The sequence below is a fragment of the Panthera tigris genome, chromosome A3, assembly GCF_018350195.1.
Source record: "Panthera tigris isolate Pti1 chromosome A3, P.tigris_Pti1_mat1.1, whole genome shotgun sequence".
In the NCBI taxonomy this organism is placed as follows: domain Eukaryota; kingdom Metazoa; phylum Chordata; class Mammalia; order Carnivora; family Felidae; genus Panthera; species Panthera tigris.
The window spans coordinates 53,931,455-54,075,039 of NC_056662.1; the positions used below are offsets into that span (position 1 = coordinate 53,931,455).

Consider the following 143,585-nt stretch of genomic DNA (forward strand, 5'->3'; position numbering starts at 1 on the left):
TTGAGGGGGACATAACTCAATCCGTAACACTATCCACAAACGTGTTGTGTGAACTCCTTATAGATGAAAGGTGTGGTGTCTCCATCCCCAAAAGCAGAGCAAGTTGCTGACGAGTGAGGCCTGCTGGGTGCGCCATGGCTGGCACAGGATAAGCAGACTGGTAACACCGCTAGGTGGTCATTTTGTACCCAGCAGCTGGTTTTATAGCTGTGTCCCTTCAGCACTTATCGCGTGGGCGTCTGCCTTGCGTGCCAGCGCTTGGCTGGGCAATCTAAGGCTTGGGGCAGTGCTGTCCAGTGGGAACTAAGTGGGTCAAGACATGGGACAAAGATGTCCTGCTGCTCTTCCCTGTCTCGAGAGCCTCCTGCATCCCATGACTAGGGCACTGGGCACTTCCAGATACATATGTTTCGTACTCTTCTCAAGAAGAGAAGAGCTGGGTTTTGAAGCCCAGGAACATGCAGTAAATTGCCCAAGGCCAGACTCCTAAACAGCAAGGTCAGGATTTGACCCCAGGTCTGCTATGCCAAAGTCTAACACTTTTCTGTTTAGAAGCATGGTATTATCAGAGAGGGGGGAGGTCTCAGGGATAGAACCAAGTGTAGTCATGCTCGGTTTCTTGTGTGAGTTTGGAATTGGGGCATGTGGCCATCCCCACTGAGAATGAGGGGCCGAGAGGTTGAACCTGCCCACCCAGAGGCTCTGTTTCCTTCTTCCTTCCTTGACCTCTGTCCTTTGCTGACCTCTTCTTCCTTATTCAGTGGACCCTGGTTCTCGGGGAACCCACCCTGGGGTGGGGGCAGGGAGGAAAGGCCTATCCACCATTCTTCTTGGTCCTCGGCAGGTTTGCCTCAGTGGGTAGATCATGGAATGAACTAGTTGGAAGTCTGCACTGCTCTGACTTCTTTCTTCTTGGTTAATAACACAAATGCAATGTCAAATATGCCACAATAAAGCTGAGAAAAAGAAAAGAACTGAAGGCCATGTTTTCTCTCAGAAACTATTCATGGGTTAGTGGTGATTTGGGTTTTTGTGTTTGTTTTTTTGTTTTCTTGTTTGTTTTTTTTTATATAGACTTTCACAATTAATACACTAAAAGGCCAACATGAGTCTAAGCAGCCCCAATAAGTTAAGAAAATAAACAAATGAATAAACAAAAAAATTAGAGATTAAAAGGGACCACAGAATTGCTAAATTTTGTTTTATTCTCCAAGTTCTAGCGAATGCAGAATAGGAGATTCATGAAGAATAATGTGGATCTCTTCTAATGAAGGCACGGTACCCCTCTTTCCTGCTGTAAACTATAACACCTTACCTCAGATTAAAATTGTCTTTTTGATTTTTCTATATAAGAGAAAGAGAACACCCCAAGTTTTGACTATCTGCAGGAATGCTGAAATCAATTTATTTTCTCATACTTAGATACCTTTGTGTCCAAGAAATTTTCACAGCATTAGTTAAAATTGGATATTTGAAGGAACACATCTAAGTGGAGACTTTATGCAATTTTCAGTGGAATCTTGCCCGAACAATGCACGCATACCTTAGACACAACAGGGGACAAAGGAAGCTAGGATAAACGTTAATATTCTGTCTAGACATAATTTGATTGTCTAATGCAGGAACCAGGCACAACATGGAGGAAATGGAAATTTATAAACAAGCTTTTATTTTCTAATTTTTTTTAACGTTTTATTTATTTTTGAGACAGGGAGAGACAGAGCATGAACAGGGGAGGGTCAGAGAGAGAGGGAGACACAGAATCTGAAACAGGCTCCAGGCTCTGAGCTGTCAGCACAGAGCCCGACGTGGGGCTCGAACTCACGGACCGCAAGATCATGACCTGAGCCGAAGCCGGCCGCTTAACCAACTGAGCCACCCAGGCACCCCTAAACAAGCTTTTAATATCTGATTTTGATTCATTGTCCAAACAAAGACAAGTCACTAATGAAACTTCAGAAGACCTTAGTAAGTAAGAAGAGTCTGATCCAAATCTATAGAAACTGTACCAAGATGTAACTATATTTTCTCCTTGGCTAAATCATCTTATGGGACAATTTAGGAAAAAAATATATTTCTTTAATTCAAAATTACATAAGTCAATACCCGTCTCTAAACCCTCTGATGGCTTTCCTATGTATTTTGGGCAATTCGCCTGCTGGAATTCCTAACACAAAATGTGTCAAGTTGAAACAGATGTTGCCTTGTGAAATTGTTTTCTCTCATTCTATATTACAAGTAGGCTGATCAATTGGTTGGTTGGTTAATTCTAAGCAAATCCTCAGAAGTCAATGAAAACTCTGTGAAGGGACGCCTGGGTGGCTCAGTCGGTTAAGTGTCCAACTTTGGCTCAGGTCATGATCTTGCAGTTCATGAGTTCGAGTCCCTTGTCAGGCTCTGTGCTGACAGCTCAGAGCCTGGAGACTGCTTCAGACTCTGTGTCTCCCTCTCTCTGCCCCTTCCCTGCTCATGCTGTCTCTCTCTCTCTCTGTCAAAAATAAGTAAACATAAAAAAAAAATTATTTCCTCCCAAACAGAGAAAGCTACAGAGACAGAAAGTAGATTAGTGGAGGCCTAGGGATGAAGGGAAGGGAATAGGGGGATGGTATCTAAAGCATATGAGGTTTCTTTTGGGGGTGATGAAAATGTTCTAAAATTGACTGTGGTGATGGTAACACGTGTCTGCGAATATACTAAAACCACCAAATTATGTATACTTTAAGTAGGTCAATTTTATGGTATGTAAATTATAGCTCAATAAAGTCGTTTTTTAAGAAAATCATTGGAACACACAGTCACATACACACACACTGGGGACAGACCTGGGAACACGGCAGTAGCATAGCGGTATAGTTTTTAAATCTTCCCAAACCTAAAAAACAAAATAAGAAATCCATAGAAAACAGTTGCAACAAAACTGAAGAACAAGGTATTTTTATGAGCCCCCAAAATACAAAGGGGGAGGGACAAACCACCAAGAGCCAGAACACATGCTTGGGAGCGTCAGCCTCTGTGCAGAAGAAAGCAGAGGGATGCCCACTGAGCATGTACACCAAATTCGTCCAGGGAGGTGATGACTTCCAGACTCCAATTGTTTCAAATATTTGCTTCAAAGTCTAAAATGATTTGCCTTTGTCCTTACCCTTTAGAATGCAGGGTTTTTAAAACAAAGATCCTAGGAAAAATAAAACCAGTGTGCACCCCACCTCTGCACAACTTTGTGTCACATTCTAACGGTGACTCCACCTTCTTCCCCTTATTCTTCCAGCCAGATCATGTCCTGTCATTTTTTAAATTCCAACTCAAAACTCATCTCCTGAGGAAAGACTTTTAGGATTGATCCTTCCAGATTAACGGCTTCTCCAGGATAACTCAGGATGACCCCATCCAGGTCTCAAATGCCTAGTTTCCACTGAATTAATTTCCTCTTGTTGAGGTTTTGTGCTTTTTCCAATTGAGCCTGTCCAATAAGATGAGACATTCCTGGAGAGGAGGCTGTTTTGTCTGCATCCCCCACTGTATCTAGGATATTAAGTAGGAAACAACTGGAAGGCAATGCTGGTGCCAGTTCTTAAATGATTGTGGGCAACTGGGGACCTTTCATGCAGCACTTTGAACAGTTCACCAACAAATGTATGATTTCAGCTTGCTCATCGAATTGCTATACATTGCTTTAAAACGATGAGCTATCCCGAAAGAAAACCACAGTGTTCTTTCTAAGTAATCCCGAGGAAAGTGTTGAAAGGGTTGGCCTATGCACAGTAAAGCTCCCAACAGCTTTTCTGTTTTTAAGACAGAGCTATAACTGTTTTTAATTTAAAAGGCAAAATGGTTTCTAGGTGAGCCTACATTAAGTTCTGAAACACATTCTCCTTAGCCCATTCTGAGCATAATTTGCATCTGGCCAAAGGAAAGAAGAGAGGGGGACATTATGCAATGCCAATTGAGGAGCATGCTTTATAAGGCTGTCCTCCCACATGAAGAGTAATAGATAATACTGATTTGCAATTTACACACTAATTAAAGCATCTGTGTATTGGACCATCTTTTCCAAACAGCCTCAAAACCTTCCTTTCCATCTCAAACAGGTTTCACCTCTCCTCTTGGGAAAGGAAGAACCAACATGGGCTGTTAACACTTTTTCTGCAAGCCTTTTGCATTTTCACTCTTAAAATTGTCTGGTATCAGTATGTAACCATGTAAATAGAGTGCTTAAAATTAATTGGACTTCTAATAATGAACTGATTTATAGTTGATGAAGGTGACGATTTAAAAGGCAAGGAGTCTGCCTCTAAACTTGATAACAACCATTTTCGAAAGCAGACTTTGTGAATCGTGGTGTTGTGTATCTGACGGCTGCTTTTTTTCTCCACTGATGGGAAGTTAATTACTCAACACACCCCAGAGAAATAAGCTTCTTTAATGGGTAATGCAAACTTCACAAAATAACAAATTAAAAACGTAATTCGCCTGTCTAATGCACTTCCCTAAAGTCAGTTGGTCGATAAGTATTCACAGAACATCCACAGCTACAGCTGGCATGCCCATTAACCACGAGAATTTATTGCCTACTCATCAGAAACCTCTCCCAAGCAGAGAGACAATGTTACCACCCAGATACACAAATGACAGTTCATGCTTTCCTCTTGCAAAAGGACAAAAGAGGGAAAGCCTTAAGGAATTAGTGAAGAAAGCTTCTTTTTTTTTTCTACTCTATTCCTCACTCACAGATACTTTGGCACACAGGTCTTTGTGTTTTCTTCTTGTAGATCTTCCAAGTTCTACAGAAGCTTGGAATTAAGCACTTCAAAAATTACTAGTCACGCCAGAGTGATCTATTTCTAAACTTGGACTTAGCAATTGCCAGTGAAATCCTCTGTTCTGATGCTCCAGGGCATGCCAGCGAGGGGGACCAAAACGCTGTCATCTGATACCTGCAAACAGCCTTCGAGGTCCTTGACTCCTTCAAGTGCCTCACTCAGCCCACACCCTCCAACAGATTCTGTCTGCCCCATAAAAGCAAACCTCAAACACTGGCAGGGGACAGAAGCAAGAGCCCCAGAACTGGCCCCCACGCCCCATAACATACATACTTAAGGGACTGGCTCTCCCTGGCTGTGTTACCAGCTTCCCATTTATTCCTTGTGGTCGTGACCATCCCTGGATTTCTTATCCGGCTTGTGGGTGTCTCAGCTATGCTGGCTCTCTGCCCGGCTCAGTCCCTCGGGTATTTGGTGCCTCCTCACTGTCTCGAGTGAAACAGACTGCTTCCCAGCCAACACTGGATTGAGCTTCCAGAGCCCATCAGGCCCCTTCAATAGGGGACTTGCAGGCAGCAGAGGGGAGGTGGAGCGTGGCTACCCCCAATATTGTCACCTCCTCAACAATCATCCAAAGATCGTTGTTCACTCCGACGATGAAAGACCACGGTGAGATGATGCTAGGGCAGGATGCACACATGCCAGGTCTACATGTGGACAGGGAGTGGCACAGGGGTCAAGAAGTGTCCCCCAGGGTTCGGCATCACTGTCAGACCTGTGGCCCAGACCAGGCCTCAGCTCCGTGGGAGGAGGGCCTGGGAAAGAGAGGCAAAACCCCCCTCTTCCTCGCTTTTTGGTTTTTTGGTTTTTCTTCCAGTTCTTCCTGCAGGCAGCTGCTGGGAGGCTATCTGATGGAGGTGATCACACAGGCACTTAGCTTCTTGCTGATTGGTACAAACCTGACCGCCTCCCTCTCTTCTCCGCAAACTCTAACTCACAGGTGCAAGACTACTGCCCTCACGAGCAAGACCCCTGCTCCAAGGGCAGCCATAAGGCCATGCTGAGTCACAAAGGCAGAAAGCAGGTGTTCATTCTGCTAGGGTGTTTGTGGGTCTGATGAGGCAAGATTTCTATTCAAAACCAAGAAAACATTTATTACCACGTGCTAAGAACCAGGTCCTGTGCTCAACGCTTTCAGTATTTACCCAGAACCGTTTGTTTTCTTTTGTAGACCACTCGAGTACGGAAGTTTGATCAGGGTGAATATAGATTTGATCAGATGCTTCCCTGTAATACTTCTCTCACTTATTAATTTCGCTGTGATACATGCTACAAAAATATATTCACTAATACATAAATGTAGAAATATTAATTTTCGCACTCTCTTATTTCTTCAGTTTTATTCAAACTATGTGGTGTTAACATAAGCATCTCTCTCATTACCAGAGCCAACTTTGAGGCTCTAAAACTATTTTCTAGAGCCCACAACCTTTAGCCCTTGACTAAGTTGAGATATAGGACTTTTTGAACAGTGTATTATGCGGCCAATGGAAAGTTCCGCCCGAATCACAAATACCCATTCTCATAGTACGTGCTGAAAGGCTGGTTTGTGCAGGCACACCCTGATTGCCCCTGCTAATCACGACTTGAGAATGTACAGATCCTGTCCTCCTCTACATTCCATCAAGCAGAACATGTAGAAGAACCTGTTGTTGGGCACTCAAGGTCAGGGGCTCAAGGGGTGGTCGCCCCAGAGTGTCTCCTTTGTGACAAGGAATGTCTGGGTGGCGGGCCTTGATCTCCTCGGAGCGTGCTGGCCATTCAAGGGGGGAAAGGCTACGTACAGACAGTTGCTAGGCTCGTTGCTACACCGTAAAAGCCTGCTGCGTGTAAGTTCCAGGCTTAGAGTCCTTAGATAGTTGATTTTTCGTTTATCCTGTTCACGATCTCCGTAATTTGAATAATTACTCGATTCCTTTCTTAACTGATCTTTATAAAGCCTGTGTGCTATGACTAGTTGTGCTATGAGTAGCTCAACTACTGAGTAGTGCTATCAGTAGTTGAAAGCTGAGGTCATACCCTCAGGCTCATTATTAAACTGCTGCCAGATGTCTTCTTCTTCTTTTTTTTTTTTTTTTCATTAAATGATTCCTTAGGTAACCTCTGGAAACGTCCAAAACTAGCATTTTTTAAGTCCCTTTCGAGCTTACATGTTCAAAATAAAGTAATTGAGATTGCATCTCATTTTCTGAATCTTTGTAATGTAAGTATAAGGTGACTTTTTTTTAATGAGGAGCAAGCTTTAGAGGAAGGAGAGACCCTTTGCTGTATGTTAGGGAATAGATGGTACATGAACTTGTTTGGTCATCACAATGACACACTTAAGAGTATAAAAGTGAAAACAATTTTACAACAGAATAGAATAAACCCTGCTCACCAGTAGGAATTTGATGGCTTTCTTAAAGACCAAAGATTTGGAATAATATCCAATATTATTGAGCATGTATAATATGCCACTTTCTTAAGTGTTTTCCGTGTGTTAATTCATTTAATCCACAAAACAACACAATGTGGCAGGTACTATTCTTGATTCCACTTAAAGTAAGAGGAAACCAAGGCACTAGGTAATTTGTCTAAAGTCCTTGATCTCATACCTCTTGCTCATAAAAAGCGAGACAACTGCTGGAGAACATATATTTTGTTCCTTCTTTAAAAGAGTCCAAAATTTCAGTGCTTGATGTGCACATTAGAACCAGCAAGTGATGATCAAGCCCTAATCCAGATCAGCTTAGGCCAAATCTCTGTGGGGCTAGGTAGGGGTGCTTTTTTTTTTTTTTTTTTAATGTTTTAATGTTTCTTTACTTTTTTGAGAGAGAGAATGCAAGCCTGGGAGGGGTAGAGAGAGAGGGGACAGAGGACCCAAAGCAAGCTCCATGCTGACAGCAGAGAGTCTGATGCGGGGCTCAAACTCGCAAGCTGTGAGATTGTGATGTGGGCCCAAGTCAGATGCTTAACCAGTTGAGCCATCCACGTGCCCCTAGGGGTGCTATTTTTTGTAAGTGCCCCAGGGGGTTCCGATGTGCCACCAAGTTGAGAACCTCTGGCTAGATCCGTGGTTCTTGAGAATCTAAATAAGATCTTAATACACTGTTACCACATCACCATGGCCATCATCACCACAATTAGTTTCTCTTTAAATTGAAGTAAGTAGCAAAGTACAGACCAAGCAATGGAGAGCGAGTAACAATAGAAATAAAGACACCAATGGCTGGAGCCATTGTCCTCAGGAACAACAGAGATTATGGTCTCTCCTCTGCCATAGTATAATCAGGGTGTCTCCATGTATATACCCTCTCCCTCTCATAACACACATTGGTTTCACTTTCGAATCATGGGGTCATTTTTTTAATGTTTATTTATTTTTGAGAGAGAGACAGAGTGTAAGCAGAGGAGGGGCAGAGAGAGAGAGAGAGAGAGAGAGAGAGAGAGAGAGAGACACAGAATCCGAAGAAGGCTTCAGGCTCTGAGCTGTCAGCACAGAGCCCGACACGGGGCTTGAACTTGTGGACTGTGAGATCACGATAAATGGGGTCATTTCAATCCATACAAATGATTGCTTCTTACCTGCATTTATTCTACCACCACAGGAGGTTGCATTGAATGCCTATAATGAAAAAACACCACGGAAAACAAGAAAATGGGCAAGATGTGGTCCCCACCCTCAAGAAGCTCCGTCTATCGGAAGAGATAATAAAATGCTGAGAAAATCCAGTGCAGAAAGGGATGACTGCTAACCAGGGGATCCAGAAAACTTCACGGTGGAAGTGCCATTTCAGCTGGACATTGTGGATAGTGAGGGGTTTTAAAGAGCAAAGCAAAGAGCATAAGATTAAACTCAGAGAATCACGTGAGTCAGTGCAATCGCCTGAGTTCAGTTCCACCAGCATTAGGTTAATGGGAGGAGAAGGAAGAAAAACAGATAAAGTGCCCCGAGGTTCAAGACCCGGCCTCTTTGCTCTCAGATCCATTTCTTGCCATTCCTCTGCTGTGTTCCGTATCTCGCAGGGGCTCAGGCTGCACTTCCCAGAGCCCCAACCAGCCGGCCTCCAGCTTGGTTAGCCAGGAGGCACGGCCAGATGGCTAGAGGCAACAAGAAGAGAGAAGCTGGGTGTGTGTTCAGCCCCTTTCCTGCTCAAACCTCAGACCCAGCTCCTGCAGTACCTGTTTTCTCCGTGGCTCCAGCTCCTACTGGACAGGCTCATGGTGCTTATAGCATCTGCTGGTGACCCTGGCTTCTGTGCTCTGGAAACACTGGCAACCCACCTTTGTCCCTCTAGACAGTGGGGGTGTCTTACTCAGTCTGGGCTGCCATATGCTAAAGTACCTTAGACTGGGTAGCAAACATTCAGTCATTTGTGGGAAGGCAGGGTGGCAGTAATTTTTTGCCTGTGCCAGTCGCTGGAGTGCTTCACCATCCCAGCTGTCACCATTGTAACAAATTCCCTGTATTATATTCCTTGGCATTCTCTGCATTTAAAGTATTTTTGAGCGGTGGGGCACCTGGGTGGCTCAGTCGGTTAGGCATCCGACTCTTGATTTCAGTTCAGGTCATGATCTCACAGTTGCGAGATAGAGCCCCATGTGTAGCTTCCCTCTGGGCATGGAGTCGGCTTGGGATTCCCTCTCTCTCCCTGTCCCGCTGCCCCTCCCAGGCTTGCGCTCTCTCTCTTAAAAAAAAATAAAAAAATGAAAAAAAAAAAGATTTTGAGTAGTTGCTGTTTTTCTGGTTGGATCCTGACTTAATCAAATGATCATTTAGCAGGAAAAAAAAAAAAATCCCATGAGGTCTCTACAAACAGGAAGATTGCATGGGATTCTGGCTTAAAGAATAACCCTACCAGTACAGACTTAATGCTTTGAATCCAAATCTTCTCCTGATGCTTCTTGTCTGACTTTTACGTAGCATCCCACATTGCTGCCTCACCACTCTTCTCTGGGTTTTTGCACTTCCACTCTCTGCTTTCTCTACTCCTCTGTCATTAGCTTTCCTTTATTCTCACTGCAGTCTGTCTCCCTGAGCAAGTTAATGTTTTGACATCATTCTATTCAGTTCTTCTGAGCCTCAAGTTCAAATTTGTATCTGTCTACTGGACATTTTCCGGGGGGGGGGGGAGGGGGTATACATCTCAAAGTGTCCAAAATAAAAGGAGTTCTTTCCTCCCACCCCAGCTGTTTATCCTTCTTTCTCGACTAGTCTTGGTGTCCTTCTGTAAGTAGGAAACTCAGTATTTGATGTTAGAAATGTCTTCATTTCACCTTCCTTCTTGAATGATGTTTTAACTGTGTAGGGACTTCACAGTCGACCATTACTTTTCCCTTAGTACTTTAAGTTGTCCCATTATCTTTTGGCTTTCATTTTTGGTAACTGAGATGCTTACTCATAACGCAATTGTTAGTCTTTTAAACTGTTGATAGGTCTTTTCCCTCTGTTAGCTTCTAGAAGTTTCTCTTTGAATTTGAGTATTTGCAGTTTCTCTGGTGGGAGGGTCTTTGTATGGGTTTGCGTGTTTGTTAATATATGAGGACTTGTTATTTCTTTCCATTTTGAAAAAATTTAAGACACAATTTCTTCAAGCACTGCTTCTACCCCTTTCTCTCTATGGTCTCCTTCTGGATTCTTAGTCACATGTTGGATCTCTCATTCTTGATTCCATGGGGTTTTTTGTTTTGTTTTGTTTGGGTTTTTTTTTTTTTTTATTCCACGTGTTTTATCTCTCATCCGGTATTTTCCACACCTCTGTGTTACATTCCTCATGGTGTCAACTCTAGCTCTCATCAGATCAAAATCCAATGAGGTTTTTAAAAAATTGCAATGTCTAGGGGCACCTGGGTGGCTCAGTCAGGTAAGCATCTGACTCTTGATTTAGGCTCAGGTCATGATCTCACAGTTTCGTGAGTTAGAGCCCTGCATCCTGTGCTGGCAGCACGGAGCCTGCTTGGGATTCTGTCTCTCCCCCTCTCTCTGCCCCTCCCCTACATGCTGTCTCCATCTCTTTCAAAGTAAATAAGTAAACTTAAAACATTTTTTAAAACTTGCAATGTCTAACTTTTTTTTCTTTCTAAAATATATATGTCACCACTTGTAATGTGGTCTTAGTCTGCTTTTTTATCTCTTTTCAACTAACATACTGCTTTTCAGATCTCCCAGTGACAATTTTTCCTGACTTTTTCTCATTCTCTTTTGTCATTCCACCTTGCAGTTACATGGGCACTGCTCGGGCTCTGTGTCATCCCTCTGGCTGCAGGGACTGGCCGGTGGCCCAGGCCCATCCAATCATAGATCATAATCTTATTGGCCACAGTTTTTGATTCAGGGATAGGATCATGATGAGAGTTTGGCTCATTCTTCCTCTTTCTTTCTTTCATATTTTTTTAAATGTTTATTCATTTTTGCGAGGCAAAATGTAAGTGAAGGAGGGGCAGAGGGAGAGGGAGACACAGAATCTCAAGAAGACTCCAGGCTCTGAGAAATCAGCACAGATCCCGATGCGGGGCTCGAATCCATGAACTGTGAGATCACGACCTGAGCCAAAGCCGGATGCTTAACTGACTGAGCCACCCAAGCGCCCCTAATTCTTCACTTTTCTAAGTGGAATCAGAGGTAAAAATCTCCTTTCTTCTTGGGCAAGTGTTGGCAAACTTTTTCTTTAAGGAGCCACCTAGCAAATATTTTAGACTTTGCAAAACAAGAGGCAAAATAAGGATATCATGTAAGTACTTATACGGCAAGAGAGAAAACACATTTCTACAAGAATTTTACTGACAAAATTCAAAATGTAATAATTGAGCACTCTTTTGCATAATAAGTTTATTAATGAGAATAATAGAATTCTTTTTTGTGAGATATGATTTTGCTAATTTGGTGTTCAATGTTAATGTTCTTATTATAATCACTTACAAATGTTCATACGCTAATACTGAGACAGTATATATTTCATCATTGAAAATGTCTTTCCATGCAGGTAAGTATGGCCAAATACTGGTATAAACCCATGAGCCTATGATTTTATTGAGAATATTCATTCCTTTTTTTTTTTAAATTTTTTTAATGTTTATTTTTGAGAGAGAGAAAGAAGAGCGAGAGCAGGGGAGGGGCAGAGAGAGAGACGGAGACACAGAATCCGAAGCAGGCTCCAGGCTCCGAGCTGTCAGCACAGAGCCTGACGCGGGGCTTGAACTCACAGACCGTGAGATCAGGACCCGAGCTGAAGTCGGACGCTCAACCGACTGAACCACCCAGGCGCCCCGAGAATATTCATTCCTCGGAAAGCACTGCTACAATTCTGTGATTGTTTTGATAATTGTATTTAGCATGCCATTGCATTTAAAATGGACCACTACCAGGGTGCCTGGGTGGCTCAGTTAAGCGTCTGACTTCAGCTCAGGTCATGATCTCAAGGTCTGTGGGTTTGAGCCCTGTGTTGGGCTCTCTGCTGTCAGCGCAGAGCCTTCTTCGGGTCCTCTGTCTCCCGTTCTCTGCCCGTCCCCTGCTTGTGCTCTCTCTCTCTCTCTCTCTCTCAAAGAAATAAATAAACATTTTAAAAATAAATAAAAGGAACCACTCCCAATGGAAGGTGAGGGGAAGCTCCTGAACCGCACAGTTCAATAGATTTTGCAATACGGAAATTTCCTTTTCCTTTTGGCTTGCCTCAAGATTTGATAAACACTACTAGAACTGCAGTTTGAGCTAAGGATATATATATATATCGTCCGCAAATTCGTGTGGGAATGGAGATATCATTTCTTATTTTAGCTTTTGACAGCATGAGAAGTGTATAAAGCTGCTTGATGCTATATGTGATTTAAACGTTAGTTGCTATTGAAATGGCTTTACCACAGTTTAAAACAACACGTACAGTGTTGTTTTGCCTTCTAGTTTTAGGATGAATTCATTAAGAAACATTATGAAGCCTGCAGCAGAAGTTAATTTCGAGAGCTATTCGATGTGTGATAATCGGGGTTAAGTGCAGTTCTTTTTGTTCAGAAATTCAATCTAAGCCCTGAGCTGAAACTATTGTAATAAAACGTTGCCATTGCCAAGCCACTGAACTGCTGTGTGGTCGGTCAATTCAGGATATGCAGCTTCTATTTGGTAAAAAAACAAAACAGAACAAAACAAAACAAAAACAAATGCATGAAACTGACAATGGGTAAGCCCATTAGAGTGAATGAAGTCCACTGTTGATGCTATTTGTTCAGTAGCACATAATATGTTTAAATATTTTCTACCAAGTACCTACTGATAAATAATACAATGAGTAACTACAGGCTTTAAACACCTTAGGTTTTCACAAATTTTGTAAATCTCTCCAACTAAGCTGTTTTTCTACTTTATACACATTTATATCGCCATCAGAGTAACACATCTTAGGAGATTCCACTTCAAGTTGTACTCAATTCACATGTTCTCAGCCTCTTTGGAAATATTCTTACCTTCAGCTCTTCCACACACACTAGAGGAGCTAATTCTTGGGTTACTTCAAGCTCACCATTGATTTCTTAAGCAAACAAGGACAGCTGAACACATTCAGTAACATTTGCTAATTCATCAAGGACAAAGGAAAACCACTTGAAATCATTTATCTTTAAAAAAAAAAAAAGTCCTCAAATCTGAGAGGAACTATTTCTCACCAAAAGATAATATATTTAAATAAGTTTATTTTTTCTGGACACATTTCCTTGGCTGCTGCAATAAAATATGGTTTAATTTACTCACCATTGGTAAATAGCTGTCCTCGCTTAGCTAACAAATGAATTATTAGGAAACTTACTTTGTAGCCTTATTTTCCCGTTTCATTTTTGTGCAGGAATCTGCATGATGACACTTCCTATTTTAAAGGTTCTAATTTTTCTAGGGGCGCCTGGGTGCTCGGTCTGTTAAGCATCTGACTTCAGGTTACAATCCCGCAGTTTGTGAGTTCGAGCCGCTCTGTGCTGACAGCTCAGCGCCTGGAGCCTGCCTCCGATTCTGTGTCTCCCTCTCCCTCTGCCCCTTCCCTGCTCGCACTCTGTCTCTGTCTCTCTAAAATAAATAGTAAAACATAAAAAGAAAAAAGAAAGAGAGAAAAATAAATGTTCTAAATTTTCTGACTGTTGCTTTCCTGTGAATTGGGAATATTGCTGTGAGCGTTAAGTTTGATAACACTAATCTATGTCATATTCAGTTAGCATGCTGTAGTGTCATTGCATGACAAAAAAATGCTTTGCCATCTAATCCAATAAAGTAATCTACATTCTCCTGTGCCTTAAAGGCAGATATTCAAAGCCCAGTTTTCTCTTCGCTTTTGTATTTTGGCATAATGAGTACTCATTGGTGATAAAACTTAAGACCCTGTAATCTACTGGTATCTACGGCAGTGAAACGCCGTCATGTTTCAGTGTCACTGCCATGTGTAGTGTTTACAGTGACAAGTGTCATACATGGTGTCTGTTGTGTTTACTCAACTCTGCCCTTGTGGTGCCAGTGCAACCAAATGAATGTGTTTATGTTCCAACACTCCAATAAAACTTGATGGACACGGAAGTGTACATTTGATACAATTTTCACGTCACAAAATAGCATTCTCTTTTTGATTGTTTTTAACCATCTAAAATGTAAAACCATTCTTGACGTGTAGGCTACCCAAAAGCAGGTAGTCAGTAGGCTGTAGCTTATTGATTCTGTACAGTAATCCTCGAACTCCTGGGGACCCATGTTTCCTGTCTTTAGAGGCAGTCTTATCCAGGATAAGAGAATTTGAGCGTGTGTGTATATGTGCATGTGCCCGTGTGTGTGTGTGTGTGTGTTAGACACTTATTGGGCTCCCAGTTCTAGGCCCTAAGGCCCCAGTTCCTATTGTCCTTCCCTTGATTGTGTGAATAATTCCAGCCTCCTTCTTCAGGGGAAAGACTAGGATGAATTTGGTCATTTGCATTTGTAACTGTCCTAACAGTACAGCTGAGTTTATCACTTGCCAGCAACCTTAGATTGGGCAAAAACATTTGCTTCTCAAATGCTAAGAGAGACATAGCTGTAAGAGTAATAACACCACACTTGAAGGCTCCATTTCACTAATCTGACGAAAACTGCTGCAGGGATGAGGAGGGTTCGGGGGACGTTTCTCCTGGTGACTGACTTCCTTATGGAACCTACTGCTAAGTCCACGACCTGTAGTTTCCAACATCTGCTGTGTGTGATCATCCTGATAAGGTGATGCAACACATTTAAAAATAGACATTTCCTTTTTCCTCACTTAGTGAAGGCAATTGTCAGCAGGCCTTAATACGACATTTTCCGTATGGTATTTCTGTCCCTGCGAATGTGAAGTTTCTCTCCAGAAAATTATCAGAAAAGTTCAAAGAGTTAACAAATCCAGATGTGAAGGATTTTACTAAAATCAACCAATAATGCTATTGCTCATTATGGACGCTCTAAATTCAGCATTAATATCAAAGTTTTGAAAAAGCACACTTTTTGCCAAAGCATATTTATTGTTTTAAGAGTCCGCCGTTGGGAGCAAACACTCTAACAAGGACAGCAATGATAAAAGCAATAGTGACCAGTGTTAATGGAGTGTCCATTCCCTGCCAGGCACTGTATGGCTTTACATATATTGTCTCCGATCCTCAGAGCAACCCTGAAAGGTGTTATTCAACCCATTTTACAGATGGAGGCTCCGAGGCTAAGTACCATATCCAGAGCCAGTTCAGGTATGGGGCCAGAACTGGAAACTGAAATCATGACTTGACTTTAAATGTTAAATACTGTGCCCTCCCATCCTCGCTCACAGTGTGGCTACTAGCCATCCTACTAGCCACGCTAACATGCACAAATACATACCTCTTCTCAGCAGGAGGGACATAAGAGTATGGGGATCAGAAAAAATCCTCGAGAGTGACAAGCTGTCACCAATGCCTAGGACTCATACTATTTTTGGACAACATGTGTAAGTCAAAAGAAGATGTCCTCTTTTTTTTTTTTTTTTCAAAGAAAGGATGTTGTAGTGAGGGTCAAAGAAGGGTCTGACAGGGAACTACTCACAACAGTGGCCACAATGCAATCAGACACATGTACCTTTATAAAGTTCTATAATGCTTCAGAAAGGCTATCGAGGCAAAGAAATTGAACTTCTAAGTGAGAGTTCATGCAAATTGCATACGAAATGTTATAGTCTACCCTACAAGGCCCTTGCTGCTTTGTAGGATGGCATTGCTTTAATTTCAGCAAATCACAAAGTAAACGACCCCTTCTATTTGATGAAATAATTCAGGAGAATTTCCTTTGGGAGGTTTTGACGGACATCTTTGAAAGGGCTTCAGTGGGTATTTTAATGTCATTTTTTTTTCATTGTTAAGAATACATTTACAGTACTGGGAGAGAATACCAAACCAGAAGAGTGACACATCTGTTACATAATTACAAGTTGATGAAGTTCAGATTCTTATCAAGTTAGAGTGGTGAAAGTAGCAGTGTTCCTCTTTTTTTGTTGTGCAAAACACACATCACATGAAATTTACCAGTTTAACCATTTGTAAGTATACAGTTGGGTGGCATTAAGCATATTCCTATTGTGCAAACATGACCACCATCCATTCTCATAACTTTCCATCTGTCCTAAAGACCCTGTACCCACTCAGTGTAACTGTTCTCTCCTTTGGTTTCCGGCAACCAATATTCTACCTTCCGTCTCTATGAATGTGTCTACTCCAGGTTCCTCATACTAGGGGTATCTTAGTGTTCGCCCTGTTGTGTCTGGCTTACTTACTACTTAGCACAGTGTTCTCAAGCTTCGCCCAAGTTGTAGTATGGGTCAGAATTTCCTCCCTTGTCAAGGCTGAATAATATTCCATTGTGTGTATATATCACATTTTGTTTACCCATTCATCTGCTGTTGAACACCTGGGTAGTGTTAATTTTACTTAGAAATTCACCTGGGGATATCTCTTTAGAGGTTCTTCTGTTCCAGTGAAAATCTCCCTTAAGCCAACCCAGCATTCAGGACAAGTTGCTTCCAGCATATGAAGGGAGGAAGTCCTTTGGCAATTCTTGAGCTGCTATTTTATCACTGCTTCATGGGTCACCTTGAACCTGTTTATGAAAGGAGGCTTACCTATCTTTAAAACGAATAAACTGATATCTACTTGTACTGAATCTTCTGCCTTTTCTGCCTTCCCACTCTGGGTTTTGTTCTGCCCAAACACTTCACTGTTATCCCATTAACACTGGAAAATCCCCCCATCTCAACCTTGGTTCTGACACCCCCCGATGACAGAGATCTGCTACCTGCACAAGGTCTCTGCTTTTCCCTGATGTCGGTAATTTAAAAGCAATTAGGAAGCTGCATATGAAGTGAAACATAAAGTAATTGACTTTTTTTAAATGTATGTCTAAATATACGTTGTCCTTCAAAATTATCACCTCCTCTAAATGTCTGTGGAATTATCTTCACATCTGTGTTACGGGTTTTATTACTTTACAGGCACAGGGTGCTGTCATGGCTGATTACCTCCTCCCTACTTGACTTAATTCCATTCCATCGCATCCCAACTTACCCTGCCGCTGTCAGTGACTGTGGGCCCAGACAGTGAAGTGGACGTGGAGGATGTGAAGATGCAGACTATTTCATGTATGTTTTTTCATGACTCGGGTGCTTGCTTGCTTGATGTGCTTTACTAAGTTATCATTAGTTGTGCACCAGAAAACCCATCAGAGCAGGTCTCATTGTTATAACTCCATGGCTTCTTATGCTTACAGGGAAGCCATTTTCTTACTATCTTCTCCCCTTCTTGCAGTGTCACTTCATCTCACCCCACTCCTGGCCATGTATACCACATACAGTTGTGCAGGTTGTACACTGATTAAAGGCCTACTATCATAGAAAACATAGATTTATGTATTTACTATGACAACTTCCTGCCAGATAGGAGGAAGGCATATTGAGAAAGAAGAGCCTTTTTCTGCTTCCTATGAGAATGCTGTATTTTGCATTCTCTGCTTCTGAAGATCCCATGCAGATGTTTGCTTACACGTGTGCACATGCACACACGCACACACAGAATTTTCTCTCCTGACCACTGTTTGTGCCTAAAAATTCTCATTTTAAGCTTTCTTCCTTAATATGTAAAGTATCACAAGGTCTGAAAAGCATGGTTTGGTGTCCAATACCTAACCCACTAAGGTAACTGATTACTTCACTGTTGCCTTGTAACACAATGCTCTGACCAAAGTCCTAGGTCAATTTTAAGGTACTCATTGTTACCAGGCTCTCTTCCAGCTCCTTGGTTATTTTAGTCTGGAATACAGGACTGTCTTTAGACTAGACAAGGAAGGATGATGCCTACGGGATATGATACAGAGGCTTTGCTCAAAATGATCTCCTCCAATGGTAGTTTGTAGTATGTAAAATTAACCACAAAACCCCTGAACTAGAAGGAAGCTCGCAGATAGAACCACAACAACCAAAAAAGGCCTGGGAGACCCTGCCCCACTCTTCCCCAGCCACGCAGGCGTCACTAACATCACAGCATATTTCCTGCCATGTCTGGATGCAGGAGCCCTTCCTAACTCCTGCTTCGGGCAACCGCAGCATTGCTGCTGCAATTGGCATGCATTTGAAACCTCTTTGCCAATTCTGAATTCAAGACCAGGAGTCTCATTAAAATGCAAACCCCTGGAGGAAAAATGCTTTCAGTCTTCATTGAGTAACACCTCAGGAAGACCTGTCGCCCCAGCATGTGACATGACAGTCTTATGTGATTAATTTTTCTCCCCTTTGACCTCTGCAATCAACTAGAACTTCCACTGTTCTACTTTCGAAATAATCCTCAAATTTGACTCCATGCCCTTTCCACCATGACTGCTAGTGTGTTCCTGCTCCTGTCTACCTGGGCTGTTGTGTCAGCTGTCCACGCCAGGTGCCTCTCCCGTGACACCAGGAGACCAGCCTGATGATGGGAGCTGCTGCTCAGGGCCGGCCCAGCACACTCACTGTCTCTAGACCACAGACCAGACCCGGAGTCTGATCGAGCTTAAGAAGATATTTTCATGGCACCTGCGTGGCGCAGTCGGTTAAGTGTCTGACTCTTGATTTTGGCTCAGGTCATGATCTCACAGTTTGTGAGTTCGAGTCCTACATCAGGCTCCTTGCTGACAGTGTGGGGCCTGCTTAGGATTCTCTCTCTCTCCCTCTCTCTCTGCCCCTCCCCTGCTCACACACACCCTCTCTCAAAATAAATAAACTTAAAAATAAAAAATAAGGTATTTTAAGGGTGACACCAGAGTATTTCTTAGAAAGGGAACTGTGTTTGCTTAGAAAGATAAAAAGGGGAGGCCAGCAGGGTATGGACTAACCCAGGGGGAACAAACCGCCCAGCATAGAAATTCCAGGGTTGGGGTGGGACAGGGGGCCTGGGGGTGGGGGTGGGCAGAGGAGAGAGGAGGGGAAAGGGGCACATGCGTGTGCCGGTGTGTGTGTGTGTGTGTGTGTGTATGTATGTAGGGAGAACGGGGTGGAGGACTGCACAGACGGCCATCCCCAGGGATGCAGTAGTCAAAGAACTCTTGGGTGACGCTGCTGTACGTGAGCACTGGAATCAGGCAATGAAGCGAATGGATGGTGGATGGCAGGGGCCAGGTTTCTCACTGATGGAGTGGGAAGCTGCAGCCAAGCAAGGGAGGAGGGTAGAAGGATCCACGCGGCAATGGATCGGAGTTGGGGACATCAGGATGAACGCATGCTCAGCGTGACACACAGTTACCTGCAGAAGTGCTTACCGCCACGTGCATGTGAACACACACACGGTTCTTTGCCTTGTCATCTAGGAAAGCCCGGAAACAACAACACTCCTGTACTAGCACATCCAGCACCCAGATGGTGGTTTCCAGTATCATTCTCCAATAAAAGGAGCGAGGACTCTTCGGAGAAATAGCTGATTCTGGGGCTGGGGCAGGAAGTATACAAGATGAACCCGGAGCACTTGTAGCCCCAGGAAACTAAACCAACAAAGGCAAAGTAACTACAATGAAGAGAGTTTATCAAAGGTGCAGAGGAGCCAATTCAAAGAGCTTCTAGTGACCCAAGCTGGGACAATTTGAGCAATGAAACAAACAAAGCAGTATGGCATTATAACTCCAAGTACAAAATCAACAGCCACGAGTCCCATGGAGGATGGATTGGATAATTAAATGACTGGATGTCTATGAATGGGGTAGAAGAGACAAAAGTCCCTTCAGGAAGAGTTCTGGATAATTCATATACATATTACACCTTCAAGGAGGTGACTTGTGACTCCCCGCTTCGTATGTGCGAGCTGTGCAGAATGGCTTTCTTGCAAAGAGGACAGAATGGAAAGGGGACAAAGAGTAGCTACAGAGTAGAGAAACCAGAAAAACACACCTAAGCCTGGCGGTCAAGGCCAACGTCAGCAGTCCCAAATCATGTTGACAGTATGAAGCCCTGACATGAAGGGACGTAAATCCTATGGGAATTCAAGATATCAACAACAGGGGGAAATGGGTGCGTGGGGACTTTCTGTATTATCTTCTCAATTTTTCTGCACATCTACAGCTGTTCTTTTTTTTTTTTTTTTAAGTCTAAAGCTGTTCTAAAAAATAAAGTCTATTTTTTAAAGAAGACTCATGGTGGGTCTGAGTGGCATAGTCGGTTAGGCCTATCTGACTCTTGATATTGGCTCAGGTCGTGATCTCACAGTTCGTGAGTTTGAGCCCCACATTGGGCTCTGTGCTGATGGTGCATAGCCTGCTTGGGATTCTGTCTCTCCTTCTCACTGGACCTCCCCTGCCTGTGCTCTCTCTCTCTCTCTCTCTCTCTCTCTCACAAAATAAATAAATATACTTAAAAAAAAAAAAAAAGACTCATGGAGGGGGGGGCCTGGGTGGCTTAGTTGGTTGAGCAGCTGACTTTGGCTGAGGTCATGATCTCATGGTTCATGGGTTCGAGCCCCACGTTGGGCTCTGTGCTGACAGCTCAGAGCCTGGAGCCTGCTTCAGATTCTGTGTCTCCCTCTCTCTCTATCCCTCCCCTGCTCACACTCTCTCTCCGCCTCTCAAAAATGAATAAACATTAAAAAAATTTTTTTACAGACTCATAGGAATGGGAATATTAGATATACAATTTCAGACTATTTAGGTGGCTGGCATATTAAACCCTCCTGTGTCCCCACACCTGATGGAAGGTACAGTACACTCATTCATTCTGATGTGACACTGGGGCAGGAAACAGAGATTGAGTACAGAGACCTACCTCCCATTTGTCCCTCTTCTGAGATCCATGGACGTAATGTCCTTTATGGAGGGACTCCAGTGAAGGAAAACAGCAGTGACCTGTGACACAGCTGGAGTGGCATGGAGGAGAAGCTTCATGACAGGCAACTCCAGAGTAAAGCTGAGACTCTTCTTTCTCAAATATCTTACCAGAAGATGTATCAGCCAAGGTTTAGTCAAGAAAACTACTGTAAGTATTTCAAACATAAGGACTTTAATGCAGCAGATCGGTTACAAAGCTGTTGGAAGGCCTAAGAAGACAAAGGAGAGGAATTCTGAAAGAACAAGAAAGAATGGAGTGATACCCAGAGATGAGAAGCAGTGAATACCCATGGGTGGTCAGCCCTGGAGCAGCCCAGAAGAGAGGCCTTGATTCTCTGACAAGATGTTGCCTGGCTCGGGATGGCTGGGGTCCAGAATCACCCACCTTCGCTAGCAAATGCTAGCAACGTCCGGCAACCGCTAGCCATGGCCATATTGGAAGAGCCAGAAGCAGATGTCTCTTTGTCCTGCTGGTCTCCCACCGGGGCCTCCCACTGGCAGGACCTACCAGCAGCTGGATTATGCAGTGTATGGACTCCCAGCCCCAGCAGAACAAGCACAGATGGAGACTGAGGCAACTGGTAAGTAGCTAGCAAAGAAAGTGACCCTTGACCAGGACCGGACTGACTCTTGGTTTGTACCAACCCTCAAGGCCTTCCAGAATCTTTCCTTTCCAACATGTATACCTTCTCCTCGCAATCCCTGCTCCTCCAGCCAAACAAGCATCCCCACTACGCCCTATGGTATCCTTTCCTTCCCCAGTGTCCCTGCCCTTGCTATTTCCTGAGGGAAACCCCTGCCCAACGTGTGTGAGTAAAAACTTCCCCATGCTTTCAAATTCTGCTCACATAGCTCCTGTTCTGCCAAATGTTCCTCTCACTATTCTCACCTGGAAGCCGAAGTGTGTGGGTTAAAAGGAAAAAAAAAAGAAAAAGAAAAAGAAAAAGAAGCCCTGATTCAGAGCGACTGCTCATTTCCATGGTATAAACGCTCCCACTGGAGGTGCGGCCACTCCGCTTTGGTGAGCGTGTACCACAGTACCCGGAAGCAGTGTCTCTGTCTTGTGAAATTCCTTAGCCATCCATGGAGTCTGTCCCACAGCACTCACCGCTTTCTACCATGAACTACAGTTGTTTCTGCACACCTCTTCACCCTCCTGCAGAAAAGCATCCTTAAGTAGCACAAAGGCTCGAGCTAAAATCCCAGCCCCGGGGGTTTCAGTCCCTCCTCTATCAAACACAGCAGCAGCAGCAGCAGCGACCCTATACCACAGAGCTGTTAAAAGAAGCAGAGTGCCTGGTTGGCTCAGCCCGCTGAGCCTCTGACTCTTGATTTCAGCTCAGGTCATGATCTCAGAGTTCATGAGTTCAAGCCCCACGGCGGGCTCTGTGCTGACAGCACAGAGCCTGCTTGGAATTCGCTCTCTCTCGCTCTCTCTCTGTCTCTTTCTCTCTGCTCCTCCACCAGTGGTGCATGCACACACCGTCTCTGTCTCTCAAAAATAAATAGACATTTAAAAAAAAATTACATGAGGCAACATGTCAAAACATCCTGCGTAACAGTCCCTGGCACGTGGTAGAAGCTTTATTAAGTGCAGTTTCCTACACTTCTTAGGATTTTTAGCACTCTAGGAGAAGAGCCATATTATGATTCAGTTTTTAATCACCCCTTGTAACTAGTAATTGCTCAAAAATATTCTTGTTAACATATCCATTGAAAGAATGAAGTAACTGATAGCAAGGACGGGGTAGGGGTTAGGGACGTGAGCCCGGACCTGTTGGAGGAAGTGGAGGTGAGCCAGTTGGAAAAAGACCAGAGAAAACAGAGAAGAGGAGCACAGGGAATGACAGGCCTAAGCCCGCAGTTTCCCTGATGAGCTTGGAGGGCCTCTTTGGCATCCCCTTCCCCCTGTGCCTTCCCACCTCCACTGGGCACAATGAGTACTACTGCCTACGCCCCAATTCTGGTGGTGCTGGAAATCGGGATCCTGGGCCACTAACAGCCTTCTTGGTGGTAATAACGACAGCAGCAGAATTTTACCTACAGCTGCTGATGGCATTTCCATGTATTTACTCCAGTGGGGCAGGAGCAATGGAGCATTGGCATTGGTGCGTGGTGGCAGAAGAGACGCTCGACTAGGAATGCAATTACATACTGTTGTACAGAAATAGCATGTATTTCACAATTTCTGTCCCGTCTGAATTGATAGATACCTATCAACGACATCCTGCCGATAACCGAATATGCTTGAAATCTGCTTACAGCTTCAATCTGATTTTCCCAGTAGGACAAGTGTCAACAAAAATCTTTTCTCACATCTCTGCTCCTCACCTTTAATCTAAAAATATTAGAATCAGAAAAGCCCAAAGCTCTACCTGCTCTAGGCACTTCTGTGCAACAATTATAGAACTAACCCAAACCCAAAATGTTAATGAGAGGTAAACTAAGCCTCACAGGCAAAAAGTGGTTTGTTTCAGGCTCACAGCTGGGCTCTGGAAACCCTGCCACTGTGGGAACCTAGGCTTCTGGCTCCCAAGGCAGGGCTGTCTCTGCCTCCAAAGGAAGCGAAGGAAATGTCACTTGGCAGCCTCCTTTGATACTTCAGAGACTGGGATGGGGCTTCTTGAAAGTAGGCCACACCGTTTGCGGGCGGCATGATTGGAGGGTGGCTCTTCCTAGGGCAAAACCCCTCAGCATGTTTCCTCCCATTCAGTGATTCTCAGCAAGTTACTGGGGAGACCAGGTTTGGGGGGAGGTTGTATTTAGAATCATACAATCACAGCATTCGGGCTGTGTAGTTTAAGGCTCTAACATATTGCTGCTTTGATTTATTGCTACTTGTTTATTTTTCTTGGAGGTTTCTAATAAAGCTAACACAAAGTGTTTGATTTTGGCAAAATGGCCTGGCACTCCAGGGATGCCGCTGGCTCCTCTGACTTCTCTCTGTGGCTGATCAGCACTTTTAGCCAGTACCCCAACATTTTCTGGGGTCTCACTTGACTTGGCATCGCAGATCTATGTGTACCATCTTTTCTTTTCTACTGGGACCAGCTTTCTGTGGCTCCAATGACGAGCTTCTGGTGTCCATGTATCCTCTGACACACCTCCTTGTTCGCAGCAGGCATTCAATAAATGACTACGGAATAAATACATTCAGCCACCACACACGCAATCGGTACACCACAGCAATTCACTTCCATAACTACTTTACAGTATATACACTCAACAAAAAGCTTGGAATGAAACACATGTGATGACACGTTTTTCTCTAGGCAGAGACAAAGCGCGGCTTCACCCTTTCCTTTTCCCGGTTTGTCCTAATTCTATATCACCAGCATTACGTTTTCACAATAATAACAAAATATTTTAAGAAAAAAGACATCCCAGTCGATCACAGCAGAGAAAAAAGGCATCGGGTTTTCACTTTAGCACCGTTTAGAGGATTAATAATTTTCGCTGCTGCTCCTAACGAAGTCAACACAACAGTCCACAGAATTAGTCAACTTTCTGAAAGAGGCGTTCAAAGAACTTCAAAGACATGGCCAAATTTAGCATAAATATTTCTTTTGATCGCCACATATGAATGCCCACAGCTTGCCACCCCCTGGGCCGGGTTCGGAAACTGGAGACCGCGGTCCCGCCCTCGGGTCGGGGACGTACCTCTTCGGTACAGCGCGCCAGCAGCGCTCCGGCAGGGGGAAAACACGCCGGTACGCGCATGCGCCGCGCCCGCCCCGCCTTCGGTTCGCGGCCACATTCTTCGAAAACTGAGCAGAGGCGCAATTGCGCCTGCGGGCAGAGCAGGCGGAGGGGCTGCGTGTTGGGAGGGCGAGGGAGGAGGCGGGGCGAGGGCGGAGTGGCGCATGCGCGGTGGCCCCGCCAGCAGGAAACCCGGCACGCGGGGGCGGGACCGCGCGGGCCGGAGGCAGGAGGCGGGGCTCTCCCCGGCCGCCGCCGCTGCTGCTGCCGCCGCTGCCGCCGCCGCCGTCCCCGCCGCCGCGCATTGTGCAGCAGGCGGGCCCCCGCGCGGCAAGGGCCCTGGACCGGCGCGGCTCCCGGGTATGGTGAGCAAGGCGCTGTTGCGCCTCGTGTCTGCCGTCAACCGCAGGAGGATGAAGCTGCTGTTGGGCATCGCGCTGCTCGCCTACGTAGCCTGTGAGTTCGCGCCCGCGGCCGGCGGGGAGCCCCATTCATTCCCGGACGCCGCGGCAGCGGAGCCGGGGGTCGGGGGGCTGTGGGCAGGGTGACCCTGCTGCCCGGTCTCCCGCCGCGTACCGGGCGGGACCTAAGCTCCCTGCTTTCACTCCTTTTCGGGGGCTGCGAGGACCCGTTTCCCCTTCTCCGCTCTTGCGGCAAAGCAGCTGGCCAACTTGGGCGCAAACCCTCGAGCGCTTAGGCCCCGGCGCCGAGACCTGGCAGTCCGGCGGAGGGTCCTTGCCCCGGAGCTCTGGGACTGCCGGGCCCGGCACGGCTGAGGCGCCAGCCGAGGCCCCAGCCCGGTGTCCCAGTACCCCCGCCCCGACGCGTGGGACTCCCGTCCACGTCGTCCCGACAGCCGGCGAGGGTCCGGCAGGCGATTCCCGAGCATGCCGCGCGGGGACACCCTGGGGACAGTCGTGGCCGCGCCGCCGTGTTGGTTAAGTAGGATAAAAATACTGTTGCCGTTGGCAGAGCCCCCGCTCCGACTGTTTGCTCCGCAGGAAAATTACTCAGCATTTAACTATTGGGGAGCCAAGTGTTGCTGATCCCCGCCGGCCCTCGGCCGCGCCCAGATGTCCGGGCGCGCAGGATCCCCGGGGCGCGGCGGATCGGCCCAGTGGGGAGGCGCAGCTCCCGGAGACCCGGGGCGGTGCTTTGCTATGTAAGGTCCTCGTGTCTATCCTGACTCCCGGCCTCTGCCTGAGACATGGCAGGAGGGGCACTTCGCAGGCAGGTGGTGGACCCTGTGTTTTCTAAGAGGCAGAACCCCCCCCCCCCGCCCTTTTATGTTAAGATCTTTTCGATGAGCATATATTATAATTGTTGCTATTAATACTTTACCAAAGACCACAGTTGGACTAGAAATAGCTTACAGTGTAAGCTCCCTTTGAATCCTAGTCACCACACAGACATGCTCTTAAATGAAACAACCTGCTAACTGGTTGAATTACCAAGATCTGGTTCCCGAGATGAGAGGGGACTTGGGAAAGTGACTTCAGTTGAGCTCTAGGAGGACATGTGTTATTAAGACCCAGATTGTCCAGCACAGCCCAGCTGTTCCAGGAGGTGGAGCAGAGAAACCTCAAGCAGGGCTTTTGGATCCTAGGCAGAGTTTCATGCCGGGTTGGGTGTTAGATGGGAGTAGTTTGAAAGGGAGAAAGAGCTCTTAAGTGAATGTGGTCAATCTTGAGCAAGAAAGCTAAGACCCAGGGGAAAGATCACTTAAAATTGCATAATTATTGTTATGAAATAATAATAGCACCTAAATTTGCTGAGTGTTTACATATGTGTGCAGGCATGAGTCTCATTGGCTTATTTAATTAGCTCAACAATCTTGGGAAATACTATGGTCATTCCCATTTTAGAGGTGGGAAAATTTAGACCAAGAGGAATTAGGAACATTTATGGATGATTATACAGATGACAAGCTATAGAGAGCCAAGTTTTGAACCTAGAAAGGCCAGGGAGCTGGGGGTAGAACCCAGGTCTGCAGACGGTTCATTGTTGATCTAGGTTGGACAGAGGTGTTTAGAATTAAATTTTTTTTGATGTTTTATTTTTGAGAGAGAAAGAGACAGAATGTGAGTGGGGGAGGGGCAGAGAGAGAGAAGGAGACACAGAATCTGAAGCAGGCTCCAGGCTCTGAGCTGGAGCTGTCAGCATAGAGCCCCATGCAGGGCTTGACCTCATGAACCATTAGATCATGACCTGAGCTGAAGTCAGACGCTCAACCAACTGAGGCACCCAGGTGCTCCATCGTGATTAGAATTAATAAAGGGAGATTTAGGGAGCCCTGGGAAGTTTTTCAGCATTCATTCAACCAGGAAATCCTGCCACGTCTTTTCCCTTGGCTGTTACTGTGCATGGTGCTGGGGGACACTGAGGAAGTGCCATCTTGGTGCCTAGAGCAGTGGTTCTCAAACTGGGGAGTATATCAGAATCATCTGGAGGGTTTTCAAAACACAGATTTTTGCCTCCCACCTCAGGGTTTTGATTGAGTGGGTCTGGGTTGTGTATTTCTAATAGTGTCACCTGGGAAGTTGTTGCTATGGTCAGGGGACCACTGGTCTAGAAGGTAAGGTGGCCAAGAATGAGATAACCACCTCGATGAGGGCTGAATTACAAACTGGTATAAAGGAAAGGAATGCATGAGAGATCATGCATGGGACTCCTGAATTAGGGTGATCAGGGACATTTGTTTCCGTGAGAATTGAGGCTTGAGCTGAGAATTGAATGATGTGTGGAATAGGGAGGCTTAGGGGGGAATGTGTTCCAGGAGGACCAGCATGTGCAGAGGTCCTGTGGCAGCCAAGGGCTGTAGGAATGCAAAGAAAGATCGTGTTTTTGGAGCATGAAAATGGTACAGTGATGAGGCTGACCAGACAGGGGCCAAGAGCTGGCCGGCTTGGGAGAGGCCTGGTGCCAGCTTATAAAATCTGATTTTAGTTATGAGGGGCTCAAGAACAGGGTGGAGCAGTGTTACTAATGAGCAGGGATGGTACATCTGAGACACTGCCGGAAAAACGTTACGGGGCTCCTGATAGGTGGTGTCCAAGGATACTGAGAATGTAAGTCAGCAGGGAGTCTTACCGACAATCTTGCCCTCCCTGTTAAGAGTGAAATCTCTTTGAAAAAACTGTCCATACTCCCACTTAACACAGCCTCACAGCTAGCCAATTCCCTTTCTGGAAGTGCACTGTCTGCTCCTCTCTCAAGTTCTGCCAGTCTTTCTCATTGCACTTGGATCTTTCTCAAAGGGCTGTTTTTTTGCCTACTTGGGCCGGAGTCTCCCTTCGTGCATCTGAACTCTTCTGGACCATGCCTAGGGGAGTCAGCCCATGACACCTTGCACTGCACTAAAGGTCTTTCCCATGCGTGTGTTTTCTTCTCAGTAAAATTCCCAGTCCTTGAGAACGGGGTTTCTATCTTCAGTGTTTCAGCCCATGGAGTACTGAAGAGCTCAGAGGTCTGATTGAAAATCTTGCCAACCTACTAGGTAGGTAGCTCCCCAGGTAGAGGCTCAACTGGAATTACCTTTAGTGTTTCTTTAACATGCACATAGTTTGAAAAGTCAAATAGAGTCTTCAGGGTTTGTTAGGCAAAACAGAGTCCCTGCCACTATTTTCCCCTGCTGGGAGGCAAGCACTTCCCTTAGCTGATTGTTTTTGGTGTTTATCTTTGTGCCATAGAATCATATGCTCGTTGATTTTTCATTTGTAGGTATTACCTAGTGACTTTATTCTTTGCAAGGTGATTGATTATTTTCTTACCTCCCTGCTTCCCCTGTGTTCACCATCCCCCATGTAGATGTGGTGTAATTTTGAGATCAGCATTTAGTGTATATGTGTATGACTAAATGCTATTCTTCTTGTTAGTGAGCTGTGTTGTGCATGACTTTTGTTTTCGCTGGAGTTAATAAATGGCTTTTTCTTTTTCTTTCTTTTTTTTTCCCCCCCTCTCTGTCTACTATTTCTGATTCAATTCCACATGTTTTGTCAGTTGCCCTAAGATGTTCAGAAGCATCAGGACCTCTTGATGGGGCACCTTCCTGAAGAATGGCCCCCACAGCCTTCAGCCCTGCTCTGCCCATTACAGATGTCTTATTCCCTGACTTCCTCTTGCTTATTTTGCACTTACTTCACTTGAATGTGCATTGGAGGAGAATTTTGAGACATGTGATAAATGTCTTGTCTTCACGTTTAATTGGTAGATTGATGATGTAGAATTCTAGACGAAGATTCCTTCAGAACTCTTCAGGGATTATTGCATTACTTTCTGGCTTCTACCGTAGACCAGTTGTGTCAGGTCAGTGCCTTTTGTGGGGCTTGTGTTTTCTTTCTGGAAGGTGTCAGGATCTTCTTTTTGCTCACAAGGGTCATTGTAGACCACACGTTTCCAGCTCTCTGCTGCCTGGCCTTTCCTCTCTCCCAGAGCTTGGTGGCCTCATGCAGTCAGCATGCCCAGGAGCCGAGGGGGGTGCCCTGCTTCAGTTCTGGGCCCAGCGATTAGTTGTAAACATGTTTCCTCTCCTCTGGGTTGATAACTGACATCATTCAAGGTGATGGTGCTCAGTGAAGAGCCTACCCCCACCCCAGTACCCCCACCCCTTCCTTAGAGTGACACAAACTTGAATAATACATCTTCGTTTTTAAGCCTCATAGGGTCTGGGCTCGCTCATTGCTGCAGCTCAGCAGAGCCTGCCCTGACGCACCTGTCCCCTGATGTGGGAGGTGCACATAGCACCTGTGCCCCATGCACTGGGTCCTCTGGGTCCTTGCAACCCAAGAAACTCTTACTTTTCAGTTCTGGGATTTTCTTAAATTATTCTTTGTTTCACCTCCTCATTCTCTGTTTTCTCTCTCTGAATCTTATTATGCTGATGTAGTATTACCTGCTCTAGTCCTTTTATTTCCTGTTTTCTCCCTTTAAAAAAAATTTTTTTTTAAGTTTACTTATTTTGAGAGAGAGAGAGTACAAGTGGAGGAGGGGCAGAGAGAGAGGGAGAGAGAGAATCCCAAGCAGGCTCTGCGTTGACGGTGCAGAGCCTGATGCAGGGCTCCAACTCATGAACTGTGAGATCATGACTGAAACCAAGAGTCGGATACTTAACCAACTGAGCCACCCAGGTGGCCTGTCCACTCTTTAAAAGTTTTGCTCGGGGCGCCTGGGTGGCTCAGTCGGTTGAGCGTCCGACTTCGGCTCAGGTCACGATCTCGTGGTCCGTGAGTTCGAGCCCCGCGTCGGGCTCTGGGCTGATGGCTCAGAGCCTGGAGCCTGCTTCCGATTCTGTGTCTCCCTCTCTCTCTGCCCCTCCCCCGTTCATGCTCTGTCTCTCTCTGTCCCAAAAATAAATAAACGTTTAAAAAAAAAAATTTGTTAAAAGTTTTGCTCTACTTTCTAGACACTTCTGCTTTATATATTTAAAAAAATTTTTTTTTAATATTTATTTTTGAGAGAGCGAGCATGAGTGGGGGAAGGGCAGAGAGAGGGAGACACAGGATCCGAAGCAGACTTCAGGCTCCGAGCTGTCAGCACAGACACAGGGCTTGAACTCACTGACCATGAGATCATGACCTGAGCCACGGTTGGTTGCTTAACCGACTGAGCCACCCAGGTGCCCCTACTTTACATTTTAAAGCTTCTAATGATTTTTTAAAAAAATTATTTTTGCTATCATTTTTCATTAATATGAGTTCTTTTTTCCTCTGGATTAAAAAAAAAACAGAAACAAACAAAAGCAGTGGCCTTTATTTCATGGCTGTATTCTTTTCATGGTAGTTTTGTTTATTTTTCATTCTCACTAAAGAATCTCTTCCCTCCTGGTCCCTTCCCACTTTTCTTCTTGGAGGCTTTCGTTGGCCTTCTGGTGGCCCTAGGTTGTCCACTCCTATTTGAGAGAGTGCTGTAGGTCTGTCCTCTGAGCCCTGGTGCCCAGGCTCTGCCAGCTGTCTGCTGGACGAGGAGGCCTGGCTGCCCGCATCCTGGAGCCCCCGTGGGGACAGGACTTCAGGTCTGAGCGGTACCGTGATCATCGTCCCAGGTGGACCTGGGGCTCCCCATTCTGAGACCCCCTTCCAGAGAATGGACTGCCCATCTGCTGCCGGGCGGGGAGTACAGCTGCCAGTCATGCTGCTGTTTGCACACATTTGAAAGCCAGAACCCCTGTCTCGGTGGACTTGTCACCCCATTTCCAGAGGCACAAGGCAAGACCATTCCTGACTCTGCCGGGTGCGGCTGGGCCTCCCCACTGTCTGTCCCAGGTGTTCTCTTGACTTTGCCTCATCCTCCTCTTGCCTTCTAGCTGCATTGTGTTCCCCTTTTCCCACCCCCACCCCCCAGGCCCAGACCTTAAACAAGAATGAAAAAGAAGTCTCCTTTCTGCTGTAGTGATTTCAGGAGCCATTACTTTCACCCTCAGCTCTTGAAAGCTAGAGTTGTGATACCCTGTCATCCTCATGTAAGTTTTGGCATATCAGGGATCTTGTGGTAATGACGCTGCAGCCATGGCACCCTTCAGTCCTGTCGCTTGCACCCCACTGAAGAGAAACGCTACGAAATGAAACACTGAAAACCATATAAAAGCGCGGTTTATGTGTGTTTGCTTTGCATTTGTGGAAACAGACTGCAAACTTGTCTGATTCGGGCTTTCGTTAGAACAGCTTTGCCCTTAATCTGATCAGCCCCGCGTGACTAGGGACCGTCCCTCGAATTCACTCGGTAAACATCCACCGGCCTGCTGCCAGGGAGATAGCATCCTGATGCCAGCTGCCTCCAGGGAGGAAAGGGGGGGAAAGACAAAGCAAATAGTACAGGTGCTCGTTCCAGACTTACCTGAGCATGAGGATCAGCCAGCGCTTGTGAAGTGCAGGTTCCCAGGATCCTTGAGACCCTGGGAATCCATTCCTTGGGGGTTGGGAGGGGCACCTCAAAGTTGTTTTGAGCCCTCAGCATTTTAGTTTAATAATTTACACACCTGTTTTCTCTTATTCCTAATGAAAGACTAATTCAGCAAACAGGCAAATACTCTTCTGCCTGGATTTACCAGCTGTTCTTTGTTTCCACATTTGTTCTTTTTCTCTGTTTTAACGTGTACATCTTTGTGTTGAAATATTTGAAAGTTACCCCACCTTTAAATACTTTCACGTAGATCCCCTAGAACTAAAGGCATCTTCTGTATAATGTCACCACCATTACACACTCTAAAAATTAACATAAATAATACTGTCTAGTGGACAGTCCGTGTTTGAGTTTCCCCCAGTTGTACCATCAATGTCTTTGATAGCCTTTAAAAAAAAAAATCTTAATGTTTATTCATTTTTGATGGGGGGAGGCAGAGAGAGAGGGAGACACAGAATCGGAAGCAGACTCCAGGCTCTGAGCTGTCAACACAGAGCCTGACGCGGGGCTCAAATCCACAAACCATGAGATCATGACCTGAGCTGAAGCCGGATGCTTAACAGACTGAGCCACCCAGGTGCTCCCCACCCTCCCCCACCTTTTTTTTTTTAAACTCTAGGATCAGTTAAGGTTTATATGCTGCATTGGGCTGTTACGTCTCTAATTTTTTTTTTTTTAATAACATGTACCTTTAAAAAAAAAGCCAGTTGTCCTGTAAAACATCTCACATTCTGCGATGTGATTTGTCTGATTGCTTCCTTATAATTAAAGTCAGCTGAACATTTTTATAATAGTGCTTGATGATTTGCCTTCCATCAGGGTTGCCCCACTGTTGATGACACGTTTGATGCCTGGAAGGGTTGGCCATCGCCGCACTTCATATTAAAGGTGCAAGGTGCCTTTTCTTGGTACAAAGTCCCAGAGGTGGTTCTCAGAGACGGAGTGGCTTCTCGTCCAGCGAGTGCATTCAGTGCCCATTGGCAGTCCTCGCCTAGATCACTTTTCACACTGGGAAATCCAAAATGCTGCTTTTCTTGAGTTTATTTTTATTTTATTTTTTAATGTTTATTTTTGAGAGAGAGAGAGAGAGAGAGAGAGAGAAGAGCGCGCGCAAGCGGGGGAGGGGCAGAGAAAGAAACACACACAGAATCTGAAGCAGGCTCCAGGCTCCGAGCAGGAGCCTGATGCAAGGCTCGACGCAGGTCAGGTCAGGTTAGATTTGACCTGAGCCAGAGTCGGATGCTTAACTGACTGAGCCACCCAGGCGCCCCTGCTTTTCTTGAGTTTATTAACTTGCAATCTTCTGAAAAGAACTTGCCTCCCTCTATCTTCTCTCACTTTCTGTAGTAATTTCCTGTGCCTGTTGTAATGTTGCCACAAACAAGGTGGTTTTCAAACGAGAAATTTATTCTCTTACCGTTCAGAGGCCAGACGTCTGAAATCGAGGTGCTGACAAGGCTCCTCTCCCTCCGAAGTCTCCATTGAGGCTCCAGATGTTTTGGCGTGTGGATGCATCCCTCCCATCTTCCTCTGTGGGTGGTCACGTTGCCGCCTCTTGCTGTCACATCTCCCCTGGGTCCCCTATGAGGACACATGGTGCTGGATTTAGGGCCCAACTGAATAATCTAGGGTCATCTTTTGGTCTCAAGATCCTTAATTACACCTGCAAAGCATCTTTTTCCAAGTAAGGTCATAGTCAAGGTTCTAGGGATTAGAATGTGGACATATTTTGGGGGGGTCACCAATCAGTTCACCCCTCCTGTTTAAAAAAAAAAAAACCACTGTGGACTCAGAGTCTTTGAGCACTACCTTGATCTCCAGATGTTCTGGGCTCATCTTTCCCTGCTCCAGTCCTGGAATTAGCCATTTCTCCAAGGCTCCCTGCTTTCTCTCACTGGAGAATGTTGTTTAGGAATCAGAGCCTGGGCCCTGGTTGTGCACATTGCCATTGAGGTGTCCTTGCTCCCAGGGCTTGTAGGGAACAGAGCCGGGAAGCATGCACACTTTATCTTCCTTACCTTCCCCCATTCCATATTGCTGTCTCCTTTTTCCCACTGTGAAAATCTCATTTCTAGCATCAGTAAAAAAGTCATCAGCTCTCTACCACCATACAGACAGAACAGTTTCAGAATTGCTATGTCAGTACCACTACCAGTAACAAACTTGGCGAAATTCAGGATTTCTTTGGAGTTCTTTTTGTCCTCAGAATATGTCCTACTGAGGATGTGCAGTTAGAGTATTGTGTTCAGAAGCTACTTGTGATAATTTTTTTTTAAATGCTGAAACAAGTTAGGGTCATGCTTTGGTTTGCGACCAACTTCTTTTTACTAAAGTATTTCAGCCATGTACATGGTTCTGAGTCGAACTACATGAAACATTGGATTTGGGGGCAATCTCGAGCCATCCGCACACTTCTGGTTTGTTTTACGCATCTTTTTACAAACGTCAGCATTTAGTCCAGGTGTATGTATGCCCCTGCTATCCGTTTTTACTGAGCGGGTAGCATCCTGTGTAGACTGTTTGCCTCCCTTTCCTGGAGAGCGAGGGCTCTGTGTGGGTGCACACAGCCGCCCCCTGTGCTGTTGTGCAGCTGCATAGTACTCCTGTGTGCACGCACCAGTCTCCTATGGAAGGCGTTTATTTCCAAAATGCTGCTGTCGCAAATACTGCTGCAGTGAATAGACATGTGCGCATGCTGTCACCAGGGGTTGTGAGCAGCCGTCTCCTCTCAGCCTCCCCAGCCGAGGCTGCTGGCAAACGTTTGACTTGTCACCACCCTGAAAATGGCATCTCCTTGTTTTAATTTGCATTTCTTTTATTGTGTCATGAAGCTGCTTTTGAAATGTTAAAGGACTATTTATATATATATATATATATATATATATATATATATATATATTTCTGAGAACTGTTTATGGGTTTGCTCATTTTTCTATTGAGTTGTTGGTTCTCTTTTGCGCTTATTTATTTATGTAGGTTTCACACCCAACATGGGGCTTGAACTCATGACCCTGAGGTCAAGAGTCTCATCCTCCCCTGACTGAGCCAGCCAGGCATCCTTCTTTTCCACTGATCTCTCAATATCTCTCTATATATATGTTAACTGTCCTCTGTGAAGTGAATGGCGACTATTTTCTCACGCCTGGTGTGGTAGGGAGGAAAGTATATTTGGTCTTTGTCTCCTATTCTTGGCACAAAGCTCCTAAAACCCTTGGGATTTCCTGAGCGATGGGAGTGTCTTTTGTTATTCATGAGAGCCTCTCTTTGATCACACGTGAGTTGATGCCAATGAGGTGACTTAGGGTGGGTCCCTAGGTAGCCATGGTGGGCCAGTCATGAGAAGGACCGGCTATGTGCTTAGAGGGTTGGCACTCCGGCCCCACCCAGCGTCCTCCAGGAAGAGAATGGGGTGCTGGAGATAGAGCGCTACAAAAACTTGAACAGTGGGATTTGTTGAACTCCCTGGTTGTTGAATGCAAGGAGGTACTTACGGAAGGCTGTGGGAGCTCCAGTCCCGTCACCCTGCTTTGCTGTGTACATCTCTTTCACTTGGCTGTTTCTGGGTTGTATCCTTTATAATGAACCAGTGCATGTAAGTAAACTGTTTTCCTGAATTCTGGGAGCCATTCTAGCAAATGATCAAACCCAGGTATGGGGTCATAGGAGCCCTTGCTTTATAGCCACTTCATCAGAATAGGGACTTGTGATTGCCATCTGAAGTGGGGGGAGTCTTGTGGGATTGAGACCCTAACTGGGGTCTGTCCTAATTCTAGATTGTTAGTGTCAGAATGAATTGGAATTGTTGGACACCCATACAGTTAGTGTCCAGAGAGTTGGAGAATAGGTTGTTAGTGTGGAGGAAAAAAAAATCCACACATTTGGTGTCAGAGGTGTTCTGACGGCAGAAACAGATTGGACCTGGGAATCTTTGTTTCCAACAGTTCTATTTTCCCCACATTGTTCTTAAGAAACTGGTCAAGGTATTCCTTGAGAGAAATGAGACCAGGGACTATGAAGGAATGGAGATGCCCTCAAGGCCCAGGGGTTGCTACTTAGAGGAGGGATAAGATTTGGACGGTAGGGTTGAAGGCAAAGACGCCAGCATGACCATGGCATTGGAGGAGATAGGGTGCAAGGAGCAGGAGTCCTTCAGGCCCTTAAAGGCAGCATTTGAAGTCTGTCCCCAGCATAATCTTTATTCAGTGAGACGAATTAACATTTGATCAAAATTCATACGGCGCAAGAAGAGATTTTGGTGAACATACCCTGAATTTTCAAGCATTAGGGCAGGGTCACGTGGAATCAGTTTTGCGTTTGGGGGCAGCCTGCCTAGCCGGGATGTCACAGTCTGCTGTGTGCATCCCGGACCTTGTGTAGATGTGCTGGTGGGTTGTAGGCCTGCTGTGTGGTACTGCTGTGTAAGCCAGGAAACCCAGAGCATGGTTGTTGTGATGTGGAAGAGCTTTCACGAATGGATGTTTAACAGGCAGGGCCTGTTACCAGATTCTCCATGTGCCTTGAATCCACATTAATGCCTGCTTCACTTTTTCCCCCCTTGCTGTATGTTCTACAGATGTCTTGGGTCTTAGGAGTTCCTGAAAGATCCATGTGGGAGGAGTGATTCCTCCCACAGAGAAGGGTAGTTTCACTTGCTCTTGTTAGGCTCCATAGTTTGGCTTGGAGACAGTCACCTAACCCTGTTGTTCCATTTTTACGCACTTATAAAATTGGAATACTATGTTCTCTTACTACCTTGCAGGCAGTAGTACTTTTTAATGTTTATTTATTTTTGAGAGAGACAGAGACAAAGCTTGAGCGGGGGAGGGGCAGAGAGAGAGGGAGGCACAGAATCCAAAGCAGGCTCCAGGCTCGGAGCTGTCAGCACAAAGCCCGACACGGGGCTCGAACTCACGAGTTGCGAGATCATGACCTGAGCAGAAGTCTGATGCTCAACTGATCGAGCCACCCAGACGCCCCAGGTAGTAGTACTTTTTAAAAAGCATTATGAGGAATTGAAAGAATTTCTTTAAAGAGATGATAGCTTCAGTTGATGAGCCACCTGGGAGAAAAGATGTTTCCAGGTGTAGGTGTGAGAAAGTGACCTGTGGGGAGGGACTGTCCTTGCTCAGGAAGGGCAGTGACAGCGGGCAAGTGGGTGCTCCCCAGACGGTGGACCGAGGAACCCCTTTGAAGAGCAAGGGTGAACATCAAGTTAATCCATCAGTTTCTTTGAGTTTCTGGTTAAGCTTTCTATGTTTCTAACCAAAATAAGTTACGTGCTGTAAAGTATCAGTAGCAACGCTTGGACTGCTTTATCGTAGTCTTTTTCAGAAAGGGTCTGAACGTCTTGGAAAGTGAAAACAATTTTGTTAGGGTGGTGAGACCTTGGAATTTTATTGTTAGTATCTTTGAACATTTTTATAGTCTTTCTGAAAACAGACATGCTGTTTCTAATTTAGAATTCTGTTGACATATGTAATGTAAGTGATCTGAGTTTCGTTTATTTATTTTGAAAGATGTGAGCAGACAGCCATGTTATACCAGCAACAGAAGACTGAGGGTTAGGATGGCTCCATTGGAGTCAAATGAAAGAATCCCATTAATCTGACGTGACAATCCTTGGGAAATGGTTACTAGCTGTGAATGATAAGGGCCACGAACAGTGGTTCTCCACATAAGGATCTTAGGTCTTGTTCTTCCTTTTAGTTTTTTTGTTTTGTTTTGTTTTTGGATAGAATCTTATTCTAATTCCTTGATCTCTTTATTCCCAGTGCATCTTAATTATTTAAAAGACGTAATTCCTGTCCCAGGCTCTCAAAGTAATGAAAGCCCCCCCCCCCCCCCCCGCCCCACTTCCTGCTCCCACCCCTGGTGCACATGCTGTAATGCAGCATGAGGAGTGGCCTGCTTTGATAATGCTGCTGTCTGGCAGGGAGGCGGGGATAATCTCCCCATTTTATAGATGGGGAAAATGAGACATAGGGTGATTATATGACCTGCCCTGGCACTTAGCCTGATACTCCATCATGGTGTAGAGGGACCTAAAGGAACCCCATTTCTTAGCTTCAGTGTAGACTTTTACAGACACTTGTGCTGAAACAATGTTTTACTCTGAAGCAGCCCCAGTGGGGTGCCTACAAGGCGGAGGGGCCAGGAGGTTTTGTAGAGGACCCTACTCCTGGGCATTGGTCCTTGCTGGTGGGTGATCGGCTGGCTTCTGGTCCTCCGTTTGGCCCTGCAGTGGGAGCACCCCCTCTTCTTTGCGACTGTAACCTGGCTGATGAGCATTGTGGGTCCAGGTGGCTGCTGGGCAGCTGGTCTGCGTTGAAGCCCATGCAGCTTGGGTGGTTGGAAGGTCTGTTCCTCTGTCCCAGCAGCAGCGTCCTGTCCAGGACAGGGTGCTGAGTTTGTAGGGCCCGCAGCCCTTCTGAGCCAGAGTGGCGGGTCTTGTACCTGCATCTGCCTGGCTCACCTACCCTGTCCCCCACCACTGAGCGCCGGGACCTTCCTGAGGCCTCTAAGGCACCTGCGCACCTCACGCCTTGTGCTCCAACACCCTTGCCCCTCGTCTGCCTATCCATTCTTCCCCTCCCCCCTTCCACACTCCCACCTCCTCTTTCTCACACACCCACCTCACCTACAGTCCCTGCTACTCCCTGCACTGCCCACTCCCTTCTGCTTCCTCTCTCCCCCTCCATCTCCCCCTTCCTCATTCCCCACCTGTCCCCTCACCCCCTCTCCCACCCTCCTCCCCAGTCGCCCACCCAGTCTGTCCTGTCCTACTCATGTCTCTTTCTCTCTCTCCCAGCTCTCACCCCCAGCCCCACACAGACACCCCCGTCACACTCACCCCCTCATCTGGCTTCTCCCATATACCTCTTCCCTCATGTTAGTCAGGGGCTTTCCTCATGTTCTCCAGGGCTGTGCTATTCCTGACTAACGCCATGGGTAGAAGGCTGGCATTTTTCAGGCCTGTTCGGGTGACCTACGGACACAGCCATTCCATGGGCTTCTGTCCCTGTGGATGGCCACCTACCAGTGGGGAATCATTGCATTGGTCATGGGCGTGGCACACGTGGCTGTGGTCTAGATGACTCCAGTGGGCACTGTGGTCTGAAATGTCCCTCCTGAGTCCCTCCCGCACCTTCTTTCCTTCTCCACCTCTTCAAATACAAAATGAAAAGGCCAACTTAAAACCATCCTCAAGGGGCGTCAGGGTGGCTCGGTCACTTAGGCGTCAGACGCTTGGTCTCTGCTCAGGTTGTGATCTCACGGTTTGTGAGATCGAGCCCCAGAGCCCCGAGTTGGTCTCTGTGCTGACAGCGTGAGGCCGCTTGGGATTCTCTGCCCCTGCCCTCTGCCCCCAACCTAAATAAATAAACAAATAAGAGTAGATAATTCGTAAATAGGAAAATAATGTACTTTACTCAGTGTGGAAAAACAGAATGAAGTACAATGATAAGATCAGTCTTTCAAATTTTAGGATAGTAAAATGTCTTCCCACATACAGGTAGTGATGTCTCTTCATTTTCAATGAGATCTTTCTTTTTGGCCCTCAGTGAAGTTTTATAATTTTTTTCATGTAGGTTTTATTTTTGTGGAATTTATGTCTATCAAGTTTCTCTTTAGTATTTTACATAAATATCCAGTAGCACACATATTATTGGCAGCAACTTTAAAAAAAAAAAAAACATGTTTATTTATTTTGAGAGAGAGCACACATGAGCCAGGAAGGAGCAGAGAGAGAGAGAGAGATAGAGAGAATGAGAGAGAGAGAGAGAGAGAGAGAGAGAGAATCCCAAGCAGGCTCCGTGCTATCAGCACAGAGTCCAACATGGGGCTTGAACCCACAAACCGTGAGATCTTGACCTGAGCCGAAACTGAGTCAAATGCTTAACTGACTGAGCTACCCAGGTGCCCCGACATAGCAACGGTTTTTGTTTTTTTTTTTAATGTTTATTTATTTTTGAGAGAGAGACAGAGCACTAGTGGGGGAGGGGCAGAGAGGGAGGGAGACACAGAATTTGAAGCAGGCTCCAGGCTCTAAGCTGTCAGCACAGAGCCCCATGCGGGGCTCGAACTCACGAACTGTGAGATCATGCCCTTGAGCCAAAGTTGGATGCTTAACCTACTGAGCCACCCAGGCACCCCTCGACACAGCAACTTTTAATAGCAAGCTGCAGAATTTCCCCCAAAGTTGTATTCCATTTTTAAAAAGTTTCTCCTTCATGCTTTGTACTGATCCTTACATACACACATTTTCTTTTTCCATCTTGTTCTTAATCATAGTGTTCTACTTTCTAAAAACGGTTACTACACCTTTATGTGTTCTGTCATAGTTTCACATTCTGGGTTTGGCCACATGAAGGCTCCTTCCTCCATTTGGAAGTTGTGGTGAAGAGTCTGAACTGTCCTTTCCTTCCTACCTACTTAAAAAAAAAACAAAACCAAAACCAAAAAAAAAAAAACCAACAACCTTTTCTTCCGGCTTTCTTTGCCTTCGGCAATCTAAAAATAGATCCAACCAACTTACTATCAGACCTAATCAGTGATGCTCATTGGAAGTTAGTTGAAAAGGAAGTCGAGCTGTTGCTTGTTAGTTTTCAGCAGATTCATCATCTACTTGGGCAGCAAATGTTTTTTGAGTGGCCTGCTCTGTGCTAGGGTCTGGAAATGGAGGCTTTCTATGGACTTCTGTTCCCACTGGGTAGTAATTGATCAGAGGGCAAGAACTCTGGGTCAGTTTCAGGGTGAATCCTGAGAAGTGAGGTCTGCGATTGTGATTTAGGCTTTGTGATCTGCTACAGCGATGGTAAAGGCATGCTCTCGTCTCTCCTGCCCATAGCACTGATGCTGGGCTGGACTGGGAAGGATTCACCCTTTGTTGCTCTCCTTTTTCTTTAGTTAATCTGTTTCTTCTTTTTGTCGGAAAACTAAAGAGATGCCCTTATTTGGTAGCCTTAGGCAAAGATGGAAGAATCCAAGTGCATGTTTGCTTTCTGGGGTGGTCTGGCATTTTTCTATCTTATTCGTACCTGTGTCTCCAGATTTTATGTTACTGTCTTGTGCAGATTAAGCGGTTTTTGAATGTTTACTTAATTGAATATAATACCATGCAGTAGAACCTTGAGAATATGTTTGAGTGGAACGAGTTTACAAATTTTTTGCCTCCTTTCCTGAAGAGGCAGTAGTGGTTTTCTCAGGTGAAGATTTGGGAACAGAATGTATTTTAATTCCAGCTGCGAGAAATAAACACATAGTTGTTACAAGTATCATGGTAAATACCATGTTATCTTTCTGTTGATAGGTTGTTGCCTCTGAGTACCCAGCTGAATTGAACCTGGAAGAAAGAAAGGTTTTCAGTGGTTAAGGGTTACTTACATTTGGATAGTAAGGTGCAGAGGGCATTGATATGTGTCTTTGGGGGTCTATTTTTAATTCATAATTTTAACATCCTAACAGTATGGAAGCACTTGGAAGATCCTCTCCCTGCTCCTCCCCCTTCTAGCTAACCCTGTTTTCCCTTCCTGTCTGTTACTTGTTGACAATTTAGATGTATGTATGAATCACCTAGATAGTTTCCTGTGCATTATGTGTTCATAAAATATATTTAGGTGTTTTTGAAATGTAAATGTTTTTATACTATGGGTTTTCTGTGATTTGCTTTTGTATTTAATATATGGAAAAAATCTTTTAACACAGATTTCATTCAAAAATCTAAATGGTTGCTTAGATCTCAGTGATAGATGTATGTATCATAGGCTGTCCTCATTTAAAGGAAGGTTTTGCATGGCTGAAGTTTTCAATGGGAGAGTTCTTTCCTTTCAAACTCTTGTTCTTACAGCTTTCTTGAATAAGAGTGACACCTGTTACAGATAACTCAATATTTGGAATTTTAAAGCTTTATTTTTTTTAATGTTTTTATTTTTGAGAGAGAGAGAGAAAGAGACACAGTGCTAGTGAGGGATGGGCAGAGAAGGAGGGAGACACAGAATCTGAAACAGGTTCCAGGCCAGAGCCCAACACCGCGCTCGAACTCACAAAGTGTGAGATCATGACCTAAGCCGAAGTTGGACGCTCAACCGCCTGAGCCACCCAGGCGCCCCTTAAAGCTTTACTTTAAAAACTGTCTTGGGTTTTCAAGGTCAGTGTGTGGAAGTTCGATTGTAATTTTCATTCTGCTACATTGTTTATGTGAGTGATAGGATGGACAGGACAGGGGCCTTGACCTCAGTGACCTTGGTGAGGAGGTAGAGGCACAAGCAGGTATAAAGCTCTGCAGTGGTACCAAGAAAGGGTCAGAGAGGGCATCTGAGGGATGGTAAGGCCCACATAGGGCTTAGAAAGACGACAGAAGAGAGTCACCTGACCCAGAGAAGTGGAGGGTTGGGAGGGCCTCTGTGAAAAGGGGAAGAACAGGGCCAGGATTTGAAGTCAGCGCAAGCACAGTGCACTCAGACATCAGGGTTCAGTGTTACTGTGCTGGGGGAGAGCGTGAAGGGGCAGTGAGTAAAGCTGGAGGGGGCTGCAGAAGGGTCCCTCGGGTGTCCTGCCCAAGAGGACAGGCAGAGAGAACCCAGGGATTGGCTTGCATTTGGTGAGGGCACTCCTCTTGGGCATGGGGGAACCAAAGGGAGGGAGCAATAACCCCTTTGGGGAGAAAGTCAAATGCTGTGATTATGTCAGGACTTGGCTGTGCAGTGAATGTAACACAGAGGCTCTGTCCCTAAGTGTGCTGGGTCAAGCTCATAGCGACCCATTCCTAAACAAAGTTTATCTTAACAACTTGGTTTCTATCAGAGACGTCAGACCATCTATAAGGCACTGATTATTTCCTAAGTGGGAAGTGGAAATATGATGTAAGAATCCCTAAGACATTCGGTGGGGTAGGAAGCCTAGGGAGGTTTGAGTATGTTCGGAACCATGCTGGCCTATTCATGACAGGTGGAGGAGTGGAGGCCAGGATACTGGGGATGAGCCGTGCATCCTGCTGGCATTAGGGTGGGGGAGGGTGTGCCCTGTGGAACCCTCCTTCACATGGCGGGGGGCAGTGAAAAGAAATTCTGGAACTTTTCTAAAGTATGTTTGTTTACTTTGAGAGAGAGATCAGGGGTGGGGCAGAGAGAAAGAATCTCAAGCAGGCTCTACTCTACTCGCATGGAGCTTAACGTGGGGCTCAAACTCACGAATGTCAAGATCATGACCTGAGCTGAAATCAGTAATTGGGCACTTAACTGACGGAGCCACCCAGGCGCCCCAACTCTGTTGTCCTCTTAACAAAACATGGGGTGTCTGAGAATGTGAACATGGGAGAAGATCAAAGGGAGGCCGTTTCCTGCAGAGGTGCTCAGATTGTAGGGCAACTGGCATCACTTGGAGCCCTTGTTAAAACCCAGTGGCTGTGCCCCACCCCACAGTTTCTGATCTGAAGCCCTCAGTGGGCCTTAGGCATTTCAGACAAGTCCCCACATGATGCTCCTGCCACTGCTCGGGGACACACTTCGTGTAGCTCTGTTCTAAACAACCATTTGTCCTGCGCACCTATGGAGAGTCCCCATGGAAGAGAGTTTCTCTCATCCGGGCTTTAAATTTTTTTTTTCTTTTTTTACATTTATTTTATTTTTGAGAGACAGAGACCGAGCACAAGTGGGGCAGGGGCAGAGAGAGAGGGAGACACAGAATCTGAAGCAGGCTCTGGGCTCTGAGCTGACAGCACACAGCCCAACATGGGGCTGGAACCCGTGAACTGCGAGATCGTGACCTGAGCTGAAGTCAGACAGATGGAGGCTTAACTGATTGAGCCACCAAGGTGCCCCTTATCCGGGCTTTTAAAACAGAATAGTAGTTTCTTGAGATGATAATTGAATTAATCGTTTTGGATTTCAAGTTTTTCTCACCAGTTTGGGAGAATTTAATAGGTCACCCTGTGCTTTGCAGGCTGTGATGCTGCCCTACCTTGAAGGGACAGAAGGAACTCAATGTCCTCTCCAGACCAAAAAAACATATTTCACACTTTCTTCTTGCAAGATGTAGAAATTAATAGAAAAGTATAGAAACGTATTCTGTGAATACACTTGTGGGTAGTTTTAAACATGTATATAGTTTTAAAAGGCAAAAAATATTGGTTCTACTAAGTTTCTGTTCTCACTTAATATCGACATTTTTAACATGTAAATACTCTTTGGAGGACCAGATGTCCTGTGTAAAGCCCATGCTTTCTTGCCTTTTTAACCACTTTGTAAAAAAAAGGAACTTCCTGGGACAAAATTTTTTCCCATGGGAATGTTGGTACGCTTTTATTAGGTAAGCCTGTGAGGAGGTCAGAATCATTTCAAGTGTTTTACAGCTCAAGTTCGGGACCTGCCAGCCTCGAATGCAGGGAACACAGGGCAGGCTCTAGAAGGTGCTGTCCCTGCAGCCTGGCCTCCGGGAGGGCCCAGAAGAGAGCTAGTGTCGCAGGGAGGTCCGATAAGCAGGTGCTTTCCGTGAGGACTGTGAAGCCTGCCAGTTACTGGGGTCTGCTCGGCCACCCCAAGTATCCTTTTCCTGTGGGGCAGTTTTCATCCTGTGTAACTGCTTAGGACAGTGACAGACCTGGCTGGCTGCCCAGTGTTCAGGCTTTGGAGCTAGACTCCTTCAGGTCAGGCAGAAAGCAAGGATCCCCATTCAGTAGCTTCTTGTTTAAAGAATTAAAAACAGAAGAAGATCTCCTAATTTGAACCTTCCAATCCATTTAAACACTTTTAATACTTTTCTTATTACGAGAGTAATGCATGAAAGAAAAAGTAATGTGTATTCTTATCTTGTTTGAAAAGCTTCAAAGGTTACCCAAGGGGAGTCAGATATTTGCTGTCTCCTGGTACTAGGATTGTTGAGGCTCATGGTTGGGAGCAAGGATGCATCTTTCCTCAGCACATTTAAAGTTTTGTTCAGGCGGAGGCAGGCAGCCCGGGTGGTTGGGGAGGGAGGGATTCCCCACGACTGTAGCCCTGACCCAGGGTTTTACCAAGGCGACGAGTCTGTGCAAAGCTGTGCTTGGACGCGGTGAAGGGTACACATGCACTTGGTAGGGGATACGTCGAGTGGGGAGGAATTAAATCCTGTACCCTGGGTTGAGTCGAGGTCTGCCTCATCGGTAGACCAAAGGGCTAGGGACATACCTGTCTGTTTCGTTTCTATTTATGTTGTACTGCTTTACCAGTTACTTCAAAACTTAGTGGTATAAAATAGCAGCCGTTTTGTATGCTATGTAATAAAGCAGTGGGTCAGGAATTTGAAATGCAGATGTTCTCTGCACAAGTTTTCTGGAAATGCAGAAGTTCTCCGGAACTTCAGCTGGAATGGCTCAAACGGCTGGGGCTGGAGAATCTACTTCCTGGAGGTTTCTTTGCTGCCACATCTTTGCCTCTGAGGATCGGCTCAGCTAGGACTGGCTGTTAGCCCCGGCAGGTGACCTGTCTGCCAGCGGGGTGATCAGGCCTCTTCCACAGCGGCCCAGGGCCCCCAGAGCCGGCGTGCCAGCAAACTTAGCGGAAGGGCACGCTGTCTGCGACCAGCTCCAAGAGCCACATGGCATCACCTCTGCCCTCCCCTGTGCTGGAGAGGGTCACAAGTCCGCCAGATTCAAGGGGAGGACGCACACACCCCACCTCTTGACAGGAGGCGTGTCCAAGAATTTTTGGTCAGGTCTTTAGTGCCGCCAGGGAGGCACCGTGTACAAAACACAATGACACCATACAGCTTTGCAGTGAGCACTTGGCACAAAGTGAGTCATAGCCCAGACGAGGCGTTCTGTTGTAGTTAACACGCTCAGAAAACCTTGAGAGGAACAGTAAACAGAGTCACAGAATGCGTGCAGCCGTGTTGATGTACTTCAGTGTGGCTGGAACTTCCTCTGCCAGTTAGACTCACTTTCCACGAGCTCCAGGTGCCTGGTATTGTACAGGGCTTCTGATTTGAATGCTTCTCTAAATTAGAGTTTCCTTGACCTGAGCAAGCGGGGATGGGAATAGCTGCACACTCTGCTGAAATAGGGAGCATCTTCAGCACCCATGGGCTCTGTTGCCCTCCTTAGGACTCATGACCTCAGCGTCACTCAGTTTTAGTTGGAGCACACGCCACGCAGGGCCGCTGAGGCTGGGGGATTAGCTTGGAGGACAGGACAAGAAAAAAACAATCAAGATGTCTTTTTTCACCAGAGATGGGGGTGACTCTGGGGCCTGGGAATGAGGCCTCACACTTGGAAGTGTTGGGGGAGTGAGGGCTGTCACTGGCCTTGTGACCTTGAGCAAGTCCCATGGGACTCCTCGTGGCTCCTATCTTCAGCTGTGAAATGGAGATAATAGCATGACCTTGTGACTAGAAACAGTGAGCAAGAAAGGCCCGTGGGGGGCCACTGGCGGTGACACTGGCATCGCTGTGCTTCCTGGTCACAGGCCTTGGCCTTGTCACGAGATTCCCCAGGGCTGTGGCCATCACCTGGCTGTGTGCAGCAGTCAGTGCCACGTTCTCTTGAACCTCTGACATATGAGTCACAAGCAGGTGTCCTACCTGCACCTCTGGCTGGCGCTGGCCTTCCCAGCTCCAGGCCTCTGTTGCTACTTGCCTAGTAGACATCTTTAGCCTGGATCACTACGGGATGCATCCAAGGGAATATGTGCTAATCCCAGACCATGGTCCCCTCCCCCAGCCGTCTCCTGATAACACCCATTCACCACCCCACCCTGATACACCGCCTGTCCCCTCCTGTCCTCTGCATTCTCGACCCATCTGTCCCTCACACCCCTACTTCCTGTTAGGCCAGAACACAGCTGCCCTGCATCACACTCTGAGCTGGTCGCCCACTAACCAGAGCCCTGCTGTCTGGGAATGCTAGGAAGGGGAACCAGGGGTGCCCATGTTTGGTTCATTAACAGAAAATCCCCATGGGGAGCTTGTCAGGAAAGCCCTCATGGCCCACGTGACCCTACACCTTCATCTTTCCCTCCCCAGGGTATTTCTGCTAGCATTGCCCCCCTCCCACCCCTCCGAGGGCATCCCCTGCACAGGCCAGTAGATGTCCCTGGCTGTATGCAGCCCGCATCTTCAGAGTTCAGTGACCTCTCGTCCCCTCTCTGCTCCCCAGGACTGGGTCGATGGCAGCCTCTACTTCTCTGATGTGTATTATGCATTGGTGGGTTTGGGCGGTTTTCCCTGCAAGGACAGGAACTCCAGCACTGGGATGGCACCTAGTCATCCTGGTATCTCGTAGAGTACAGAACGATAAACTATGCACCGTGAGCCAAGTCCAGCCCACCCTTGAGCTGAGAAAGTTTCAACAATTTTTACACGGTTGAAGAATAAGGCAAAAAAAAAAAAAGGGAATCCTATTTCATCACACACGAAATTCACATTTCCGTGTCCTTGAATGAAGTCGTGTGGGAGCACAGTCACGCTTTTGTGAATTATCTATGACTCTGCCCACACTACAGTGGCAGAGTTGAGTAGTGGCTTCAGAGATCCTATGGACCACAAAGCCTGAGATATTTATTCTCTGCCCCTTTACAGAAAAAGTTTGCTGATGACTCCTGCCTTAGAACTGGGATTCCTAATCATTTGGGAGAGCTTTTCCTTCATTCTTTCAGCAAATACTGAGTGAGCGCTGAATATTACAAGGAAGCATCTCAGTATCCTAGAGAACAGTAGTGAATGAAACAGTCTTTGCTGTCTCGGAGCTTCCATTTTCTGGGCTGGAAACATACAAGCACATATAGATAGATACATTGGGTATATTGTCTGATGATAAGTGCAATGAAGACAAAGAAAGCAGGTTGAGTATGGGGAGGGAGGAGAGAAGGGGGATACTATTAATAGGCTGGTCAGGAAGACCTCACTGATGAGGTAACTTGACCCAATACCTAGATGAACTGAAGGAGGCAAGTTAAAGAGGCATTTGGGAGAAGAGTAAGTGCAAAGGCCCTGAGGCAGGAGGAACAGCCTTGGCATGTTGGAGAAATTACGAGGGACCATAGTGTTTTGAGCCTGGACTGTATAAGCAGATAGGTGGGCAAAGGTGAGGTGTGGCTATGGCAGGTCACCAGATCCCTTAGGGCCGGGCTCTCTACCTTCCCCAGGGGGCACTTGAAAAAATACAATGCCCAGGCTCCTCTGCAGAGATTCTGATTCAGGAGGTCTGTAGGGCCTCACAGGCTCTGGGAAGCCAGATTTGATCCCTTGAGACTAGAGAAGACAGACCCTCACTCCACTCTCTCCCTGCCCCCCTGCTAATTCTTAGCCATTGTTAGGTCTCACAGAACCTTTTCAGTCCAAAGGGCAACATGGATTAGGAGCATTTGCTGCAAGACCTCATACAGTGCTTGGCTTCTAGCAGGGGCTCAATATGTAAATGTTTGCATGTTTAAAAAATGTTTATTTATTTGTTTTGAGAGAGAACGTAAGCAGGGTAGGGGCTAAGAGAGAGGGAGAAAGAAAATTTCAAGCACAAATCGTGAGATCATGACCTGAACCAAAATCAAGAGTTGGACACTTAGCTGACGGAGCCACCCGGGTGCCCCTAAATGTTTGCATTTTTAAAAAGAGACCTACATTTATGCTGATGACTGTCCTCTCCTACTGCAGTTTGTGGGCATGCCATTTCTCCCCACTGCCCCGTCTTTGAAGGCCCGTTTATGATCCGGGTTCCCCATCATTTTGTGGGTGGCTGGCGCTCCACCTTTTCCTGCATGAACGGGGTCAAACTGTTTCCCCTTGTGGTTCCAGGTGGACCCTACTGCTTCTTGCCAGCTGTGCCTCACCTCTTCCTCTGGTCCTCGCTGACCATCATGTGTATGTTGCCTACCATACAGGTGAAGTTATGCACAGGGTCTTAGCCCTCCGCATCTGCGGGCACCAATTTTGTTGTCTAGCTGGCTGGCTGGCTGGTGAATGAGCCAGAAAGGATTTTAGCAAACATTGAAGACAGAGGGCAAATCTTGCATGGGTTCTCCGTGTGGTTGTACTGTCCTAACATCACCAAGCTGAGTCGGTGAGCCCCTGGCATGCTGGTTTATAGCGTGTCTGGCTGTCCTCGCCTGCGGGCACATGGGGCATACTGCATGTCATGCAGGTTTGTGCCCATTAGCTGGGCCAGAGAGCAACTTTCCTAATTCATTCTTCTGCCTCTGACTTAGGGCAAAAATACTTGTGCATTCTAGGTGAAAATGGTGATCAGAACGCCCAACAAAACATTGAGAAGCATATTTCAACCATTGAAAATGTACAGGTGTGAAACAGAAATGGTAGTTTTGTTTGATCCAGTGTTACAACGGTACTTAAAACAGGGGAATAGGGTTGCTGGTGCAGAATCCGTGCCTTCACTAAAGTCTGGCATTCAAGAACTCAGAATCTATCCTCATTCTAAAACATTCTAAAACCAGTGCACCTCTGAAATTTCAAACTTTTATTGGGGAGTTTTGAAAGCTTTGTATGTGTGGTTTTGTGTGGACTTTCTAGGATTTTCCCAAGACTTCCTGAAACTCATTCAGGAATTCAGTGGAGACCCACAGATTGCAGATTGAGAAATTACATTCTAAAAGTGATACTTGGGGTGCCTGGGAGGCTTGGTCGGTTGGGCGTCCGACTTCAGCTCAGGTCATGATCTTGCGTTCCTTGAGTTCGAGCCCCGCATCGGGCTCTGTGCTGACAGCTCGGAGCCTATTTCAGATTCTGTGTCTCCCTCTCTCTCTGCCCCTCCCATGTTCATGTTCTGTCTCTCTCTGTCTCAAGAATAAATAAAAGTTAAAAAAATAAAAAATAAAAATGATACCTGATTAATATTTAAGAAACCATGTTAGATTAATAGAGACCACAGAAGCATTGAGTTAACATTTTAATTTTTTCTTTCGTGGAGAAGGACACTCATTTTTAATCATACCCTTAAAAATCACTCAATTTTTTCTGCCCTAAATGAAAATTTCTATGTGATCGATTTTGTTGAACAGGGTTTCCTTGCATAGCATGAAATTTGGATACAGACAGTAAAAGAATCGTGAAACCAGTGTGCCTCAGTTTGCATGCAAAGTATTTTTTGCAATAAAAATTAGAATAAATTAAAATATCTTGAAAGCAGCGTAAGGGAATTTGGTGTTAAGCCATTTGTTAGTGATGGCGAATGATTATCTTTTTTTCCTTTTAAGTTTATTTACTTATTGAGAGAGAGAGTGAGAGAGTGAGAGTACTGGGGGAGGGGCAGAGGGGGAGAGAGAGAGAATCCCAAGCAGGCTCCAGGCTATTAACGCAGAGCCCAACCCTGACTGGATCATGACCTGAGCCAAAATCAGGAGTTGGACGCTCAATCAACTGAGCCACCCAGGTGCCCCATAATTATCTTTTTTAAAAAATACCTTTCTTAATATTGAGTCCTTATATGGTATGTAATTGACTTAATTTAGTTCCATTTAGTCCAAACATCAATAGAATACGGCTATTTGTAATTCTCAGAGATCCTTTTGAGACACTGTAAGGTGGGTCAGATTAACTTAAGCAGGTTGCAAAATTCTAAGAGCAACATTAATTTTTAGCAATGTTTAACTTTTAAACTCCATGCTGTGCAAGGTTCTAGGCTAGTCTACACTGAACACCAGGAACAAGGCTCTGTAATTGTTGGAAATTGCTTGTGTTTTCCCCCCTTGAAATGAGTCTGCAGTAATTCAGGAGCTTTCCCTGCCTGCTGTGTGTGTTTTTTGTCTGAGCTGGGTGCTGAGTCCTTTTTGTTCTTCAAAACAAAGCAGGCGGTATAGCTGTTGAGAATTTAAAAGGAGGCCAAAAACACTTGACATAAAAACATCTTAAAGATTAATTAGTAATAACACTTCTGAAGATAAAAGTACTAAGCGAGGGATAAGTGTAATAAAGTGAAAACATTCCTTACCTCCTCCATTCCACTAATTTTGGTGGCTGGCTGCATGTGTTTGGTGTTCAGGGAAACCCACCTGTAAACCACCTATTAAAAAGAGGTGTGTAGTGTGGGTGCTGTGACAACATGGAGGGTCTCCTCCTGTCCCCTGGAGCAGGGAGGGAGGTTGAAGAAGCTTTCTCAGCAACGGAATGCTCAGGTGAGGCGTTCTGGCCAAGGAGACCACCACAGGTGGAGCTGCTTTAGGGAGGGTGGAAGCTGCAAGTGGTGGGCGGGGCTTGGGGGGGTGGGCGTGGAGGTCTGATTGGTGAGGAGGGGAGATGGGGTTCATGAAGCTCTGGGGGGTGAACTGGGAAGCGCAGGAGGTTTTTCCAAGTGCAGGGAGCCAGTGGAAGAAGTCTGAGCCACAAGAATAGGTTTGGGCATTAGCCATGATGGCCATTATTATCCCCTCATTAAGGGTGGCAACGATGTGGTCATGAGCATTATTCCTCAGGACAGATCCCAGGGTCCTCACCTACCACCCAAGGAGGAGTGTTTATGCAGGACCAGTAGGGAAGGGGATAGCCCTCAGAGCCCTGGTGTCTGTACTTCAAGTAGGGAGAAGATGTCTAGGAGAGGGGGCAGCCTTATGTGCTCTGAGGTAGTCTAAGGATGATGGAAGGATTGAGAAATGTCTCTGAGACATTTTAAACCCACTCAAGAAAAGGTTAAAAAGAAACCGAATAAACTAGTAACCATGGAATGATTTGAAAAGGCTGTCAAAGGTGTTATCTATCCTGAAGGCATCTTAAGTTACGGATAATTAATTTCCCCCCTCCTGAGGTTCCACAGCCAGAGAGGGACTGCTTCCTGGCATATTCTGACAAGCAGAATCCTAAAGCCAAAATGAGACGATGTGTTTATTTGAGATACATAGTGGAGAACAGGATCCATGGGGTTTGGCAACTGCTGGTTGGTCCACAATGCTGGGTGTCCAAGCTGACCACTGACCCAGATGTTCCTGGGCCTTCTGGGTGGGGGCCACCTCATGGTAGTGGGGGGGGCACATGGTGTGGGGGGCAAAGAATTCAGCAAAGGTTTGGAAATCTTTTCCCTCCTTTGTTAGAAAACAAGGTAGGAAGGAACATAGATGCATGGAAAAATAAACAATTATGTCACCATTTGAACAATATTTTGGCATCTTCGGACCGTCTTTTTATTCTACGTGGTTCTTAGTAGTGGAAGTCATACTGTATATGTATTTTCTCATCTGAAATGGTCATAATTGCATTACCATGTTACAATGTATTTTCATAGTTATATTTTTAATTGAGATATAATTGACATGTAACAGTATTATTTAGTAACATAGCAATATATAATGTGTTAGTACATATTACATAATATGTATTTATATATATATATACTATATATAAATATACTATATACACTATATATATACTATATATAAATACACATAATACATAATATATATTATGTAACTCTGGTTACCATCCATTACATCACATACTTACACTGTGTGTATGATGAGAACTTTGAAGATTCACTCTTAGCAACTTTCACTTATGCAATGTTATATTATTAACTGTAGTCACCATGCTCTAAATGACATCCCCAGGACTTTTTTATTTTGACTACCTTTACCCATTTCACCAATACCTACATGTTCACCTCTGGCAACCAATAATGTATTCTCTGTATCTATCAACTTTGGTTTCTTGTTTTGTTCTGACATTCCACGTATAAGTGAGATCATGCGGTGTTTGTCTTTGACTTATTTCACTTAGCATAATGCCCTCAAAGTCCATCCATGTTACCTCAAGTGACAGGATTTCCTTTTTTGTTTGTTTGTTTCTTTTTATGGCTGAATAATATTCCACACATCCAATGATGGACACTTGAGTTTGTATCTGTGTCCTGGCTATTGTCAGTAATGCTGCAGTGAACCTGAGAATGCGTATCTCTTCCAGTTAGCGTTTTTATTTCCTTGAGATAAATACCCAGAAATGGAGTTGCTAGATCACATGGTATTTCTATTTTTAATTTTTTGAGGAACCTCTTACTGTTTTCCGTAGTGGCTGCACCAGTTTACATTCCCACCAACAGTACATGATGGTTCCCTTTTCTCCACATGCTTGTCGACACTTGTTATTTTCTTCTCTGTTTGATAAAAGTCACAGTGATATTTAATGGCTTCGCGATTTCATTGAATGGCTGTATCATAATTTATATAACAGTTCCCCCATTCTAGGATATTTTGATTTTTCCCTCCCCCCTTTTTAGTATAAATAAAGCCATGATTTGTGAAGGCAACTTTCCTGTGTATAAATGTGTATCCTGAGGATAATACTCAAAAGTAAGATCACATGGCCCAAAGGTAAAAAACATTATTTTTTTTGATGAATAAGGAATGTAGTATGGACTTATTTTAATTTCTCCCATTTCTTGCATTTTTGCCACTTTTAGTTATTTATCGCTGTCTTATGTATTAGTTGCTTCCTCCTTTCGGAGGGGAATGTGCTTTTATGGAATCAGCGAAATGTGATTTTGGGAAGTTAAGTCCTATTCTGTAAACATTTGTTAAACCCTACTACGTACCGGAGGATGACCATAAGAAGGTGCCTCAGAGTAGGTACCAACCTTAATGCCTTTCCCAGCTCACAGAATCACCATCCCCGGGATGGGGAGGGTCTTTGTCTTTGCTCTCTCTCTTTCCCCAGCATGTAAGAGCACCTGGACCTGAGGAGGTGTTCACCATTTGGGGAGTGACTACATAAGAGCCAAACAGAAATGCGTAGGGGCGCCTGGGTGGCTCAGTCGGTTAAGCGTCCGACTTCGGCTCAGGTCATGATCTCACGGTGTGTGAGTTCGAGCCCCGCGTCGGGCTCTGTGCTGACAGCTCAGAGCCTGGAGCCTGTTTCAGATTCTGTGTCTCCCTCTGTCTCTGACCCTTCCCCGTTCATGCTCTGTCTCTCTCTGTCTCAAAAATAAAATAAAAATATAAAACAAGCAGGAATGCGTACACAATATTAGAACCACTCATTCATGCTGAAGGTTTCCTTATGAAGTAATCCTCTGTTCTGTGACGTCACGTGGGCGCTCGTGGTCTGGTAGTATGTTTCAAAGTCAGCCATGGCAGGACATCACTGTTGCAGCTGGGGCTGATTTGTGCACATTTACTGGGCACCAGCTGTGTACGCATGGTGACCCACCCTCCGGGTGTCTATAATCAAGGAGGCAGGCCAGCCGACCGGAAACTGGAATATGAGAGAGACATGGTAAGTGCTGAGAGATGATGGACTTCCAGGTGAGGTTAAGCCATGGCTTCGGCCCGTTATTTAACTTCTCTGGGTTTTGGTTTCATAGAGATTTAAAGAAAGAGGTTGCACCGAGCCCTGGGATCTCTTTCAGGCCTGCAGTTCTTTGATTCTCCTGCCTGGCTTTTCCTCAAACAAAGGTTGAGGACATACTGTTTATCCAAACACAAGCATAGTTGAACTCCAGACCCCACAAGAGGTATTCCAGAATTAAAGAGAGGCATAGGATCCTTTTTCACTTACATTTTAGTAGGACTTAATCCTTTAAAAGTGTGCATTTTGTTGTCTTCGTGAGCTGTAATTCAGATTTCTTAGTGTACTTGAAAATACTGGTTAAATATTAAAATTCTATTCGTTGGAATCCTTGAATGTCATGAAGTTAAATATTGACCTATTTTCTTCTTCTTTCCCTTACAGCTGTTTGGGGCAACTTCGTTAACATGAGGTAACTCTTTTTAATAACTTGGATGCTGTTGGTGGGGTTTTATAGATGCATTTTAGTCATTACATGTCATGGGTTAATTGCAGAATATTTACAAAGCGAAACTGAGTCTTTCTGCTATCCGCACACCTGAGCTTTGTCTTTCTCCTTACGTTCTCGAGGAATACATCTGATTTTGCTACTTACCCATTTTTACCGGTTGGCTCCCTTGCATTGCCCACCTCAGGGTCCCTTCCCTCCTTTGGTACGCAGTAAGGGGCTGACCCTAGCTTTTACACGGCTGAAATGTAAGGTGTGTTTCAGGGTGGCTCAAGCAGGCACACAGGGAGCGCGCTTTTCCAAAGCCTTTTGAAAAAGAGGCTGTCTTAGGGAAACCACGGCTGGCCCCTGGCCCTGGGAGCAGACCGTGAAGGCTGAGATCATCTGTTTACCTCAGGATTAGGCCCAGGGAGGCTTCCGACTGAGTGTGCATTATTTGTTCTTCATGATAAATGCGGGAGGGACACTCAGAAGAGTAAAATCTTTGTGTTTATGTTCTAAAAAATAATATAATAATAACAGGCGTTCATCATAAAAACAAATTTGGCACTGCTAGTACAGTTTTATGTTTGAAGCAAAATTTGCTCCACTCTCTACTTCTTGCTGGTGAAAATAAAAGAGCCACAGCCACAGTGGCCGTGCTCGTGGTGAGTTTGGAAGTTGAATGTCCCTGCAGGAGGCCACTAGGGCAAAGGGTTGCTGTGTCCCCACCAGGCTTTTCATATTGAGTAGACTTTGCAAGGCCGGTGGGGCCGTGTTGATCTGATTGCCACCGCTAGGTCATGAGTGTCTCCTGACAAAGGCTTCTTTCTGTGTGTGACTAGGAGGGGTGCTCAGATCCCATTTAAAGGAACTCTGTTTTTTCGCTTGGAAAAGCTCCATTTTGCATTAAAAGCCCCAGGAAAACCCAGCCGAGAGACTTGGACTCCTATAGACACGCTTCCTGCCTCTAATTTATAATCCCATGTTGGGTGTAACATGCAAGTGAGATTATTTTAGTTGAATAGAAATAACCCTTCTGCGGTAGAGGTGAGGGGGTGAGATGAACTTGAGGTTTCCTCTCCTCCGCTGTCTTCTGTTCCTCTGGTGTAACCCCCTTCTGGAGGGAACTGGAGCCCGGGACCGATGTTTGGGAAGGGGAGCGGTGAGGTGGTCTGCAGGCGTTGGTGTGTGTTGTACTTTGTTCACAAATAAATCTTGAGGTCGCCAAGCCTTTCAGTGGATCTCAGTTTTGTAGCTTTCTACTCAACAGGTCTATGCAGGAAAACGGTGAACTCAAAATCGAGAGCAAGATTGAAGAGGTTAGTTCCTTTCCCATAATTTGTTTCTGGTTTTTTCGTTATGTTTGTCAATTTCAGCTCCTTCGCTGGTGCTGCTGTCTTTAGTGTGGCAGCTTGCTGCTATTACACGATTTGGAAAACGTCTCCAAAATTTACCCTTATTTAGAGGAGCCTTTCTGTCTCTTATGCTCTGGATGCATCCCTGTGTTAGCGTTTGTCTGTTTTATCAAGGTGTGATGTACTGAATTCCTACTCAGAGGCAAAATGGGTTTAAAAGTTTGTTACGACTTCTCAAGTGACCTTCGAGAATTTCTTAGAGAGGGGGAGGTGAGTACCAGGGATGGTGGCAAGTGCCAGAGCAGATGTCGAAAGGAAAACCAGCCCAACTCAGATGCTGGGCCTCTGGAAACACAGAGGGTGTCCACATGCACAGATGGGGGAAGTCACACACCCACCTCCGAGAAAGCTAGCTCCTCTGGTGGATTTATACACCTTCTGTTTGAAAATAATCGCTTATGCTTTTAGTCAAATAATTGTAGATATAGGTATGCTAGTGTGACGTGGGCTGTGGGAGGGGATGGAGAGTCCCTCATTTTGGTTCGAAGCCAAATGTCACAGTCCTGGAGAAGCCCTTGGATTGAGCTCCCTGTGTTAAAACACAGCATTGTGGGTCGGCTCACAGCCTGCCATTCATTCATGTGCTGAGCAGATGACATGGCGATTATGTGAAGAAACAAGAGGTTAATAAGCTTTTAGGGGAGGGCAACATTTAGGGGATTCTTTAGTTCCTAAAAAGAACGGGTGGTGGTGATCTGTCTGTTTTTTGTGAGCCTCAACCACTTTGCTCACTAGTAAGGAAAGTAAAAAGTTAATTTTCTGAGAGACTTAAGTGTCTCTGGAGTAAGAGTTCCAACATACAGTTTATCATCTCAATTCTTAACGTGTGATTCAAGTGACCTAACTTAATTTCAAACTGGAAGTGGACAGTAGAAGAAATTAAAATCTGATTTGTGTTACATCATGTCTGTGTGGAACATCAAAGAGGGATGGTGGAGAACTCTCTTTGCTTCAAAAGTAATTTTGGTTATTTTTGTTTTAGATTGTTGAACCACTAAGAGAGAAAATCAGAGATTTGGAGAAAAGGTATGTGCACATTTTTAAGGAAAACCCTTCTATTTACTGACTTTAGAAGGTCAGCATCTGATATAAGCTCATCTCACCTCTGTCATTATTTTTTTAACCATGTAATTCTATAATATGAGAGGTGTTAGGTGCTTTCAACATAAGAACTTTTTTCTGTGAGAAGGTAGATGTTTACTGTCAAATTTGATGCAGTGTTTTTAAAGCTTTATCTTCCTTTATTTTGCTTTTTACAAACTATTTCTGATGAAAGCTATGGATTCTCTCTAGGAAAAAAAACTTATTTATTTCAATAAAGTTAATTGTTTTAGGAGTCTTCCTGAAGCTCAACCACACAGATCCTACACTAAAAGTCCTTCCTCTGTTTTCCCATCCGTTTGATTTCTACAAACTCTCATATCTAAACAAATAACCACATAAATGTTTTGGTTTTGGTTTTTAATCCTGATTTGAATATAATGCTCAAATATTCCAAACATTAGAAGAAGATAGGATCTAGGTGTGTTGAAATCTTCCTTTTCTGAACCCCGTGAATTTCTCAGTTCCTGAAAATTCGTGGCATACAAGTTGAGGCTAGGCCTTATCTTCTTTTAAGTTATGCAAGGCAATCAGATGGTTTCTAGCATATACTGATTAATCTGAGGGAATTCCAAAAGAAGAAAAAACAAAACAAAACTGGAGGGTCTGAAATCCAGTACTGTAAGAAATTAGGGGTCACTTGTTTGCTTGTCACCATACCTCAGGAAGGTTCCAGAATTGAGTCCAGGTGAAGTGGCTGGGAGGGAAGAATTGTATAATATGGTGGGAACTTACTTGAATCAGATTCCAGAGCAAGTTGCTCCTCACCATTTGTCTTGGTGTTTTCCCCGACTCTCCTCCTGCTGTGTGCAGTTCTGTTGTGCCCACATTCCCCCCTCTCCAAAACATTGGAGCTCGGGGCACTGGAACTTTTCCCTTGAGTTTATCTGGAAAACTGTGCATCCAGCATAACAGTTGGGTTTTTAGAGGTTTAAAACAGAAAAATGAAAACCCTCATTAAAGTTGACGTTATTTTTTTTTTTCCTTACCTTGGCATGGGTTTGGATGATGTGTATCAGTATTGTATGAGCCTTTATCAAGCCCAGAATCATAAAAGAAATGGAGAGCAATTTTTTCTTTGATTTCGGTGTCTGCGATAAATGATCGCAGAGAAATAAGGGTGAAGAATCATCAAACTAAATATGTTCATTCATTTTCTTCTTTGTCCTCAATTGATAGTTTATATGCAGTCATACAAACTATTAATTTCAACTCTTGCTGTACTAAAAGTTTGTTATTTTTTAGCAGATTGAGTTAGTAATATAAAGTTGTGATTTGTTCTTTAAATTTTTCTTGCTGTGATTTGGGCTGAAATTATGCTGCTGGTAACATTTCACTGGATGGGAGCCAGAAATTCCACCTTTAATAAGACTGGTAGAATTTGAGAGATTTTAGTTGAAACTTAAAAAAAAAATTGCTTATGGTAAGAAATAACCAACCAGGCTTTATGTTGGCCAAAAAAAAAAAAAAAAAAGGCCCGCCAGTGATTATTTTCTTTAGAGAGTAATATTCATTTATGAAAAGTGAATCAATTGTATAACCCTTCCCTAAAGCAATGGCTTACACACGAGATCTCTTGAAATAGGAGAATTTTATGATTCCTTTTGATACTTTTGTGACAATATTTGTGCTTTTTAAATAGGAAAGAGAAGCACAAGTATGAATGTAATGTTGAAGAAACTACCAGTAACTCATTCTTGTCAAGCTGTGAGAGCTCCCTTTAGGATGGGTGTAGAGGTTAAGCATTTGCCTCTTGGGGCTGCTTTACTAGTTATTCATCCTCAACTGGTTCTGTTCTCCAGTTTGGTGATCAAGTCAGGCGACGGATGAGCCCGAGTTGTTGTGTGCGTTAGAAAGTCAAGTATGGACAAGACTTTGTGGTAGAAATCAATGGAGCTCTGTCGGGTTTTATTTTTCTTGACTGATTTATGTGCTAAGAATGATCAAACACCCATCTTGACGTGAGCAAGATAAGAATGTAACTGGACTACATTGTGTTGATGTGCTTGTCACCTGGGGGCAAAGTGGCCCCCAAGATATTTAAGGATATTTTTGAAAGGTAAAGATTATATTCATACAAGGAAAGAAATGGGGACAGTGCCCTTCGAGAAGCCTGGGTAAGTGGGTTGTGTGAGTTTTTTCTCTTCTTTACAACACCCCCTCCCATTTCTTAAGAGTTTGATTGCCTGCCATTTGTTTAATTTCATCTCCATATCTTTATATTTTCTGTGAATAGATAGCAAGTCATGATGAGAACTTAAATTCTAGGTAAAAACACTTCTTACTATTGCTACTTTAATGAACAGTAAGGGTAGAGTCTGGAATGGCATAGAATAATTACTAAAGGATTAATTTTGGGGGGTAAGAAAAGTTCCATTATTCAATCTGTGCTACATTCTGCCTCCCTTGCTTGCTTGTCTCTCTCATACTCAGAAATGCCGACTGCAGGCTTCATGTGGGCAGGGCCTTGATCCTCTATGTTGTTTGCTTCTGTATCCTCAGCGTGTGGCACAAAATAGGTGCTCATTAAAAAGTTCCCAAATGAATGTATGGATGAGCCAGTATGCTACTACATAGGGTTTTAACCTACTTCATGCCTTTAAAGAAGCCTATGCCTCTTCCTTGCCCACTCTGTTCAGTGCTTGGCAAGTGCAGCAGGGGAGGGCTGAATGATGTGCGGAAGGAGTGGCCCAGCTAGCACCACATCAGAACCAGCTCACACTGTCACCACCGAGTTACCACGCAGTCACCTCAAGCGGTGACCTCAGAGTTCCCAAGCAGTCACCTCACGCAGTCACAGGTTACCATGTGGTCACCCCCGGAGTCACTGCCTCAGAGTTCCCACACAGTCACCTCATGCTGTCACAGAGTTACCATGGGGTCACCTCACACAGTCACCTGAGAGTTGCCATGCAGTCACCTCACACGACCACCTCAGCGTTGCCGCTCAGTCCCCTCATGCAGTCCCATAACTCTGTCGTCTGTGGCTGCAGGGAGGCCAACACTGTGAAGTGCGGACTGAGGAGGACCCCGAAGGAGCTTTCCGCCTGCTCTTGCTTCTGGCTTTGTGTGCCTGGCTTCTAAAAGGAAGAAATGAGGGTTGTGAGAGTTTTTCCAACACTTTAATCACTTGATCATACATACGAAATCTGAAACTTGGTTGCTACATGTTGAAGAAAAACAGCAAGAAGCCCAGCCAATGTCTTCTTCTTTTTTTTTTTTTTTAAGTTTTAGCACACACTGTTTGAAGTAGGTTTATCAGTCTGTACTTCACATGTGACCTTGTGTCAGGCAGTTAATGTTTTTGCTTCAGTTTTATTTCTTTTAAGTATATTTCCTGTAAGAAAACTGTTTGCTGTTTTCTTCCCAGTACAAGTGGGCCACAGTGGGCAGGTAGGCAGAGGGTCGGCCTGGAAGGAGAGAGACATTGCAGATGCACCACGTGGCTGGTTGCAGAATTTGGGACTGAGGCTGAACGGTGGATGTGGGGCGCTCAGAGAAGAGAGGGGACATCGGGCCCATGTGAGGGGTGCACGCAGGCAGTGCTGTCGTTTGCTTGGCCCCCCTCCAGCTGACTGATGGAGGAAGTACTCGGAATGACAAGAAGTGTCACTTTGCAAACAAGACGTCTGTCAGGCTCCCTGAAGGCTGCCAGTGTTCTAGCAGGCGGAGCTTGCCCTGTTCCACGGCTGCTGTGAGAACATTCACTCGGCCCTCACCATGGCGGCCTGTGGTAAAGACAGTCCGTGCCAGGGCAGCCCTCTCGGGGAGGTGCTGTGGTTACCATTGACGGAGCAGAAGGCCCTGATGTGCACAGAGCTCTTGGGGGTCTTGCTCTGGGTCACAGAACTAGTAAGGGAGAAGCCCAAGATTGTCACCAGTTCCCTCAGATGCTCCCACCTGCCTGTGTCTGGTTTTGTAGTCTGCAAGGGGAGCTTGACCTTTTGAGAATCTGGAAGCTCTTAATAGGGGAATTCATCTGCATTGTAAGAGAAAGCCCTCCTGCCCCAAGCTCCAATTTAAGCATGTTTCCACTCTTCCAAGAGATGAGAAACACTTGCTTCAAGGTCTTCTGTCTAATGACCTGTCATATTCTGTTCAGTTCAGCGACCATTAAGGAAATGCATTCTGTATCCCAGCTGGGGATGTGGAGGGCATGAGACAGTGCCCCTGGCACCTCTCCAGTTAAAATAATGACTGCAAAGTTGATTTCTCTGAACTTACTTAAAGCACTTTTGTTCCTAACTGAACCACTTCAAGAATGGATGTTTCAAATCTGCATTTATCAACTCTCGGTTGATGTTTTATCTGCCACTTGCGTTGCCCTGCCCCAAAACATCAGTGTGGGTTGGGGACCATGGAACCTTTACCAGGGGCAAGAGGCATTGGAAGGGTAAAGTGACACTTAAGATGGGTTCAGAGCGGACTGTGGGAGACAGAAAGTGCTGATGCCCAGTCATCTTGTCCGGGGGCACTGGTGTAGAAACAGATGATCCAGTTGTGAAATCGGCCAGAATAAGGGAACAGCTTCGTTTTTTCATTTCTTACCCTTGCAAGGCACAATCTCCTGCTTTGGATCTGTGACTTCACGAGGCTGCTTTCTTCCTTCCAGACCCCCAGACAGCATTGTGAGGACGCTGCCACCTCCCATGTTTTGTGTTTAGCTCTGGCTCCTCACAGCCTGTGCAGTGACAAATGTTCCCTTCTCAAGCACGGACTCGCAATCTTCAGCTTGATTCAGCCCAAGGAGCGGGTTGCATATTTCTTGAATTCGAACGAGCCGGGAGTTGCTTGGTTCCTGTAGCCTCTTTGGAATGGCTAGAAGGGCTGACAGTGATAATTCCACAATCTAGCCTTTGTTTTGTTGGGACTAGAGAAAATCTTCACAGGAGATGTTTGACTTTTCTAATCTCTTCACGTTCTACAGCTTCACCCAGAAATACCCGCCAGTAAAATTTTTATCTGAAAAGGACCGTAAAAGAATTTTGGTAAGTTTGCACATCTGATTAATATTTGTAATATCCAGACACTTGCTTTTATTGTTGTTGTTGTTAATGTTTATTCATTTATTTTGAGAGAGAGAGGGAGACAGAGAAGGGGGGAGGGGCAGGGAGAGAGGGAGAGAGAGAATCCCGAGTAGGCTTCATGCTGTCGGAGCAGAGTCTGACACTGACACGGGGCTCAATCCCATGAACCGTGAGATCATGATCTGAGTTGAGATCAAGAGTTGGATGCTTAACTGACTGAGCCACCCAGGCACCCCAAGAAACTTGCTTTTTTTAAATTTGTTTTTTTAACGTTTATTTATTTTTGAGACAGAGAGAGACAGAGCATGAATGGGGGAGGGTCAGAGAGAGAGGGAGACACAGAATCTGAAACGGGCTCCAGGCTCTGAGCAGTCAGCACAGAGCCCGACGCGGGGCTCGAACTCACGGACAGTGAGATTGTGACCTGAGCCAAAGTCGGATGCTTGACCAACTGAGCCACCCAGGTGCCCCAAAACTTGCTTTTTTAAAAAGAGGTATAATTCACATACCGTAGGTCATCCATACCAAATATGATGTATAGTGTGTTCACAAAGTCACAACAGCATCATATTGTATTTCTAGAATGTTTTCATCACTTCAGAAAGAAGCCCTACCCCCTTTGCCGGCCATCCTCCTCCCAGCTCCTGGCAAGCACTGAAACTACTTTCTGTCTCTATAGATTTGCTTGTTTTGGACGTTTCCTGTGAATGAAATGATAGACTATGTGGTCTTTAGTATCTGACTTCTTAGAGTAATGTTTCTAAGGTTCAGCCATGCTGCAGCACAAATCAGTGCTTCATTTCTTTCTGTGGCTGGATAACATTCCATATTATGGGTGTACCACATTTTGTTTATCCATTTATCAATTGATGGACAGTTGGGGTTGTTTCTACTTTAGGCCATTGTGAATAAAGCTGCTGTGAACCAAAGGTGTGTTTAACTTTTTGTGAAGACCTAGCTTTTTTCCTTTTTCTTGGGTATATACCTAGCGCCATTGGCTGACGAGACTGATCGTCTCCCATTGAATTGTCTTGGTACCCTTGTCAAAAACCAACTGACCATAGTGAAAATATTTATTTCCGGACTCTTAGTTCCGTTCCATTGATCCTGTCTGTCCTTAGGCCAGTATTACTGTCTTGGTTACTGTATGTTTATACTAAGTTTTGAAATTGGGAAGTGTGAATCCCCCCCACTTTGTCTTCTTTTTTAAGGTAGTTTTGCCTACTCTGGATCCCTTACAGGCCTGGTGAATTTTAGAATTAACTCATCAGTTTCTTCAAAGAAACCACCTGAGATTTTGATACAGACCGCATCGAATCTATAGATGAATTTGGGTATTATTGCTATCTTAACAATATTGTCTTCCGGATCCTTGAGAACGGTGGGGAGGGGAGGCTTTCTATTTATTCACATCATTAATTTCTTTTAGCATTCTTTTTGTTTATAGTTTTCACAGTATAAGTTTCACACTTCTTATGTTAAATTTATTCTGAATGAAGTGTTTTATACTTTCTGATGTTGGCATAAATGGAATTGTTTTTTCCATTTTTCTATTTTGTATTTATTGCAAGTAAATAGAACTACAGTAGATTTTTTACTTTTCTCATATCCTGCAAATTGCTGAAACCATTGGATTCTAATAGTTTCAGGTTCCTGAGGACTTTTCAATATATCGTATAAGATCCTACCGTCTGCAGTTATAGGTGGTTTAACTTCTGCCTTATCAGTATGAATACTTTTTGTTTCACTTCCTTGCCTAATTGTCTTGGCCAGAATCCTTAATACAGTGTTGAATAGAAGTGGGAAGAGCAGACATCCTTGTCTTATTCCTCATCTTAGGGGAAAGTTTTGTCTTTCACCATTAAATATGGTGTTAGCTGAGGGCTTGTCATAGATGTCTTTTATCAAGTTGACCAGATTCCCTTCTGCCCCTAGTTTGTTCATTTTGCAATTGATCTTGATCTTGCATATCTGGATAAATCTCAATTGGTTAATGTAGGATCCTTTTTTTTTTATTCGATCTGAAGAGAAACCAGAGTATTGATCCTTTTTTTTTTTTTTTTTTTAATGTTTAACATTTATTTATTATTTTTGAGAGACTGAGAGAGACAGAGCATGAGTTTGGAAGGGGCAGAGAGAGAGGGAAACACAGAATCCGAAGCAGGCTCCAGGCTCCGAGCTGTCAGCACAAGAGCCTGATGCGGGTCTCGAGCTCACGAATGGTGAGATCGTGACCTGAGCTGAAGTCGGTCACTTAACTGACTAAGCAACCCAGGTGCCCCTGTATGATCCTTTTTATATATTGGTAGATTTCATTTGCTAGCATTTTGTTGAGGATTTTTATGCCTGTATTTGTAACACATTTTGGTCTGTAATTTTCCTTTTTTTATGATGTCTTTAGCTGGTTTTGGTACTAGGGTAATACTGACCTCATAGGATAGGTAGAGAAATGTTCCCTCCTCTTCTGTTTTTTGAGATGCTTTTGTGAATATTTGGTATTAATTCTCATTGAAGCGTTTGGTGAATTTCACCACAGAAGTTATCTGGGCTTTTTTGTTGTTAATTTTTTTTTTTTTAACATTTTTAATTCAATCTCTTTCTATAGACCTGTTCAGATTTTCCATTTTTTCTTGAGTTAGTTGTGGTTGTTTGTATCTCTTTAGAAATTACATTGCTTTAGCTGCCTACCCTAAGTGCTGTTGCTTTGTTTCACCGATTTCAAAATACTTTCTAATTTTCCTTGTAACTTTTTCTTTGATCCATTAGTTATCTAGGAGTGTGCTGTTTAAATTCTGTGTACTTGTGCATTTCTCAGATTTCTTTGTTTTTGAGATCTAATTTCACTCCATTAGAGTCAGAGAACTTACTTTGTATGATTCAAATCCTTTCCTTTTAAATTTATTGAGGCTTGTGTTATGGCCTAGAATATGGTCTGTCCTGGAGAATATTTCATGTACTCTTTTTTCTTTTTAAGATTTTATTTTTAAGTAATCTCTACACCCAACGTGGGGGCTCAAACTCACAATCCAGAGATCAAGAGTTACATGCTTTGCCCACTGAGCCAGCCCAGCGTCCCTCATATACTCTTAAAAGGACTGTTGTTATTGTTGAGTGTTCTACGGATAAAGATATCTGTTAGGTCTAGGTCTAGCAGGTTTTCAGTGTTTTTCAAGTCTTTTTATTTCCTTGCTAATCTTCTGCGTAGTTCTGTTTATTATTGGGAGTGAGGTGTTGATGCCTCCAATTATTGTTGTTAAAATCTCTATTTCTTCCTTTAATTCTTTCAACTTTTGCTTTGTATATTCTGAGTCTTTGTTGTTAGGTACGTAAGTGTTTATAATTATTACATTCACTTGATGGATTTTATCATTATAGAATGCCCCTCTGTATCTCTTAACATTTTTTGTTTTAAAGTTTATTTTGTCTGATACCATCAAAGCCACTCCAACTTTCTTATTATTTTTCTATGCTGTGTTTTGTATCTTTTTACATTCAACACATTGTATCTTTGGGTCTTCAGTGTATTCCCTTAAGACTTCATATAGTTGGATCCTGTTTTGTTTTGTTTTTCTCCCATTTGACAATCTCTGCCTTTTGGGTGTTTGCTGAATCCATTCACACTTAATGTTATTACTGACATGGTTGGAGTTACAACACATTTTCCTTTGTGTTTCTTGTATGCCTCATATCTTTGTTTCTCTCGTTTTCCATTCTTTTCTTTTGCATTAAGTAAATGTTTTCTTATGTGTAATTTGAATTTCGTTAATTATTTTTTATGTATTTTAAAAATTCATTCTGTTCCTACTTACTCTAGTGCTTACCATGTACATCTTAACTTATGATACTCTACTTCAGATTTACCCTGAGATGTAGACTTAAGATCCAGTGAGATGTCAACCTGCCACTCCTACGTAGTTTACTGCCTTTACCCCTTCTTGTGATATTATTTCTATCCATTTTATGTATTACTTCAGTTCATGTTACAAACCCCATAATACATTGTTATAATTATTTTATATTTATATAATTTTATATCTTTTAAATAAGCTGAGTGAATGAAGGAGAGTAAAGAGACATTTGCAGAATTTGTTACATTAACCTTTTAATTACCTTGTCTGGTTTCCTTCATTTGTTCCTGTGGGTTTGAGTAAACTTTTGGTGTCATTGCCTTACTGCAATACAACTTGGCTCCCACCTACCCTCTTCATTCTGTTGTCAGATAGATTTCTATATTTTACAGGGCAAGTAATACAGTAATTCATGTTATTATTTTTTACAATTGTTTTGCTGTGGTGGTGGTAAAATATACATAACACGGTTTTTCATTTTCACCATTTTTTTTTTTTTGAGAGAGAAAGCATGCTTGCAAGTGTGTGGGGGTGGGTGGGGGAGGGGCACAGAGAGAGGGAGAGAGAGAATCTTAAGCAGGCTCCACAACTGGAACAGAGCCTGTTGCGGGGCTTGATCCCATGGGCCTGCGATCATGACCCAAGCTGAAATCAAAGAGTCGGTTGCTTAACCTACTGAGCCACCCAAGGTGCCCCACATTTTAGCCATTTTAAGTATATAGTTCTGTGGCTTTAAGTGCATTCACATTGTTGTGCTGTACAATTTAGTCCTTAAATCAATTAAGAGTGGAAAGGAAAAAGTGCAATTACATTGTCTTTTATAATTACTAATTATTTGTTCCTTCCCCTTTTGTTTCCTCTGTGGGAAATGCTCTCTGGGATAATTTGCTTTCAGCCTGAAGAACATCCTTTAGTATTTCTTGAATGGCAGGGCTGCTAGCAATGAATACTCTCATTTTTTGTTTATTTATTTATTTTTATTTTTAGAAGTTTTGGTAGTACATAAAATTCTTGGCGGGCAGTTTTCTCTCTGCACATTGAATATGTTAATGACCCTACTGCTTCCTCCATTATTTGTGATGGAGAGTCAGCTGTTAATCATGTTGGGGGTTTCCTTGTACTTGAGTCCTTTCCTTTGTCTCTGTTTACTTTCCAAAGGCTGCTGTCACAGTTACAAGCTCAGTAGCTTAAAACAAGCAAAATTGAATCTCTCCCAGTAGTGGAAGCTAGAATTCTAATGTGAGGGTATTGGCAGGGCCGTGCTATCTCAGAAGTTTCTAGGAGGAAATCTGTTTTATGCCTTTCTCGTAGCTTCTGGTGTTGCTACCGTCCTTGATTCCTTGACTTGTAGATACATCTCCCCAGTCTTGGCCTCCATCATCACATGGTGCTCTCCCCGTGTGTCTCATACTGGATTCAAGGTTTACTCTACTCCAGTATGACTTTATCTCAAACTGATGACACCTGCGATCACCCGACTTCCAAATAAGGTCCTGTGCTGAGATTCCAAGAAGGATATAACTTTTGTAGGACAGTGTTTTAACCCAGTACAACTGCTTCCAAAATTTTATCTTTGTCTCTGATTTTCAGTGTTTTTAGTGTGATATGGGTTCATGCTTCATATTTGCATTTATCCTACTTGGAGTTTGTTCAGCTTCTTGAATGTATAGATTCATGTGTTTCATGGGATTGGAGAACTTTTCAGCCATTATTTCTTCAAATAATTTTTCGGTTCCTCTCTTTCTTCCTTTCTGGTGCTCCCCTTACATGGCTGTTGGTGAGCTTATTGGCGTCTCAGACTGGTATGAGGCTATTCACTTTCCTTTCGTTTTTCTCTCTGCTCTTCAGGTTGCATAAACTCTCTTGATGTATCTTCAGGTTTGCTGATTCTTTCTTCTGCCAGATCCGGTCAGTTGTTGAATCTCTCTAGTGAGTTGTCCTATATTTGTCAACCCCCAAATTTCCATTTGTTTCTATTTTATAATTTTTCCCTTTTTAGTCTTTATTTACTTCTTAAAGCATGGTTTCCTCCCATTCTGTGAACTTATTTATAATGGCTGACTTGAAGACTCTGGTAAACGTGGTAGCTGGGCCCGCGCACGGATGGGCCTGGTGGTGTTCCCTATGTCCGGGTCACACATTCCTGTTTCTTTGCCAGTCTCAACATTTTCTATAGAAACCTGGGTATTTTAGGTAGTATATTGTAGCAACTCTGGATACTGTTCTCCCCTTTCCCTAAGCCTTGTTTCATGTTTGCCTGTTTGTTTATCTGTTGAGTATCTTGGCTGGTCTCTTTCAGTGATGTGCATTCCCTGGAGGGTGAAGCTCTGACGGGCACTGCTCAGAGGCTGCAGGCTTGGGGATGGACACAGTCACCCTGGGATGGCAGTGGTTCTAGCAGGGCTCTTGGTGACCATCTTTTAGCTTGATTTCTCTGTTAAGCTGTCTGCCTTGTGTGGTATCCACACCAACTTTTAGGCTCCAGTAATCTCTAGTTGAGCAAACTATGCTTTAATCAGTGCTTTGTGTTATAAATCGTTCCTCAGTCGGATCCAGTTAAATTCTGACCCCTTTGCAGAGGTAGATTTTTAGGTCGATTGTTAAGCCCGGGAGGGCTCTTAGGTGTGTCTTTCCCTGGTTCTCTGTACTAAACTGGCCAGCCTGTGCTCAAGCTTGTTGTTCTCAGAGAGCTACCAGGCTCCTTTCTGTTGCTTACCACTTCAAATCTCCATTCATTATGCTTGAGATCACCTTTATGCTTGAACTTTCCCACGTTGTCTTTCAAACTTAGTTTATACCTCCGTGGGAGCTTTGGAGCTCTGTGTTTTTAGTGACTGCCTCTGTCCCCGGGGGAAAATCTCTGAGTCACTGCTGTGGAACTGGAGGAGGGAGTGACATTCCTGCTTACAAGCAGGGGGCAGGCAGGAGCAGTACCCCTGGTCTTCTTGCCTGGCCTCTCTGGACATGGAATCCACTCCTTGACTGAGCTTGGGCAAGGGTGACCATGGTCCCATTATTCATCCGTTCACCGCCTGCCCTGCCTGGGGTGGGTAGAGCTTCTGCCCTGTGAGTGGGAGCTGGAGGAGGAAGGTCTTAACCACTTGGCTCACACCTTAGGAATTTAGCCTGTGCAGCTCACAGCTGGAGGGAATCAGAAAGGCCTGAGCCCTGCCCTTCCTGGTGAGATACCATGATCTTTTGACTGCTAGCTCCATTGTTTTGGCCACACCTAACACTCACCCACTCTGAACTCTGGGCTTGTAGGGTGGAAGGAGGGAGTGGTCCATGGCTCAAGTGTCACAGATTCTCACTGTTCTTACTGAATTTTTGTAGATTTTCTTGAATAAGCGTTTCTTCATCTGCTATATGTATACCCTTAGGACAATTTCCAAAGACTTTAACTGGTTAGGTTTTTGAATTGATCCTCCCTAGTTATGGTTTTGCTGAGGGACAGGTCTGTGGAGCACCTCACAGTGCCATTCTGCAGGAAATGCTTTATCTGTGACCTTGATATATAAGTGGTTGGTGCACAAGCTTTTCTGTTCTTTTACCCGTTGTTTGGGCTGTAGGACTACTTGTCCCAAACAGCCAAGTAATACTCCTAAATCATTGTTAAACTACTTATACCACGTAATCGCCTTTCTCTTCTGGAAGTTATAGAAGACCGTGCCTTTTTAGATGGTTTACATAAATCTCACCCTGAGCAGACTCTAAAGTCTATTATACTTGTACACCCATCTTTTTGGGTTATTTCTATCGTATCAAAAACGTGTAGGCATTTAAGCATGACTTGAGAAGTACATCCATGTCTTCAGCAGCAGAGAAAAGTTAATTTTTCTGATCTCTCTGCTACCACATGTCAGAGCGATCAGAATGTTTATTACCATACACTAGTATATGAACCTTGCACAGCCTTGCAAGGGTTATTATTATTTCCACGTGAGACGATCTCCCTGCTGATGCTGGGAGCCACTTTACATGTAGCCACAATAAATGGACTGAGTGTTCTTCACTCATCTGCTGGCTCATAGGTTAAGCCACATTTCAGAGTCATCTGGTGCCATGTTGTTGCTAAAACCCAAAGCCTTTTCAGTGATTGTTGGAGCCTTAGCACAGAGAAGAGGTTTGTTCAGAAAGGCATTCTTCTTGCTGACTTACTGAGCAGCATGAGTTTGAATGCCACCCTTGAACAGGACCACTTTTCACTGCCTGTGAGCTCCCACCAGCGCAGAAGTACAAGCAGTGGAGATGAGCTGCTAACTGCAGAGCCCTGCAAAGCTGCGTGGAGCACAGTCAATTTCAGCGTAAGAGGTCTCCTGTCCTTTCTTCCTACTGTCTTCTTCGATGTTACCTCCTAGTTATTGGGAGGGTAGGCCAGGTTTGGTAGTTAGTTTTCCTGAGGAAGCTTGTAAGTGACGGGCTTCTGCCAGTCTTGTTTCTGTTTGAAATGCTTGCCGAATGGACTGAAATTGATTAGGGAGAGCCAGCTATGTTACATAAATCTTTAAGTATTTTCTATAGAAAGGAATTCTTCAAGAAAAAACAGTTCAAATGCATTTTAAGGAGGGCTAAGGTGCTTCCAGCAATTTTATGTCACCACTAAAACTAGTAAAATGTTGGAGGCAATTGTGTATAATTTAGTACACCGCATTTCTGCTTAGCTGAGTCGTCGCTAGGTCATTTTAGATGCGGAGGTAAAGTTAGCATGCTACAGAACGTCTTAGTTTAAGAAACATTTGTGTATGGATATAGAGTTACATTAAAAGAGGTTAAATTTCTTTTTAAAAAGATGTAATTTTTCTGATTTATGAACTTAAGTGGGAAGCTTGGGAAAATGCAATGAAATGAAGGCAAAATAAAATGGATTTTCATCCCCTGAGTTAAGCACATATAGTGAGCGAGAGTTGAAATTTAGTTATCTTTCCCCAAAATTCTCTTTTCAAATCATTGTTCAGGTATACAGGTGAAATACAGGGGTGCTGAAGATAAAACATGAACTAGAAAAATCTACAGGTAGTGGAGAGAATATGAAATTAGGAAGGCTGGGCTTATTCTGTCATTACTGATGACCTGGGGACCTTGGTCAGAAATTCAGTTCCTCTGGGTGTTTGTTTCTTACCTCAGAAGCAGAAAGGATTTAGGAAGTGGTGCTCTCCATTAAGAATGAATGCAGCTGTGGGGCGGCTGGGTGGCTCAGTCAGTGAAATGTCCAACTTCGGCTCAGGTCAGGATCTTGCAGTCCATGGGTTTGAGTCCCACATTAGGCTCTGTGCTGACAGCTCAGAGCCTGGAGCCTGTTTCGGATTCTGTGTCTCCCTCTCTCTCTGCCCCTCCCCTGCTTGTGTTCTGTCTCTCTCTTTCTCTCAAAAGTAAATAAACATAAATTTTGTTTTTTTTAAATGAATGCAGCTGATTGAAAGCTATTCAGCATCAGGATTTTTCAACCATCCACATTCTCAACCATCATACAGCTGACCCTTGAGCAACTCAGGGCCGAGAGGGGCCGACCATCCACCCCCGACACCCCCACAGGCTGTCAAAAATCCACATGTGACTTTTGACTCCTTTTGCTTGCTGTTGACTGGAAGCCTTTCCATAACATAAACAGTCGATTAACACTTATCCTGCGTGTTATGTGTATTATGTATTTTGTTTTTAAAACAAACTAGGGAAAACAGAATGTTATTAAGAACATCATAAGGAAGAGAAAATACACTCATAGTACTGTACTGTATTTATCAAACAAATCTGTATACAAGTAGACCCGTGCACTTCACACCCTAGTTGTTCAGGGGTCAGCTGTGTCTGTGATTTTCATCAGAGCAAGTGTAAATGTCTGGTTGGTGCTGGTGGCTGGCATTTCTCCCCTGCACTGTCTCCCAAATCTACCTTCTTCACCCCGGGCAGCTTTGCCCTCACCCGTGGTCAGCATTGGAATTACGTGTCAGATCACAGAGGGCTTTGTTGCAAACTAAATGGTTTAAAACCATAGGCCTAGGGGCTTTTGGGCTTTTTTCAGTGAGAGAATTGGTGGGTTTTTTCCTTCTGTTAATTCTTTCCGTTGGGAACAGAGAAGGCAGGGCGGAGGACAGAACACGGCAGAGAAGATAGTTTGACTTCACGAGTCTGCTTTCTGAGTTTGTTCTTTCTACTCTTTCCTCAAAATACAGTACGTGCTCTATCTGGCTCCTCCACTTACCCCATTGAATTTGAATAAAGTATCTATGACCTCAAGCTGTGTTTTTCAATCGCGATTGCCTCTTCCGGTTTTGGCAGGATGGCATTGCTGGCCCCCTGCCCCCCACAGCTGCATCGTGTCCCTGTAGGCCCATTGGTGGACCCCACGCAGTGTTTGTGCTCCTGCTCAGACATTGACCGAACAGTGGACCTCAATCACTTAGGGTTTAGGTCTGAAGACAGTAGCTATTGCTTATTCATTTGTTCTCATAAGCAGTTGGGAAGATGATAGTTTTTTTTTAATGAGTTTTTTGTGTCCAGTTTAAAAGCCACAGAGGTGCCTGGGTGGCTCAGTCAAGCATCTGATAACTCTTGATTTTAGCTCAGGTCATGATCTCATGGTTCGTGAGATCAAGCCCCGTGTTGGGCTCTGTGCTGACAGTGCAGACCCTGCTTGGGATTCTCTCTCTCCCTCCCTCTCTCTCTGCCCCTCTCCTCACTCTCTCTCTCAAAATAAATAAACATTTAAAAAAAAAACAACACAACATATATCATTTGGTAGCTCACCAAATCTCTGCATGTTCTAATCACTTTTTAAAACATTCTGAAACTCTGCAGGAGTGTTAGAATTACACAAGTGATGTTCAGTGTCCCATCCGGCATAAAATAAGAACCTTGTAATGTGAAATTCTCTGTCAGAGGGGACATTTGGAAACTTGTAGCTGCTTTTCTGTACTGATACTTACTGGGTGGTAGCTTAAGTTTTTAGGCTGCTTAGAAATCGACAGTAGTATGACGACTTGTTCTGGAGGAAGAGAGAGGACGCTGCCCTGAAACCATTAGTGTCCTCCTTCCTTGCTCTCCTCCCAAGTGTTAAGTTGTGGCTGCACCAAAGGCATATCCCCTTGAAGCTGGTTGTCACCGTGTCCTCTTGTGCTTTCTCTGGGGACCTTGGGCACCCCGTCCTGGTGCAGATAACCGGAGGAGCGGGGTTCGTGGGCTCCCACCTCACGGACAAGCTCATGATGGATGGCCACGAGGTGACTGTGGTGGACAACTTCTTCACTGGCAGGAAGAGGAATGTGGAGCACTGGATCGGCCACGAGAACTTCGAGCTGATTAACCACGACGTGGTGGAGCCACTCTACATCGAAGGTGAGCGAAAGCGCACATCAACAGCGCGGTGAGCGTGGTGGGGCTGCTCCCCAGAGCAGCCAACCGGCCTGGCCACAGTGAGTTTGGGCTCTGCCTTCTTTCTGAAGCAGTCTCACCAGGTACAAGGCACTATCCTAGTTTCTGCGATGAGAGAACAGTTACGGCAGCGTGGATATTTGACTTCGCCGTTCCGAGCACCCCTGGCTTTGGGCAAAGCGGTCCTTTCAAGGAGGGCTTGTGTAGTGCACAGTCCTCCCCACTGCACGGCAGGTCCGGTGGCTGTCACTCGTGTGACAGTACTCGTAGCTTCATGCGGGGCACCGGCTGGTGTGGAATGTGGCACTAGTAGTGAAATTCCACATCTAACTTTGCCACTCCACAGACTTTGCGGGTTTGGGCACTGCAGTGGGCCGGATGGATCCCCCAAACATATGGCTTAACCCCTGGAACCTGTGAGTGTGGTCTTATGTCGGGGAAAGATGTTTGGTGACATAATCAAGTTAAGGATCTCAAGATGAGCTCAGCCTGGATTACCCGGGTGGGCCATATGGAAATATACGTGTGGAAGTGCCATTGGAAAATGGCAAGTGCCTTTATAGGAGACAGAATGGACAAGACACAGACGCATGGGGAGAAGAGCAGGTCCATGAAGACCAAGGCAGAGATTGAAGCCATGCAGCCCCAGGCTGAGGACCACCTCAAAGGCAAGGAGGGATTCTCTCCTAGAACCTTTGGGGAAAGTGTGGCCTTGCCAACACCTTGTTTTCTAGATCTGTGGGAAAAGAAATTTCTGGTGTTTCGGTTCACCTGGTGCATGGTACTTCAGTTACAACAACGGCCACAGGAGGCTGATATGGGGGGCCTCCGGTAGACATTTTTCGAGATTGTCTGAGGTGTACTGAAGAGAACCTCCAGCAGGTGCTTGGCTAGCAGACCTCCTAGGATCAGCAGACCTGCTGTTAATTCTCATTTAAATCCGACCGGAGCCCTGAGAGGTAAGTGGTGTCATCCCGTTTTGATTATTTATGGAAAACCGGAATCGGGTCGTGGCCTGCCCAAAGCCATAGGGCTATTAGTGGTAGAGCCAGAATTCAGCCTTGGGTTTCAGGCTCCAAAGCTCGTTCGTCACCCGCCCCTCCTCCTCCTACGGGTAGTGTAGCGTTCTACTTTTCAGTATTACCATGTCGGGGACATTTTCCTGCGTCTGCATAATGCAAAATATCTTGGAGAGCCAGTGTAACTGTGCAGTATCATTGTATGGGGACACCGTGCTTTATTCACTCCTGCCCTTAAAGTTCTCCAGGATTTCATTTATAACTGTCTTTGTCTGAACTTTATTTCCTTAATCAAGTGTTCAAATATTAATTACGCCAAATGCTGATCCGTTTCCTTCATTGTTTGTTGGGGTCTGTGTCACTAATGCATGAGTGGCGTTCAGCATTAGCTTCCAAAACTGCTAACAAGATGGTTTGCTAATTTGGTAGAAAAACCCACGACTTCCTGGTGACAGAAGAAAAAAAAGTTAGATTTTCTAACATGTTAATTCAGAAAAGAAATCTAAACAGTTTATTTTGCTTTTTTAAAAAAAGTTTGTTTTTTATGTGAGTTCATAATAAGGATGTTAATCATCCGGTATATACTTAACACCTGCCCTTCTTCCCAAATCTGGCTTTTGCCTTTAATTTTTGTAATTCTAGGCTCATCTGTTTATTTCCCTCTTTGCTATTCTTTTTATGCTTATAAGAGTCCCAAGAACAGAGAAATATTTAGCCATGGCGTTTTTGGTTTGTGTGATATTTTTGTTTCTTTTTAAACATTTAATTATTTAATCTATCTGGGATTATTTGGGGGTTAGGCTATAATTTGTAAAGCGAACCAGATGATTTAGGTAACAGATAAATTGGCTGACTTTCCCCCTGGACTTGACCATGGGTTTGCTCTGAGGGTTAACTGAGGTCATGCATGTGATAGGCAGAATTGCCAAGTGCAGGAGTCAACACGCTGCAGTGAAAGGCCCTGCTCTTGGCATTGAGGCCATGAATCAGCTGGCTGTAAGATAGTGAGATTACCTGGGATTATGTGGGTGGACCCGCATAATCACATGAGTTCTTAAAAGCAGCAGCAGCAGGCGGAGAAGCCAGCTGGGGAGATCTGGTAGAAGGGATGCCTCAGAGAGACAGGCAGTAGAGAAATTCGGAAGATTCAAGGTATGAGGAGGACTTGACCCACCGCTTCTGGCTTCAAAAGCGGCCGTTGTGAGCCAGGGCCCACGGGCAGTCTCTGGGAGCTCCCAGTCGACAGCCATCAGGGAGATGGGGACCTCAGTGCTGCAGCCTCGTGGAACTGAGTTTTGCCAACACCTCGAATCACCCTCTGATGGCAGGAATGCAGCCCTCCCTGCTGATACCCTGATTTCAGCCTGTGCGGGCAGAGCAGAGAACCAGCTGAGCCACACAGTGCCTGGCTTCTGACCTGCAGACCCAGTAGATGATAAATGGATATTTTTGTAGCCTCTAAGCCTGTTAGGGCATCAGTAGAAAACCACAGGGCTTGGCACAAGGTCTGGCCCACAGTAAGTGCTCCCCAAATAGTAGCTATTATTATTATTATTACTCTTTTCCCTTTTTGCACATGCGAGTAAACATTTGTGAAATGTAACTACTGATTACATAATTTGAGTACTACGGAGAAACCAAAACTTAGTAAAAATGGTATGTTGGTAAGTAAATTACTTGCTTTGCCTCTGGGCTTTGACACCAAAACTATCCGAGGCCACATCTGCTTCTGGAAGTAGACTCTGTGTGGAGAACACACACGTGAACTCACGACGTGGGCTCACGAGAAGGGTTGACATTTTCTGTCCTTTGCTGGCCGTGGGAGTGGCACCAGTGTGGCAGAACAGAAGACGTTTCTCCACCTCCGTAGTCCAAGCCCGTGTTTCACTTTCTCCAGCTTTAGCGTGAGTCTTCCATGCCCGTGACAGTCTGCCCACCCCTGCCCCGATCACCCCATCTCACTGCTTCTACCCCCACAGTGCCCACCTGAATCCAAGCCCCTTATGGGAAGATGGGCATTGTTCAATCCTGCGTGTGGGTACGGTTGTGTGTTTCAGAGGGAATAATCCTTCCCCGCCTTAAATCAGATACAGCATGAATTTAACCGGATGAACTTAGTTTGATTTGCCTCCTTTCCTCGGTGTTGCATTCACACAAAGGAGGACATAAGTTAGGGCACCCTTGAGTGCCCCATCATTGCCTCATGCTTCTAGTACCTGCTATAGTTCACTTAGACTTCTCTTTAGATTTTCCTCAGATTGAATTTCACAGCCTGTACTCACCTGAAGCGGTGTTACCATTGGTGTAGTGTGTATGCAGATGTTTTTTTTTTTTTTAATTTATTTATTTATTTTGAGAGAGACAGAGACAGCACTAGTGAGAGAGGGGCAGAAAGTGAGGGAGAGAATCCCAAGCTGGCAACGCAGAGCCTGATTGGGGGCTTGAACTCAGGAAACCAAGAGAGATCATGAAATCATGACCTGAGCCAAAACCAAGAGTCGGATGCTTAACTGACTGAGCCACCCAGGTGCCCCAATGTACGCTGTTCTTTTAGCAGTGATGAACGAGTTAATATGCCCTGTTGATGTCATAAATTATTCTCCTCCTTTGCGCGGTAGAGTGTATTACAAAGTATGTACACCCAGCATTTAATACGTAACTATTTTTTCATACCTTTTTCCTAATAAAAGAAATTCCAGTTGATCTGAAATTTACACCATAGCAGTAACGCTCTTCAGCTTCCAAAAGTATTACATGGGATTTGTTTTGGTTTGTTTCTCTGGAGCTGGCAAAATTTTGGACTATAATGGGTGTCACACAGAGGTGTCACTTAATTTGGCAGTGTCCTAGCGGAGCTTCATTGGTTTCCCTTCGGCACAGGTTTCCTCCTCTTGTTATTTTCAAAGTATAACCATTATGTTTCAGAAGCAGGGGCATTAGCCATGTAACTGTTGTGGGAAAGTAACTGTCATCTGGACTCAGATTGTGGTGGTGGAATTGGGAAGGAAGAAAGTGATTGCTACACACGCGGGGTGTGCACGTCAGGGCTGGGAATGGGGTACCACAGAATCTGGGGACCGCTATGTGGTCATTAACCGTAAAACTGACTTAGACCAGAGGTGCTGTTGTCACAGGAGTTATGTTAGAGGCCTCTGCATTGTCTGGGCTGCGCTGTAGAGAAGAGATAGCGCTTCTTTGGAAGGAATTGTAATACTCACTGAAATAACTTGATCTGGTTTTATATTGCTTGAAAAGAACTCTGGATTTTACCAGATGTTACCATTTAAGTTTCAGAAGGTGAATCTGTATTGAGCTCTGGAAGGAGCAAAGTTAATTCTTCTTCCAGCCCATCTATTTAGGACATGGGGAAGTTTCGGAGAAGCGAGAGTTGGTGGGTAGCAGGTTGTGTTTGGGTTTTGCGAGGGAGATGCCAGGCCATGGAGATGGTGAAAATGAGGTGCAGCGTTGGGACAGCCCCCTCGTTCCAGCCTGGAGGCCTGCTGGGCAGGTGTTGGCCACGGGTGGGCTCAGTGAGAAGGGAAGATGTCTAGAGAAAGAACGTTGTGACCGTTCAGGCAAGGATTAAAGACACACAGGAAACCGAGCACTGACCCTGGAGGGTTTTCAGAATGGAGCAGACACTGCTGAAGGAGGATGGAGGTATAGATGGTCCCCGATTTAATGATGGTCCACTTAAAGATTTTCCATCTCTACGATGGTGTGGTCACAGTACACATCCAGTGGAAACCATGCTTCAGAGTTTTAATCTGGATCTTTTCCCGGGCTGAGGACATGCAGTCCTGTCTTCTTGTGATGCCGGGCAGTGGCAGTGGCCACAGCTCCTAGTCAGCCAGTGATCGCGAGAGTCAGCAGCTGGTACACTGACAACCACTCTCTGCTTTTGCTTGCAGTACGGTATTCGACAAGGTACAGGAAATATTCAATGCTTTTTACAAAGTAGGCTTTGCCCAACTGTGGGCTAATGTAAGCGTTCTAAGCATGTGTGCGGTAGGCTAGACTAAGCTGTGTGTTCAGGAGGTTATTTTATTAGCACTTCCCCATCATGTGAATTTCACATAGTTTTATTGGTGTTGTCTCGGGTGTCTGCAAGTTTGCAAGTATGGGGCCATTATGAACCTTGCTTGAGAAAGCCGCCCCGTATACACATCGAAGTCACTGTTGTCATTGTCTTAGACTCATGTCCAGGCTCCTGATGTATATATAGCCTGGGCCCCTCCCAAAAGCTGTTCCAGTTTACTTGTCCGCCATCTGTACAAGCAGCAACCTTGAGACCAACATTTCTGTAGAGGACAGAAAACGACAGAGACGTCCATTGCGTCATGGGAAGCCCGGTCCTGGAACATGCAGTACCTGAGTAAGAGGTCCAGAACAATGAAAGCAGAAAATAACAATTGCAAACACTTAATGAATACTCACTGTGTTCCAGGCACTATTCTAATCACTGTGTATAATGAACAGATTTCATTCTTTCAACATATGGGTGAGGTAGGCATTTATTATCCTCATGTGCAGGTGAGGGAACCAGTGCGTGGAGCCCTATTACCCACCTTGTACCCAGGTGTGGAGATCCTGTGCAGGGCCAGGAGAGGTGGGCACCAAGACAGGGAGGACAGGAGAGGCTGGACTGTCACACCCAGATCCCCCAGAATTGTTCAAGAAAGATGGATAGAAACTGTGTTTGCCAAGGACACTGGGTCCATGTTGACGTAGGTATTTGAGAGTGCTGTTCTGATGAGAATATTTTTGTTGAATTATAATTTAGAAAATTTTTTCTCTCTTTCAGTGTTTGTTGCAAATGTTAACATAAAATGTAGAGGCTGCAGATCCGAGATCCCCCGCTTTGTTCAGCTTGGAGCCATGGGGAAATCCTGCAGTGAATCTCTGGCATCATAGGTGCTTTCTCACCATGGTGTTATCACAGTGACCCCCTGGCACTTGGAGGAGATTCCAGGGGAGGTGCGGGTGGCTGCCAGCTGCAGGAAATTGACAGGCAGCAGCACTGACCATAACTTTGGGTCCTGGGGCTGAGCCAGACCTCTGGCATGCACAGTCTTCCCTTCGTATTAAGTCAATATTATTTGATATGAAATGAAGGCAAAATCCCACTGTTTGAGTTCTTTGTGCCAAGAGAAATTTGGTCTTTACACTGAAACGTTATGTATCTTCTTAAATCCTGTTTTCCATCGTAAATACTGGTGTTGGGGGACAAGGGTTAGGCCTCGCGTTGTTCCATGTTGCAGAGAGGGACACCTTGTGTAGTATTTGTGGCAGGGCTCCAGCCTGGACTGCAGGGAAAGAAAACGTGTAAGGAGTATCTTTATGTCGGGGTTCTGCTGTATGCTAAATAATCCCACAAGTTCACAGCAAGAATCAACCTTTTGTTTTATTTTGTAGTTTCTCCAAAGCTGTAGGGTGCAACTCCTTACCAGTTAAGTAAGGTGTGGCTCTGGCACAGGGAGGCGGTTGGACTGGGCTATGCTAGGAAGTTGTGCCAAAAAAAAACAAATAAATAATAAATAAATCACCAGGAGATGTAAACATTCAGTAGGCTTTTATGTGGATTTCGCCTTTGGTAGGAGAGCACGCTCGTTTTTTTTCATGGAACCTGAACAATTTGGGGTTTCTCAGGAGTCATTCAATTTCTACACCTTATTCCTTCTATATTTGTATATCATCTGTGTGGACTGCAGGCACAGTGAAATTCATCTTGAAAACATATAAAACGTTCGTTGTGGTGCGTGTAGTTGCAGTATTATTTTCAGAATCCGTGGTGGGGCCGAACGAGCCTCTGCCATACCCTCCCCTGGCCCATCCTCTTCCCAGCATGAAAATAATGTCCTGTGTTTTGGCAGGCATACTGTTTTGGACCTATTTAAGGAAATTCTGTGAAAAAGGAAAATACTGGCTTGCTTTACTGTTTCCCTTTCTTGATCATTAATTTGAGCTAATCTTTTAGGGCTCATTTCTCAGGCTCCTATTTTTCTCTCCATGATTACAGCACATGGCCCTGGAAAACGTGACAGGGTCGCAGGATGGTCACGTGGTGGTCAAGTCCAGAGGCACAGCTCCAGCAAATGAGAGGGCATGCCTTTCTACTTGTTTCTTCCTCTCCCTCCCCTGAACTTAGATTTTTGAATGCCACGCTCATTTTTGGTGTACTTTTTGATAAGGCAGTTGACATTTTTTTGAGGGCTTTTCTCCCCCTCTGGGATGTGAGGGTTAACTTTACTGTTCTGTTATTATTAATATTACTTAGTACTTTCGTAGCACCTCTCATTCCGATTATTTATGTTATGCGTGTTCTAAAGTCCCCCCCCCCCCCCCCCCCCCTTGCTCTCCTCTTTGTAATTCCTTACCCGGATAATTAGTCAACAGCCTCCATCGTGTGGTCTTTTTTAGGACCGGAACCAGAGTTACTGTCATTAATGCTGTAGGCAGAACACGTTCTCATGGGAAGGAGGGGCTGTTGGAAATGATTTTCATAGGATTTCAGGTTCTTCTTCAGTGCATCAGTGTTGCTACTTAGGCGTCATGACATAGTTTTTATAGGGCATACCTTACTTACTAGCCTTTCCAAGGGGTAACAGAGGCTGCACTCAGGCTGAGCTAGCAGATGGAATAGTCTTTTGAATGAAAAGGCCCCAGTCTATGGCTCGTCTCTTCACTCAGCTAACTTTTAGTGAGCACCGTTCCCAAATTGGCCCCGGCCAAGGCGCCATGTAGGGGAATTTATTTCCCGTGGCAGATTCCTAGGCCTGTCTAGCCATTCTGATGGCATTAGGTCTGCCCAGGAATCTTCCTTCATGTGTGCTCATAGGTAACAAGGGCGGCCCCCCTGCTGCAGAGAGCAAAGCTGTGTGGAGATCTAAGGAGGAAAAAGGATTGCTTCGTGTGCTCAGTGAGCTTTTCATCTGGTGAACAGGATGTGTAGGAAGCACTTGACAAGGCAGAACGCAGTAATTAACCAGTGGCACAGGCAGCCGGTGGTAAGAGTGATTATCTCTGACCAGGGCCTGCAAGAAGGCTCCCCACACAAACTGACATCTGAATTGAGCCTTGCAGGAGAAAGTATGGATTCTGCATATGCAAAGGAGATGGAGCGGATTAGAAATGCTTGCACCTTTTATTTGATGTCAGACTCACAAGGGATGGGCTCTCAGGGCACCCTTTTCTCCCGCGGTCTTTGATGCTTTGGGGACCTTCCTTTCTTCGCTGCATAGGTTGTCACCTCAAGAGTAAAAGCAGTGCTGAATGATGTCTTCTGTGAGATCACAACTCGTACCCTCGATTTGCACGGTCTTTGGGGAGCACGTGGCAACTGCACCTGCATGAGCAGAAATCCGGAGGTCGCAAGCTCAGTTCCAGGCACGCGCGAGTAGGCTCTTTGGGGTGGCACTCAGCTCTGAAGGTTCGGCCAGATTTACTGCATTGTGGATCTGGCCTGCTTCTGCCCGAGAGAAGCAGTGGGGTGTGATGAGATGTTTTATAAAGAGAAAATGCAAGGACTTCTGGGCGGCTCAGTCGGTTAAGTGTCCCGACTCTTGATTTTTGGTTCCGGTTATGATCTCGTGGTTCATGGGAATAAGCCCTGTGCCAGGCTTTACACTGAGAGAGCAGAGCGTGCTTGGGATTCTCTCTCTGTCCCTCTTTCCCTGCCCTCCCCCACTCATGTTTGCACTCTCTCTCCCCCTCTCTCTCAAAATAAATAAACTAAAAAATAAAAAAAATAATTGGAAATGCTGTAGCTGAATGTGGAGTTAGTGGTCAGCTACATACACCTGTGTTCTTGAGCTTTGAAGCAGGTGAGCACGAACAGACTGCTGTTACCGGTCCTGTCTGTAAGCTGGAAAGGACTAAACTGCCTTAAAATGATGGCATTTTGTGAGACCTGTCTTGTTAACTTACAGGTCTCACAGTAAAATCTTTGTTTGCTTCTTATTTTCAGCTATTTATCAACTGCGAGTAACTTGGGGGAGGGGGGAGGGTCAGAAAGCAATCCTAGGATTTTCCTATTATTTAGATAGACGCTCTTAACAAACTTGCATATTAACAGACTATAAATAATTTTCAAAGGTTTTGTGTTTTCTTAAAGAAAGATTGGTCTTTCAAAAGTGTGGGTTCTACTTTTAAATTAGTAGTCTTCAAATGTGGCTTTAAAAGTATCTGTGTCTATAAAGGTCCAGAGTCTCCCTGCCTGAGACGTCTGCCCCTGGATGCCAGGGGTCTAGGCATCTTTCACGCGAAAGCTTCACTGGGTGACAGATACATAGCAAGGATTGACTGAGAATCTTGAATGACTGGCAGTGGCTCATGAGCCTTATTTTTAGCTCTTATATTCCCAGAGTAGAGAAAGGGAAGAGAACACATATGTACACAAAAAACTATTCATTTTGACTTCAGCTTTAGTAAGTTATACCCTTTTTCCACTAATACTCTTTTTCATCTGCTTTTACGGCTCATCAGTATCTTACTTTGTTTTTTACCATATGAACCATTGATTTCAAGTGTACTAGTCTATAGTGTTAAACATATTATGTTAGGACAGCTCTCCAGAACTTTTTCACCTGCAAAACTGCAACTCTGGACCCACTGAACAGTAACGCTCCTCCTGGTAGTCACTGTTCTACCTTGCGTCTCTGAGTTTGACGACTCTAAGTACCTCGTGTAAGTGGAATCCTACTTTTCATGACCGGATTATTTCACTTAGGGTGATGTCCTGAAAGTACATCTATGTTGTAAGTATGTGACAGGATTTTTTTCAATTTTAAGGTTGAATAATATTTCAGTGTGTGTGTGTGTGTGTGTGTGTGTGCGCGCGCGCGCACGCACGTGCACGCTAACGCTATATTTTGTTTATCTGTTCATCTATCTGTGGATACTTAGGTTGCATCTACTGGGGGCCATTGTGAAGAGTGCTGCTATGAGCATGGGTTTATAAATTTCTCTTCGAGACCCTGCTTTCAGTTCTTTTGAGCATATACCCAGAAGTGAGATTCCTGTTCTTACATTACTTCTGTGTTTAAGACTTTGAGGAATCATCACACTGTTTTCCATAGTGGCTGCACCATTTTCTGTCACCGCCAAAGTGTACAAGGGTTCCATTCTCTCCACATCCTCAACAACACTTGTTGTTTTGTTTTTGTTTTGTTTTTTTTTAAATAGTAGCCATCCTAATGGGTGTGAAATGATACCTCATTGTAGTTTTGATTTACATTTCTGTGATGATTAATGATGTTGAGCCTCTTATCATATGCTTGTTGGCCATTTGTATATCATTTTTGGGCATACAAGTGCCTTGCCATTTTTTCAGTTATTTGATTCTGTTGATTTAGAGTTCTTTATATATTCTAGATATTAACACCTTTTCATATATATGGCTTGTAAATATTATCTTCCATTGTATAGTTTGCCTTTTTACTGTTAATTGTGTCCTGCGATTCTGTCAGAAAAGTTTTTAAGTTTGATGTACTCCTATTTTTCTGTTTTTGCTTCTGTTTTGTTGCCTTTGCTTTTTGTGTCCTACCCAAGAAATCTTTGCCATGATGTCATGAAGCTTTCTCCCTGTTTTCTTCTAAGAGTTTTATTGTTTTAGGTGTTACATTTAGGTCTTTTGTACATAGCGTAAGATAAGAATAAAATTTTATTCTTTTGCATGTAGATACTCAGTTTTCCCAACTGACAGTTAGAGACTGTGCTTTCTTCATTGAGTGACTTGGTGTTCTTATCAAAGATCACTGAACTATGTATACAAGGCTTTATTTCTAGACTTTGTATTCTATTCCATTGGTGTATACATCTGTCTTTATGCCAGTAACACACTGCTTTGATTAGTGTAGTTCTGTACTGTTTTGAAATCAGGAAATGTAAGTCTTCCAATTTTGTTCCTCTTTTTCAAAATTGTTTTGGCTAGTCAGTGTTCCTTGAAATTCCATATGAATTTCAGAATTTTTTTTTCTGTATCTGCAAAAATCACTATTGAGATTTTGATATAGTGTTGCAGAAGTATCTTCTTTTTAAAAAAATTGAGACTTTTTAATTTTTTTATTTATTTTGAGAGAGATAGAGAACAAGCAGGGGAGAGACAGAGAGGGAGGGAGACAGAATCCCAAGCAGGCTCCATGCCGTCAGCATAGAGCCCAATGCGGGGCTCAAACTTATGAACTATGAGATCGTGAGCTGAGCCAAAATCATGAGTTGGACACTTAAGCGACTGAGCCACTCAGGCATCCCCAAAATTAAGACTTTTTAAAGCAACCACATCAGAAGTTTTCTGGAATAGTCTTGGCAAAAAAGAAGCCTTGTAAATAATCCAGAAGATGGGGCCTATAGTCTTTTACATGTTGTTTTTGCTTTCTTGAGGGATGGTCATGGTATTGGAAAAACATATCCTTACCAGGTTTTTCCATGAGCCTGTGCAGTACCTAGAACCCCTTCCCCAAAGATACTGTCTTCATAGAACCATCCGGCTTCTGCTTTCTCCTAGTCTTGGTGGCTCATGTGTACTGAGCCTCCCAGATGTGCTTGGGCTTGAAAGACTGTGATAATTAGTGTGAATTAAGTAGAGACCAAGCTCACAGCCTAGAATATTATGCTCTTGTGTGGAGGCATCATTTCTGCCCCTTGTGTGAAGATAAACTGTCATCGGCTCTCACCCCTGGGTGAGTGTTCGGAAATAGCCCCGGCCCCTGAAGGCACTGTGGTGATTCCTATGCCATCCGGGCACGACAGGAGATTTTCAGGAGGGCATGGGTGGTGAGTGAGTGTCGGTGGGGAAGGTGGGCATTTTTTGGTGGGAGGGGACGTTTTCTGAGAAAGTTACATTGGAGAATTCACCATGGGAACTGTTTTTCCTAGTTTGCCGGTTTGCCTGTGGTTTCTAAAACCTAGCCCCTAATGTGCCATTACCTAAAAAGAGAGCAGTGGTCCCTGGTTAGGAAGAGGGTGGGAGGCCAAGGAGGTCCCTGCGGGCCCTCTTGAATGGGCGCTGAAGCCATGTACAAGGAGGTTTGTTTTGGCTGTGGTGTTTCATATCCTTGGCTCGCTGTGATGGTGGTGACATTTTCTTTCACCTGGAGCTGAAGTGCAGTGGCACAGAATAGACTTTGTCTGGAGGGATGGCTTTCCTATACATGCTATTTGACAGGGAGACATTGCTTCCCAAGGGCCTCTCTGCTGTGTGGCAGGTGCTCCTGACCCTGGAGAGCAAGGGTTGGGGATGGGGATGTTCCAGTGAATGCCTGTACACAGGGGAGTCGTGCAGAACCCAGTCATTTCACCATTTGTGGCTTTAAAAACCACCCTCCGACTACAACTGTAGTGATGGCAATACCGTATAATGCTCAAAAAGCTCTGGGTTTGGATTAAAATGGAACTGGGTTCAAATCCTGGCATTGTCATTATTTAACTGCTTCACCTGCAAGCTTCATAATCTCTTATGTAAAACAGGAATAATGGTGTTTTACCCTCAAAATTATGGTGATTATTACAATGCGTTATCAGCTGCTTAGTGATTGGTGCCAAAATCCAGGTTCTCAGAATGTCTCTTGCTCTGAATTAAGTGGTCTTCATTGTCCGTTCAAATCCAGATTCTATCTTGGTATTTAAAGTCTCACATGCTGTAGCTGGACCAAATTTTCACTGAGACCTTTCAGAGCCACAGCAGAAACTCTTGCCTTGTAGCCTCACCCTTTCCCGTCCCTGGTATGCAGCACACCCACTCCCAAGTAGCCCAGCCGGGAATGAGCTCCTGGCCCATCTCTCTGCACAGCCAGGCCCACCTCAAAGCAAGACCCCCTTGCCCAGTCTCCTTCATCAGGCCAGAATCCCCCAGAGCTGGTGATTTGTCATTGTATCCCCACCCTTGTCCTGTGTCCTTCACCAAATAGGCATTCAGTGAGTGAAGTCTTATTATTAATGTTAGTTTCCAGTGTATCTTTTTGCTCGTGAGCCACTAAGCAGATCCTCAATAAATAATCAGTCAATGAGGGGGCGCCTGGGTGGCTCAGTCAGTTGGGCGTCCCACTTCAGCTCAGGTCATGATCTCACGGCTCGTGAGTTTGAGCCCCGCGTCACGCTCTGTGCTGACAGCTCAGAGCCTGGAGCCTGCTTCTGCTTCTGTGTCTTCCTCTCTTTCTCTCCCTCCCCCGCTCACGCTGTCTCTCTCTGTCTCAAAAATAAACAATGAAAACAAAAATTAAAAAATAATCAGTCAGTGAAAAACAGAAACTACCCCCCAACTGTCATCTCAGGGTCTGGTTTTATGTACACAAGATTTGCAAAAACAAAGCAAAAGATTATTTCCTCCCGTACGTTAGTGCTTTTATGTCAGATTGGTTTTACAAATTAAAAACCTTGCTTGCTTTGGATGTTCATGTTTAATTCAGTGTCTGAAAAATTGGTCTTCCTCCTGATTTGCATGCTGTATCTGGGACAGATCTCAGAAAACAGTCAACTCTGGAATCAGATTGACTCTCGTTAGAGAACAGGCCCAGATTACTGGGCCCCCATGTGTTTTTGTTGCAGACAATTAGACTTTCTATTTTTGTTTAAAGTTCTTCTAATTGCAAAAGCAAATTACTTTTTATGAAGAGTAAAACAGTAGCAACTAGAATTTCAGTGCTACAGAAATGCCTGTATCATACAGTCTGATTCTTGGGACTTCAGAATATTTTTAATGTTTTCCGTGGAAATCACGAACTTCCATTTTTGTCTCCTTTAGTTGACCAGATATACCACCTGGCCTCTCCGGCCTCCCCTCCAAACTACATGTATAACCCCATCAAGACGCTGAAGACCAATACGATCGGGACGTTAAACATGCTAGGTAAGTTGTCCTTCCCTTATTTCGCAGCTGTTTTGGGGAATGTTGTAGGCAATCCCAGGCATAGGCCATCGACGTTCTGTTAGAGCTTGGTCTTAGACTTTAGACCCCTCCCTCACCCCTGGAGTGACTTTACGAGCCATCAGAGTTGTCATGGGGGACACCACCATCCTAGTAACCAGTCTGCACTGCCACAGTTGAATCCCCTGAGAGTGACCACCTGTCACTGTGACTGTGTGTGTGACTGTGACACCTTCCTTCACTTTACCCTGTGATACATGGTGTGTGTGCCTCTGAGCTGGAAGAGGCACTGGCGACTCTGATCCAAGGCCAGGTCGGTGCGGACTGCGCGCACGGGGGTTTCAGGAGTGCCCCTGGGAGGAGCAGAAAACCAGCCGACCTTATGGGGTTGTCCAAGCTGAGTGCCCAAGTCTAGGCTGAATTGCGGGATTCACCAAAGGGGGCCACGGGTGCGTGTTACAAACAACATGCCGTAGATTGGTAGCTGTGGATAATGCGTACCTATGAATGCTTGAAATCAAAGGCATCTCAAGTTTGACACAGGTTTCAAAAACTGGGAGTTTTGATTAGTTGCAAAGTGGGGGAAAAAGGAACCACTTTTTAAAATGTCAAGTGAAAAATGGATTTAATTATGGTAACATTTAAGACAGCTTCTATAAATGGGTTTGGGAAATGCAGCACTAAATTGTAATTCGAGGGAAGCATGGAGACAAGGGACCGACAGGGATGCCGGAGACTGGTTTTCAGTCCTCGTAGACTAAACAGTTTGAGGGGTCCAGCTCTGCAAGAAATAGATGATTCATTCTCCTAGTGTAGAAGGGGCTTTGTTCCCTTTGTTACAACCCCTGCCCTGGTCACTAGACAGAACAGGGTCTCCCTTCTGCTCAGAGGTAAGACACTGGTAGAGCTGCCTGCTGCTCCCACCCCTCCCCACACTCCCTCTGCCGCCCCAGCCGCCTCCTTCGTACCCAAGTGAGATACAACAGAGGAGCCACCAAGCATGTGATGTTTAAGAAGATAGCATCCATTGTGCAGTCACTGTGCCCAGGCACTGTCCTGTCTTTTGACAGGGAACTTGGTGTTTCCTGGAGAAGGCGATACATGGGCCCAGGCACCAGTGACACCAAGGAGGAAGGGAATGTTCCCAAAGGGAGGTGCCAGTGAAATGCTGTTAGAGTTCCAGGCAGAAGGGACTCGTGGGCCATGGGTGAGATTGGACCTGGAAGTCCTGAAGGAATGATAAACTCCTTTCAGGAATGACAGGGACAAAAGCTGAAGGTGGGGGACGGTCGCTCGGCCACAAAGACTTAAGAGGGACTTCATATTCCAGACGGAAAGAGGTGCTGTCATTAATCGCTTTGCACTTGAGACAAGATGCAGTGAACCCCCCCCGGCCTCTTCCTGGTGGGGCCCTTCCCTCTCTGTGGCTCCCCACTTCTCTGGGCCCGTGCTCGGTTTCTTCAAGATGAGACCCCTTTGTCCAGTCTCTGCATAAACATCTGGGCACTAGAACAACACAGGTGGGGCTCCCCTGGCTCCCCGCCAAGGGGTCCTCACGATGATGGAGATGCTCTGGGTCCTGAGTGTATCCATGTCAGTGTCCTGCTTGGGATATTGTACTCTGGTTTTGCAGCCTTTTACTGTTGGGGGGAATTCAGTAGAGGCTATGCAGGGTCTCTCTCTGTTGACTTTGTATGACCACATTTGACTCTACAGTTACCTCAAAAGTGTATTACCAAAAAAAAAAAAAAAAACATCCTGGGGTCCTTCCTTTTGAAACTGCTACTGATGCGTCTATGCAGTGATGTGGTACAGTGATCACTCGGCAGACTTCCGAGGGCTGAAATAGGAGTGAAAGAGACAGACCTGTGGTGTTGGTAGCCTTAGCCTATAAATTCCAGATCCTGCTACGTCCCTTTTTAGCATTTATTTGTTCCAGCATGTTGTGGCATTTGCGCAGATGATCTCCAGATCCTTCCTGTTTGGCAGCTCTGCTCTCTTGTTCTTGGGTGTCTTCATGGCTCCCTGCTTTCCTCCCCTGGGTGCTCCCACACCCACACCCCAGGACCCCTCATGCCAGGGCCCTTCTGTGTCACCTGGCTGCCTCCAGAAGTGCCCGCAGGCTGTGTGCGTACACCCAGCTCCCAGCCCCAGCACTTCACAGACACCTTGCTGGACCTCTGCCCCGTGGGTGGGCATGCGTGCAGCACTGGGTGTGTGGCACCCCCGGCCTGTCGATTTGGTGGCATCTGTCCACAAAGGCTCCATGGGGGAGTACGTTCGGGAGCCATTGGGTTAAGTGAAGGGCAATGGGCCTCTTTGGCACACAGCTGCCATGAGCCTCTGATGAACATTGGGACTTTGTGAGTGCCTAGAGACTTTCCATACCTACCTGACTACCACCGAGCACAGTGTTCTAGTCCATTTTGCCTGCAAGGGGTCTGTGCAGGAAAGCGTTTAGAGCCCGACACAGGGATGTCATGACTTGTTTTGGAGAAGGGGCTGTTGCAGCCGAGCCTTGAAGGAGATGGTGGGGGGGGGGGCGGTGTGGAGGGGCCCAGCCGGCGGGGGCTGGCTCCAGCACAGTCAGAATGCCAGGGGGCACGTCGAGGAAGTGGCAGGTGGGCCGCGTCACAGGGACGGTGGAAGGGAAGGTGCGTATGGCCTTGCCTTCTGCCTACTGGTGGTAACCCCGAACCCACACCTCACCAAACTAACAGATTCTCCATTTGGTCCTGCCTGCACCTACACCTACAAGTGTCCAACTAAATACTGTGCCTCTGAGGTTTCGTTTGTGTTCTTCTATTTTGGTTTTTTGTTTGTTTGCTTCAAGGTAGATACAATATGAGTGGATGGTGCACAGGGCACAGATGATCAGATACAATTAATACTAAAAAACTGCATCAACTGGCCACAAAAACATGCATGCGCTTCTGTAACTTCGTTTCCCTGAGGTTGTCAGCTTCTCTGATCGTATCTTTGCTTTCTGTAGGGCTGGCAAAACGAGTCGGCGCTCGCCTGCTCCTGGCCTCCACCTCGGAGGTGTATGGAGGTGAGTGGTGGGGCTCCCCCCGTCGTGCTTGCTCTGGGCCCATGGGACTGTCTCAGGTGAAGGAAGGAATCAAAAATGAGTGCAGGATTCCGTGTGTAAGACGGCCCAGCCCACTCTCCCTGCTTGTGCACGAGCCAGCAGCGAGGCCACCTGTCAGCCACCCGTGGTCTGCTCTCGGAAAAGCACGAACCCCTTTTCCTCCCGCCGAAGAACACCCTTGGACGACTGCTTCATGTCACCTTGCGCAGGAGGCCCCGCCATTTACAAAGCCACAGAGGGGTGTTTCCCATTCGGCTCTGAAAGGACCCCAGAAATCATGCAGTAGGGATTTTTTGGCCAGGTTAGCTGGAGCACGTTATTCTTCAGTATGAGCAGTGGGTGCTGTGAGCCTGACCCACCAAGAGCTCAGAGGTTGGCTTTTGCTTGCTTGGCAAAGAGATATGTACTGATTGCCTCACCTGTTGTATAACGACTTCTGGAAGAACCTTAAGTAGGGAATGCCAGAAAACCACGAGCCTGTTTTGCCAACCTGCAGAACTTTACCTCCCCTCCAGGCCCATTAAGCCAGCCTGGGTTAGGAGCAGGATGAGGGGTGCAGGTTCAACCCCAAACCAACGGGTGCAGGGTTGTAGAGGACGGCATTGTTGAAGCAGCAGAAGCTAGACCCTGACGTGCAACTTATCTACTTCACATTACTGTTTTGGACAGAGAAATGAAGTGAAGGGGCAAAACAGGAAGAGATGTTTGTTTTGTTTTTTTTCTTTTTAAATAAGGGAACTGATTGAAAAAAAAATCTAGAAAAAGAGAAGTTCTACTAAATGCAGTTCTATTCTTTGTAATCCCTGTGAAAATGAAATCTTGGCAGTTAAAAGCATCCACCCCCTACCTGTTCCCCTCATTGCTTTTAGAACAGACAGCTGAGTGGGTTTGCATTCCGCCTCCCTGTTGCTTTCCATAGCAAGACTTCACAAGGGGTCAGTTTCCCTTTATAAGTCATTGGATGATTCCCCTTCTCTTCCTCTGATGAGCTTTATATATCACAGTTGAGAGGGCTGAATTTTTTTTTTTTTTTTTAATTTGGTGAGAGAGCATGCAGGAGAGGGTCAGAGAGAGAGGGGGAGAGAGAGAATACCAAGGAGGCTCCACACTGTCAGCGCAGCATCTGACGCGGGGCTTTATTCCATGAACCGTGAGATCATCACCTAAGCAAGATCGAGAGTAGGACACTTAACCAACTGAGCCACCCACATGCACCTCAAAGGGCTGAATCTTTTTAAATGTCTCAGATATAAAGGTATTCCTCATATTGGCCAAAAGGGCACAGTGACATCTTTTCCCTGTCCAGCCTTCTTCCTCCTCTCACTTCATTTATTATCTGCACATTTGATGACAGTTTGTCATCAGTTTTTAGGGTTCTAAGTAACATCAGGGTGTAACTGGTCTGCTCTGATGTTTGAATAGTGCAGGAAACTGGCATTTTGTGGAGTGGGTGCTTAGTGTGTTAGCCTCACAAAATGCTGAGAAGGGGAGACTAATTGGAAATCAATTGTGACTCTAGACCTTTACTTTTATCACAGAGAGTGGGCACTTTTAAAGTGGTGTCTTGAAACTTGGGCACCCTGGACACTTCAGCCCAGGGTGCCAATTGAGGGACAGATGCATGCGTGTGCCTGGTCTTCTTTCTTACCATTTGCCAAATTTATGATGGTCTCTTTGGAGTCTAGCTTGCCTGGCCCTTGTCAGAAATTCCCAGAAAAGGCCTAATGTCAATCATCTGTTAACATCTGTGTGAAATTAAGTTGCTGGTTTTCTTCTCTCAGGGGGTATTTGCCATAGACCTCTTCTCTCATCCTGTAGTAGAAACATGCCCCCTTCTTAAGAGAATTTTAAACCACAGCACTGGATAGAGAGGTCTGAACCTGCCCCTGGATTCGGCCACACTGCAGGGGTGGGGGACACCAGTCTCCGAGGGGGGCCGGCCGACTCGGGCACCTGTGTATTCGTGACTCTGTATCCATGAGCTGCAGTCAGATTTTGGCTATAAGATAAGCACGAGATGAATTTATAACGCAGAGCTCCTGTACACTGTCCAGGTTTCTTGGCTATGGCTGTATAAAATTCCTAGTGTGCCATATAAATTAGGTATCCACATTCCCAAAATACACTTGTGTTAAAAAAGAATTTGTTACTAGGTTTCTTTAAATGGTCTGTGCCTTTGGCACATCTTAAAATGTGATTGATTTACACACCAGAGAAACAAAAGTTGGGAAATATAAAATGTGTGCTAAGGGAACAAGCGGTCATTTGCCTTAGGGACGCTCCGTCCTTCCACCTACACAGACCAGGGTACTAATGTCTCATTGAGGCTCTCGAGTTTGTTCTAGGGTTGTTGGCACGTGGGGAAGTCCTTGTGTTCCACAGAGGTGCTCCTGAAGTTATTTCAAGAAGTACAGGCTTTGCTGTAATTACATATTTTATAAATATAAAGTTGAACCATACATCCCTTCACGTAGATTACATTTAATTATAGCTTGTATAATTAAGTGTTAAGAACAGTTTACGGGAGAGGGGCTTGCAGTTGAGAGAACCCTGGTCTTTTACTTTATTTCTTCCCCTGTAAAAGTACTGTCCAGCCTGTCCCACTGGAACTTAGAGAATGGGCAGTGCAACATTGATCAGGGTCTCTCCATTTGTAAATGTTTACCCTGGTCTTTCTAGAGCAGTCTCTTGCATCGTAAATATTCATTGTTCACGATGCATACAAGCTTGATGAACACATGGTCTCACTTTCCTGCACTCACAGATCCTGAAGTCCACCCTCAGAGTGAAGATTACTGGGGCCACGTGAATCCAATAGGACCCCGAGCCTGCTACGATGAAGGGAAGCGCGTTGCCGAGACCATGTGCTATGCCTACATGAAGCAGGTATCGAACCGCATCCTGGGGGGCTTGGGGTGTAGACACATGGAGCACCTGTCCTGTCAAATGCAAAGCACCATACAGGAATGAAACGCCGTGATTAAGTGGCTACTGGGAGAGTTTAGTTTCCCACTACTGTAAATTAATAGTATTATCAGCAGCTTTTCCCGTGTATGTCCGTTTTAAAAAACAGTTTCCTGGAGATACATTCTTTGGTTTGGAATGCTGTTACATGACTATGAATGGTACATTTCTTTATTGCCTAATTGCCCATCAGCAGTTAGTAAGTGCCTGTGTTTTCCTGAAGCCTTCAAATTAGTGAAGTTTATTTTTGTTGTTGTTTACTTTTCTTCTGAGTTATTTAATAGGTCTGCAAATGAATTTATTATTGCTTTAATTTGAACTTCCTTAGGAATTGTTGTTTATATTTATTTCATACTGTTTCCTGCCTTCTTAATTATTCATTGCTCTACTGGAGGTTTCTCCCATGAATGGTGTCATGGGGCAGATCTGGTCACCCACATGGTGTAGCCAAAAGAGCCCACTGACCAAGAGGTGGAGGGCCTCGGTTCCCACCCCAGCTCTGCCTCCAGGCAAGGACCCAGAGTAGTCCATCCTTTCCTTGGTCACTGTCCCTGAGCTTGGACCAGCTTTCTGAGGTCCCCCCAGACATGCCCTCTAGTAGAGGGAGGGATATGGGCATAAATCATTGTGGACTGCAGTCAGATGGTGTGGCCCATACTCCTAGGACTTAGAGACTTGATTGCCTGTCCCTGGGAGCAGCAGGCGACCTCAGATGGCAGTGCACGTTGCATGAGGGGAGAGGCATTGTCAATGTGCCCGGCGCTGAGTGTCCCTGAGCATCTTTCTTTTTTTCAGAGGAGAGTTGTCAGGAGGGGTTTTTTCCCTTATATTTTTAGTGAAATACCAACATTAAAAACCTATAAAATAACCTCTGTCTATGTGGGCATATATTTATTCTGTCTTTTTTCTCAGCCAGAAGCAAAACTAATTGCTTTCTAAGCTACTTTGGGCAATCGGCTTGTATTATCCATTTATTTTAAGAAACATTAATCAGTGGATGCCTGGGTGGCTCAGTCTTCAGAAGCGTCAGACTTTGGCTCAGGTCATGATCTCAACAGTTTGTGAGTTCAAGCCCTGCACTGGGCTCTGTTCTATCGGATCTTCTGTCTCCCCCCGTCTCTGCCCCTCCCCTGCTCATGCTCTCTCTCTCAAAAATAAATAAACATTAAAAAAATTATTTTAAAAAAGGAGAAGCATTAATCAGTTATAGAAAGGGCATAACTTTCTCATTCTTGAGTCCAGAATACCTTGACCCCACAATTTAAGATTGCCTCCCGGGGCATCTGGGTGGCTAAGTCAGTTAAGTGTCCGACTTCGGCTCAGGTCATGATCTCGCAGTCTGTGAGTTTGAGCCCCACATCGGGCTCTGTGCTGACAGCTCAGAGCCTGGAGTCTTTCAGATTCTGTGTCTCCCTCTCTCTCTGCCCCTCCCCTGCTCTCACTCTGGCTCTCTCTCTCGCAAAAATAAATAAATATTAAAATAAAATGTACATAAGATGGCCTCCCAGGTACAGAGAACAATGTCTGGATATGTTGGTACTTGAGAAAACTAACCTGTGTTCTTAAGGGGCACGTGTTGCGATTTTATTGTATAGAGTTTGAAGACTTGTGTTTCTCAACTGTTTTCTTTTGCTTTCATTCTTGTGGTGTTTCTTAGTGAATTTTTAGATAGGTTAAAGCTGGTGGGCAAATAGGTCATTTTAATTGAACTTTTATTCAGTGAGTCTAAGGAGTGTCTATAGGGAATAGCTATCTCCTCAAGGTATGAGCTCATGGTAATTGTGATAGTAATAATATAGCCAGCATTTATTGAGCACCGACTGTATGCCAGGAACTGTGATACACATCCACACACTAGCTAGGGTACTCATTTCAAAAACACAAACTACCATTGCATCCGATTCATCTGGCTCATGATATCGGGAATGTAGCATCTAGATAAATCTGGATCTGTCAGCATTTATGTTTCTGCTCACGGAGGTCTTGGGAGGTTAATGGCACAAGTAGCATTACTCTGAAAACTGTAAACTCATGTTCCCATTAGAAGCTCCTTGTGTGTACAGTTGGTTTGTGCCTAAGTGTCCCTGATAAGAGCCCTGTCAAGAGGGTGTCCCTGCATTGCAGGGGCTGTCCTGGTGAAGGACAGTCCCTCACTTGAATGATGCCTTTACTGTGGAATGTCTGGGATGTGCTTCACACACCGAAGGCCCCAGCAGACGAGTGTTGTGTGGATGGAAGAGTCACATCCATGGTCAAGTTAATCGTGTGCTTCTCACTGGAACACCAGGGGCTCTACCTGTGGGAACTATGTCCTGGTACTAGGTCTCAGAACGCCTTGTAGAAGAAAGGCTCTGTGCTTTTGAGAAGCTTGGGGTCTCGGCTGACAGCACCTAGTGGCCTGTAGACTTGTCCAGACTCATCACATTGTTTGGCACACCTGTCCAAGGACTCGTGTTGGGTGAGTGTTACAGTCACTGTCATCTGGAAATAACACATGCCCCTTGTGGCCAGTTGGGACTCGTAAGCAGATGTGATGCACTTCCGCCGTAGCACTGCTCCTGCTCCTGTGGGGTAGCCATTAGGTCAGGGAGTGGCCGTGCCTCTGGGTGGCAAGGTCATGTCTGGTTCTGGTGGCCGCACAGCAGACAAGTAGAGGTCATGCCTCTTGATGTGTGGACAGCACAGCCAAGGGCCATGCACTGGGGCAGAGGTCACTGGCCTTGCCCGAGTTCTGAGAGGCCTGTGAAGAAGGCACAGCATGGGCTTCCCACCTTCACCCCACTACTATTTGCCTTACAAATAACTCTGCTTCCTTGCAGGGAGAGCCATGGGTCCACAACTGGGCCCCCTACGGGTTCTCTCTCCCTCCTTAGTCTGAATCCATGCTGAGGAGGAGGAGAGAAACATTGGTGCATTTCCTGCAGTCGAAAAGTGTTTTGTGTTGCTGCTCTGGCAGGATGCAGGGCCAGGAATAGAAAATAAGAAAACACAGATGAGCAGGAAGGAAGAAAAATTGTTACCCGTAATCCCATCCAGAGATAAAAATAAGGACAAAACAAATAAACGCCGCCATGTGAAGACTGTGAAGGATGTAAACGTTTAGGACCCAAGTAAAATCTTTTACTCGGGATTATTATATTAGCTCTGAGAAAGAGTAGGTCGGACACTTCCTGTGCATATGGGGTTGGCTCCTCTGGGTGTGGCCTGGTCTGAGGGAGTCAGTGTTGGCCCCTCTGGGTGTGGCCTGGTCTGGGGCAAATCAGACCATCTTTGGGGTTCTCACTCCCAAGTGACTGATTTTCAGAACTCTGACTTTGCTGCTGCTTGTGCTTCCTTAGTGGATGTAGCCCTTGTGGACCCTAAGTGCTCAGTTCAGTGCCCCGCAGTTCTGGAGGTGCTGCCCTGCAGGCCTGTTCTGGGTGGCGCAGAGGAGCCGGACCCTGTGGGCTGTGAGGGCCTGCGGTGTGCTGGCCTCTGTTAGGGCTCAGTCTGTAGGGCTTAGTCTGTTTAATATCCCCTCATTCTCATGATGCCTTTGAAGTAGGGGTGGGTGGCCCATTTTCCAGATGGGAAGGTGGGCTACAAAACTTGTTCTTAGCTCCCTCGCCTGTAAGTGGAGTCAGGACCCACACTGGCGGCAGCGCGTGCTCCTTGGCCCTTTCCTGGTGGTCCCGGTGGGGCATCGCGGGTGAGGGAGCTTGGCTGGGCAAGAGAAGGTGCAGCTCTGAGTCCACGGGCGTCGGCGCTGCCCTGAAGCACACGCACTCAGTGAGGACACCTGGGCCGGCAGTCCACACGGCATTGCTCTGGAATGACCAGCCGCTGATAGAGCGGTGAGGTTAACCACCAAGGAACTGTGCCAGTTTATAGTTATAAATTCAGCCTTTCAAGATAGCAAGATACATTCAAAGCTTCAGGTGTACGATTTACGCTGTCTGGAAACAGATGAAAAAAGAATGACCAGAGAGAAGGATAAACCATCATCCTTTGGCATATTTTTACTTAGTTATTTCAATAACTTAAACTCTTTTTTTTTTTTTTTTTACATGACACATCTCCTCTGAAGTGTCAGTTGTCACTTCATTGGGAAGACCCCATATGGTATGTGGTTGTATCTTACTCTGAATAAATCCAATAGATAAGGATGGAGAATATAATCAAGATGAAAAGAGGCATGAATAATCTTGGTCTAAAGATTTTAGAGATCTTTTTCTAAAGATCTAAAGGACGATTTTCCCTTTTCCAAAAGATTCTCAGAATCCTGAGTTTGTTTTCATGTATGGAAATATGCTAACATATTCTAAATAGAACCTGACTTCCCAGAAAAATCTATCACACGTACACGTTTCAGGACACATCCTTTACAGAAGGAGAAGCTCCCGTGAGTCTTCTTCCAGGGGGTGGAATGAGATGGAACCCAAACAGGATCGTCACCTTTACAAAAACATGTGAAAGGCAAAAATAGCATTCAGGGTTGGTTTTTCATCGAGCCGTTACAGAGGCTGTGAGCCCTCCCCCCACCCCCCCCCACCCCCCCACCCCCCCACCCTCCCCGAGCGCCTTACCCAGAAGCCACACACAGCATCTCAGCATCGCGCCAGGTGCCAGAGCCTTGACCTGTGTCCGGGACCATCTGGGCTTTGTCTCGGTTTATTCTGTTCATGTTAGCAAGGTGTGTCCTTGGGTATCAGAAAAGGCAAAGAGAGGTTACTTTTGGAGTCCGGGAACGCTCAAAAATTTTCCCATATAAATTCATGGTAATTGCTTCTTTGTTTTATGTCATCCCAGCTTATGAAGGGTTTCATAGAAACACTCTACTTCTGGATCCCAGGGGAAACCTGTCCTTTGAACTTGTCAGGGAGGAATTAAGGTCTGCGTTCTTTGTGCACATGGATGAATCTGGGGACTTCAAATGTGGGGACTTGTCCACTCGCTGTGGTCAGTGGTTGGTGTGCAGTTGAGCTCATGGCCCCACGTGACTCTGACTCTCTGGGGTCTGTGGCCCACCTACAGGACTGGGTCTGCAAAACAAGCCACCATTCATAAAACCATAGATTGGCCAAGCAGAAAGACTGAAAACTCAGAAATCATCGAGTCCAGTGGCCTTTTGGGTTTTGTTTTATTTTGTGACATCAGGGTACTTTTTTGTTTTAATTTTTTTTAATATTTATTTATTCTTGAGAGAGAGAGAGACACACACACAGAATGTGAGCAGGGGAAGGGCAGAAAGAGAGGGAGACACAGAATCCGAAGCAGGCTCCAGGCTCTGAGCTGTCAGCACAGAGTCTGACGTGGGGCTTGAACTCATGAACTGTGAGATCATGACCTGAGCTGAAGCCGGACGCTTAACCGACTGAGCCACTGAGGCACCCCAGGGTACTTTTAAAAAATTACATAGTTGGTATATATGTTTTAGTTTGAAAAATATATATTCAGCAAGCAGCTTATAAGTCAAATGTTTGAAGGTAGTATTCACCCGTAGGGGTCAAGACTCGTGGCCTGGAGTTGTCCAGTGCCAGCCTTGTCCTGTCTCCTGGCTCCATGGCTTACTCGCTGAGCACCTGGCCCTCCACACCCCACAAGTCCCAGCCGGAAACTGGCAGAGTAGTACTTACCCCTCCTGGCTTCACCATGCGCTGCACAGCGAACACTCTGGGCTGATTGTTAAGACCAAAGCAGGGCTGTTGAGAGTGATTGCCAGGCAGACACGTAGCTAGCGGCCCCTGACCTTGTGTGTCCTCCTCCCTCCGCCACCACTGAGAGCGAATTGGAACTTTTTAGCACTTTGGAGAACCCTGCACGGCAAGACTGCTCTGTGTTCTGTAACGGCCTGCAGACCTCATCAGGATGCATTTAGGAGGGGTCGTAGGGGAATTACCCAGGTCACTGTTCAGGGCCTCATGATCCTATTGCTCTTGGGACGTGAGTGCACTTCTCCCAGCGGTGTCAGGAGGATTATGGAAGCATCACAGAGTCAGGCCCGTCGTATCCAGGAGCATTTCTTATTTCTCCTGTCCCCATCCCTGCCTTCCGAGCAGGCTGCCCACAACCACGGAGCGGGTGGCAGATGGTCAGCTCTTGGTCGGCACCTGCTCTCTCGAAGCAGGGCTTCTGTGTTCTGTCCTCCGGCACCTGCCATCAGCGAAGACAGTGACTGTGATCATGCTGTGTTGTTCAGTAGCTGGCGACAGTAGTTGCCAAGCAATGATTGCATTTTAAAAGAGAGCGTTTGAGGGAGAGCTCATTTAATCCCTGCTGGCAGCATTTCTGTCCTCTGGAGATATTTGGGGAGGGAGGAGTCTTTGTTCCCTCACTGTATCTCTTGAGTTACCACTGGTTGATCAGTCAGGCCTGCCTACCAAACCCTTCACCCTTCTTGGGCCCTAGAAATAGGGGAAGAGACCTTCTGATGCCAACTTACCATCTGGGGTTGTGTATTACTGCAGTCTGGCCACGGTTTCCAAAGCCCAGTTATCAAAGCAAGCCACGTGTTCTTTACCTACGTGTGCTTACATATGCTCACTCGGGTGGCACCCCAAGCATTGTCTTCTCTTAGGTTTCCACTGGTTTTGTGTTGCTGTGTCTCAAACTTAGAGGAGTCGCCCTAATGCTTGATAAAAAGCTTCCTGATGCTCGGAGTCCTAAGTGAATGACTCCTGATCCCCACCCAGGACAAAACCACGGACACAGTGAAACCCAGCCATTCTGAAAGACTCGGCAGTTCCTTTTCCGGGTTGCTGGTGTGTGTGTGCACGCACGCGTGTGCGTGTGCAGAGATCCTGCAACATGCCATGGTGGAAAGTCACGCACTAGCGCGGTAGTCACCACGACTCTGTCCCTGGCAGACGGAAGGTTGAATATGAATTAGGAGTTTGTGCATGAGTTTGCTCATTGGTCCTTCAGAGGAGGGTCTCCCCGAAGAGGCATTGCAGCCTGTAGGCACCTTCTGGGGTTTCATCCAGGGAAGTAGGCTTTGTGTCAGACACTGGCCCTTTCCTCAGGTGTGAGACGGGGAGTAATTATACCTTCCTCCAAGGTGCGTATGTGTCCACCCACCAAGCTGCCACCATAAGCAGCCGTGTCAGTATCTGTTGACTGTCCACCCTGTCATGCAAGGGCCCTGCAGGATAGCAGGGGAGGAGGGCTGTTAGACTGTGCGTGCAGAATGGGGGTGGCCTTTGTGTCCTGAGGAGGCAGTATGCAAACTCCAGAGCCACTGCATGATAGGAGAGCGGGTCTTATGTTGCATGAGCCTTGGGTTTATGTTGATTTCATTTGAGAGCTATGGATTTCATGTTTCAGAGCTCGAATTCTCGGAAAGGTGAGGTGGCTATCCTGGCAACCACACCTATCCAGAGGCATTGTCCTATAGCACCTAAGTTTATAACCCAAATGGGAAAACCATAAAAACAGGCTCCTTTACATCCTGGTCAGTTCGTGTCTTCAGAACACGGCTTTTATAAGGCCTTGTTCTGGAAGGTTGTTCCAGAGGATAAAGTTCAGAGGATGAAAGCATCTGATTTGTTGCAAACCTTGTATAGCCCACGAGCTTCCCCCTGCTGGGCACGTGGGTTTGGCTCTTGTAAATTTGCTGAGGCTTTTCCAGTCTTTTTCTAGAATAATGTCATATTCATCCACTTCTGATCTTTCCTCATCTTAACAATTAAATGCAAGTGGCTACTTTTCGAGTTCTTTTCTACTGAGGTCAACATCTCTGCTTCTTTCTCCCCCTCACCCCATTTTGGAAATATTTTCTGGTTAGTTCAGTACAGAAAAGAATGATTTATTCATGGACCTAGAATTAGAGCTCATACCTTAATCCTAAAACTCTGAGTAGCTCATGTGAACATTATAATGTATTGCTGGGAGGCCCTAGCAAAAATGTAGCCTTCTGGTTTCTAGAAGTGAGCTGTTTGCTGGATCCATGCTTCCCAGCAGTTTCACATCTTGGTGCCCATAAAATTGCTAATGTTTGTCTAGCAACTGGGACAGAGATAAGGCTGCCGTGAGCAGAGGTGGCCAGCCAGGTGGTTCCAGCCACAGGGAGACCTCATGGACCCTTGGGACACTGTAGCTCATCACCTCTCAGTCATCCCAGTGGTGGTGAAGTCTGTGCATAATCAGCCCGGTTAGCTGAGGGTCCATTGGCTCCTAGCCTGTGCCAGATCTGAGGCAGTAGAATTAGAAAAGATAAGAACTTTCTGGTCAAGTAAACACAATAGCAACTACTGCTTTTGGCTGCCAGGCCCGTGCCAAGCGTTATGCAGGACCGGCTTCCTTTTTATGATCCCCCTGTGAGGTACGTACTGTTCCTCTCCAAAGAATAGTGCAGCTCAGTGAGAACAAGTGGAGTTGGAGGGCACATGAGCCCCTGGGCCTCACGCTGCCATCCTGCCTGTCCTCAGACGCCTGGAAAATACGTGTCTGTAGTCTAATGGGTGAAACAAATTAGAGACACAGATGCTGTGGAAGTCCACTAATTCAGGGTGTAATGCAAACATTTAACTTTTTTTTGAGAGAGACCGAGAGCACACATGAGCACATGCACAGGGGAGGGCCAGAGGGAAAATCTCAAGCAGGCTGCGCACGCAGCACAGAGCCTGATATGGGGCTCCATCTACTGACCGTGAGAGCATGACCTGAGCAGAAATCAAGAGTCGGACACTTAAACAACTGAGCCCCTCAGGCGCCCCAAAACATTTAACTTTTTGATTCATGAAAAAGTAGCCTGTGAAATTAAGAATTGCGTGAGATAGTTTAGAGAAGCCTTTTGGGGTTTAAAAATGTACTTTCCTGGGGGCACCCGGGTGGCTCAGTTGGTTAAGCATCTGACTTCGGCTCAGGTAATGATCTCACTGCTCGTGAGTTCGAGCCCTGCATCAGACTCTGTGCTGACAGCTCAGAGCCTGGAGCCTGCTTCAGATTCTGTGTCTCCCTCTCTCCGTGCCCCTCCCCCATTCATTCATATTCCCTCCCTCCCTCCCTCTCTCTCTCTCTCTCTCTCTCTCTCTCAAAAGTCAATAAAACCATTAAAAAAAAACTTTCCTGATTATAGATTTGAAAATATACTTTTCTTGATCACAAAAGTACTACATATTTCCCATGATTATAGCAGCACTATCAACAATAGCCAAAGTATGGAAAGAGCCCAAATGTCCGTTGATGGATGAATGGTTTAAAAAATGCGGTATATTATAGACAACGGAGTATTACTCGGCAATCAAAAAGAATGAAATCTTGCCATTTGCAACTACGTGGATGGAACTGGAGGGTATTATGCTAAGTAAAATTAATCAGAGAAAGACAAAAATCATATGACTTCACTCATATGAGGACTTTAAGAGACAAAACAGTTGAACGTAAGGGAAGGGAAACAAAAATAATATAAAAACAGGGAGGGGAACAAAACAGAAGAGACTCATAAATATGGAGAACAAACTGAGGGTTATGAGAAGGGTTGGGGGGGGATGGGCTAAATGGGTAAGGGGCATTAAGGAATCTACTCATGAAATCATTGTTTCACATATGTAACTAATTTGGATGTACGTTTTAAAAAATAAAAAATAAAATTAAAAAAATTTATCTTACTATAAAAAAGAAGTAATACATATTTATTGGAACAAAAATAGATTTAAAAAACACGTAGAAGAAAGTGAGCACCTGTAATCCGACCATGTAGAGACAGCCATTTTAAATAATGTTGGCATGTATCTTTCCAGGTCTTTTAGATACCAACCTACAGGGGGTGCCAGATTGTCTTTAGGTTTTCACTAAAACAAGTTTTCCAGTGGACCAGATTGGGAGTGTAAGACAGCGTGGCTCTTCAAAAGAATACCCGTATGTCCCTTCTTTTCCAGGATAAAGTATTTGCTTGTTTTTCTTCAAATCAGCTATTAAACATTCATTGACATTTAAATCACTATTGACTAGTAAACCTGCAGGAAATACTGTGTGAAGAAGATTATAAAGGACTATGCATGGCATGGTCCTATTTGGGAAATAGATATTTATTTGCTGGGAAAAAATTTTTCTCCAAACGTGTTTTCCCCTTGTACTGTTTAGCTACCTCTCAGGTTTTCTGGCAGAGGGTTGATGCCAGTGGCCTGATAGTGGGATTGGGGACACATTTGAGTTTGGTATAACTGTGTGCAGTCCTCATATTTGTTAACGAATGCATCATGTAGACTGAACCAGAAAACCACCCTCATCTGGGAGCAAAAAGCCAGACATTTTCAGACTTCCTTTATGGGCCGGGCACCAGAAACACAAAGTGAACTGCATCTCACGTCCTCTTCTGCTGTTCCAGGAAGGCGTGGAAGTGCGGGTGGCCAGGATCTTCAACACCTTTGGGCCACGCATGCACATGAACGACGGCCGGGTCGTCAGCAACTTCATCCTGCAGGCGCTACAGGGCGAGCCGCTCACGGTTTGTGCGGGCCTCGGGTGGGGGCAGAAAAAGTTGGCAGTCTGCCAGCAAGTGACAAAGGAGCAGTGCCTCTTGGTTCAGGGAATAATTTTCCCGCAGTTGTCCCTTTGCGCGGGGCACATCCTGCTGCCCTTAGTGACGAGGAGGGAAGGCGCAGGGCTAGAACCCGGAAGAGAAGCAGCAGAACCTGGTGGGCTTGTTCTCCAGGCGCACAGATAGTCTAGTGTGCGGGCTACAGCCTGGTCCATGCTGCTTGGGTCCATGCTGCTCGGTATGTCTGGCCGCACCAGCCTGCCAGCAACCACCTTTCTGGACACTGTTCTGGCCCTCCAGCTGTAGCCAGGGCTGTGTGTGTCCTCAGTGACCCTCAGATTGCTAAGTGAGGTGTCTGGGGCAAGTCTTGGCAGTTGTCATGGTGACGCCCATATGCCCTCTGCTGGTTGCACTCAACCTGGGAGGCTTCAGGACCCTGGTGGTTTGGGGTCAGTGGTTCAAGCGTAGAGTACAGGTGAGCACCAGCCGCCTGATGCCCTCAGATACCCCTGTGGCGTCAGGATGGGTAGCTCATCTCCACCACCCCCTGTCGCCTCCTCGGGGAGGAGTGGCTCTCGCCTGCTCTGTGTGGGGTTTGCTGATTCAGTTCAGATGGTTTTCTTTGGTTTTGCTCAATCCTCAGTTCTCTCTTCCTCTCCTCTTCCTGCTCCTCTGCCCTCCTGCCTCCTTCCTCCTCCTCCTCCTCCTCCTCCTCCTCCTCCTCCTCCTCCTCCTGTCTTCCTCACATCTTCCAGCCCTGTAGCCTCTGCGTCCTTTCAGGCTCAGTGTTTGGTGGACATCCAGGGTAGATAAGGGTCTGGTTACTCTGAAAACTGCAGGATGGTTTGCTTATCAGCTGAGTGGATTCCGGAGGGAACGTTACAGCTCTGTGTACATACGTATCCATCCATCTGTCTCTCAATAGAGTAAATTTACCGTCTCCTATTCAGTGATGTTTGCATCCATTAAGTCACTCAGTGCTCACGACAGATGTGGGGGACGCAGATTCTATTAGCCTGTTGTCCAGATGGGGAGACTGAAGCTCCATTAAGTCACTCAGTGCTCACGACAGATGTATGGGGCGCAGGTTCTATTAGCCCACTGTCCAGCTGGGAAGACTGAATCATGGAGGTTAGAGGAATTGCCCAAGCTTATGTGGCCGGACAGCGGCTGCCAGTCGGAGCCGGAGCCTCTGCTCTCGATCGCTGTTCCCTGTGGTGCTCCTATTTCTTCTTGGCTAGGTTGGCTACACCACTGCCTATTCAGAACAAAATGCTGAGCCTGTTACAAGATGATGTGCCCCCTGATCCAGGGCAAGACACATGTTGTGGGTGACTTTCCTGCACACATGCGGGAGAGAGGTGAATCCAAACCCTTTCTCAGGGTGCCACACACCTGCTCCCCCCTCCCACTTACCAGCTGCTGGTTCCAAGCCTCGGGGCCTGCAGATGGCCACGCCGTGGACACCCTGGCTCCTCTCCTTCTTACTCCATTGGCACAGCCTGGTGGTCTTGCCATAGAGAGATTCAGAATCCGGCCCCGTCTACCTCTTCTGTCACTGCCCCTGGCCCTCATGCCACACACTCCCAGTTTATTGCCCTGGCCTTCCAGCCGCTCATTCTCCCTGTCAGGGGCTCTCTGCCCAGCAGCCAGGGGATCCTTTAAAGATAAGTAGAAGCTCGAGAGCTTTCACCTGCTGAGAGCGTGATTCACGGGCCTCCCTGCATACCCCAGCTTTTTGCCCCGCTGCTCTGCAACCCCAGCTTTTTGCTTCTACCTTTCCAGGGAGCACATTCCTTCCAGGCATCTCCTTGTTCAATCATCCTCTCATCTGGACCATTCTATATGTAATGACACCCACCTGCCACTCTCCCCTCCTAACCATGCTTTCTGTTGTTTTCCCTGCACTGATCACTGACTGAAGTATTATTTTTCCAGCCACCAATCCCCTCTCGAGTGTCAGCTCTGGAATCAGGATCTAGTTTCATTCATGGCCGAGTCCCCAGCTGCCAGAAGAGTGCCTGGTGCCCAGGAGGCGTGTGATGAGTGCTGGTCAAGCTAACGATTGGGTTTATAGTGGCTGCTTGCCTTTGTGATGAGCACAAGGGCTCTGGGGCTTGTTCTGGAAGTAGTGGGCTTAGTGTTACTGAAAGCTAAGCTGCCTCTCCTCCGTGTTCCCCTTCTGCCTGCTGTTTGGGCCCCCGGGGTTCCTGCACAGGAACCCCTCAAGTCCAGCTGCTTGGTTGAGAATTCCTCACCCTCAGGGACACTCCTGGAGCTTTTTTAGCCACTGCCCTCCCTGACTATGTTCACACCCGAGATCAGAGCTGCTTTGTTTGCAGAGCAAACTGTTAAAAGCTTTCTGAGAAACAGCTTCTTGACTGATTGCCTTCTGGGCTGCAGCCAGTGCTCCAAGTGTCAGGTGGGAAGCTAGTCCTCGCCAGCCCAAGAAAGCACCTATTGTGGGCAGATGGTGGTAACTCATGTGTTGTCTCCTCGCCACCAGAGCTTCTGTGCCAGGGACCCGGCAGCAGGACGACTGGTGCCGAGCAGGACTGCGACGAGTCCAAAACACGCCGCGTTCCATCTTTTCTAGGCGCCTCTGGTGGCAGGAGTCCTCAGGGAGGCTTTTCAGAAGTGTCTGGTCTCTCCTGTCACACAGCATTCTATTTCCCTTTAGTGATTTGATGGAGTCGCTAAACTTTTTGTCCTTTGCTGCCCCATTGAGGTAGCCTCTCTTCTTTCGTCAGATGGCTCTGTGGAGAAGTCTTGGAGGAGGAGGTCATGTGTCATGACTCTCTGTCCAGCCCATCTTGGGGAACACTTTGCTTAACGAGGAGGTACAACCATCCTTTCCCTTCCTGTTCATTGCCAGCGAGTTCTTTCTAAGACTAAAGATCTCATTTGTAGCAGCTTAGTATCTTGCCTTCCCTTTTCCAAGCTGGGTTACTGTGGTCACCCGCCTTCCAGCTGCTATTTCCCTGAAGTCTTTTGTTATCTTATCTCTGGGCAAATACCATTCTTTGGACCTGTCCCCACCTTGAGTCATAGACCTCTGTTAGGGTAACTCGGAATATTTTGCTGAGTTCTGTGAGTCACGCACAGAAGCTCTGTTCTGTCTAGTTTGAGCACACAGAAGCTCAGAAAATCCTGCAATCCAGTTCAGAAAGTTTAGAAAATAGTTGAGTTTAGAAAATAGTCGAGGAGGGCTAGCTTACTAAGTTTATTTTGAAGAGACTTGAGTTCACCATTCAGTTTAAGCACTTGCTCGCTCACATGTGACCTATACACATGTTCACAGTGGGGTTTAATTCTGTCTTGCCACCTTCCTGTGATTTATTCCAACTTGCAGATAACATTGATTTTTTTCTGGATGTGTAAGAATTGGGGTTTGAGTCACAGTCTGTATCTTTTAAAAAGTCTTGCTGTTTTTCTAAAGGGAAATTTTGGAGAAACCCTACTTCTGAGACCAAAGTCTGCATTTTATTTATACACTGTTTGTATCCACAGTGTAGTATCGGAAGTGCTCTCTGATTTGGGGCCTTCGTTGACAGAGGCACGAGGCACAGCAGTGGGGTTTGGGCTGATGCATGCGCCCCATGCTGCCCCGCAGGGCTCCTCATGCCTCGCCCACCACCCCCCGTGTTCCTTATCCTGACAAGCTCCTTGTGGTGCTCTTCATGCTCCCCCTAGTGCTCCCCTGCAGAGCTCGCTATACTCCTGCATGTTCCTCATGACCCCATGCTCTCTGTGCTCCCCTGCAGTGCTTCCTGTGCTACTCTCTTTGCTCGCTACATAGTGCTCCCCATGCTCCCTGGCTGTCCTCCCCATGACCCCCATCGCCCCGCAGTGTTCCTCATGCCCCCCACGTTTGCTGCGTTCCCCCAGAGTGCTCCCCTGTGGTGCTCCCCTGCAGTGTTCAGTATGCTCCTCCCCTCTCCCCTGTGATGCTCCCTGGTAGTGCTCCTTGTGCTCTTGGCTGCCTCCCCGCCCACTGGCTTACCTCTCCCTTTTGGGAATTCCTGAATCTCCATTCTGCTTTGACCTGCACACAGCCCTCGTTACCAGACTGAGCAGGACCCTGAATCTCCTTGCTCTTCTCTCGTTCCATGAAGCGAAGCCAGAGCTGCTAAAAGCCCTGGTGTCTTCTCGTAGAGGAAAACTAGGCAGCCGTGGGAGCTGTGCCGTACTCACCGGCAGCACCAGGCCCTGGGTTGTTCATGTTGTAGCATTTGTTGCTTATCTGCTTGTTGTCAGGACTGTGGGTGAGATTCGGTGCCTGCCCTGGTGTGCCTTATGGTTGGGCCGGGGGTATGCAGGGCTCCGGGTGCTCTGAGGTCAGGGTGGGTGTATTTGCTGGGGAGAGGGGCACATAGCATCTTCTCTCTCCCACGTGCACCCTTTCTTTATTTCTTCACGTTGCACACAGTGAACTGTACACACAAGAATTCAAGGTCATCGTATTAATAAATACTGGGGATGTATATAGGGAGACGGATTTAAACCAAAGCAGAGATGAAGGATACGATACTCTACAGAAACTTAAATCCAATAGGACTTTATAAGGATGCAAGGGAAGAAGGGTCCAGGGGCACCACTCACAGTGCATTTGAACTAAGTGCGCACACTGGAGCACATCTTCAAAGTCGATCATTGACAGGATCCAGGAGAGTTGTGCGTGGGGGTCCCCGGAATCCTTGCATTCCTCCCACAGCCTGGGCATAGGGGTCCTCCCATTGCCTCCTTCTGTAACAGGGACTTTTCCGAGGGCCAGTTGCTACCCCACTTGGACATCAAGTGGGACCTCAGTGGAAGGTGTCTGCGGTGGGGGTGCTGCTGAGGGGCTTTTGTCTCTGGGTCTCAAGGAGACAGACTGAGCCCCGCCTCTGCCGACTCAGGTGCCTACAGCTGGGGAGGTGTGCCTGAGGACATCCTGGCCTCTGGTCATCCCTGCCCCGTCTGGGAGGGCCCTCTGAACAAGGCCACTGTGCGAAACACTCAACAGACGCAGCTTGCTTGAGTTTTCCCTCTGGGTTTACAACGTTTTGTGAGCGTCACCATCACGATTCTCTTAACTCCTATTGTTGAGAAGGCGTGTGGTGTGATTCTTCAGAGTCCTAATGCGGGCAGCCCACTTAACCTACCCCTGGCTCTGGCTCTGGCTCAGCCAGCCCGTGGCACTGGGTCCCATCAGGGGGACGGAGGGCTCGTGGGAGTAGAGACCACGCCTGCAGCCAGGCACGTTGAAGGCCGTTGCTGCTCTGCACGTGCAGTGGGCTTCTGTGCGTGTTGCCGGCACGTGGCAGCAGACCACCTGACCCGCTGTCGCAGGGACCTGAGCAGGGGCGGCGGGAAGGTGCAGGCAGAGAGGAGTGTCTGCACCCTCCGTGTTGACTCCACAAGCCGGGAGCGGCAGGTACATGGCCGACAACCAACAGTATGGCTTTCACATCTGCAAACCTATGCATCGAGGATGCGGTCACTCGGGTTGAGGGGGGTCGTCTAAATCGGATCACATTATAATGAGATGGGAGAATGGCTCAGTGCCAACTGGTAGGCCATCGCTGACAGCTGAAGCTACAGGCCGTTCTGAAATTACTGATGCGGTGGGGTAGGAAAAAGATCCCCGGACTTGGAGTCAGGGTAGACTTTGCTCTCCTGGATGCCGGTCACTGCAGCGCTCTGAGCTTCCATGACCCCATCTGTAATGAGGTTGTACGAAAAATACTACGGGCGTCACACCTGCAGGACCCCTCGGATGGAGGTGGATTTCCAAGGGGACGAGCCAGCATTGCAGTAGTGGATGGCCCTCCCCCACTCCCAATTCTACTTCCTACTTACTGGGCCTGAGGCTTCCTTTCTGACTTGCCCAAATGTAGCAGAAGGGCCAGCAAGACCAAGGCTTTGGGTTCAGGCAGAACTGCCCGGAAAGGGTGGGTCTGCTTCTGAGAGGTGCACTCCTCTTTCTTCGATGTTTTGTGTCTTGTAGACAGAAGGCTCCCTAAATCAGTTCCCTGGGCTTTTCTCGCTGGGAGGGCCTTCGCCCCAGTAGGTCAGTCTGATGCCCCTTTGACGTTGGTATATGCAAATGTTTATTCAGGTATAAACCTTTTAAAGAAAGAAAAAGGCAGGTGCCTGTGAGGCATGCTTTTCTCCCTTTACCTGTCCCTTCCCATTTGCTTCTCCAGTCCGGCGGCCCGAGCCCTGCATAGCCCTGTTGGGAAGCAAGGCCAGGAGGCTGGTGTGGACTGTGGGGCTCTTGGCCTCCGGCTCCTCTTTGGCATCAGGCAGCCTGTGGCAGGAGGCGCCGGTGTTGTTCTGTTCCGGCTTGGAAATCAGGCTGTCCCAGAAGGTGGTTCGTCCTCCCCGCTGCCACCTTCCCACCACAAGCAGGCAAACAAAAGCCCTGTGGCTCCTTCCTTCTCTGTGACTATAGGGGGTGCTTCAAAGAGCCTTCTGTGTCCATCTCTTCATTCTAAGCGGTTGTAAACTGCAGAGCTTACAAGGTTACTGTTCAGCACATGTTCGTGGAGCACGGGTGGTGTGTGCTACAGCAGGGAATGGGTGAGTCAGACACGGCGCCTGTGCCCAGGAGCCCACAGCCTAGGAAGCTGGTGTGAGTGGCGGAGAGAGTCTAGAGGAATGGTGTGAATGGCTGAGCATCAAGGGCAGAGTCGTTCATTCTGGCCTGGAGAACGAGCCAGGGAAGTGTCACAAGGAGGGGACGTTTAGACAAGGGGGTCTGTAGCGGTGGAGGAAAGGAACCGAGTGGAGGCCCGGAGACATGATGATGTGCAGGGGACACAAATGGAGCGTTGAAGCCCTCCCCTTCCTCTCTCCCGCCACCTCCATCTCCTATCCAGAGTTTCCTGGGTGGTTCTCAAACTTGGCTGCACATTAGGATCGCTTGGGGAACTGGTTGTAAACATACCGAGGTGCCTGCCGCCTCCTCCCCAGAGATTCTGTGACTGGTCTGACTGAGCACCAGCTGTTCTGATGGGCAGTCGGGGTGGACTGTTCCATGTACTGCTCACTGCTTATGCGTGTCCGTCACCCTGCTGGACGCAGAGGCCCCAGAACCCAACGTAATCCATGACCCATCACAAGACCGCAGTAGAAGCAACTCCTCCCGCTGCCCACTCTGGAGGACAGACTTGACGTGTGTATGTGCATGTTCTCGTGTTGGGGCATTATTTTGAAGTACAGAGTGAGTTGTCGCATCACTGCCCCTCCGCTGTCAGTTCGGAGGTCAGTCTGTGCCCCTGGAGTTCTCAGGAACCCCGTTTTCCCATTGCAGTGTGGTTTTCTCGGGCAACCTGACTGTTGCTTTCCTCCTAGGTGTATGGATCCGGGTCACAGACGAGAGCGTTCCAGTACGTCAGGTAAGGCAGCTGGGCCGCTTCCGGCAGAGGTGGTGCGGCCCAAACAGCCTGTGTCTGTTTTATACGTTAATTATTTTCACATCTCTGTCGTGACTCGGTTAAAAGTCCGTTTTAATTTTCAGATGGAAAGCCCTTGGGGTTCTCTGTTTAAAAGCTAAAATTCTAGGGGCGCCTGCCTGGCTCAGTTGGTGGAGCATGTGACTCTTGACCTCGGCGTTGCGAGTTCAAGCCCCACGTTTAAAATCTTTAATTTTTTTTTTGCAAGTAAGTCCCAGACTTTTATGACTCATGTGCTAATCTTTTACTGCCACCTAGTGTTTCATAGGGAAACTTGCCCAGTTCTGAGGGCGACTTGATTTCCGGTTCACACCAATTGGAGAGATGGCCTTAATCATCCAGCAAACCCACAGGTGCTGAAATCAGACCCATTTGAAATGTGGCTTTCTGGGGCGGGTGAGACTGTCCTCATTAAAGGAAAGATAAGGTAGACTGTCCTCATGTCAGATTTTATGCTGGAACGGAAAAAAATACATTTGAGAACTTTGTTGAATAGTCTCACGTGGTAATTTTTATCGTTTTCTTGTTAATCCTCATATGTCTAGTTTTCTTGTCAGTTCAGTTGGTGACATTTTAAAATGCAGCTTGGGTTCTGGGAAGAGAGTTATAAACAGTTGGATATACCAAGATATTTCCCCACATGACATGGTTACTATGAGTTCTTTATTAGTTTCTGATATCCTAAATCCTCGTAAAATCCAGCTCTGCATCTGGGTACCCTGTATTTTTCACTTTTCAATGCAAATACCCTGGGATGCCTGTCATTCGGAAAATGCTATTCCTGGTGTGTCCCGAGGCCATCCCAGGGGTGCTACAGCAGTGATGGGGTGGTGGGGGGGCGGGCACAGGTCTGGGCCATCTTGGCCAGAGCAACCGCATAGACTTTTGTCTGATTATGTGAGAGTCCTGGGTGGAAGTCTCTTTGAAAAATAGAACTTCTAGGGAAAAAAAAAGTCTTTTAAACAAAAATAAAAGCAACTACCATAGATTTTTTTTTCCCCCGAAAGTATTTGTTAATTTTCACATTTAGTCTAAAAGAAAGCCATGAATAAACATACATCACGGTCAGTGGTTGGTTTTGTTTTTTTTTTTTTTTTTTCCCCTCCCTGGCCTTGAGTGTCTTGCCGAGCAGGACACAAAGCCTGGGAGTAAAATATAACTGGTACATTTTGTTGCCCAGATACTCTTAAGAAGGATTTAACCAGGAAATTTGCAGCAGCCACTCCTTCAGGATTGTTTTCATTTCAAAGCACTTACCCCAGGAACCATGTGCTCAGAGAAAATTCATCATGCTACATTTCTGTATCCGGACCATCTTAATTGGACCTCTGGGTATCGAGCACCATCTTTCCTAATAACACACTTTCATCCCACCTGCCTTCGCCCACCCCCAGTCTGTGCACATTGTGAGGGAGTCCTGCAGTTCCTGGCATTTCCTGGAGCCACCTCACCGGTGGCCCCCAAACGTCTCCAGCGGTGACAGCTCGTGAACTGTCATTGAGACTGTGCAGTAACAGAGCAGTTAGAACTGGATCTTTTTCGCCATGCTCATTATTTCAAAAGCAGCAGATACAAAATTCATTTAAAATAGCCTCATACCTCTTCCGCCAGTGATTAAAATATTTTAAGAATTCAGTGGTGCACATACCGACACCATGCCAGCTCAGGACCAAACGTGCCCACGGTGTGTGCTCCGATGGCTGTAGCAAGCTCGGGCAGACTGCTCTCCTGACTTCCAATTTTTGTTATTCAAGACCCTGCTGAGGCAGATAACTTACAGTTTTGCTATTTTTACCAAGCTGTTTTTTAGAAACTGAGAATTTGTTTACTTTGCAGTTAAAAATGTGCAACGTCTGAGTCTGTGCTTACTGTACTAAGTTAACTTTCCAAAATCCACAGTTGCCCTGAAGCGACATTTCATGGTTTCTGAGGTCCAGGTGATCATACCATACACATTCATATCTTGGCATGACTGGGTCTGATGTTTTCACGGTCAGGTTACGGCCTCATTCACACAAGAAAGTCATGCTTTTTTTTTTTTTTTCTTTTTTTTTTTTGTTAAAGTCACTTTGTCAAAATGACACTTTCAAAGAGCTTCAGGTTAAAAGTGTGATCTGTGCAATTTTGACCTTAAAAGTTGCCAACTTATTACATAAAAAATGCGTGTCCCTGCCACGAGGATGACTGCACGAGTCCGTTGCCTTCCAGTTTAATGCGGGCCCTCCCTCCCCCACCCCACTTCAGTTCAAAAAATGATTGTGGATGCTACAGAATGGCAGCTTTTAACGTCTTCTTACGAGTTATGTAGTGGCCTATGCCATGAGAGACGTGTTGTGATGTAATATAATAATTACTGCCATCGTGATGAAGCTTGACCTATGAGAGTGGAACGGACTTTAGGCATATTCACATAAAATACTCAATCGTCAGAGACAAAAATTCAGAAACTAGTTTGCTAAATATCCCACCCCCCAGATTTTTTTTTTTCCCTAATGAAAAGGAAAGCAAAAACAGGTTTTCTTTTGGAAACTGACCCTGGCAACCTGCTCCTTGCTGGTAATGACAGAGGAGGAGGGGAAGGTTTCAACATAGACTGCCTTTGGATCACCAGAGCAGAACTTTAAACATCTCCTGAGCAGCACAGCCGATGAAAGTAGACGTGGAACAAGTGCTTGTGTGCCACAGTGAGGTGTCATTTTTACGAAGTAACTTTTTTTTAACAGAGCCACACTTTAAAGCCTCTGAAAATAAGAACCAAACCTTGGTAAGCGAAAGTTTGCTTACTTCTCTTCACCTTCATGGCCCAGTCGGTCACGATCCATCTGAAACATCCAGATCCCCTGACCGTTCCATGCGAGGAGTCTGGGGGGGGTGGGGCGGGGGGAGGTGGCAAAGTGAAGTTTGAGGGGCGGCAGCAGTGGTCCGGTTTATTTCAACCTGCATTGTTTGGCTTTATCTGTGATTTGCCAGTATGAGAATTACATACTGGAGTGCTCTCATTTCAGTGGGCCTTTTTTTTTTTTTTTTTTTTTTTTTTTTTTTGAATCATTGCTTTTTCACATGGACCAGCTACATGGTTCACATTAAACATGGACTTTTCATCAGAAGCTGTAGAAACACCATCTTTTGGGGTGTACGCCTATTTTATTTTTATTGCTTAATCGTTGAAGTGTTCCAGAAATATACAGAAGTAGAGCACGTAGGCCCATCAGTCAGCTTCCATCCTGTTTAGCCGTCTGTCCCCCACACACTGACAGCGAATCCCAGACATCATGTCATCATCCATGAGTACAGCATTCTCAACGCTGCTGATGTGCAGGATTTTGTTTTTGACTGTTGGTTTTCCATTTGGGTTTTGGTTTTCTTCCGGGAGATGCGGTGGGTCTGCAGGGCACCTGGGCACTATAGCAAGCGACGCCTGACCCTGCCTTCCCGTCTTTTCCAGTGATCTGGTGAATGGCCTCGTGGCTCTCATGAACAGCAACGTCAGCAGCCCCGTCAACCTGGTGAGTACGTCCGCCCCTTCCATGCCCCCCAGGTCATGTTAGAGTTCCGTGCTTTTGTAAAACCATGCAGGGCAGCAGGCTGTGCTATATTTCCCAGCAGCACACGTAGGCCATACGTGTGTATTGCCTGCTGAATAACAGAGGAAAAAATAAACACAAAACAAAGTAAGAGTTTGCAAAGGAGTAAAATGTCTGCAAGGCATGGATGAATGGCATGATAAACGCTCACCCACCTTCATGGGCGCCTGGGTGGCTCAGTCAGTTAAGCGTCTGCCTTCGGCTCAGGTCATGATCGGACAGTTTATGGGTTCGAGCCCAGAGGCAGGCTGTGTGCTGTCATGACAGCTCAGAGCCTAGAGCCTGCTTCGGATTCTGTGTCTCCTTCTCTGTCTGCTCCTCCCCCGCTCACTCTCTATTTCTCAAAAATAAATGTTAAAAAAAATTTTTTTAATAAAACAACAACAACAACAACACCCACCTCTGTCATCCTGAATGGCCTGGGTCTAAAAATGTGTGACATCCTTTGTGGCTGTAGATGGACATTTTTTTGTGTGCATTCCTTTCTCCGTTGTTTGACATAATAAATCTACTCTCTGTAAGACATTTTTAAGTGAGAGTCAGATCACAGACGTTGTTAAAGTTTCCCAGTTTCTCATCACATCTATAGTTCAACTGATTGCCCCGAGCACCTTTGTTGCTTCTTCCTTCATTGCTTCCCATGGTCCTAGAGTCTCTCTGTTAGAGGGATCAGAAGGTGGTTTTGCCCCACGGTTTTCTGCTTGGTGAACGTGCTTCCCTTCAGAGCACTTCATTGGCAGGAAGAGTTTCCTTATATTTGGAACTATAATCTTGGTGTCTGTGAGCTACCCACTGGCCTTACTTCCCAGCATGGGGGCCATTCATAGCTAGTCTGATGGCTCTACAGTGTGGTAGCTTTCCAAGCATTTGGAGGGCAAGGTCAGACCCTCTGAGTCTCCTCCTTAGCTCTCAGCCAGAGTTCATGTTCATGTCTGGAGTCCCCCTACCCTCTTGCTTACTGTCTTCTGAATGGCTTCATTCCATCTTGTTTAATTTTTTTTCAATGTTTATTTTTGAGAGAGAGAGAGAGCGCACAGGGGAGGGGCAGAGAGAGAGGGAGATACAAAATCTGAAGCAGGCTCCAGGCTCTAAGCTGTCAGCACAGAGCCCAACATGGGGCTCGAACCCATAAACCGTAAATCATGACCTGAGCCGAAGTTGGACACTTTAACCAACTGACCACCCAGACACCCTCATTCTATCTTGTCCAGTGTATACTGTCCATCATTCAAGATGTTCTGCCTATGGCCCCTGACAGTAGCTTCTTTGGAGCCATGGCCTCACCTTGACAAGACTTGGAGTCTGTTTCAGGTGCTTCTCCCAAACCACCTCTTCCTGCTTCCTGCACAGGAGTGGTCATGCCTGCTTATTTCTTGAAACCACTTCCCTCAAAAACCTTTCCTTGTACTTTTCTTTGTAACCAGCAGTCAAGCTGTAGAGTTCCTGTCTCCCTGAGTTTGGAGGGAATTCTGACCAAACAGGAGACATGGAGACGTCACTCCCTTGTCTGGCTGTTGACCGATCATGGGGGCCAGTTGCTGCAAGGGCCTACGTAGGGCTACCTTCATGCACTTTTGAAGAAATGTGAAGTTAAAAATAGAATGAGACACGTCTTGTGAGCCTCAGTGTCTTTTGAGCATTTGCTTACCTGATACTTTAAAGGCCATGCCACCCTCATCCTGGGTTTTTGCTCCAGACCCTTTAAAATGTGCATGTTGTCAGTTATCGCCCTCCTAAAGTGACCAATCTTGTCTTAGATACCCGGCTCCTTCCTTCTTTTTTTCTGGGGGTTATGTGACTTTGCACAGGGCCATTTGGGAACTTCCATCTCTTATAGAAACCTGTCTTCCCTGAAGTCTGAAAAATGTCTGCCAGTAGTCCTGACATAGACAGGGCCCCTCCCTCCCAAGTTCCTATCACTCCATTCTGCTAATTAGTCCTTCCTTTGTGCTCATATGTAAGACCAGCGTCCCTTCCTGCCTCTCTTTCCTTCTAGCTTCGACCAGACCAGGAAGTTGGGAGTGCAGCGTATTTAGGATATGAAATTGCTAAACTTGATGATGGTCTCTTATGATGGAGAGGAGGTGGCAAATAAAAGTAGCAGAATTGGGGGGCACCTGGGTGGCTCAGTTGGTTAAGCGTGCAACTCTTTCAGCTCAGGTCATGATTTTATGGTTTGTGGGTTCAAGCCCTGGGTCGGATTCTGTGCTGACAGCACAGAGCCTGCTTAGAATTCTCTCTCTCCCTCTCTCCCTGTCTCCCTCTCTCTCTCCACCCCCATCCCTGCTTGTGCGTGTGCACTCTAAATAGATAGTAGCAGGAATAGGAAAGGAAGAAGGACAGTGGCTGCTGTCATGTGTGAGGGAAGAAAAGAAAGGAGAAAATGATTTTCCTTAAAGCCCCCAAAAGCAAGCTCACTTTATAAACCACATCGAGTCTTTCCCTCTGGCTTGCCCAGAGCCCTCATCCATGAGTGCATTTCATTTCTGTCACAGCTTCGTTGTGCAAGTTTGCAAATCCATTATTACTGAAGTTGTTAACACAGTGCATCCAGAGGGAAATATATTGTCTTAGGAGAGCTAATTTGCAGCACCAAACTTTTATGCAAAGTGACAACGCAGTTATAGTAACGTTAGATACAGAAATTCTCCTGGTCTTCTAGGCCAGGTAACGTGTATGTCCTTATTAGATGCTCTTGACCTAGCTGAGGGGTGTTCTTGTTAACAAAGTCTGGAGGACAAAAGCAGTACTCAGTACAAATTAGTACTTTGCTGGATGGATTAGTCAGCATCCCGATCAGTTAAGCACCTGATGAAACAGGAAGAGGCAGGAGCCTGGTGACTTTCTAAGATGCCAGAGTTAGCCCGTGGATGCTTTGAAGATGTACATGCAGTTTGAGTGGTAGAGATCTCTGCTGTTGGGATTACACTTCTAATCAGCAACCGTTTCTTCCTTAGGGGAACCCAGAAGAACACACAATCCTAGAATTTGCTCAGTTAATTAAAAACCTTGTTGGTAAGTAGGACAAACACCGTGCTGAGTGAAATTGGCAGCACTCGCGCTATCAGTTAATAACACCTTGACTAAAAAATGTGTAATTAATACAAGCTAATTGAATTGGATAAAAAGCAGAACTTTATCAGGAACACTTAATTGTTTTCTGATTCTTTAATTAAGTAATGGGAAGATAAAGACGAAGGGGCGTGGGAAAGGAGATGGGTTGTGGTCACAGCTGCGTCAGCAGGTCGGGGTGGAGCAGGAGGAAGCGCTTGTTCCCAGGGCTCAAGACACGGTTCTGGTGGAGCACTGCACAGGTGACGATTGTTTGATGTCCAAACAGTCATCACTGACAGTGATGAGAAGGGGATTTTGGAGGTCCAAGAGGGAGCGACACCAGCTTGCACGTTTCTGACAGAACCTGTTGGCGATTTCAAGCTCTTTACAGCTCTGGCCAACCCGGCCATCACCCACTGGAGGCAGCGTAGACACTGGGAGTAGCCCCAGTCAAGGGCGTACTCTAAAAGCTGTAAGAAGCTCATGTATCTTCAGCCAGCCCTCGGGCTGCAAGTGTGCACTGGGCAAGCCTGTCCTCACTTCGGCACGCTTACTGGAGCTCTGGGAAGTCTGGCTCGTAGGGGGTGTCTGTTTTCCATAGTTGATCGAGAAATTTGAGTCAAGACACAACTAGGTTGGAGTGGTTAGACCTGGGGTAAGCCTAACATAGGATGTTCTGAAGTGCCTTGCCTGTTCAGACCCCACACTTAGGTGTGCTGATTCTTCAGGGCTGTCCTTCCTGGCATGGGGCTGTCATCTACCAGCATGTTCTAATCAGCTCCAGACAGTTGTACAGGACGGGAGCTGACCTTCCTCAGACGTAAATTGCAGGATCTCACAGCCCCAGTTGCCTCCCCTAGCTCTATTCCCCCTGCCTTCCCACTCTGGGTCTGCCCATCTCTACCCAAGTAGGGAAGGGATGTACTCAGATAACAGCTTGTCTGGGATCTAGACCATTCAGAACCTCTACCCCAAGTGGGGCCCATGGGATACTTGTTAGAAGTGGAGAATCACACACACCACCCATGTCTTCTGGATAAGAATCTGCATTTTGACAAGATCCTCTGTGGTTCTGTGAAAGGCTGAGTAGTAAGTACACCAGCCCAAACTGCAGAGGCTTAAAACAACAACCATCCTATTTGTTCACGAATCTGTGATCGGGGCTGGCCTCCGCTGGGGGTTTCTTCTGCAGGTCTTGCCGATGGCCCCTGGTATGGCTTCATTCTGCTGGCCAGCAGAGAAGGGGCCCTGCTAGGATGCAGGACAAGCCAGGTTCTCTGTCCTTCTGCATGTGATCTCCCCAGCAGAGTAGCTGGACAGCTTATGTGTTGGCTCAGAGCTCACACCTGCAGGTGCATAAATGGTCAGGCCTTCCATAAAGCATCAGCCCGGGACTGGCCCACGGTCATTCCTCCTGCACTCTACTTGGTTAAACGAGTTGACAGCCGGCCCAATTCCAGCGAGGCGCTCCTGCGGCACATGAATGCCTCAGATGTGGCTCACTGGGGCCATCGGCATCACAGATGACCACACTCCCCATTCACCATTTTTACTTACTTCGGAGTCGGACCCTGTGGGCATGCCTGCTATGTTCGCTGATGGTGGCTGGTCTGCCCTGGAGCTGGCAGCTAGAACAGGCCCTGTCCTTCCTCTCAGGCCTGTGGAGGCAGAGTAACCGCCTCTCACCAAGCTCTCGTAGGACCAGAGGTACAGTTCCTCACGTGGCTCAGTGACTCCGTGAGAAATGTGTTCTGCAATGTGCTCCCTTATTCAGTACACAGATGGGATTTTGCTTTGAGGCGTATAGCAGAAGTCACACGCAGAGTGGTTTGTGATTCTCTTACCTTTCTTTTTTCTGCAACAATTCAGGAAGTGGAAGTGAGATTCAGTTTCTCTCCGAAGCCCAGGATGACCCACAGAAAAGAAAACCTGACATCAGAAAAGCGAAGATGATGCTGGCATGGGAGCCCGTGGTGAGTGCGCGGGCCCGACGCTGCCCTGTTGACAAAGGCCCGTGGTGGTTTTCTTGGGCGCTGGTGTGGTTGGGCAGACAAGATGTAGGGTTTTCTCCAGGCTATTACATGGCTTCTCCTTTCATGTGTTGTCTTCTGTTACGGGGGGAAATGGGAGCCCACGATGGAGCCTGCTCTTGTAAACTTGCACATGCACGTGGCTGAATCCGTGAAAGCAGCATCCAGGGTGGTGGCACGGTGCTGTGAGTGTGCCTCCAGAGGGCAGACCCATGTCAGCACTTCTTCCTGCTTCCCGCTGTTTCTTGACAGTGACCTTGTCTCCTGTTCTCTTTCTCTTTAAACAGGTCCCGCTGGAGGAAGGTTTAAACAAAGCTATCCACTACTTCCGCAAAGAACTTGAGTACCAGGCAAATAATCAATACATCCCCAAACCAAAGCCCGCAAGGATAAAAAAAGGACGGACACGCCATAACTGAAAACCTCACTTCTCGGGACGGGAGACTCCCTGTTTCACACTTGATGGGATGTATTTTTTTTCTTTTCTTCTTCTTCTTTTTTTTTTTTTTTTTTAAAGGAAAGACTTAAAACAGGTGTCATGAAGAACAAACTGGAATTTCATTCTGAAGCTTGCTTTAAAGAAATGGATGTGCCTAAAAACTCCCCTCAAAAAACTGCAAATTTTGCCTTGCACTTTTTAAAATCTGTCTTTTTATGTAAAATAGCGTAGATGCATCTTTGCGTATTTTCACGTTTTTTATCTTGCTACGAGAGCATATGTTGTGACTGTCGTTGACAGTTTTATTTACTGGTTTCTTTGTGAAGCTGAAAAGGAACATTAAATGGGGTGAAAATGCCAATTTTATTTATAAAAGTGGGTACTTATAAATGAGATGTTGTACTATGCATAAAGAAAAAAAAAGCAAACTTAAGCAGTGTTGTCAGTTGGGTGGCACACCGGCATTTATTCCTCAGGCGGATAAAAGAATTCTGTTTGAGGGCTTTATGTTTCTTTTAATTCAGAATTTTTCCAAGGTCTCGTTTTTAGTTGCAAACTTGACTTTGAAATACTTCTGTTGGTTATCACGATCAAGGATATTCAGAATCACTACTGTGTTGTGCTGCGTATTTGGGGTGGGGGTGGGGGGACAAAGTTAACGTATTCTTGGTTAACGGTGGTTAAATATATGCTATTTTAATAAAATATTGAAACCCACTTGTAGTTCTAAAGATTGGCTTTCTGCTTTGCATGTGTATTATTGAATTGCTAAGAAAAATACTGTAGGGGGGCACCTGGGTGGCTCAGTCGGTTAAGTATCCGACTCTTGATTTCAGCTCAGGTCATGATCTCACAGTTCATGGGTTCAAGCCCCGAGTTGGGATCGGTGCGGACAGCAAGGAGTCTGCTCAGGATTCTCTCTCTCCCTCTATGCCCCTCCCCGACTCGGCCTTCCTCTCTCTGTCTCTCTGTCTGTCTGTCTCTCTCTCTCTCTCTCTCTCTCTCTCTCTCTCTCAAAGTAAAAGAAGAAGAAAAATACTGCAGAATTTAGAGGAAAAATCTGAAAACAACCAGGTTGGTACATGTAATTTGATGAGTGGATATTAAGAACTGCTAAGCTAGCAGGCCTGAATGTGCGTAGCATGCTAACTGCAGCGTGGAGAGATCTCAGCGTTCACCCAGGGTCTGAGTCTGCACGTGTCCCTCTCTGGGCAGCACAGACCAGATGGAGAAAAAGCAGTGCTCTTTGTTGTACGATCTGCAAGTGAGGCTCATTGAGTGAAAACTTTGAGAGCTTTTGCTTTTGTTAAGAATTCTTTCAAGCTTTGGGGCACCTGGGTGGCTCAGTCGGTTAAGCAACCAACTTTGGCTCAGGTCATGATCTCACGGTTCATGAGTTCAATCCCCACATCAGGCTCTGTGCTGACAGCTCAGAGCCTTGAGCCTGCTTCGGATTCTGTGTCTCCCTCTCTGTCTGCCCCTCCCCTGCTCACACTCTGTCTCACTTTCTCAAAAAATAAACGTTAAAAAAAATTTGGGGGGGGGGGTGCCTGAGTGGCTCAGTCGCTTGGGCATCTGGCTTCTGCTCAGGTCATGATCTTGCGGTTTGTGGGTTCAAGCCCCACGTCGGGCTCTGTGCTGACAGCTCAGAGCCTGGAGCCTGCTTTGGATTCTATGTCTCCTTCTCTGTCCGCCTCTCCCCCACTTGTGCTCTATCAAAAATAAACATAAAAAAAAAAAAATAAATTAAAAAAAAAAAAAAACATAAAAAAAAAATTTTTTTTTAAAGAATTCTTTCAAGGTTTAGCATTAGGATTTTTTGTTGTTACTCCTTTTAAAACAAATGGAAGAACAATGCAGGAAGTTAGAGCGACTGCACTTTCCAAGCCAGGTGGCTCTGCATGAGCAGGCAGAATGCTTGTTTCCACAGCTAACCCCGGAAAGCCAGACTCTCCTGCCCTTCAAAAGCACTGAGGGATTTTTTTTTCTTAATTGGACATGTTTTTCCCACCGACTCTTGGAGGCCAGGCTAAGGTAGCTGTGGTTCTGTTTCATTTGTCATGCTAATCCCCAGAAGGCTCCTGGAGCTGAGGATCATTGCTAGAATGGACCGTGTGTCAAGGAGAAAGAGAGGATTCAGGGAAGGTTTCTTATTTCAGTTGTCATTATTTTGGCCTGAAATGTGCGATACACCTTTTCCTGGGCAGAGGTGAACAGCTGAGAGGTTTGAGAGCCGCTAATGGTGATCCCAGACATGAAGAGCAAACAGAGACCTGGAGTGAACTTCTGTAGACCTAAGGTGGGCAGTACAGTTTGGGGGTACCCAAAAGCCTTGGGTGCACAATTCTCTTACCTTGTTATTTGCTTGTGTCTAGAATTCTGGAATTCTTTTGACTTCTGTCCCCATGATTTTCATAAAAATTTTCAGGAAACGAGAAAGAAGGGGATGAGGGATCATGTCTGATTCCCCCTAAGGAAAAGGGTCATGCATCCAGGGAAATAATGTAAGCTTTGGATTGAGCATATGAAGGTCCCAGAGAGAGAAGAAAGTGGTATTGAGGGAGCCTGGAGAGGGACAGGGGAGTGGGTAGTGATGATGCCCCTACGTGTCAGGATCAGCTCCTGACCTGGGCATCAGTGCTGGGGCACAACTCCTCTTCCTTCTGTGACAATGGGCTCAAGCAAGGTGCACATCACAGAATCAAAACTTACTGGTTTTCAGCTACACGCTCTTAGATACTGATCCTGGCCCACTGTCCCCAGTTAGACTCTCGCAGCAGCCTGGTTACCACTCCGTGAGCCCTGGTGGCATCTTTAGTCACGACATTGGTGCTGCATGGGCTGCCTCTCTGAGGGTTCTGGGCTGGACTGTGAGCTTGACTTCATCCTCAATTCCAAAGTTGTATTGAGTGAAATGCTGGTCTGGCCATGGAGTGACTTACCATTTAGCCTCATAAGGGCGACGGGGAGATCTGGGAGCTTTTCAGTGATTTCCTGGGGCAGAGGAGCTGTGGGTTTCAATTTGCGTATACAGGTGATTTCTGTGTATTACCTAGACTTTCTGTGGTTGATCGTTCTATCTGATAGGGAGTTGAAAAACTGCATTGCCCTGAGAACTGTTTACTATATGGAGGAAGGGGCACACACTGCTTCAAAGACTCCAGTAGGGCTTTGTTCTAATTACCAAGATTGACCCACCTGTTTCCTCTGTCTTAAAAATTCTTGACTGTGTCCTATTTGTACCTTAGGCACATTAGGAATCAGGGTCATTTTTTTATCTACAGCTGTGCTGAGGGAAGGAAAAAAGAAGGTTTTACTATCAAAAATCTCATTTTTTTTTTTTTCTCCTTTTAGGTGGGAAGGTGTCTAGTGGGGGCCGGCATGATTTCCCGTTCTCCAGGTCAGTTAGGCTCTGAGATAACCCCAGCAGGTTACCCTGGTTGACTAGTGTCTCTCGAGGGCAGGTCTTGTTAGGGACAACTGGGTACTCTGGTGTACTCCACAAACGGTTCCTTCCTCTCGCCTGAGCACACCAGGAGCATGAAGTGTTTCTCCGCTCTTTGCCGAGAGAACCAGGTGGAACTAGAGATAAAACACAAAACCGCGGGTCCCCCTGTGACCGGCTCCCCCTGGACTTCTTAACCAAGCCTTGTCCACACTGAGCCTCCAGTAGTTTGTGCGTCACAGTTCAGACTTCACTCGCATGGTCCTTGTTCGCTCAGAGCTTGCTATCCTGCTAAGTTGTGATTCTGTATGTTCTCCAGTCTCCAGTTTGGGGGAAAGCACTTTGCCCTGTGACCTCACTACTCTGTTGAATGTAAGAAGAATTGGTGGTGGTTCCAGTTTTGCTTCTTAGCAGTTGGGACGGAGGAGTGACTTGCAAGCTCCTTCCACGGCGGGCGCATGCAAGAACTTTAACGGTGTTTGAAAGTCTTGCTGTCTGGGTACACTTTGAATTTTGTGTTGCTGTGTTTGTTAAGATATATTTCGTTCGGAATGAAACTAATGTGATGTGATCTACAGACCCGGGATGCAGGAGGCGGAAGATTCACTGGCTTTACCATTTGTCAGCCACAGAAGGTGAGTTTTTAAAGAAAAGAAGATAAAAATGCAAGGGAAAGACTTCTGTTTCCAAGAATGGAGTATATAAGACTTTCCCTTTTCTTCCCAGGAAGCACAATTTAAAATTCTGGACATTATATATAAATCAAACATAGGAAGGCTTAGGAAATGGATAGAAGAAAGCAGACAACTGCATACCTCAGGACCTGAGGAAGGTCACAGTGGTGTTATGTGTGGACTTGTGTCCCTTCAAAAATTTACATGTTGAATCCCTAATCCCCTGGACCTCAGAATGCAGGAGATAAAGTCTTTAAACAGATTATTATGTTAAAAATGAGATCTTTAGGATGGACCCTAATCCAGTCTGATTGATGACTTGTGAGGAGGAAATTTAGACATCTGTGTGCATGTGCACAGGAAAGACCGTATGAGGACACAACCAGAAGGTAGTCATCTGCAAGCTAAGGAGAGAGGCCTCATGAGAACCAAATCTACTGACACCTTAGCCTTGGGCTTGCAGCCTCCAGAACTGTGAAAAAATAAGTGTCTGCTGTTTAAGCGCCCAGTGTCCAGTGTTTGTTATGGCGACCCTAGGAAACTAATACAAGTAGGGAGTTCCCTGGATTTTCTTCTTGCCTCATACATCCCCGAATGGAGAAGCCACAAGCCAGAAATGCCAGTGGACACAGTCAAAGCCCCTCAAACCTGTTCGCTGTAACAAATGTACCAGGAAAGGGGCAGCCTAGTAAGGCAGAAAACTTTCAAACAATAATGGATCTACTCCAGCCAAATACCACGTGAGAAAATTGTAGCTCAATCCTGTTTCTGCCATTAAAGGCCAAGTTGGGCCTGGAGTTTCCCTTGCCTGGCTGTGACAAGATGCCTCAGCCAGCCCCCCACCCCCACACCTCTCCCTGGTGGTATCCCGGAAGGCCTTGTGGGAGCTAGGGACTAGACAGCCTGATATGGGACTCGCATCTCTGATGGCTGGTAATGACCCCATCTGTATGATGTAAGACCACATGGGGGTCATGGACTTCCACCTCCACCCAGTAGTATTGATGTGTCCCTTTCATTTGCCACTGGGGTGGTGTCAGAGGCCTTGTGGCGAGTCAGGACTTTCAGCTCTTTGATCAGTAGTTACAAAGCAACCCCAGTGGGGACCACTTGGGCAGCAGTAATGAAGTGCCCCTTGCCCTTCTGGCCTGAATGTCATCCGTGGAGACCCAGTGAGGAGCCTGGACCTCCACCCCCACCAGGTAGTAAAGAGCAGTGCTCCCTCTTACTCACAGGAGCAGTATCAGAGGAGACCTGCCAAGGCCCAGAGTTTTCTCTTGGAATATTGACCAGGTGTCCATGGAAAATCATGTCACCCCAAGAACCAAGATCAAACTGAGTAAGAGAAGACAACAGATGTTAGCATTATCTGACAAATATTTAACTTCTATGTATCTTTAGTTTTTGTTTACCGTGAATTATTTTGAATTGTAGTCGACACAATGCTACATAGTTTGAAGTGTACAAAATAGTGATTTGGCAATTCTGTATGTCGCACTATGCTCACAAGTGTAGCTACCATCTGCCACCGTACAATGGACACTACTTCAATGCCATTGACTATATTACTGATGCTGTACCTCTCTCATCCTCATCTGATAAATATTTTAAAGCAGGCATCATGAAAATACTTCAGCAAGCAATTACAAACATGCTTGGAACATGAAAAATGGAAAATCTCAGCAAAGAGGAGATATGAAGAATGAAATGGAACTTGTAGAAGTGAAAAATAAAATAATGAAAATAAAAAGCTCTGTGGATAGATTCAAGAGCAGAGTGGAGAGGACAAAGGGAAGACACCATGAACTTGAAGATGAAACGGTAGAAATTACCTAGTCTGAAAAAGAGAATAGACCAAAAAAAAAAAAGATGTATGGAAGTATCACAAAAAATCGGTCATGTCATTGGAGTACCAGGAGAGGAGAGGGAGATGGAACTGAAAAAAATACTCCAAGAAAAAGAACTGACAATTTCCTAAAGTTGGCAAAGCAACATAAGCCAACAGATTCAAAATGCTAAGCGAACCCCAAATAAGAAAACCCAAAGAAGTCTGTGCCAAGACACGTAATAGTCAAACTGAAAAACTAAAGCCAAAGTAAAACAGTCTCAAAGGCAGCCAAAGGGACAAGACACATTGCCTTGGGGGCGAAACAGAATGACCGGGGAATTTCTCATCAGAAACCATGAGCCCATGAATAAGTGGCACATTTTCTAAGTGTTGGAAGAAAAGAACTGTCAATCCAGTGAAAATGCCCTTCAGAAATGGAGGGAAAAGTAAGACATTCTCCTCTGAAGGAAAACTATGAGACGTTTTCACAGCAGACCTACCCTAAAAGCATGACTAAAGTAGAATTCTTTAAACAAAAAGGAAATGACAGAAGATGGAAACTTGGGATATCAGGCAGGAGGGAAGAACATTAAAAGAGCAAAAATAAGAGAAAATGTAATAGGTTTTCCTTCTCTTAACGTTTTCTAAATTATGTTTGATGGTTGAAGGAAAAATTATAACACTCTTGTGGTTTTCAATTAATTTAAAGGAAATAAGGCAATTGTGTATAAATGCTGGAAGGTAAAAACCTTCCATATTTTACTCAAACTGGTGAAAGTTGATGCCAGTAGATTTTGAGAAGTCGTGTGTACATACAATGTAATGTGTAGAGCAACTCCTGAAAGAGATATACTCAAATGAAAAAATAGAGTTGTAAAACAAAAAAAAAAATGTGTGACCCACAGGAAGATGGGAAAAAGGAAACACACAAGTAGAAAACAAAAAAAAAAAAAAGGCAGATTTAAGCCTTAATATGATAATTACATTAAACGAAAATGGCCAATCACACCAATTAGGAGACATCAAGAGAACATAAGGGAATACTAGGTACAACTCAGTATGTAAATTTGACAACTTAGATGAAATAGACCAATTCCTGGAAAAGCACAAACTAACACAACTTACCCAATATGGGATCTGTTACTTGAATAGTCGTATAAGATAGAATTCATAATTAGCCTCCTGAAAAATCTCCAGGCCCAGAAGGATTCACTGGAGAATTCTACCAAATACTTAAGTCACATCGATTCTACACAATCTTTTCCAGCAACTAGAAGAGGAAGGAACACTTCCCAATTTGTTTTATGAAGTCAGTGTTACCCTGACATCAGAACCAGACAAAGAGGGGAGCCTGGGTGGCTTAGTTGGTTAAGCATCCAACTTCAGCTCAGGTCATGATCTCATGGTTCATGAGTTGAAGGCCCACATCAGACTCTGCTGTCAGCACAGAACCCGCTTCGGATCCTCTGTCCACCTCTCTCTTTGCCCCTTCCCTGCTCATTCTCTATCTCTCTAAATAAATAAATAAAAACCTAAAAAAAAGGCAAAGACAGTACCAAAAAAAGGACAACTACAGACCGATATCTCTCATGAGTATAGGTGCAAAATTTTTTAAATTTAACTTTTAGGTGCAAAGATTTTAAATAAAATGTTAGCAAATTGAATTAACAACATATAAAAAGAACTGTGTACCAGGACCAAGTGGAACTTATTGCAGGGATACAAGGCTAGTACAGTATTTGAAAACCCTGATCAATATATTCCACCATGAAGGAAAACAAATCCCATGATCATGTCACATGACGCTGAAAGATCTAATCATGTTAAGCATTCCAGGTATACCACGGTCTGTGCTTGATGCCCTGTGCTGTCTTTCTGACAAAACTTGAATTTGAAAGACTACTTTAAAAAAAATTTTTTTTTAAGTTTATTCATTTTTGAGAGAGAGAGTGTGTGATCAGGGGAGGGGCAGAGAGAGAGTGACAGACAGAATCCAAAGCAGGCTCCAGACTCCGAGCTCTCAGCCCAGAGTCCGACGTGGGGCTCAAACCGCAAGATCATGACCTGAGCTGAAGTCAGACACTTAACCGACTGAGCCACCCAGGCACCCTGAAAGATTACTTTTAAATAAAGGGAGGAAAATGTGATAGGCACCGAAAAGGATTAAATAGGAATCAGTAGCTAAAAAGGGAATTTCAGTAATCAAGTATTAATGAAATAAAACTCGTTGAAGATATTAAAAAAAAATAAGTGAAGGTGATAACACCCGATTTTCCTACTTTAAAGGTGATAGTGAGGTTGCAGTGACGTAATATACAGATGGGAGAAGGAAATGATGATGATTGTGTTTATACTTCCCACAACAGAACCGTGTCTGAGTCAGCGGCCAGCTGGAAAGATCATAGATGGACAATTAGTCAAAATCATCATTCCTAGCTCCACAGGTCAAATGGCAGGAGGTAAAATTCATCTGTCGTCAGTGCAATAAAGACCCACTCATCAGCGTTCTTATCAGCACTTGGGCTTCTTTAATGTTAGATGCTTACCATGTTCTATGTCACATTTGCTGGTCTGTTTTCACAAGATTTGTTTCTCAGCAAAAAGAGAAAAGAAACTGGAAATCAGAAAGGAATAGGATGAGAAAGAGCTCAATTAAAAGCAACAAAAAACTAGCCATGAATTACAGGCAGCGCCCACCACACATCCTTTATAACAGAGTCCACTCTACACGGTTTTTTCCCCCGGAGCTACTACATCCGCCTCTTGGGCTGCTTCTCGGCTTTTTCATAATGCTGGTGGTCACAGCAGTGGCGCTGCTTGTTTTTGTCTGCCCTCTCCCCAGGCCATCTTACATTAGCGAAGCTAGGTATTTATTTACAAGAAAAGAAATGAACTTTCAAGGGAACGACGCAGCTCTTTATAAATCCCGATTCCCTGGAGGTATCTTCCTGTTTTTCCCTCATTGCTACACTGTGATGTAGAGGCAGGGTAGATCACAGACTACTAGAGCCTTTATTGAGTGGCCTGTAGCCTGAATGGAGTGAATCTTTTAGCTGTAACATGTCTGCCATTATCTAGTCTTGCCTATGCGCCTTAGGTGTATGTACTATTAGTTTTATCAGAGAAAAAGGCTTAGGGTTTCAGAGGAATCAGGTGCTAGATCTCTTCACAGAGGCTCAGCAGGGATGGAGAAGTGAGTTGCCGTTGTATGAGAATCACCACTGAGTATTTCAGGATCTCAGACTTTAAGGAACTTTAATCTTCGAACGCAGAATTTGCAGTAAACAATCTTGTCAAAATGTTCACTCACCCTGCTGGAAGCACTTAACCTCGTGAAGCATCCCATTCTACGTTTGGAATTTTGAGCTGAAATTGGGTTCTGGTTGTGCCCTTTGGGCTCTCCAAGAACGAGACAAAGACTTGTTTCTTTTGACAGCTCTTCAGATGTTTGAAAATGAGCAGTCCAGTCACTCCGGGCATTTTATCCCTAGCATAGATTCCTGGGATGATCTGGTCATATTCCCCCAGATGCTGTCTACTCAATGTTTAAAAACATGGGGCAGAGGAAGAGGGGGAGAGCAATGTCTGTGCACGTGTCATCCTTCCATTTCCAATCTTTGTATCTTTTTACAACGGCATTCCCCATCCCCCTTTGTTGAAGCTGTATATGAAAATAATTGGTTTATAAAATCCTGGAGAGTAATTCTGATCCATAAAAGAAGACCGTATTTCTTGATTTGAAAAGAATTATGTGGTATGATTTGGAAAGCACATGGCCAAGGGCCTCTGACCAAGCTTGAAAAAGCTTCCCACCCAGCCTGGCCTTAAGTTCTCATCCTTGATCATGTGAGCTTCTGCTCAGAAGGCAGCTGGCATTGGACGAGTGGGAAAAAAGTTAGTTCGCCATTTCCGGTCTGAGAACAGGTTCAGAAAACCAAAGGCCCATGAGGCACACCTTGGAGAAAGGAGGTGGACATTGCCATGGGGGAAATTGGGGGTAGGGACATGGGGATAAGCAAATGTAAGGTGGTGCATGTCCTGAGGAGGAAGGAGAGAGATCATTTGATATGGGAAGGACCCCCAAATCTGAGTTGTATTCCTGTTCTGTTCCTGTTTCACTTTGTATCTTAGGAGGTGTCTGTCCTTCAGCCCTTCTGGCCATTTTCCCCATTTGTAGAAATGAGACTAGATCAACTTTTCCCTTCCCAAATGCAGTCAAGCTCAATCCAACCCATACTAAAGAATAGTTACTCTGATGGGCTCTGTGCTAGGCTCTGAGTGAGCAAGAGATAGTTATGCCGTGTGTCCTGGCATTTCCAGTCCAGCAGAGACCAAGAGGTTTATCAGATAATGGCCCATGTGACAATATTCTCTAGGAAGGTGCTATATCTCAGCACTGTAGCAGAGCCTGTGAGAGGAAGCTGACCTGGAAGAACTCGGAGGGGAGAGGACAACAGTGAACACTGAAGGAAGTCTGGGAGTTACCCAGGCAAAAGAGGGAGAGAGAACCTTCCAGAAGGAGGGAGTCAATGGCACACTCAAAGGATGGAAAGGCTGGAGTGGCTGAATCAGAGCAAGAGGGAGTGACAGGAGGAGGCTAAAGGGAGAGGCGGGGACCAGACCTCCTAGGACGACTCATGTATTTTCACCTTTAACCTAAGAACAATTGGGAACTTTTACTCTGGATATACTACAGGAATTGGAGTGGAAACCCCCTTTGTTTAAATTTTTTTTTTTTTTTTGAGAGACAGAGAGAGCACATGCCAGCAGGGGAGAGGGGCAGAGGGAGTGAGAGAGACAATCCTAAGCAAGCCCCACGCTCAGTGTGGACCCCAATGTGGGGCTTGATGCCATGACCCCAGGATCATGACCTGAGCCGAAATCAAGAGTCAGATGCCCAACCGGCTGAGCAACCCAGGCACCCCTGGAAATACCTTTTAATAAACAGTTTCATGAATTTGAATGGGGAAAGATCTTATGTTCTTTGTTTTTACTCTCCCCAGCTCAAATGTAGACTTTTCTTTAATTATAAGTATAGGCAGCAAACTGCAATAGTCTTTGCTCTTACCTGGGACTTTGTCGTGCGTACAAATCAGATATGCCATCACATTATACGTGTTATGAATATCTCAGAATAATTTCACTACTTGGATTGTCTACCTGGCACCAGATCTTCTTACTCATAGCACAAGGAAGCACCCTTATTACTATATCACAAATTTGTCTTTTAAAATGTTGGTAAATTTTGGTGCACCTGGCTGGCTTGGTTGTTTGAGCATCCGACTTCAGCTCTGGTCATGATCTCGTGGTTCGTGAGTTCAAGCCCCACATCACACTCACTACTGTCAGCCTGTAATTGTACAGCCCACTTCAGGTCCTCTGTCCCCCTCCCCTGCTGTGCTTTCTCCCCAAAATAAATATTTAAAGTGTTGGTAACTTTTTTAATATAATTTTGGTTTCATTTTTAATCCTATATATTTTACTTACTAAAAGCATTATGCTTCAGAGATTCCTAGACATACACAAAAAAGTGAGGAACGTCTGATAGGAAGTAAATGACCAAATAGGGGACACCTGGGTGGCTCAGTCAGTTAAGTGTCCCCCTTTGGCTCAGGTCATGATCTCACTGTTTGTAAGTTTGAGCCCCACATCAGCTCTCTGCTGTCAATGTGAAGCCTGCTTCAGATCCTCTGTCCCCCTCTCTCTCTGCCCCCCCTTCTCAAATATAAATAAAAACTCAAAAAGTAATATATGTATATAAATGAAGTGAATGAGCAAATAGGAGTTCTGTTTCTAGTAGTATGACAGATTAGATAACCTAAATATATCTCCAATAAGGGCAAATAAAGTGCTGAATATCATAATAAAAAACAATCTTTCTAGGTGTTATCTCCTAATGATACAAGAGTAAGGAATCCACCTGGATGGATAAACAAATAAACCCATCACACTGAAGCGGGGCAGTGAAGATGCTTTCTTTCAGAGAGCTGGGTAGGGGTGGATGGGTAGGTTGGGAGAGAGCATCCATGAAAATCTTAACCCCAAGGTGTCCCCATGTGGTCTATAAATCCACAAGTGGAGAATTTAATCTACAGTGGTCCCTGTTTGGTAAGACTCCACCTGTCCCTGCCTCTGCACCCAAGGCCACTCATAAAGGGAGACGCAAGGGCCACATGGACGAATTCAGCTTAAATCAGGCATCAAATATTTCCCAACCAAATAAAGCTCTAAATAAAATGAGCAGGAATTAGGCATTACATGGAATCAAGGAGATGACATTATGGGTGAAAAACAATGGATAGATGGCAGGGTCGTAACAGATCCACAAAGGCTTCTTCAGATACTGGAGAGAACAAACAATATAAAAAGAAGTTTCATACATTTAAGGAAATAAAAGAGAAACTTGAAAATCTGAGCAGATAACAAGAGACATAACTAAGCATATTTGAAAAAGAAAGGGAAAATGTAAGTGAAGCTTATATACTTGAGTAACGTTTTGGGAAGAAATCATAGAATGGGGAAGAAGTGACATTCAAAGAAGTATTGTGAGAATTTTCCATATTTGTTTAAAGATGCTGACCGTCAGATTAAAAAACCCAACACACCCTAAGCAGTGTAAATATATATAGACCTAGCTGTGGGAGGTAGCAGACAAGTAAGCTATAAAAGACCCTTGGAGGGACAGTGTCACTCAGAGAGAAGTGATAGGTAAGTAGCAAAATTTGTAACGTCAACAGTAGAAACCATAAGACAGTAAGAATCATCTCAAAGTACTAATTAAAAAACCAAAAATTCTGTACCAAGTGAAACAGGGGAAAATGCCAAACTTGAGAGTTTACCACCCAATGACCCTCACTAAATGGATCCTGAAAGATTTCATTCAAATCGAAGGAAAATGACCTCAGGTACGTGGTCTGAGTTGCAAGGAGAAATAATGAACCAAGATAACTATGTGACAGTCTAAACAAATTAATGACTACATATGAAACAAAGATAATCCGTGGGGAAAATAAAGAAGGCTAAATTTAAAATGCCAAGTTACAACTGCTCAGAAGGTGGGAGAGGAGATTGGAGAATAAGGTTTTGCAAGGTCCTTGTATTGTCCAGGAGAAGGCTATATGGCTACCAAGTGCCTGTCGTGTTGTCAAATATGCATTAAATAGAGCAAACACGAATAGAATAGAGCCAGTGCATACCTTCAAAAGAAATACAAGGAAAAGACTCTACCAAGGAAAACAAAACAGTCCAAAGGAAGGCAAGAAAAGAGGAATAAGAATGCAGGAACAGATGAAATGGAATGAGTCAGAAGTCCAAACTGTGATGTTAGAAATAAAACCAAATTGCTCATCACATTAAGAGTAAGTGAAATAGGGGCGCCTGGGTGATTCAGTTGGTTAAGTGTCCGACTCTTAGCTCAGCTCAGGTTATCATCTCAGAGTCTGTAGGATCGAGCCCTGCAGTGAGCTCTGCTCTGATAGCTTGGAGCCTGCTTGGGATTCTCTCACTCTCTCTCTCTCTCTCTGGCACCCCCCACCACCGCCTCTCTCATTTTCTGCCCCTCCCCCCTCTCAGAATAAATGAATGAACTTAAAAATAGAGTATGTGGACTAAATTCTCCTGTTAAGGCCTTAATAGTCACACCATATTTTAAAAACAAAACAAATGTCTGCTATTTATTCTTTACAAAAGACACACATAAAGCACACACACAAAAAAGGCTGAACTATGGAAAGATATACCAGGCAGTTAGTAACCAAAGGGAGGCAAATATAGTTATCTTAATATCAAAGGAGAATTCAGGCAAAAAGCACTACTAGAAATAAGAAATTTGCTGCATAATGAGCAACGATTCCATTCACTAGGAAGATGCATTGAAATGTGTGGATACCATGCAAACTTGTGTATAGCCTCCTATGAAGCCAGAATGACAGAATTAAAGGAAAACCCTTTTGAATCCATCATCATAGTACACATTAACACATTTGGCAGTAATCAGTAGATCAAACAGACCAAAAAAAAAAAAATCAGTAAGAAAATAGAAAATGTGAAGAGTACAACTACCCAGCTTGAGCTAATGGACCTGATTTCATCTGATGTCTGGAAAAGACACACATAGAACACTTGCTGAGGTTGACACACTGGACCATACAACTGGCCTCAGTATAGTTCCAAGGATCAGGATCTGACCATAGTTGTTTTGTTTTGTTTTTTTTTCCAATTGTTTGCCACAATGCAATTAAGTTAGAAAACAAAGCCAATACGATAATTAGAAAAATCCATTCACTTGAAAATTTAATAACACTTGTAATTAACTTAAGGGTCAAAGGAGAAAATATAATTGAAATGAGATGATGTCATCTTTTCTTAACTTTTCACATCAAACTCATGGGATACAGTTCTTGGAAGGAAACTATTAAATGCCTTCAAAAAAAATAAGGCTGAAAATAGAGCTGAGATCTAATATAAATCAAAGTCCCACAGATGCAGAAGGAAGGAAATTAAGAGAACAGAAATTCACAAAGTAGAGAAACATACAAAAGAACAGATCAACAAAGCAAAATCTTTATGCTTGAAAAGACGGTTCATTTTTTAAAAAGGCACAAATGGAATGGAAATGAAAAAAAAATAACAAAACCACAGACACTACAGAGAAAAGCAGTAAAAGGATAATAAGAACAACTCTCAATACTTCAGAACTTTGATATAATGGGTGACTACCTAGAAAGATGGAATTTAACAAAACAGATCCAAGGAGAAACATAAAGTCAGAATAATGTTTTACCTGTAAAAAAAAAAAAATGCAATCAATAGGAAGCAATTTTACCATGAAGAAAACACCAAATTCAAATGGCTTTATCTGAATGCTACCATTCAGGAAACAAATCATTCCATTCCTACACAGAATAAGAAAGAAATCAGCTCATTTTAAGAGGGCAGAATAACCGTGATACCTAAACTGACAAAAACATCCAGAAGAAAACACTAAGGCCAACCTTCCTCATGAACATGGATATAAGAATTCTGAACATATATCCAACCAGAATTCAACAATAAATAAAAAGAATTCACGATCAAGTGAGGTTTCACCCCAGGGATTCAATTGATTAATATTAGACTTTTGTTAACAGAATTCACCACATTAATTAATAGATTAAAAAGGAAAAGTTATATCATCTCAACAGATAAGGAAAATAGAATTTGACATCCATTCATGACATTTAGAACTTTTCTTAGGATACTTTTAAAGCCAGCACGATAAATAGGAAACTCCATTTCCTTAAATCTCCTTAATTTTATAGACATCTACCAAAATCATCCAGCAAGCATGGAGAAGCGTGGCAAGGTCAGGAACGAAGCTGAGATGGCCTCTCCATCACCCTTCCCTCCCTCCTCTTTAATTGTGCTGGGTTTGAACCAGCCTAATAGTAGACAAGAAGAAGAAACACGCTTAAAGGGTGAGAATGTAAAACAGGACAGCCACTGTGAAAAATATGTATGGCAGTCCCTCAAAAAATTAAACAATTACCATATGATCCAATAATTCCACTTCCGGGCATACACCCAAAAGAATTGAAAGCAGGCACACGAGAGCTATGTGCATGGGCATCATGCACAGCAGACAAAAGAGGGGAGTAACCCAGGCGTCTGTCCACTAACAAATGAATGGATAAATCAAATGGGGTACAAACCTACCTTGGAACATCGTTTATCCTTTAAATAGGAGGGAAATTCTGACACATGGTACAACATGGATGAATTTTGATGACATTATGCTAAGTGAAATAAGCCAGACACAAAAGAACACTGTATGATTCCACGTCAGTGAAGTACCAAAGTCACCATATTCGGAGACAGAAAAGACAATGGGGGTTGCCAGGAGCTGGCGGCGGAGGAGGTGGGGTGGGGGGGTGGAGTGGGGGATGGGGAGTTAGTGCTCAATGGGGACAGAATTTCAGTTCAGGAAGATGGAAATGTTCTGGAGACAGGTGTGGTGATGGTTGCCCAATAATGTGAAAGCACTTAATGCCACTGAGCTATACACCTAAAAATGGTAAAAACAGTAAATTTTATGTTATGAATAGTTTACCAAATTTTTAAAAAATCGTAAGGATGCCAAAGGAAGACATAAAGTTATGAAAACAAAATTTATATGTGGGTGTTATGAGTGCCCATATATACCACTCTCCTGAAGCCCGTTGTTTGTTTATCTTTAGTTATGGTTTGTGAATGGAGATGTAGTCCAGGGACTATATACAAAATTATCATTTTTCTGAGAAAGAACGAAAAGCTTCCATTAGACTGTCAGAGGGGTCTGTGACACACAAAAGTCTAAGAGCCATTCTGAGTGCCCGCCGCAGCACAGAGGTCATCACACAGGCCGTGACCAGATTCCCTCCATCAGTAATGTCTCCGGACAGCATCCCCTCACCTCACCATCCTGCCCCCATCTCCCTCCTTCTTTCCTCTCCTCACCTCCACAGCACTTTTCTCTTTTATTCACACTCTGTTGCTTATTTACTTATTTTTAATGAGAGAGAGAGAGAGAGAGAGCACAAGCAGGGGAGGGGCAGAGAGAGAGAGAGAGAGAGGGAGACACAGAATCTGAAGCAGGCTCCAGGCTCTGAGCTGTCAGTGCAGAGCCTTGCAGGGGGCTTGAACCAACTAACCAAGAGATCATGACCTGAGCCTAACTCAGAGGCTTAACGGACTGAGCCACCCAGGCACCCCTCATTCACTCTGGTTGCTTAAATATGAAGTGAAGTATATTCTTAAATATTTCTTGAATTCATTGGCTAAGCTTTAATTCTTTTAAGAGAAATGAGGCCATGACTTCACCCAAACTTCAGCCTTTTTTCTATTACCCTTCATTTCCTGCGTGATCATATTAAACAGGCCCAGCTCTAGCTCAGGGCCTGGGGGCCCAGAAAGGTCTCACACACATGTGGAATGATTAGTCCAAGCCGTGTTCTGTAGCCTTAAATAATTTTAGACCAAATTTTCTTGTTGGTTCCATATCTTGGGTTTAGCGTGGGCAGAAATGTTAACAAACGGAAGACCACCCTGCTCAGTGGCCTGGTCTGCCCCGGTGGTGGTGAGGATTCCTGGCAGGGTGATGGTAACAGAGAGCTGTCTCTCAGATGAGGCTTCAATTTAGGGAAAATCCAGGGACTGAAATCCACCCGAATGAATTCGGAGACTTGCATTTTTAACAAAATGCTTTTATTTCTATTTTTTAATGAAATGCGTTGTTAGGTACTTGCATGAAATATCAAAAAGCATTAATATTGTTTGTTTTAATTCACCCTTCCTGGGCGCAGAAAGGGGGTAGAAAAGATCTGCTGGAATAAAGCCCAGCAGAAGCCACGTGGTGCAAGGCAGTGAAGGGGGCGGGGTGGGGGGCACTTTCGGTGCCGGTTCGTATGCACGGGGTGTTAGTAGTCATGGTAGTTGCCGATGGGTCCGTGCCTTCAGTCGTAGGGGCTCATCGCAGAGTCCTCGTCATAGTGACGCTGGTAGGAATCATAGTCGTACCCATTCCGACCTCTGTTTAGCCAGTAGGTGATGTCATCTTCAAATTTCTGGAGAAAAAGAGCACAACAGAGAACAGATTGAAGGACACCCACTCCCCCTAGACCACATCTTCCCTCTGCCTTTTCTCCGTAGTGGCTCTTCTTCAATGATTAACAGCTCCAACTGACAATCACCCTTCATTATCGTACTCTGTACTCAGAGGTGAGTACAGCCAGCTAAAGAGTACTGATCCAAGCCCTTGAAAACCTCCGTCCTGTGAGTTCTAAATGTACCCAACACTTAAACATTTTTCTCTTTTCTAGTAGATAAAATGGACGTCTCCCAAAGACAGCAATAACTTGGCCTGACCCGCGGGCACCGTGCACATCTCATTGTACTCATCTTACAGACACTGCCTCCTCTCCCTGTCCTGTCCTGTGCCTGGCCCACTCAAGCGCACAGAGTAGACGCTTGGTGAATTAAATCAACCACCACTGGGGCATGTGATAGCCGTGCGCAGTAGCAACAGTGACCGTTTTATACCCGTGGTGTAGGTTAGAGCTTGCACGGCTGTCCTTCTTCGTTCCACGAACACTTCTTAACTGGGCGCAGCCTGTCAGCCCTATGCGTGGCACCGGAGGGCCACCCAAAGCAAGTTGGGACAGATTCCCTGCCTTCACGAAGCCTACAGTTACTGAGACACACATGAAAATAGGCAGCTGCAATTAGCAGGAAGAAGGGGAAGAAGAACTGAAGTGATTGAGAAGCGTAGAACAACTTTCAGGTTTATAACTGGGGTAGCTGGTCTTTGACACCATTGCCTCTCTTAGAGGAAAGAGAGATTCTTTTGTTGCTCACGAAGGTACAAGGTGAATGTAGATGCAAGCTCACAGGTGTGGATGGTGACGACTCGGAGAGATATTTGGTGTGAGATCGAAAAGGCAGGGACAAGGGAAGGTTTACCTAGGGAGGTTGCAGGCTATCCAGAAGTTTGGGTCCAATTTTTCTCAAAGTGTGGCCGGTGCATCCAACCTCTAGGGATGCTATAAAGTGCAAGTTCTCAGGCACCCTTTTGCACCTCATGGATGGAATTTTCCGGTGGCTGGGTTGCAGGCATCTATTGCATAAGACTGCCAGTGAACATGGGTATCTGAGCGCTCCTGAGGCTGGAAGGCCTGGCCTCGGCCACAATGGTGTTCTCTGTGGCCACCCACCGGGGGTGAGCGGTGGGTCAGCCTGTGCCACGCTGATGGGCACCACGCCGCCCCTCTGTTTGCTGAGCCCCGGGGGCTCTGGCATGAAAATGAGAACATTTGCTTTCCCTACAATACTACAGCTTTTCCCATAGTGTAATAATCTTGTTCCCCAGTTTTTCCCATTTTATGGGAAAAAGCTGTTTTCAAGAAAGTAAAAAAAAATATTTTATGAATACAGGAATAACGCACACTCATATTTACAAATGGGTATGTGGGAGTGGGGCAGAGAAAAAGGGGGATTACAACTCCATTGCCAAAGACAAGCATAGCTGACATTTTGACGTTATTGCCTTCCAGTCTTTTCTGTGGCTAGTTATAATCTTATGGATCCTCACCCTTATTCTGTTTCTGTCATCAGTCATTATTTTAGCCATTTCTCCATGTTAAACTCTTTTTTTAAAATTTTTTTAATATTTATTATTTTTGAGAGAGAGACAGAGGACGAGCAGGGGAGGGGCAGAGAGAGAGAGGGAGACACAGAATCCGAAGCAGGCTCCAGGCTCTGAGCTGTCAGCACAGAGCCTGACGTGGGGCTTGAACTCACGAACTGTGAGATCATGACCTGAGCTGAAGTCGGACGCTCAACCAACTGAGCCACCAAGGCGCCCCTCTCCACATTAAACTCTTAGTAGACTTTTTCATGGACTGCAGCAAAGAAATGCAAGTTACTACAACTGGCATGCAATTTTCATGTTCAAATAAGTACTTCTTTTTTTTTTTAATTTTCAGTGAGAATTCCAGGTGTTCCTGAGGATGTGGGTAGACTGGTGCTCTCCCACGTGACTCACGGGAATGTGCACTTTGACAGTGCTTACAGACCCTTACCTAATTCTACCTTCAGCCCCAATAACTCCACTGGAAAATGGAATACCAAGGAAGGAACAAACCAAACACAAGGACGCAAGTAACAGTACCTGTCTTTTGGGTTGTTGCGACTGTAAGTAAGTTCATTCATATTAAGTGCTTAGACCCCTGCCTGGCAGAGTCTGGATGTATGTGTTCAGCCTTTTGCACACGCAGGACATATATATATATATATATATATATATATATATATATATACATGAATGGAAAGGACATTGTAATACAGTTACATGGCTGCCTTTTAAGAAACCTTTAAAAATAAGGCTTCTAAAGAGTTTCCTTTTTTTTTCATCAATTTGTGGTGCTTTGTATACAGACACCCTCTGTGCACAGTACGAATCTTGGGTCCATTTGGAAAAGCCCTTCCAGCTCCCCCGGCTTGGAGATGTCACCCTTCATCTTTCCGGGCACGCTTTCCGGCTGGGGGGCAGGGCGAGTGTTCTCGATGTCGCCGCAGAGCCTCCAGTCCAGCGCTCCTGCTGGCACTGCCGCGCTGGTCACTCTGCACACTTGCTTCTGTGCAGTGGAATCCGTGATCTTAACTCCCTTGCCACCTCACCTGTACCTGTTTCCTGCTGGGAGTCTCTGATTGTCAACATTCTTTTCCTTGGATTTCGTGAATACATCCACTCACCTACCTACCTCCTGGACACAGGAACAGAACCATCTTTTCCTGCAAATGCATTGCCAAATTTCCCTGAAAGCACATGCAAAGACCGCCTCTCTTTAACAGCCACTTGTCAGGGGCCCCTGGGTGGTTAAGTGTCTGAGTCTTGATTTAGGCTCAGGTCGTGATCTCACGGTCATGGGATCGAGCCCCCAGCTGGGCTGAGCATGGAACCTGCTAGGGATTCTTTCTCTCTCTCCCTCTCTGTGCCCCTCCCCTCCTCATGCTTTCTTCCTCAAAATAAGTAGACATTTTTTTAAAACTCACTTTTGGGGTGTCTGAGTGGTTCAGTCGGTTAAGTGTCCACCTTTGGCTCAGGTCATGATCTCATAGTTTGTGAGTTTGAGCCCCGTGTCTGGCTCTGCACTGACAGCTCAGAGCCTGGGGCCTCCTTCAGATTCTGTTTCCTTCTCTCTCTGCTCCTCCCCCTCTTGTGCTCTCTCTCTCTCTCTCTCTCTCTCTCTCTCAAATATAAATAAACATTAAAAAATAAAAAATACAATAAAAAGTTACTTTTCATCTCTTTCCATTATCCTCATGGGTCTTTGCATCAATCTTGTTGTCTCTGACATTTTTTGGAGGTAAAGCTGCAAATGTTTTGGGGAGGTTGTAAATTATCTTAAAAACACCCAGGCACTCAAAAACACTTGAGTGCCTCAGTCGGTTAAGCATCCGATTTCAGTTTGGATCACGATCTCATGGCTTATGGGTTTGAGCCCTGCGCTAGGCTCTGTGCTGACAGCTCAGAGCCTGGAGCCTGCTTCAGATTCTGTGTCTTCCTCTCTCTCTGCCCCTCCCCTGCTTGTGCTGGGTCTCTCAAAAGTAAATAAATGTTAAAAAAATAAAAATAAAAAAAAAACACCCGCTGGGCAAAACTGTACAGATAAGTGAAATTGGATTCTGGATGAATTTAGGTCCCGGCCATTTTGGGCAGTGGCTTCTCTGGAACCCCGCTTCCCAGCCATGTTGGGAGAGACTCCCTTTTGGGCGTAGTGTGATGGAAAATTCTAGCTGATGTCCCTACATCTCAATGGTAATGTTATCCAATGCCTGGGTAGCACTTGACAGATAATGGGGTCTCCTACTTTTTGGAGTGAATTATGAAGACTACTTTTCTGTGCCATTTTCCCAAGCCAAGCATCCGTCCCCATGGTGCTGCTCTGCAGGGAGCCAGTCCTCCAGGGGCCGGGAATACCCACCGCCTCATCGAAACCCATATAGAGGAACTGCTGGTACCACTGCTGGACCTCTGGCCGAGTCCGGTCCCACAGCTGCCGTTTCTGGCGCTTCAGGCTGTTTAAGAATTCTTTGGCCTTGTTCTCATCCACCGCCACTTTCGTCTTAGGTGAAGCAGGTGCTGAAATATCAATACCCCACCCCCCCAAAGTACAAAGGTTGATTTCTCTTCTTAGCGTGGGTGAATCGCTAACAAACATCCCACACCCCAAGCCCACCCCGCATTAGATGGTTTTGACTTTCAACTTCATTCTTACATCACATGTGATGAAATACAGCTGTCCATCATCTGTCTCCATACCCCTTGGTAGTAAGCTCTCCATTTGGGTGCAGTCACATAAAGGCGCACAGGGGAGAGAAGAAATGCAGCCCATTCTCTGCAGTCACTCACCGGGCCTAGACCCCAGGCTGCTTGCAGGGGCTGGTGGCCCACCCCTTAGGCATTTAGGAAACAAGTAGATGTCTAGGGCCATAAAGGTGTACGTTCCTTGCACGTGCAAACAAGAGAGCACTGTGCCTGATTAGGTGACCAGGAAGGAAAAAGAACTAGAACAATGAGCTCGGAGTGGCCCAGCCTGGCACCATGGCATGCTCTCACCCCGGAGAGCTGGAGCACACAGGGCCACCTGGGGTCACCATCTGCGGGCCTCACAGATCATCGATGGTTCAACCAAGTCTTGAAAGGTACTGGCCCTTGCTTTAGCATGTGGCTTCTCCCAACGTCTTCCCAGTGTGGTTTCAATGGTTCAAAAGTCTCCCCTTCTGCAGGACGTGCTCAGGGGACACAGTTCTGCCACTGGGTCTTCCCTTGCTGTCTGTCCCCTCATCTACAAAATCGGGCTGACAGTCCCCATCTTGGTGGTGTTACGAAGGCTGCACAGGATAATGGGAGTGAAGTGTTCTATGTGTTCTTTGGTCACATGGATAAGTATCAGTGGATTTGTTTCCTCACTTCCTGCTCATCCCTGTTTCCTTCAGGGCCTGTTGCACCCTTTTGTACACATCAGGTGCTCAATATGTGTTTCTAGGTTTGACTTGAATAAAATCTGAGGATGTACATCAGGACTCGTGATTATCTTAGTGGTCTGCTTGCTCCCACCTCTGACAGGGTGGCCTTTCAAGAGCTTCCGTCACCCCAGGTGTCCTGGAGGAGCGGGCTGCTCAGCACAGAGAACAGGGATGGGCCAGGGCCTCATGAGAGAAATGCTGGGGAAGATGCTGGGAGCCCCTTCAGAAGCCCCCTGCCCCTGAGGGGAACCCCCAAGGCTCAGCATCCAGGGGATCTCTGGGGGGCTGACTGGGAAGCATATGAATAGCACCAGGGAGCCCCACATTGTCAGGGAGCAGGCTTCAGCCTGCCAGACTCTCCTGTTAACTGGGGCAGAGTTGGGGCAGGGAAGGAATATAAGGGATTAAAGGTTCACATCAGAAATGTCACACTTCTAAATTTCTAAGAGATGTACAAATTCTTCATTTTACAGGCAAAGATGACAGTTCCAAGGGAAGATGGCCTTCGTAAGACCACATGATTGGTCCAACTGATCTACCTGATTATGGTGGGCCTGGAACTCCTATTGTATGGCTCCCAACCTGTTGTGGTTCGACAACATTTTGGTGCCATCTATCACATTCCTTGGAGGAGTATTTTTCACAACAGGTGTTAGTGACAAACAGTTTTTCTGTTCAACCCTGACCCCGGGGGCTAATTGCATATAGAATACTACAACAGTACCATTCTGTGTCTATTCCACCAATGGAGGTTTTATGTGCTCTAAAGGATATGCTCTAAATTTAGATACGTGCTCTACAGGGTATCTTGGTTCTAAAATAAATAGCATTCAATTAACACAGTAGCACTGTTTCTTTTATCTTTGAGTCCACACCGACAGCTTTCAGAAAAATAATTTTCAAACATTTACTGGCAATAATATTTATCCAATGAAATACCACACACACACACACACACACACACACACACACAGTAAGACCTTCAGATCTGCCAACCTTTTA

General features: G+C 45.5%; 2 protein-coding genes across 7 annotated transcripts in view; one reads left to right on the forward strand and one right to left on the reverse strand.

Annotated features, from left to right (window-relative positions):
- Positions 1–25,080: 25,080 nt before the first annotated feature.
- Positions 25,081–120,811, forward strand: UXS1 (UDP-glucuronate decarboxylase 1). Of its 6 annotated transcripts, none has more exons than XM_042981060.1 (15): positions 25,081–25,278; positions 54,349–54,376; positions 55,650–55,713; positions 56,792–56,835; positions 61,838–61,898; positions 72,937–73,117; positions 86,912–87,016; positions 90,027–90,086; positions 92,890–93,011; positions 103,396–103,515; positions 110,887–110,930; positions 114,433–114,493; positions 117,529–117,586; positions 119,495–119,598; positions 119,943–120,811. In XM_042981060.1, the coding sequence occupies exons 1-15, from the start codon at positions 25,185–25,187 to the stop codon at positions 120,072–120,074; spliced, it is 1,278 nt and encodes a 425-aa protein (XP_042836994.1). In that variant the 5' UTR covers positions 25,081–25,184; the 3' UTR covers positions 120,075–120,811. The 6 variants fall into 6 exon arrangements, with proteins under 6 accessions (XP_042836994.1, XP_042836995.1, XP_015400091.2 ...); XM_042981061.1 differs by having other exon boundaries at positions 55,665–55,713; XM_015544605.2 differs by lacking the exon at positions 25,081–25,278 and adding an exon at positions 50,763–50,810 and having other exon boundaries at positions 55,665–55,713; positions 119,943–120,235.
- Positions 120,812–137,290: 16,479 nt separating this feature from the next.
- Positions 137,291–143,585, reverse strand: part of ECRG4 (ECRG4 augurin precursor) — an 11,345-nt gene continuing 5,050 nt past the window's right edge. Inside the window, exons 3-4 of the mRNA XM_007097762.3 lie at positions 141,539–141,696; positions 137,291–137,620 (exon numbers count right to left, since the gene is read on the reverse strand). Coding sequence (XP_007097824.3) covers positions 137,510–137,620; positions 141,539–141,696 — 269 coding nt within the window. The 3' untranslated portion in view covers positions 137,291–137,509. The remainder of the gene's footprint in view (positions 137,621–141,538; positions 141,697–143,585) is intronic.

Excerpts from the sequence above, each read along its gene's own strand:
- UXS1 (XM_042981060.1), top strand. The coding sequence starts at position 25,185 with ATGGTGAGCAAGGCGCTGTTGCGCCTCGTGTCTGCCGTCAACCGCAGG. Across the intron at positions 56,836-61,837 it reads ATCAGAGATTTGGAGAAAAG|CTTCACCCAGAAATACCCGC; the intron begins GTATGTGCACAT and ends CACGTTCTACAG. Across the intron at positions 110,931-114,432 it reads AGAGCGTTCCAGTACGTCAG|TGATCTGGTGAATGGCCTCG; the intron begins GTAAGGCAGCTG and ends CGTCTTTTCCAG.